This window comes from Copadichromis virginalis, linkage group LG9 (genome assembly GCF_057382275.1).
Source record: "Copadichromis virginalis isolate Kocher_CV1m ecotype Utaka linkage group LG9, C_Virginalis_male_GT1.1, whole genome shotgun sequence".
NCBI classification, from domain to species: Eukaryota; Metazoa; Chordata; class Actinopteri; order Cichliformes; family Cichlidae; genus Copadichromis; species Copadichromis virginalis.
The window spans coordinates 24,323,689-24,445,584 of record NC_140626.1 but is presented as its reverse complement, the minus strand read 5'-3'; the positions used below and the strand labels follow the sequence as shown (position 1 = coordinate 24,445,584).

The 121,896-nt window shown below is 41.8% G+C and overlaps 5 protein-coding genes across 15 annotated transcripts in view; 4 read left to right on the top strand and 1 right to left on the bottom strand.

Annotated features, from left to right (window-relative positions):
* The first annotated feature begins 961 nt into the window (after nt 1-961).
* Nucleotides 962-37,740, top strand: ctdspla (CTD (carboxy-terminal domain, RNA polymerase II, polypeptide A) small phosphatase-like a). Of its 2 annotated transcripts, XM_085468326.1 has the most exons (8): nt 962-1,642; nt 23,061-23,227; nt 24,452-24,484; nt 28,510-28,611; nt 33,298-33,354; nt 34,078-34,170; nt 34,259-34,444; nt 36,561-37,740. In XM_085468326.1, the coding sequence occupies exons 1-8, from the start codon at nt 1,567-1,569 to the stop codon at nt 36,684-36,686; spliced, it is 840 nt and encodes a 279-aa protein (XP_085324452.1). In that variant the 5' UTR covers nt 962-1,566; the 3' UTR covers nt 36,687-37,740. The 2 variants fall into 2 exon arrangements, with proteins under 2 accessions (XP_085324452.1, XP_085324453.1); XM_085468327.1 differs by lacking the exon at nt 24,452-24,484 and having other exon boundaries at nt 963-1,642.
* Nucleotides 37,741-39,049: 1,309 nt separating this feature from the next.
* On the top strand, nt 39,050-51,273 carry vill (villin-like). Of its 4 annotated transcripts, none has more exons than XM_085468320.1 (20): nt 39,050-39,199; nt 43,438-43,518; nt 43,652-43,726; nt 43,824-44,023; nt 44,440-44,548; nt 44,845-44,955; nt 45,911-46,116; nt 46,220-46,298; nt 46,397-46,495; nt 46,729-46,882; nt 47,029-47,129; nt 47,233-47,370; nt 47,476-47,634; nt 47,886-48,065; nt 48,175-48,320; nt 48,683-48,827; nt 49,166-49,354; nt 49,592-49,660; nt 49,826-50,113; nt 50,790-51,273. In XM_085468320.1, exons 1-20 carry the CDS (start codon nt 39,161-39,163, stop codon nt 50,901-50,903), a joined length of 2,682 nt encoding a protein of 893 aa, XP_085324446.1. In that variant the 5' UTR covers nt 39,050-39,160; the 3' UTR covers nt 50,904-51,273. The 4 variants fall into 4 exon arrangements, with proteins under 4 accessions (XP_085324446.1, XP_085324449.1, XP_085324448.1 ...); XM_085468322.1 differs by lacking the exon at nt 39,050-39,199 and adding an exon at nt 40,296-40,384; XM_085468321.1 differs by lacking the exon at nt 39,050-39,199 and adding an exon at nt 42,083-42,207.
* Nucleotides 51,265-68,411, bottom strand: plcd1a (phospholipase C, delta 1a). Of its 2 annotated transcripts, none has more exons than XM_085468325.1 (15): nt 68,229-68,411; nt 64,771-64,929; nt 57,571-57,799; nt 57,357-57,486; nt 57,024-57,252; nt 56,703-56,904; nt 56,215-56,359; nt 55,916-56,068; nt 54,075-54,224; nt 53,827-53,983; nt 53,627-53,743; nt 53,356-53,534; nt 52,662-52,797; nt 52,418-52,567; nt 51,265-52,007 (listed from the first exon to the last, which is right to left on the bottom strand). In XM_085468325.1, the coding sequence occupies exons 1-15, from the start codon at nt 68,257-68,259 to the stop codon at nt 51,916-51,918; spliced, it is 2,259 nt and encodes a 752-aa protein (XP_085324451.1). In that variant the 5' UTR covers nt 68,260-68,411; the 3' UTR covers nt 51,265-51,915. The 2 variants fall into 2 exon arrangements, with proteins under 2 accessions (XP_085324451.1, XP_085324450.1); XM_085468324.1 differs by lacking the exon at nt 68,229-68,411 and adding an exon at nt 66,839-67,049.
* A 4,223-nt stretch (nt 68,412-72,634) lies between these two features.
* On the top strand, nt 72,635-83,773 carry dlec1 (DLEC1 cilia and flagella associated protein). Of its 2 annotated transcripts, XM_085468318.1 has the most exons (38): nt 72,635-72,880; nt 72,978-73,118; nt 73,216-73,372; nt 74,059-74,172; nt 74,253-74,437; nt 74,659-74,876; nt 75,408-75,492; nt 75,594-75,681; nt 75,971-76,144; nt 76,246-76,382; nt 76,486-76,578; nt 76,731-76,821; nt 76,904-77,066; nt 77,333-77,525; nt 77,637-77,713; nt 77,841-78,003; nt 78,097-78,193; nt 78,301-78,431; nt 78,514-78,657; nt 78,750-78,880; nt 79,010-79,160; nt 79,314-79,430; nt 79,507-79,625; nt 79,720-79,899; nt 79,979-80,046; nt 80,122-80,273; nt 80,617-80,732; nt 80,835-80,905; nt 81,296-81,513; nt 81,641-81,802; nt 81,884-82,006; nt 82,107-82,201; nt 82,362-82,449; nt 82,562-82,759; nt 82,848-83,009; nt 83,094-83,244; nt 83,360-83,477; nt 83,587-83,773. In XM_085468318.1, the coding sequence occupies exons 1-38, from the start codon at nt 72,776-72,778 to the stop codon at nt 83,699-83,701; spliced, it is 5,091 nt and encodes a 1,696-aa protein (XP_085324444.1). In that variant the 5' UTR covers nt 72,635-72,775; the 3' UTR covers nt 83,702-83,773. The 2 variants fall into 2 exon arrangements, with proteins under 2 accessions (XP_085324444.1, XP_085324445.1); XM_085468319.1 differs by lacking the exons at nt 72,635-72,880; nt 72,978-73,118; nt 73,216-73,372 and adding an exon at nt 73,511-73,888.
* A 3,302-nt stretch (nt 83,774-87,075) lies between these two features.
* Nucleotides 87,076-121,896, top strand: part of map3k22 (mitogen-activated protein kinase kinase kinase 22) — a 41,216-nt gene continuing 6,395 nt past the window's right edge. Inside the window, exons 1-13 of one of the 5 annotated variants that reach the window (XM_085468317.1) lie at nt 87,076-87,509; nt 99,513-99,596; nt 101,574-101,618; nt 107,187-107,296; nt 110,752-110,789; nt 114,632-114,731; nt 115,010-115,126; nt 115,337-115,451; nt 116,890-117,008; nt 117,564-117,637; nt 119,195-119,256; nt 120,670-120,741; nt 121,268-121,420. In XM_085468317.1, the coding sequence (XP_085324443.1) occupies nt 99,578-99,596; nt 101,574-101,618; nt 107,187-107,296; nt 110,752-110,789; nt 114,632-114,731; nt 115,010-115,126; nt 115,337-115,451; nt 116,890-117,008; nt 117,564-117,637; nt 119,195-119,256; nt 120,670-120,741; nt 121,268-121,420 (1,024 nt within the window). In that variant the 5' untranslated portion in view covers nt 87,076-87,509; nt 99,513-99,577. Of the gene's footprint in view, nt 87,510-94,419; nt 95,104-97,763; nt 98,089-98,136; nt 98,507-99,512; nt 99,597-101,573; nt 101,619-107,186; nt 107,297-110,751; nt 110,790-114,631; nt 114,732-115,009; nt 115,127-115,336; nt 115,452-116,874; nt 117,009-117,563; nt 117,638-119,194; nt 119,257-120,669; nt 120,742-121,267; nt 121,421-121,896 lie in introns of those variants that run through there. The other 4 variants (XM_085468312.1, XM_085468315.1, XM_085468313.1 and 1 more) reach the window with 4 other exon arrangements.

The following is a 121,896-nucleotide window of genomic DNA, read 5'->3' as shown; positions in this document are numbered from 1 at the left end:
AACAAATACATTTAAGGGACAGGGCATGTCAGAGTCAAGCTATTATGGGATACTTGGAGTTTAACCCCATTTAGGGACAAACTATGGCGATATCTCAGCGTTTGCTCTACTCTGTGTTATATGCAATGGTTTTTTGAAAAGGCTTGAACATAAAAAGTGGAAAGTGAATGTTTTTGAAGTATATATGAGTTAATTTTTTAAACTATCTTTCAGGAAGGTTGTTTCAAACATACAGCAGTACTTGACATATTTCTTCTGTGGATTTAAGCTGTCTGGGTTTCTTTTGTCTTTTCATGTAATCCCAGACTGACTGCATGATGTGGAGATCATGGCTCTGCAGGGGCCACACCATCTGTTGCAGGATTCCAGATGACCTCGGGTGTAGGTTTGGGATCATCATACTGCGATCTGAACATATCTAATGCTGTAGCTCAAGATTGTAGCACTTCGCAAAAGGCGATTTTTGTGTAAAAGGTTTATTTGTAATGAGAAATTGTTTTAAAAAAAACAAACGGGCTAATATTTATCTTTTTTTAGGCAGGCTTTGAGTTGCCAAAGCTATAAAAAAAAGAGAGCTTTTTTCCCCCTTTTTTTCTGGAAATGTTTACAGCCATATCATCACCCCGCCCCTCCTTTCTTTAAATTTCGGGGATTAATGCGTTTTTTTGTTGTTGTTAATTTTTCTTAAACAACTTAAGGTAAATTATACACAGTCACATTTTTACAGTGTGAGATTTTAAGTTTTACTTAATTAGTATGGGCTATTTAGTATTACTCCACTTAAATTAATTTCCTTGAACTGTGAGATGATTTATTTAAATTAGTGTAAAGGGTATATATATATATATATATATATATATATATATATATATATATATATATATATATATATATATATATAGCAAACGTAATGAAACATAAATAAGATAAAAAATTACAAAGCAGGTCGTAAAACGTGTCCCGAGTCTGCATGCAGTCTGAAGTTTTTCTTTCCCCTCCCTGAGCTGCAGGGATATGACAAGATAGCAACAATCGGTGGGTGGTGGACGGACTGAGAGGGTTTTTCAGCATGGACTGACGAGGATAATAGAAATGTTGCAGGCGTGTTGCTGTTGTAGTCAGCCTGCAGGGCCGGTAGGACGACGGTCGCCATCTCTGGGTAAACACTGTAACCGTATCACGCAGTTGATATTGTAGTGTGTGGATAGAAGCTGGAGCGTACAGTAGCGGCAGCAGAAGGCGGGGGCTATGCTGCCTGCAACAGCCACATCGGACACGAACGGCTTCGATGCGGGACTGACGCTTTGTTTGTCTCCTGCACATCGGACTGTCACCTCACATTTTGGACCAGCCGTCGTGACCGTTTCTTCCTGTTTCTTCTTCTTCTCGCTGATATTTTGTCTCGCTCGTAAGCACCGGGGTATGGGAAGTGCAAAAATGGGATTTTAACGTTGCAAACAGCGGACGCTCCAAAGCCTGCGCACAGCCAGGGGGACTGTAGTGCGCCTGGTAATGTTTGCCAAGGAATAAAACGGTGTAGCCGAAGGTGCGTAACATCTCGTTTCCATGGACAACACGTCCATAATAACACAGGTTGCAAATCCGAAAGAGGAGGAGAGCATTTCTTCAAGTCAAGATAAAGGTAAGGCGCACAGAAATGTCACACATGACTCTCTTTTTTCACACAAAAATAATAATTTTTAAAAAAGCGTGAATTTTCGGTTTCCATGTATTCCGGAGAGCCCGCTGCTTGTTTAGATTGACTCAGTGCCCATCTGCCAGATCTGCAGCCCTCGGTGCAGAGAGGATACTGAGCTCCGGAGTGCAACAGCAAGACAAGAGTATCGACGGAAAACCTCCATTGTTCAGCTTGAAGCAGGGAAACATTAAGAGCCAGAGCCCCCAGCTCAGCCTGCAAATATACAGTCTGATGCTGGGAGTCCGCTCTAACTTTATGTCACTCATAGCTTTATTTATTTTAGCCAGAAATATCCCACCAGCATTTTATTACTTAACACATGTGCCATTTCTTTAGGTCTGAGTGAGCAGGGTTTACTACTGGGGGCGGGTACTCTACTACTTCTCCCCCCCTCTGCACTCTCAACATCCCTGTATCTGCCACAGACACTGTAAAATGCATTGAAAACAGCACACCACCAATAACAAGTGATCAGATGAGGTTGTGGTATTTGCAAACTGCATGCACATGAATTTAAACATGTGATTGTCTGTGCAAGGTCAGAAGACGGTGTCTTTATGCGCCTATCAACATCAAAGTCACTAGTGATAGGTTTGCACACATTTATCCATCTGAGCAATAAAATAGCACTGAAGCAACAACAACAAACAGAAGTTTGCATTATTATCTCTCTTCTGTACATCCTCCATAAAACAAGTATCCTCATGTAACTGAAAGTGTCTTGGCTATTCACGCTGCTGGGAAATGTCCCCTTGCTGCTGAGTTAAAAAACAAAAAGTGGCTGAAAACAACAGCTCAACAGCTGCTCTGCAGATTATGCAGGCTGTGCGAAAACACATTTTCTTTTTTGTTGTTGTTGTTTTTTTTTTACGAAAGACTGCGCTTCACCATGTGGCGACGACATGACTGTCAAATCCCCCTCATCAGTCAGGAGTTTTCATTAACTTTGAAAGAGGTTTTTGCCAGTCTCTTTAAACTGATGCATATTTCCATTTTCATTTGAGCTGACATCTTGTTGTGTAACGAGACTCTGTGTGGAATCTGTGTGCACACACTGGGGAGGTACACGAGCGTCCGCAGAGCTCAGGGCTCTGACATTTCCCCCGCCAGCCACCAGCACCCATCCAAGTGAGCCGCAGGGTGCCTGGAGGCCAGAGGGACCACAGCTTCCTGCTACACCCAGTGCTCTGTTGGAGAAAAGGTCACCTTCCCGCATCACCTACCACTGAGCAACACTGACATACACGAGCCACTCTGAGTCACTGCTTTCCCAGCCTGCACTGTTAAAATGGGCTTTGCTTTAATGTGAAATTGACTCCATCAATTGTGATTTATTTCCCAATGTTTACCCCCCTCCCCAGCAGCTTACTGTAGCTTCATAATTAAAACCCACCAAAAACAAATCCATCAAAACTACCACTAAACGTACACATTCATCACCCAGTGAGAAGGAGTAAGATCATCCAGGAAATTAGTTGGGAAAAAAAATTAAAATATTGCTTCTTTCCTTCAGAGCGCTTTTTTGCACTTGTTTCCCACACTTTCCTGCCCTGCTCTTCTTGAACAGTAAAACCCAGATGACATGTGGAATCTGACAGTTAATCTGGCAGGATAAAATCCAGGGTCAGTCACTGACCAAAGAAGGCCTAACACACACCCACACACACTTACACACACAAACGTGCACTGTGGCTCCTCAAATGGCTGCTGTCGTACATAAAAAAGTATCAGCAGGGAGCTTCTTGAACAGTGCCCCCGGCCCTTCACTTCAGTCCCTGTCAAAGCAGACAGCAAACAGCACTTGTTGTCCAGGAAAGTTACTCTGCGGCTTGCTTGGGCTCCACTGAAGCCACAAATCATTACACTCACACACGCACGCACACACACTGAATATTTCAGAGCACAGGCAGGCTATTTTCAGAGTCCTATCGGTTTCATTCCAAGTAAAGACGTAGTAACTCATTAGCGCCATTTTTTAAAAACATTTGGTCAGGTGCTGATTAGAGCTCTATGCATAATGGAGGATGTTGAATGAGATGAAGGATTTAATCATAATGGGGATGGTGGATGAAGTCATGCATATCATACATTTGGAAAATAAACATTGCTTGGAGCACGTTCGGGCTGTTTTGCATCACGTTTTTCTTTTTTCTAATCTGATAAAGAAGCAAAATGTTCTGATTCAAGTCTAGATGTTTCGAAGCAACCAGAGTCATCTTTCCAAACTCAAATTACACTTTTCATTTGGCAGCCATTATCATTTTTATTTATTTATTTTTCTGATGCAATGAAATGCAATGGCTGGACTTGCAGCCGAGGAGGGGAGCCACAAGGCCTGCCAGGCTCAGTCTCGCTAAGCAAAATCACTCAGGCTTTGCTCCGATAACTTCACAGCGAGGTAGGTATCAGTGGACGAGCCGTTTACCTTAATCAGATTAGGTCACATCTGAGTTTAGCTCTGCACTCCCGCAGAGTGAGTGATGACAGATACTTCAGGGAAATTACAATCTTGCGCTCGCATTAATGGCAAAGCAAGAGTCTGTTTTGCTTGAAAATCTTACCGAATTGGCTTTAAATTGTGTCTTACTGACTGTCACTATGAAGCTGCTTCTTTTACACACTGATGAATGCATTTGTTGAATTCAGCCTGGAGTCACTGGAACAACTCTAACTAAGAAAACCTTCTTGGAAAACCAACAAATACAAATAACGTTTTTATCCCTTTCTGAGGGCGAGCTATTTGCATTCTCCTGAACAGACGTAATGTCATTCTGCCCATTCTCTGGTCCAGCAGCAAGATTAGAGCCTGGACAATACTTCAGGCCAATGCCAGCTGTGATTTAGTCAGGAGAACAAAAAATCTTAGAGTTAATGAAAATACTTTTATCATTTTCAAAGACTGGGGTATTTGCGATAACTTCCCGGCAATTTTTTTATTTAATATTTACACATTAATCAGCAATTTAACTAATCAGACAGGTCCTGAGAGTATTGCAAACAATGATATCAAAAGAGCTCTCCTGGACAAAGAACTGTTCACCATTTCCACCCTATCATCGTTATTTAACCATTATGTTCGTTTTTATATCCAAGTACTGCAGGAAGCATAGCCCAGCAAACCCTGACATCATTGCCTTGGTCAAAACTGGTCGCAGTAGGACACCAAAACCTGAACTTTAGCTGGACAGACGTTACGTTGTTTCCACATAGAATAGTGCTTAGTTCTTACAAAAGTGAAAAATACAAATATAATTTCTAAGATGGAATATAATGTGTTTGTCTTTTTGAACAGCTAACAAGTTTAGTACACAGTTGCATACGTCCACCTAACATCTTCCCAGCGTACACAGACCAGTATTACCAGAGTCTATTTATGGTTTTCTGCACCTAAATTCAATTTCATTTGTTGTATAGTGAACTCTACATGTCAGACTCTTATAATCATCCCCTTTCTGTCCAACATACCAGCCTCATAAACTCAGGAATGCTAACATTCACATATGAAACCAGTTAGCTCAGTAGCATAAGTAATGAACTCAAAAGCTTTAGATGAAGCTGAGTTGAAGCCACCCTTAAACTTTTTTTGTATGATTGTTCATTTTATTCTAATCAATAAAGACAACAAGGATTTCTAGGTGACGTAACATTGAAGACGTGACTCGATCTGACATTGTAATAACGTCTACGGCTTTAGTTCATCTTTCGTTTTGGAACTACTTTTTCATCCTGACGTTATGTGGAGAAAAGAAATGCTTGCTGGGATTATAGGATGATATTAACATATCTCGCGATAGGCAAATAATAGGGAATAGTATTGGCCAACCTGTCACACTTACGCCATCCTAGATGCTAGACTGTCCTTCACAGACTCCATTAACCTTCGATAATTAAAAAATAAACTCAGTCATTAAAGTACTCAGTCTGTTTACATGCAAGTGGAGATGTATAATGTGAGAAGATGCATAGAGACGAAGAGCGGTCACTGGGATTTCTGCAAACCGATGGCATCTCCAAGTATGATTTCCTCCGAGTCTTCTTGGTCAGAGATTATTTTCGTTGCCAGAGAAAAAGGACAAAAAATACTGAAGCTGCAATTATGTATGAATCTGGAGAAACGCCCGTGGTTTCATCCACTCTTGGTTTTTGAGGTTATTCCTGGAACACGCTGCTGTACATTAATAAAGTGTTTATGATGTGTGGACCACACCTGCAGGGTGTGTGCAGCATTCGGCTAGCGAGAGGAGCTACTGTGAGTTCTGGCTGGCTCAGAGTCCCTCGCACAACCTGCCACTCTGCTGTTTACAGCAATTTTCTATCCAGACCGGGCTCAAGTGTTCGACAGACAATCTTTTACCAGAGCATAGCCTTCCACCTCTCTTGAGAATCACATTGGACTTCTGTGTGCGTACAGCGAAGTCGATATTCAGAGCGGCATTTTGATGGAGAGGAAGATAGAGAGAAGAGCTGGAGTCAGAGCTGTAAAGTGCAGGTCCTTATTACAGATTTATGAATCTATTTCAGCCAGTGCTGCTCAGAAAAGCTGATTATCTGCACCTCCAGGGAAGTGTTGGAGTGTTAGATGTTTCCCAACACATCTTCATTAATACCAATAGCATACTGGACAGCTCATTGGGAAGAATTGAATGTTTTAGCCTAGCCATAAGCTCCTTGTCTGAAAAGCTTATTAACTGTTTGTGTGGGATCAGCCCATGTCTCTGTGTTAAAATGAGCATGCCCAAAGCGGAAGTGGGGCGGGTGGAGGGGGACTGTAATAATTTATATCATTTTAGTCCTGCTACAGCAAGTGGTGGAGCATGTTTTTAAAGTTGTAAGCAGCAAATTAATTGTCGTGTGGCCTTTCTGTGTAATGTAGAGTTTAGAGTTAAGAAGATGTGAAGCAGCTCACAACCTTATATTATAACTGTTCTGTATATATGAAACCACAACCAGCAGCTGGTTATACTGTTCAGATTAATTCATTTCTTTTTAAATAGCACCAAATCACAACTACCATCACTTCAAGGCTCTTCATATTATAGGATGAAGACCTACAATATAAAGAGAAAACAATCTGAAATCTACAATCAGACCACCGCGTTGAGCCAGTTCTTGGCAAAAGTGGGAAGGAAGAACTCCCTTTTAACAGGAAGAAACCTCTGACACAACCAGGCTCAGGGAGGGGCAGGAATGTGCTGTGAGCCAAACCAAACCAAGCTTGATTTATCCAATTTTTTAGATGTGAACAAACAGATCTACCCAATCAGATTGCTGCATTGTGCACTGTAGCTCAATAATCCCATTTTACCTCACACACATAGCTAGACGCCGCTTCGAGTCACTCAGCTCTCTGAAATTATTATTCTGCCTCCTCAGATGTGGTCATCTGACAGCCCAAACTGCCTCACTGACATCCTGAAATATGTACTAAAGTGGCCGTGATACAGCTGCAACTCCTGGATTAAGCCATGAAATTCTCCCTGCTGCCTTCTTTTGAATTGGATGAATCCAGAATCTCCGTTTCTTCCTTTTTCTTGTTTAGAAACATCAGCACCGGCTCCTCATTACTTCGTAGTGACTTCATTTCGATTTAGTTTCAAAATTCAAAATTAGTTTTTTTAGGATGAATTTTACCCAAAAAATGCAACTCTTGAGTATATGTGTTGAGTAGTGGTGTTTATTAGCCTTAATAATCAGAAGGAAAAAATTGTGCAGCGCTAATTCACTTGCTGTGCAGGCAGTCCCATCCCTCGGTTTATGATGCTACCACATTAAAATTCACTCCAATATAGTTTTCATTAAGGGAAAAATTCACCGTAGCATGATTTGGATGAAGTTTTAATCACATTTTTTCCTTTTGGAGTCATTTTGGCAGGCGGCCTCTAGTGACCATTTACAGAACTGCAGTGTTTTTCACTTCCATGCTTACTTGATTTTCATCTTGACAAATTCCACTCAAATGCCAGAAACTGTGCTCCTCCTTAAAAATATACAACTTTCTATACCAAGGTGCTCAAATCAATTGACATTTTATTATGGCAAGTGTATCTTTAATATTACACAAATAGCGTCTTCAAAATGACTACTTGCACTTGTTCCATAGTTTAATGGTTTACACATTCACCTGACTTCTCCGATTTGATTCCCTGAGGGGCGGCACACATGCTTTTGTGGTTGTGTCAGCAAAGACAAGCTTGCAAAATCAATTACGGTGCCCTTGTGTATAAAGGAACACCTTCAGATTTTTCAGAATCACTACTTGCATATGCTAAAGCAAACTGGGAAGGAACCCAAATAATATTTTCACTACATTTCCTCAGTTGGTAGACTTTGATCCTGACAGCATATTATAAAGTAGCCAATATTCATAAAAAAGTGCTATAATGGCTGGGAGAGTTTTACCAGCACCAATTAGGCTTATCTCGTATGACACAGAATGCATTAGAAAGATTTATGTTGGATTTTCTTCTGCTTGCAATAAAGATTTGAGTGAGAAATCAGCAAAGTGGCCCTTAATGATTAGGTAGCCAGTAGATCTATGGATTAGGAGACACAACGAAAGATGCAATAGCACTGCAATCCATCCTCAGAGAGGCCACAGGGGAAAATAGTGTGGGTGGACTCCTCACTCCCACCCTGGATGACTGTGATGACTTAAACTTTCACTCTGAAGCAGCTGTAACAGAACATATTCCTGCTCTGAAGTCCCCGACTAGCGTCTAGTTTAAAATAGTTTTAGGATATTTCTTGTTTAAACTGATATACGGTATGCCACTAAAACCCTACAGGATCCATAGAAACTTTCTCACAGACCTGACCTGAGGAGAGAGAGATCAAAGAGACAATTTTGCTTAAACCTAAGGTCAGTTATCACTGTTCTCTCGATATTGCAAGTAGAAGGGAATTACTGTTCTCTAAAATCTATTAAAGACAGAGAAATAAGCAGCATGCTTCCTAAAACCCTCTGCTGCTATAAATGCTTGCTAGCATCAAATGTGTCCCAAGCTGTTCTACATTTTTCTATCATGTTTTAATTTTGACCAATTACATTTTGTACTTGTAACTATTTTTGATTCATTCTGAATAAATTGAAGTGTAAAGCTAAAGTTTAAAATGGTAAAGTGAAGTACTTAAAAAGACACCATTTGTGTCCAGGAATAGGGGAAATGCATGCACCACCACTGTTCTATTTAAGTACATTTTTGCGGCATGTTTCGTATCATGTTCTTGCTTAATCAAGTACTAGAAGACCTGAAAGACATGAGTTTATGTTCCTGTTTCTCTTTACCAAGAGTTTCATTCCTGTGTTTCGAGTATGATGGTCGGCCGGTGGATTTGAATTAGACTGACAGTCATGTAAGTGCAGTAATTATTTCACTTTAAAAGTTGCCTGTGGTGAGTGAGCATGCATTTTTTTTTAAAGTTTACTCCTTTTGGAAAAAGCACTCTGGGATGTTCTACAAGCAGCAAAGACTGTTTGAATTTAAGCATATATCAAAATTATTCATGTTTTCTCTCGGCTGGCCTCGAGGAACGCGTGTCAGAACGTGTACATGAAAAACTAGACGTGCAGTTTGTTGTCCCGTTTGTTGGTTCTTCAGCACAAACCAGCTTTGGGTTTTTCTGGGCCTCTTTTTATGTCTGTGTGCTTTGGACTGCGTGTTTGACAGCACTGTGGGGAAGTTTTATGTTCGAATGTGGCCTCAAGTGCAGCTCGTATGCTGTGGTTGCTTGTTTTGGAGCAAATGCTGTTTCAAAATGTCCGGCATGGCCTTTAAAACCACTGTTACAGTAGGATTTCAGTGAAATTCGCTATAAAACAATACACTAACCAGCAGACGTCCATCTTGATCTGGGTTATATTGATTTTCATGAGAAAGCATGCGCTGCAGTTCAAGAAAAACATCGAGCATACCAAACTTCAGCGGATAACAGCATAGTGTTGGGTCTGTTTTCAACTATTGATTTAATTGACTGCAGCTGTCAGGGACATTCGACCCGTCAAACTTCAGACTGAAACTCCTTCTAATTAACTACAGAAGATAAATGACTGACACTCTGGTTCTTCTGGTACGTGCCTGCCATACTTTGGTTTGAATGCAAAGTATTGTTGTGGGGTTACATCACCAGCCTTTCCTGTATATCTTGACACATAAGGCATGCAGTGACTGTGAAGAGCAATTCAATGCTCCAAAAGCCACAGTCCCTTTGGAGCAAAAGGACCGTTTGCCGTGCGGCCACAGCAGCCTGCACGCTTTCTGCTCTCAGGGACGCTCCTAAAACGATGGAACCGTTGAGTTCTGGAGTCGGACGTGCAACAAGCTAACGTTTAATTGAGCATCCATCCATCCAAACGGACGCTGTCGAAAAAGATCAATACACTCAGAGAAAGTTCGGGGTCAAGAAAGACCAAGAAAGCGAGAGAGCTAGAGGTGTTTGTGTCAAGGAGGGAGAGAGCAGGAGAAAGCATCTGGGTTGCAGGCCGGCCCTTGACAAGGGGACGGCCTCTATGCATATTTTGCCCTCTTCTCGCTGGCATTTATCATCAGTAATTGGCTATCTGAGCAGCAGATCATGTTTTGTCCACAATGATTTTCTGTCGCCCTCCCTGAATTATGCTGCGCCCCAGTTTGTGAGATATTTGACAGAAGAGCATAAAAGGTTCATACATTTTTAAACAGATGATCCGATAATAAGCAAACGCACATGCCCGCGGGAGATACAGAGAGGCAATTCCCCCCATCCCCACCCCCGTCATCCTCCAGAGGTAAAAGGTGAATACTGTTTAACTGTAAGTCTCCGGGGACTCTAAGTAGGACATTCTCTGTGTGGAAATGTGGAGATGAATGCCCCTCAGAGAGCAGACGCACGAGAAAGTGTAACAGCGAAACACAACCAGGTCTACTACATGCTCACACCAACACATGCACACAAGTATATGACCTACTTGTTTCCCATTCATTCATAACAAGCAGTATTTTAATGAGCAATACTTAAAAAAATCTCTTTTTTTCAGTGCCTACTTGTTTCATCGATGACTTTGTACTTGAGAATAACACTGAATACTGAAAAACTTCATTACTCATCACAGGAAGCACTGTCGTATAATGTCTTTGTTATCTCCGCGGGGCCCTTTAAAGTCTGATATCAGAGATGTCTTTAGGAGGATGTGGAGTTTGAAAGACACGGTTATTTACCATGCTAAAAGGGGCTGTTGATTGCATTCTGGGAGATCAAGTGTGATGGAGTTTGACTCATATTAGAGACTTAATAGTCAGCTTTGATTTTAACCAGTTTTTAATTTCTTTCATTTAAGAGCCCTAATTCTCTAAAAGATCCTCCTACTCTTGGGTCACTGAATAGTTAAGCCTGTCTGTATTAAAGTGGAGCCTAAAGACGTCCCTAATTACATCTCACATTAATTTCTTTACTGTCGTAAAGAAGTAGATGGGCAAGGAGGAGTTCCCATCAGTCACTGAGCCTCTGGCTTTCAGCGCACAGTAGTAGATGAGAATGTACAAGGATATATTAATAATGAACTACCGCAGCAGCCCCAAACAACGTGGGCTGTGTTGCTGTCGGTTGCGTAACTCCACCAGAATAGTCAGATCTCTCTCATTATTCCTTCCTGGGCCCTCAGTGGGCTAATTCCCCCGCTCTTGTCATCTCCTTCATTTCACTGAGCGCTCAAAAAGCGGCATCAGCCCTCATCCCTGAGGGGCTGTAAGCGGGCTGGCACCGCCACCACAGCGCCTATGCCGCTGTGCAACTAAGAGAGGAAAGCAGGGGCCGACCCACCCACGGCTGTGTGTCAGAGTTCACACAGCAGCGGCGGGGATTCGTACCTTGCATGCAGTGTGTGCCAACCAAATGACTTATGCGATTAGGTCCCTGCAAACCACATCTTGGCTCAATCAAATAACTGAGTTACTGAGTAATTTTAGTTATATAAGATTATGTAGGATGTACATGTACATGTAAATCCTCTCTATAAGTAGGCGAAATAAAGCCAGAAGGGCAGCTGAGGGTCAGTGAGAGTGACTAAAGGCATCTGCTGGAACTGAATGTACCTCCACAGCCTGTAATTTTCACCTCAGCCTCAGCTGTCTATGTGGGGAAGTAAGGAGGCTTAATGGGAGTTTATTTTATCATACTGTGCTATTATTGCCCCGATGGCCTAACACATAACCCACCCAGGACCTCGGCACAGTGAACGCACACAGACTGACAGACACAACTGTCAGTCTCAGTTCATCCAGTGCTATCTAACGCCACTCAGCTGTTTGGATCAGCTGAGTGTGTTCGATTCTGCGCGCAGGCATGTAACCAAACACATGTTCGAGTGCAAGCAGATGCTCTTTGGTGTTAATATTGTTATGGAAGCCAATCTGTTGTAATTGTCTCCTTTCTCAGTGGGATTTTTCTCCTGTGTCTGTTTTTAATGAGCAGCAGCGGAGGTTGTTTATAATTCTGTGTTTTCCAGGTTGTTTTTTTTTAGCATCCTTTAACTAGTTTTTGCTCATTGATTTGGATGCTTTAGTCCATGTGTGTTAGCATCCACGACACTAATAGCTGAACTGACTCTTGGTGTATAACATAGTAGTTTTAAAAAGTGTCTTTGAATACAATTATCTGCAGAATACTGAATTGATTTGCTAAAAAAAAAAAGAAGAAGAAAAATCTAGTTATAGCTTCTCGTGAGGGAGCATTTGGTGCTGCTAGTCTCTGTTTTAATAAATCTTGAGGTTACACTGTAAATGTCCAGGAATAGGGGAAATGCTTGCACCACCACTGGTGTCTGTTAATTGTCCTGTTAATTTTCTGCCAGTATTTAATGGATTTTTATTGAAGTGTATGGGCATTTCTATCATTGGTAAACAGTAAAATTACATGCATAGTTGAAAGGGAAAAAAAGGAAATAATCCATCCATCCAGCCATCTTCTTCTGCTTATCCGGGGCCGGGTCGCAGGGGCAGCAGCCTAAGCAGAGAAGCCCAGACCTCCCTTTCCTCGGCCACCTCCTCCAGCTTGTCCGGGGGAACACCAAGGTGTTCCCAGGCCAGCCGAGAGATATAATCTCTCCAGCGTGTCCTGGATCTGCTCCGGGCCTCCTCCTGGTGGGACATGTCCCGAGCACCTCACCCAGGAGGCATCCTTGTCAGATGCCCGAACCACCTCAGCTGGCTCCTTTCGATGTGGAGGGAAAAAATCCTTTGTTTTTAAAAGGGTTCATTAAACTGTATTCTTACAGAATTTTTTTGTTGCTTTCTTCAGTGTATAAAATTATTCACTCCTCTTCCAACTGTTTAATGTTTCATTTCAGTCTTTGCTACCAGTGGCTGAGATCAGATCAGATAAGCGTCACTCAGGTTATTTCACCTGTCATCGCTACGAGTTGCTGAATTTTATTGGTGTCCCATGGTCACCACATTGCTGCTGTCTTCCTTCTTGCGTGTGTCCTTTCAGAGTGTGATAGATATCATTTTCAACAAGTGGTTTGAAACTAGAAGACAAAGTTTTATTTACATTCCGTTGCAGATATGGACATAGACAGCTGGAGATCCGACAGCTGAGTAGTCATTTCTGTTTTACATATTTGAAGTCCACCACCTGGGATGCATCCATAGTTTGATTTCCGCATGGACCCTCACGCTTAATATCCGATGCTGAAATTTGTTACTCAGACTCCAACTCTGAGGGGACCAAAGCAGTTTTGCGGATACAAAAAAATCAAGGCTTAAGGCTGTTTTCACATGGTTTGTAGTCATACAATGCACATTCAGTCCAATTATTGGTCTGATGTGTCTGAAGTGGGAACAACATATAGAAATAAGAAGGTGCTGTCTTCTGGACTTGTAGATAAAGGATCTGTCCAACTGAGGTCTTGATTCATTCTATGTCTCGTTGCTACGGTTTGTAAACCCAGCCACATCCAAGAATGAGAAGCATGTCCCGCTACAGGAAGACTTTTAGCTCAAACTTGAAGTGTACACCTGGTAGTTGGGTCAGATTGAGATTGGATCACGCCATGGAGTCTGTTTGGAACTGGACCAAAACCACATCCCTCTTGGTGCATTTATTTTGGGCTGCATCTGAGTGTGATTACAGTATTCACATCTGCACCAACGAACCGCACCAAGGGTGAAAATGAACAGAGTTCCCTTTAAAGAACTAACTAGTGTAGCACAGATTTAAAACCCACTTGAGCAGCTATGATATCCTGGCATCTGGCGTAAAACTAACACAACATTTCATAAAAAGATCATCAAACATGGTGGTGGTAGTGTGATGATCTGGGGCTGTTATGCTGCTTTGGGACCTGGATGACTTGTTGTAAATGAACATGTCCTGATCCTCAAGTGCACTTTCGCTACGCAGCAGGACGATGATTAGAAACACATCAGCAAGTCCACCTCAGAATGTCTCAAAAAACAGAAAAATGCTAGAAAACCCTCCAATGTGGCTGAATTAAAACAATTATGCAAAGAAAGGTGGTTCAAAATTCCTCCATAGCGATGCGAACCACTCGTTACCAATCATGGCAAATTCTTGATTGCAGTTCTTGCTGCCAAGAATGGCATGAAAAATTAGGTATAGGGGGCAATAAATTTTTCAAACAGGGCCATGTAGGTTTGAATAACTTTTTCTAAAAAAAAAAAAAAATTCATTTAAAAACTGCTTTTTAATTTGACTCGGGTTATCTTTGGCTAATATTAATATTGTGGACAGATTTGCCCAAACTGACAACAGTAGTAGTTTTATGTTAACATTAATTTTAATATCTTTGGGTTTTGTCACACATAGCACGATAGCTTGTGATTTCGGAAATTGTAAGTATTTCCCTCCTTCGTTCATATCCTAGTTGTAGATATAGCACATTGCTGCAGGGATTCCTTCCACACTTACTGTGCGCAACAAGGAATCCCCCCTTTCTGTTCTGGTAGTGGTAGCATGGGACAGAAACAGCTTCTTCACATGATTCTGAAAGCTGTTTGCTGAAGCAATTAGATCCCAAGCTGCAGTGGATTACCTATTGGTGTACGTGTTTGTGTGAGAGCCCCGTTCTTCAGTCTGGCTGCAGGTGAATAAGGATTTTATCTGAGCTTTAAACAGCTTCTAATGAAAACACCCCACTCTCAAAAATCTCAGTGAGGGGTGGCAGCAGATAATCTGTGAAATTACGCCCTGTTTCCTGAAGGAATAGCAGGATTTTAGCATGTGATATTTGTTGTCGACTTGTGTCACATTTCACCATCTGAAAGCTTTTGTTCAGTTATACAGAACAGAAGACACGTTGAAGTCTTCCTATTTGTTGATTGTCTGTGAACTAGCTGAGTGTACTATTTAAATCCGACCTCTTTTCCATCTAAATTATTAAAGCACCACATTCACATGCACTGTTCTCACGTTTACCATCATACCCCCAGGTACTGTACACTTTACCCGCCTGGCTGCTTAGCTAAGTGTTACTGGAGTGCCGTCAAAGCATGTCGCAAAGGCACTACTAATATCACTATAATGGTATGTAATCCTTCTCACTAATAAAAGTGCTCTTTTGATTGGCCGAAGGTTGTCCTGCACTCAAGTTGTCTAAGTTACATAATTTGTTTTGTTAGCAGCCAGTAGTTTGCCTAAATTTGGATGGTAAGCCTTCAGCTGCAGATAGGACTTGGATTTAAGGGCTAGAATGCTCCATTTACTCAGTCAAACAGGATAACCGAAGGACCTGAGAGTGTGGAGGCTTTTAAACTGTTTGGGAAAAACGGACAATAAAATTCAAATAGCGAGTAATATAAAAACTCTAAACTGCTTTGCTGCTAAATATAAATACTTATGTTTCTATAAGTGTTTATTATACATAAAATGAAAATGATCAACTAACTAGCAAAGCTTTGTCTTAGGGCTCAGCTTCCAATCCAAAACTGCTGTTCAGTGTAGCTGTTTTTGATGGCTTGCAGCTGATCTTGTGATCCTTTCTCCCCATTTTTCCTTCACCTGAGGTATATGCTTTGCCTTTACTTGGAATGCCATCCTTTTCCATGGCAAAACCGTGGATTTAAGACTTAAAAGTGCTGATCCACAAGCCAATTAAGCATTCATACTTAATTGCACATTGTTCCTTTATATGCTGGTGAGAAAAGAACATCGTCTGCAAAAGGAAGCACGATTGAACGTAATGGCGTGACATCATCAGGGTGAGAGGTTTAATTCCACAATGAAAAGAACTTGGCTCTTTGGCAATGAGAAGAGGCAGTTTAAGTGGCTCCTGTTAAAGATGTCCTTGGGGCAGCGCCAGCTGGAGGTTTACCTGGCATGATGAACTGAGACAAAATCTTGAGGTTGACTCATGACCCACTGGAATGATCATACATACCTGCTGGCTTGGGTTTGATCGCCAAAGATGAGCTGAGAGCTGCGAGGATCTATCACAAATGGGCTTCTCTGTCACCTTTTAAAAAGTACTATGAGAAGAGGAAGATACTAAAAAGACAACAAAAACTACATTGTTGTAGCAGTGCTCCCTTGTTATAACAATTAACACTGTGAGTAAATTGTTAACTAATAAAAATAATGGCCAAAAGCATGTATCATAAACAAAAATAAACCTTGAATTGTCTGCCTCTCTGGGCAGTTTCACCCAGAGGGAGATGGATCAAGAGTGATGGACATCCTAATATAATACTATAAGACCTTATGTGGCATTTTTTGTGCCTTTAAAGGAACAGCAAAAGAGGCCAACTCAAAAGTCTCAAGGTAAGGCAGAGATCACAATCCCTCTTGGAGCCTGGAATTATTCCACACTGTGGGTCACAGGGTGATTATCTCTTCCTGTCAAGAATGCTGAGAATTTCCTGCATCCCCCTCACCACCTCCTCTTCCGGCCGTGTTAGTGGTTGTGCCTGAACATGTGGCAGAGAGCTCGGGCCTGGCCGTCTCTGTTTGAGTAGCGTGCTTTCTGCTACTGTTACCTAACGTTCAGCTGGAGCTTTAACATAAGCACTGAATTGAAGAGCCGTTTACGCAGTTCTCAGATCAAGCAGGGATGCTGAATCGGTTGAAGCGTATTCAGCAGGGCAAATAATGTGCACCTGCACACATTATTATAAGAGGCTACAGACATGGCCTGATATTGCTCTCTGTTCTTTGAGCTTTGTGTTGGAAAAGGACACTTTCATGCATCACCTTTTACCCTAGATTATGTATCTGTTGCTAACTAAGCCACATACTGCTGAAGTGCTAACTAATTATTATACAGTGGGGCAAAAAAGTATTTAGTCAGCCACCGATTGTGCAAGTTCCCCCACTTAAAATGATGACAGAGGTCAGTAATTTGCACCAGAGGTACACTTCAACTGTGAGAGACAGAATGTGAAAAAAAAATCCATGAATTCACATGGTAGGATTTGTAAAGAATTTATTCGTAAATTAGGGTGGAAAATAAGTATTTGGTCACCTCAAACAAGGAAAACCTCTGGCTCTCACAGACCTGTAACGTCTTCTGTAAGAAGCTTTTCTGTCCCCCACTCGTTACCTGTATGAATGGCACCTGTTTGAACTCATCATCTGTATAAAAGACACCTGTCCACAGCCTCAAACAGTCAGACTCCAAACTCCGCCATGGCCAAGACCAAAGAGCTTTCGAAGGACACCAGGAAAAGTATTGTAGACCTGCACCAGACTGGGAAGAGTGAATCTACAATAGGCAAGCAGCTTGGTGTGAAAAAATCAACTGTGTGAGCAATCATCAGAAAATGGAAGACATACAAGACCACTGATAATCTCCCACGATCTGGGGCTCCACGCAAGATCTCATCCCGTGGGGTCAAAATGATCATGAGAACGGTGAGCAAAGATCCCAGAACCACACGGGGGGACCTGGTGAATGACCTGCAGAGAGCTGGGACCAAAGTAACAAAGGTCACCATCAGTAACACACTACAACGGCAGGGAATCAAATCCCGCAGTGCCAGACGTGTTCCGCTGCTGAAGCCAGTGCATGTCCAGGCCCGTCTGAAGTTTGCCAGAGAGCACATGGATGATACAGCAGAGGATTGGGAGAATGTCATGTGGTCAGGTGAAACCAAAGTAGAACTTTTTGGTATAAACTCAACTCGTCGTGTTTGGAGGAAGAAGAATACTGAGTTGCATCCCAAGAACACCATACCTACTGTGAAGCATGGGGGTGGAAACATCATGCTATGGGGCTGTTTTTCTGCCAAGGGGACAGGACAACTGATCCGTGTTAAGGACAGAATGAATGGGGCCATGTATCGTGAGATTTTGAGCCAAAACCTCCTTCCATCAGTGAGAACTTTGAAGATGAAACGAGGCTGGGTCTTCCAACATGACAATGATCCAAAACACACCACCTGGGCAACAAAGGAGTGGCTCCGTAAGAAGCATTTGAAAGTCCTGGAGTGGCCTAGCCAGTCTCCAGACCTCAACCCCATAGAAAATCTGTGGCGGGAGTTGAAAGTCTGTGTTGCTCGGCGACAGCCCCAAAACATCACTGCTCTCGAGAAGATCTGCATGGAGGAATGGGCCAAAATACCAGCTACTGTGTGTGCAAACCTGGTAAAGACCTATAGTAAACGTTTGACCGCTGTTATTGCCAAGAAAGGTTATGTTACAAAGTATTGAGTTGTATTTTTGTTATTGACCAAATACTTATTTTCCACCCTGATTTACGAATAAATTCTTTACAAATCCTACCATGTGGATTCATGGATTTTTTTTTCACATTCTGTCTCTCACAGTTGAAGTGTACCTCTGGTGCAAATTACTGACCTCTGTCATCATTTTAGGTGGGGGAACTTGCACAATCGGTGGCTGACTAAATACTTTTTTGCCCCACTGTAAATCTAGAGCCTTCGTTCAAGTCTATCCGCCTCTGTTTTTAATGGCAAGTGCTGCCCTTTAACCTTTCTCTGTTATTCCCAGAGCTGACGAAAGTTGCATTACTATGCAAGGCGGGCTGACTCCACATTCCTCAGCAAGGACACTGATAGAAACGTTTCTGTGTGCCTCAGTGTGTGAAGTATGCTATTTGTTGATCACTGTGTACTTGGCTCTCTGCCTAAACATGTGAACATATGCTACATGCATGCACGAATGTGTGTGTACAGTATGTGTGTTTGCTCAGGCTCCAGCAGCAGTCAACTCTCAGCTATGTTGTTTGTGTCCAAGGCAGAAAGGAAAGCTCTGTTTGTGTAGGGTGGTGGTGCAGGAGGAGGTGGAGTAAGAATCAGACCCAAGTATAGGCTGTTTCACCACAGTAACTCTCTCTCCACCCATTCTACGCCCTTCTCTCCCTCTGCGTTCTCTCCCTCGTGCACTCCCACCTGCTTTTTCAGGAGGCCGACTGGGGCACCAGAACGGGGCGGGAAAATGTAGACGGCCTCAAAATGGAGGAGCGGAGAATTACACGAAGGCGTTTGGGGCCAACTTAATAAAGAGGGGAGGTGATTGAATGTCTCAAATGGGACATATCAAAAGATATGATCACAGAGTTGACGTTTTTATGTTTTTAATACGGTTTTCTGCAACCGCCATAGGTTTGTTCAATTTTAAAACATATCTGTCCTGGAGATTTCTCCCTATGTCACAAAATAACGAAAGCAAATGGAATTTATATTGTGGTGCGTGAAGAATGACATTTTCCAGAAACGCTAACCTTGTTACTTCATGCATTACTTTGTCTGTGAATTATCCAGAGTGACACGGTTTAGGAACAAGATGCTGCTGTCATTTTTCACCTGAGTCATTGATAAAGTCATTAACAAAGTAAAGGCTAACAAGCGTTTCGCTTTCTGATTAAGTAATTATAGGTGTTATAGTGTTTCTGCACTAGAAGTTCAAGTCAAAAAGTCAATCTGGCCAAGTGATTTCCCCCGTGTGATGAAACTCTCCGCAAATGAATCTGTGGATGGCAAAAGCCTGCTAAGCCCCAAAAGGGGGATTTAGCTGTTTTTAGCTTGCAAGTTTAGCACATCCAGCATTGCTTGGATGCATTCAGGAACCAATTTGCAACTCTTCACAGCAATAGATAAATTGAAGTAAAGACAAACAAATACTGTCAGTCAGCATGGAGAGGAATGCTAGAATATGTGTTTGCTAAATCAATAGCACAGCATCAACAAACAGTTTGGTGGCTCTTGGGACACCAGTGTTCCTCCTTGGGATTATGGCTCACAAGGACACAGTTAGCATTTAGTTTCTTATGGAGCTTATACTATGGAGCTTATACTATGGAGCTTATACTATGCGTTTAATTCCACCAAGCTACGTATATGACTTTATGTGGACTGTTTGTGTATGCATATGTGATTGGTGACCTTTATCTACTGAGGTTAATGCTTTCAGCGAGTGCAGTGGGTCTTTCCTATAATCAAATGAATTCCCATTGTGCTTCAAACAGTAATGCGCTGTCTCTGTACCAGAGTGTATTTACTTTTATATCCGCAAAGAGAAATATAGAATGTCAGCCGACAGACTTTAAACTGTGGATCATGTCTGCATGGGCAAAACATCTCCTTCAGTATCCACGCGGGTTTTAGTAACACAGCAGGTCGCCTTTCTTTTCCAACCATATAGTTGTGTTTGTTTACTGAAGTGCTGCTTCTCTGGAACATCTATCAGAATAGAGGAAGAGCCACACCGAGCTTTGGACTACAAAGATGACGAAAACAAAGAAGACGAACTGCCCACAGCCTGTCAGATCCAGTCTGAGCAACCCGAGGATAGTTCCAGGCGTCTGTCTGAAGGCTCTCAGAACAGGAGCAAGCTGCAAACAGCCCAAGCATGCATGGCTAACTGTGCTGCCTGTGTCACACGGCTGTATGAACACGTTAACAAAACAGTAGCAAACAGGGACACTGTTGGATGCCTTGAAAACAGTGATTTCAGCTAAAGCCAGCCTGTGGACGCTTTGAAGACTTGAACAGATTTGGGATTTCCAAGTCCGAGAAATCACCTTTAAAGCAATTAAGCTGGCAGAACGTCTGCTTCGGGAACACCTTGTGATAATTGCACTGTCAGAATTTAGCCATTGTAGTACCGCTGCTCAGATTTCTATTTTTATGCTCTAATCCTCACTAGCAGAAAATGTAAAAAAAGAACATTAATAGAGGCCTTAAAGACTATTCAAGACTGCTTGTTTCTGTTCTGTCGGTGTGAAAGTAGGCCATGGGCTTCAGAGACTGAAGGAGAAATGATGTAACTAGGGACATACATGTGTATGTTGTTTTCTCCCAGGAGCCTCTGATCAACCCTTCTTGGCAAACACATAAATTTTACTTAATTCTTGTCAAATAACAGAAATTATCTAAGATCTATCTTTCTAGACAGTACACTTTAATCTATGTCTTGACCTCTCTTCTTCTCCTGATGTTAATTAACTGGACTACCTTCCCCAGAGGGCTCTCTCAGACGGGCTATTTTTATCCCAGTGCTCTAGTGATGGGATTTCCGGCTCTTTTTAGAGATCCGGCTCTTTCGGTTCGGCTCACTAAAAAGAGCCGGCTCTTTCGGCTCCGAACCGGCTCTTCAGGTTGTTTTGTTGCTTTAATTAATTTATTATTAACAATAATATAAAATTATGCACAAAAGGAATTACTAACGTAAAAACAAGTGGTTTTATTTATATATGTTTATATATAAATATATGCGGTGGCCCCTAGAGACAAAACACGTACAAACTCCAAAACACATTTCTAGCATTAACTGAACTTCCAAAGCAGAGCTACTAGATCACTTAAATTACACAATTGAAAGCATGTGTGTATTGTTTGTGTATTTATACACAGGCACTCATATATATATTCAAATAATTTAAAAAAAAGTTAATTTACCTGTTATTACCACACACCAAATCCGGTCGTTGGTACTTGCTGGCTTGTGTAGCCACAAGATAACAAAGGCTCAACACTGCGCCCAGCATCCTGGAGCACTTCTGTTGTCTTTTGTACGTGTTTTGAGTTTTTATGTGCTTCTGAGTTTTTATATGCTTCTGAGTTTTTACGTGCTTCGGAGTTTGTACGTGTTTTTACGTGTTTTGGAGTTTTTACGTGTTTTGGAGTTTGTACGTGTTTTTACGTGTTTTGGAGTTTGTACATGCTTCAGAGTTCGTACGTGATTTGAAGTTTGTATGTGCTTTGTCTCTAGGGGCCACCGTAAATATACTTTTATTTATTCACTCCACATAAAATGTAATAAATAAATCATATAATACAAAAATCAACTATTCACATTTCAACTTTTAACTATTTAAATTTTCAGCTTTTTCCTTTCACAAATTTAAAGTGAAAAGAACACAAAACACTGCAAACCACAACACAATTAAATATAAATTATAATATGAAAACTAAAAGAACATGCATATTCTCTGTCATATGGACCTGCATGAATAGTTGTGGATGATTACTATACCTTTCTAATGTTGTTGTCCCTGCCTCTCTTTCTCTCTCTCTGGCTCTGTTCCTGTGCTACTGAGTGTAACTACCGCCCCTCCCCCCTCTGCCCAGCGTAAAGCACAAGGCTCGCGTGCAGAGTGAAACGGAAAAAAAGTGCGAGAGAGAGGCTGAGAGAAAGAAAAAAAAAAAAACCCACGTGACGGCTCGCGATAAGGAGCCGGCTCGCGTCGTTCACGTCAAAGAGCTGGCTCTAAGAGCCATTTCGTTCGCGAACGACCCATCACTACAGTGCTCTGTATTGCATGAACTGATGCCTCACTATGTGGTACATCTCAGCTCCTTTTGTCACCATAATGCAGTTATGCACGTGAAACACAGTCCAGCCCCAACGCAGAGGATCGCTCTGTTGTTTCTACTTCAGACATTCGAACAGCAGCATTTGATACACTGAGAGGAGGAAATGTTGAAAAGTCTAAAAGCTGTAGGTGTTTTCTCATGTTTGTATTTTGATGTTGACACCGTTTTTGAAAATGGTAAACCAAGTTCTATCGCTCATTTGGTCAGAGGCACGGCTCACTCAGGTTGTTTAGTATAATAGGGATAGATGGTGGGCAGTGTGTCACACTTCTTTACAATGAGCCACTTTAGCTGTTTCCCACTAATTTCAATCAACGCTAAGCAAACCGTCTGCGAGCTATAACTTCCTACTCTCTGCTTTCCAAAGTCAAACGCCATCCATTTATCTCTCCATATCCTTAACTGCTTAAGTATATGAGTTGCAAGTAGGCTTGGAGTCTATCTTGCATGATGATGAGCAAGAGATAAGGTGCACCGGGGATTGGTCGCCAGTCTCCAAAGTCATATTAGTAGCGATTTCAGTGCAGGTCTTTAAGGTAAAAGAATATCATGTAACCGCTCTCCTCTCTTACCCCTTTGGCTTTTATTTCTTTCAGTCTCCCAGTCCAACAGCAGCCTAAAGAAGCATCGGAGCCGGAGCATTTTCAGCCCCTTCTTCTGCTGCTTCCGCAACTACAATGACTACCACGTGGAGCCACCACCTGCCAACAACAAGACACTTTCTCTGCCCCCGCCCCCAGAGGAGAATGGCAGTCCTCCCAAGGTAAAGCTCATTTATCTCTCCTGTCAGAGTTGGCCGCAATCCAGATTCCATACCACTTACATCTTACGTGTCCAAACACAAGAATTAGTTCATATTTTATGACTGAAGTGCTAGTTCGACTGGAGTTCCAGTAACAAGTAACATTTGTTTGGTTTTGTTACAGAGACCTTGTTAGGGTTTGCCTTTTCCTGCAGAGGGCTGAGGCGCACTCAGCCTCGCTGAGCTCCCTCAAATTTTTCCAGCTGCTTCAAACCCATTGAACCCAGAGGTTGTTTACCATCCACTGCTTGAAAAATACGGGCTCACTTCCCATCTTGCATTCTTCGATATCTGCCTACGCACACAACTGCACACAAAATAACACACTGAGCACGTCGAGAAGCTCCAAAAAAAGACGCGCACTGGCTCTTTCTCGCGCACGAACCCACTACAACGCATGTACGGACACACACAAACACACATATGCACTCGAAAAACCCTCCTGCTTCTCTAATCCCCATAAAGTGGGCCTTGTGTGTTGGGGGGTGATGGATTGCTTGGCACCCACGCCTCCCCCTCTCCTCACTACACTCTGACCAGTGTAGTGAGGATGTGTGAAGAGAACGTTCTGGCTGTGGAAAAGACGCCAAACCCTGAAGCTCCTCTACAAACACAGTGTTCTGCTGCCAAGGCAGGTACACGGGGCTAAAAATGGAGCAGACGTATCACATTTCCACTCCTGTTTACCTGTAAATGTCTCTCATTCAGGGGAGGAATGTGTGGCCCTTTACAGGCACTATACATGTGGTCAGTAATGACCCGCTCTGGACCTCCTCTTAACAAATGAGTTTCCGTTAATTTAGAGTGAACCGAGCGAACCTCGCCATAAAAAGCCTTGTTATAGTACGCGGCTGATTTTTGAGCTGGGTCCGTGCCCACAGTCCCTCCCAACAGTGTACTGTTGCTGGATTTCTGGCCAGCCGTATTTGTTACTATGGCAGCTGTGTTTGTTTTTGACTGAGTTGTTCTCACTTTCCTCTCACCATGTGTACTATACATCCCTTCCCTCTGTCTCTCAGGCTTGCTTTCTCCCCGTCCCATTTGCTGATTGGAATATTGACGTTGTCGATTTCTTTTTCACGGTTTTTCTTTCGCTTCCCTCTTTCTCCCCCTCCCCCCTTGTTTTTCCACCCTGTCTCCCTTAATCTCTTTCTCTTTTTCTCTCTCTTTGCTTGTTTTCTCCAGTGTGACCAGGTCCAGGTCATCCCCATACCCAGTGTATGTATTATTATCTTTTGTTTTTCATCATCTTGCTCCAGCTCGCTAACCTCCTCCCTCTGCTTGCTGTGCCTCATCATTCTTGCTGCATGCAGCTGTTGACACGGAGGTGATTTTTCTTTGCTGTCAGATGAAATTTTGCACTGTCCCCTCTCGCATGATCATGTGGCTTTCAAGGCTTTCCTTTGTGCTGCTTTGTCTCCACTCACAGGACTGATAGAAAGAAACAATTCAGTTCCATCTGCTGTCACATGATTTATGTGTGGCTTTGTTGTCTTTTCCATCTCTACCCTGCGTCTCCAACTATTGAAAGAGAAGAACATGAGAGCGATTTTTCTCCGTAGATCAGATCGCAGCTCCAGTTTTGGGTAAATAAGTGGACAGACCTGATTGAATTAGGCGTTCGTCTTCATAAAAAAAACTGTTTTATTGGGATTATGCAATCAATGTTAGTCCATTGAAGGGGGGCTTGGTTTCAGCGACTTGTGCTTCATCTGTTCACCAGAAAAGGGGAATCATCTGATCCCTGCTTTGTTTGTGCTGAAACGGCAATTCATTTAGCTATTTTGGAATCTATGCGGTGCCTGTGGTTCACTGTAATTTAGGATATTCACACTCACAGCATCCCATATCGCAGCCAAGCTTTAAACTACACCACCCAGCAGACACCTCCCTGCAATAACAGGAAATGCATGCGGCGGTGAGGTCTGCTCTTTGTCTTGACGGGTAGGTCCAAACAGACGGCTTTAAGATCTGCGTCTGAACTGGACGGGTCACAGCTGCGTCGATTGTTGTTGTAATACAGTGTTAAAAGAAGAGACAAAATATTAAAACACGGCAAATATCACAGTAGCAAGCAGAGTCCCAATAACACATTTAAAATGAAGAATTTTTAAATTCTAGCTCCAAAAGCTCATCAGAAATACAGAAAGATGTCAAAAATAACAAACTTTAATTTCAGGTTAATCTTCCCTGATCAGAAAACATCCAATTTAGACTAACTTGAAATGTTTATAACAATATAAACAAAGTATGGAGACATTTCTTATTAAATCTTTTTACCTCAAGATTCTAATAATTTATTTTAGAGCTTTATAAATAAATAATTAAAAAATAAAACATCTAAAACAATAAGACACGTATCACTTGCAGTACTTTGCAAAAGTCTTGCGTCACCTCTCATTTCTTTATAATTTGCTTTTAAGGAGACCGGCTCTTTGTTAAAGTGATCTTGAGCAATAGTTCACAGCTTTTTCACTCACTTTTTACTCCGGTCCTCGTGTCTCACTATTTCAGAGGAATATCTTTTTCTTAATCCACTTAACACTAATCATTCAAGCATAAAAAAACACACCTAACTCAAAGGACGCGTCGGTGTTGTTTCTACACATAACAGACAACTTAGCAACGAGTCGATTTTAAATTGGACCTTTAGGCAACTTCTTATTAGCATCCTGTTGCAAAAGCACAATTTATTTCCATTTCTTTAGCTGAGCCCAAGAAAAATCCCAAAGATAACACAGTCTGCCAGGCATAAAAAAGAGCTATTAGCTAAAAACTTGGCATAATCGGTATGATGTGCAGCCTGTCCTTGATAAAAATTTAAGGAAACTGGCCAAGTGGAGGACAAAAAAAGAAGTGACAGGACTAAGAAAAAAAAACTATCTACAGCAGGTGAATCTGAAAGTCATGTTCTTAAAAAGCAGGAAAAAACTGAGCAAAGACAGGACTTGATAGAGTCGATTCATCTACTGTTCACGGTGGAGGCTCTGTCATAGTTTGGGGCTGCATTTCAGCCTGTGGTGTTTGGGATCTTGTCAAAGTTGATGAAATCAGAAAAGCACCATTAGATTTTAATCCATCATGGCTTAATTTATGAGCATGATGATGATCCCAAACATACTGCCAACGTGGTAAAAGCATACCTGGACAGAAAAACACAGACTGACATCAGTCATGGACGGGCCTCCCCAGACCTCAACATTATTGAAGCAGTGTCAGATCATTTTGACAGAGAACTCAACGAAAGCCGGCCAACATCCAAAGAAGAGCTTTGAATGTCCTTCAAGAAGCCCAGAGAACTAATCCTGAAGCTTGTGGCTCAAGACTTTTGTGTGTAGCACAAATGCAAATGTTTTGGTTACTTGGCCAATTCTTGTTATTATCTCAAGTGTTGTTCTCTTACATTTATTCAGTCAGCCCGTTCTCACTCTGACCCATAATGTACTGATGATTTGTCACGTCCCGAGGCGCTCCATGGGAACACGAAAGGTGATCTTCCGCATTCCTATGCTACGCGCCGGATTGTGGATGAAATCGAATAGAATGACGTTCACGCGGTAACACGCGTTCCAGTATTCCAGCCCTAACCTTATCCCTAATGTTAACCACCACCTTAATCATGTTAGATAGTGTTTTCCAAAGCGGTTTAAGTAAAATAAACATACGTGTGTAGATTCATTCCAAACGGTTCTCATGTTTTCTAATGTTTCCGAACTCGTAATATTGAGACGTGTTGGGTGGCCGAAAGCATAATATACCGACGATTTGTCACCTAGCGTAAAATGTTACGCTTTGGGAGCGAGAACGTGTTGATTCAGTAGCAGTAGTATAGACATTTGCTTCTCCTCTCTATATGCTCTAATAATAAAGTAGAATTTCTGTTGCAAGGGATTGCATGTACATGTTCTGTGGGTTCCTTGAAGACAAACTAGGACATGTTGGAATTTTCATTTCCTCATAAATCCAAAGAGGATAAATTTGTTTATTTGATCTGTTGCTTCCAGCTGATCAACTATTTTCAATCAGTTAGCACATTTAACAAGTCTGTGAGAGCGCTCCCCGTCTGTGCCTTTGGGAGCACGGTTATTTTAACTGCTGGTGAGAATGTCAAGGTCCCAGTAAGCCTTTCTTTCTTTGTTCAACTTGCATGTGTAAATCACATTCATCACGCCCTGACAGGATGCCATTCAGTGCCCTTGCTCAAAAAGAATGCTTCCTGTGATACATCAGCATGCAGTCCTGCCATTAGGCACTATAATTCAGTCATGGTGGACCAAAAAACACACACAGAAGTACACATACATGCATATGTATTTAAGGCTGGCAGAGTCGTTGATCCCAGCCTCTATGTGTGTGGATGAACGTGTAAATGCTGGTGCACGATCTGTATGTGTGTGTGTGTGGTTTGAGTGTGTGCCCCCCCATGGCCGGACCATCTGCCCCGTGCCTGCCTGTAACCTCAGGCTCACCTCGTAGAGGACAATAGTGTCCCACCCGATCATAAAGACAGCACAGTCACCAGAACTCTGTCATCATGAGGTAACACAGAAAATATCAGCGCCGAGGAGAGTCCAGCAAGAAAAGCAGGCATGTCACTTTGAATATTATCATCTGAAGAAATAGCTCCTAAATTCACATACGATGGCATTTAATTGGACATCAAGTATAATGTCAGGAAAAAACTGCTCCCTGTTGATGCTCTTAACACATTCTGGGGATAGTCTGGAAATAAGCACTGGTGATGTAGAAATCAGGGTCGAGCAGAGATAATTGGAGCTCTTTTTTCCTTATGTAGGATAGTCAGATGAGCTCATATAATTTGGCCAAATCATACAGCTTGTGGCTACACACTAAATCCCTTTTCCTCTCTGTGCATCGACGATTTTCTAAGCAGTTTCAAGACTTCTTGTTAAAAAACTTTAAGTGAAATCTATATGACTTTGTGATTTTCGCATACTTTTAATAATGTAACATCTGCAATCAGAGAAGAAGCATTCCATGTTATCAAAGTGCTGATATATCTCTGAGCAGAAGCTTAGGGACACCCGCCTGCAGGTCATTAATCCTGAGAAGTGTTTCTTGAGTGTCACCCAAAACACCCGAAGTGATCTTATCCAACACTCTGACTGAGCCACCAACACACCGTCAGTGTGTGTGTGTGTGCGTGTGTGGCCGCCTGTTCCCGATAATGCACTTCTCTATATGCTTACCATTAAGTATGCATGTGTGTGTTTTCTCTGCAGCCTCCAGCCAAGTTCCTCCTGCCAGAGGTCAGCATAGCAGACTATGGCAAGAACTGCGTAGTGATCGATTTGGACGAAACCCTTGTACACAGCTCCTTCAAGGTACGGCACCTCCCTACATGACCTCAAACACACTGCACTTTGAAATACGTCGACGCTGCGTTTTGTTTTTCCTCATGCTGTTGCTGTGCAGCCACAGTTGGATTAAACAGAAATAGGTCCTGAAAAATGACTCTACTGAATACGGTCTGAGGACAAATAGCATGAGCCCTGTTAGCATCACTGAGCTACACATAATCGCATGAATCTATGTCCTTCAGAGTATAAAGGGTTCTTAATACCCGTTCGAACAGGTGAGAACGAGAAAGAGCAAGAACAGCTATCTGACTGAGAAGACCTGGAAGACTGATTTTCTCATCAAGTTTCTATCCATGCATCCATTGCAAACTGGGTTTCAAGGCAGGTGAAGCATCAAGCGATCCATAAGAGAAAACAGCACAGCACAGCACACCATTGATGCACAGCATCCACATCAGTGGCCAGTTTATGCTTCTCAATTAATGTAACGTGTCTTTAGTCAGTTGGAGGAAATTCACATGGCAAACAGGAAAAACCAACGAGTTCAAACACAGAATCTTCTTTGTGGTGCTTAATATTAATTAATTAATGAATCATCAAATATCGGTATCGGTCTTCAAAATATATATCAGCCTACCGCTGCACCGCTGGGTTGCCCAACAGTTACACATGATCATACCACATCCACGTCTAATGGTTTTTTGTCATCTAATTTCATTATGATAATTAAAATAATTTGATCTCTCAAACCATAAATAATTCAAGCCAAGTTTCAAACTTAAAATTCATGACATTTGGATATTTGTGGTTTTCATTAGACTGCAATTTGTATGTAGCTTAATTGGTGCCAGCCCTGCTTTTGTTTTCAGTAGTGAGCAGTACTACTTAGAGGCTGAAAATATGCTTAAAATGCTCCATCTGTATATGTAATGGCACATATGTACAGCTATTTTTCACTCACAAACATGTTATAGTGCCTTTTTCAGCCTGCTGCAGGCACTTAAAGGGAAAGCCCAGTATAGTAGGCACTAGTACACTATCCTTGTAAATGGCTCTTGTCTCTCACCATCAAAAGCTCCCTCTACTGACACACCTGGCACACCTAGTGACCCATTTGAGCACAGCTCTGCCCCGGCTTCAACTGATCTCGTTATGCCTGTGAGTACTACCTGCGCTTGAGTGCTTTTGCGGTCAGTGTCGGCGAGCTACGCAACAAAATAGCTCAAAGTAAAGTTGAAGTAGAAGTTTTATGTTCCACTTAAGTGGAACTCCTTTTAATTAAAATGATTGTAGAGAAGAAAAAAAACTTTGAGTACATTGACTCGATTGCTTTGGACTGTAAAAGGACGAAAGGCACACAAACATTGAAGCGGACACACCCATCAGAATCACATGCCAGCAGGTCAGGGCCACACACTCACACACTCACACACAATCATACAGGCTCACCCACACACTAGGGTGTGTCCAATGCAGTGTACTCTTTATTTGAATGGCTGTGGAATGGACTGTGCAGAAATCCTGGATCTAATACACTGCAGGCCAAAACGAGCCCAAAATTATTCTTTTTTTCCTTTTGATGAAACTCACACACCAGATACCCAGTCCATCAAAATTCATTTAGTTCACAGATCAGTGTGCGGTATGAAATGGATTCACAATGCATTAAATGGAAATACGTTGAGAGAGGAAGAGAGGGAGACAGAAAGTGGCACAACGCAGCATTTTCAGTTCCTTTCAGAAGCATAGCAGGATTTCCTGTAGCTTTCCCGTTTCAAGGTGATTTTGATGTCAAATATTAAGCATTTTCTTTCCAAAGTAAATACATGCTTCCACTGGAAATTACACAATTATAGCAGAATAACAACAACTGACAAGGGATAGAGACGCTGCACAGATGGACGTAGACTAAAAAAGAAACGTTACATAACACATCACATCACTCTTGCTTTTATCCTGCATATTATGGATGGGGAGATAAATCCTGAGCCCTCTCTGAGATTAGCTGCTGTGTGTGTGTTAGATGTGCACAAGTAGCTGAAATGAATGAAGACTGATCGGCATGCTGTACACTGTAGTAATTTGAACAGCGTGCATTTGCAAAGCACTTGTCAAAAGATGTCTTGCTCAACATCTGAGCATTAAAATTCCACAACAGCCTTTTCCTCTCTTGGGATCGATTTCCCTGATATTTTTGGGACCTGGCTGCAGGGATGCAGTCCCGTCCAGCTACAATGGTATTAGTGAGATCAACACCCGCACTTGGTGTCGCAGTCCATCTTAAAGATGTTGGATGGGGTTTAAGTCAGCACTCTGTGCAGGACATTGCAGTTCATCTGATTTATGCACTGAGAACTGGCATTGTCCGGTTAAACTGGGTCTCATCCCTGAAGCAGAAGGGTGAAAAAGTGCCAAAAACATGGTCAAGTTAAGAACTTTGGCCATGCAACATGCAAAATAATCATAAGTTGCTTCCCTAACAGTCTTTTAATACAACCTTTCTTCTTACCTTACCCAGGGACATCGAACTTCTTTTACTGTACACATATGAATATAACAGGCCAGCTAAAGTTTGAATTAATTGGAATGCTAGCCAATGAGAAAAGGTGTATTTTAAGTAATTTGTGATGTTAGGGTATGCTGTAGAATTACATGGAGATGTTTTTAATTGCACTAATTCTCATGAAGTAAAGGTGCGTAAACTTATGTAGAGCCCTGATTCTGAGCCAGAGTGTGGTCAGCAGGTGAAGCAACCCACGGTTCGGCAGAAATCCATAATTACACAACTGCCCGCATAACGTTTACCTTGGTGGCCCCCCCACATATGTAATCCTGCTGCATTTCCGCATCTCTTGCCGACTCTGATCCGAGTCTGTTACAGAGCAGGGCAATTAGCAGCTGTTGTGTGTTCAGTCTTCAGATGATGGAGTGATTCAGCAGAAGAGCAGTAGGCACAGGAGCAGAGCGAAGTCTGTTTCTGCATCTCTGGCTCCGTCTGTATCGCACTCATCTCTTCCCATTCTCTTTGTGACAGTATGCTGGCATCCTTGTCCTCTTTCCAGCTTGTCACAGTTTTTATTTTTATTTTTTTAGACAGTTTTAGAAGAGCTTCAGTCATTTTTGCCCTCTGGTGTAAACATTAACCAAAGCTAAATATCATAATGCAAAACCGAGGCGTAGAATAAACACTGTTTATCTAGGGAGGCTTTTACTGTTAATTGACTCACTCTGGTGTCAGATAAAGGAAGAAGAAAGCACCTCTGGTTGTCACACTGATCCTATTAGACTCACGTATGGACATTTGGAAGGTCAAAGTGCTGCACTTTGTATTCCTATAGCAAACACCCCCTCTGCTGGATGGTACTGAACTGTATTTTCTAACTGGAGTTTAATGCCAGAATAATCGTAGTAACAACACACATGCATAACAGGAAATTTTACAGGCTTTTTAAAATGTGCATTAGTTGCGAGTACTATACATACAAGTTTTAAATAATTGCTCTGTATCTCACTATATTGTAATTAATTTAAACAAAGAAAATGCAATTAAACGTTTGGGCTTAAATACGGGAATCTTTTGATATGGTTTAACATGGTAGCATTAGCATGTTATATTAGCATGTCTATAAAGCTAAATAGCAAAAAAAAAATCACGATAACTAGACTAGCTGGTTAAGAATAGATGCTCTCTCATTTTGTCTTATCCTATATGCTAGATTTGGGGAAATAGCTTCTCATGCTCCGGTGCAGTGGCTGAGTTTAATACGTCATTAAAGCTGTAGGTAAACGTAGTTCAATTAAAAGCTAATCTGAGGAAAAAGCAACAACAAATAAACAAGTTGGCTAATTAGCCTAGCTTCGACACTCTTTAGTCTTCAAACAGTGAGGGCAGGATCTGATTATATCTGCCAAATGTTTTTTTTTTTGCGGGGAAGGAAGGAGCTAATTAACATTTTGATTAAAATAGCTTTTGAACTTCAAACGCTTGTTTGTGTAGCCACTGGTATTTGACTCTGTAATGCAGAATTAAGCAATAAATTCGGAAGCAAAGTTGTCGTTCCCAGACATTATCAAAGACCAAGCTTTGGAGATTTCTTTAAAATTGAGCAGTGGAATTTAAATTAAGTGATATGTCTAAATAATCTTCAGTTAGTTTTCTTTCTATACAGCAAACTATAAGCTCCTACATAAAATTGTGTGTCTCTGAAAACAAGCAGATTTTCCCTGTCACCTGTTTTTCTTCCTTTCCCTCTCTGAAATGACACCGTCGTGCCTCCTACCTAATCCTTTCATCCTCCGTCTTTACACCCTCTGCTCGTCTTCCACCCACATCCCCTCTGGCATCTATCTTCCTCTTGCCTCCTGCTCCTCTCCTCTCCCCTTTTCTTGCGTTAGGAGAAAAAAAAATGACACAAGTCATGCAGAGTAAAAAGGCAGCACTCCTCCTGTCCTCGTTCAAGTCTGTCATCTTGTTCGGCTCTCAGGTTTCTCCCCAGAGTCTCACGCCTGGTTGTTATTTAACACTGAGATACGGAGCACTGGAGCAGAGGGAACCACATTATGCTGAAAGCCTTCATCATTTGCCTGGGGCACCTTACAGGAGTTTTTAACCTGTCTCTCTTTTTAAACCGCATGCAAGCTTGTGGCTGGGCTGTTTACCTGTCAGAGTGAAGTTTTTGAATCTTTTCCTTGTTTCTTGTCATCCTGCAGCCCATTAGCAATGCGGACTTCATTGTTCCGGTGGAGATTGATGGCACCGTTCATCAGGTAATACTGCACCGATATGGAGGGCTTCCAGAAAGGGGCTTGAATAAAACAATATGTGTGAATTTATAAGGGTGGAGACCTTGGTTTCACTTTACTTTCCTCTGTATTTATTATTCCCTTTTATCTCACAGCGATTTAAGCTCAAACTGTTTAGTTGTCTTTGATTTACTCTTTGAATCCTTGCTGCAGTAAAGATAACTGGACAGTGACGCGAGTGTTTCGGCGCACAATGTTGAAGCTGCTGTTGAGTTTGTAGCAGAAGAGATTGTGCACTGAGTAGAAATGTGCATAAAGGGCGGCGTCCTTTTGAAGGTTTAATTGTCTGTGTCCGGTTTGAAGCAAAGGAAGTGATATTGTAGCTGTAACCTGGTTCAAGTAATCCAGGATAGGCTTTCTGCATCTGCTTTGGCCTATGCTTGATTACTTGCACTTGGAGGCAGCAACTAACCTGCAGAGATCTACTAAGAAGGACGAAGATGACAAGCAATGAAAAATAAGACCTCAAAGCATCCAAGTATTGCTCAAATGTTTTAAGTTTCATTTTTGTATCCCAATTTTACTTAAACACAAATCTGCAAGTGGGTAAAATTGAACTGAATAGTTATAGAGCAGCTAAAGAAGATTTCAAGAAGAAGATTTCTTGTTTGGGTTTTTGCTCCAAAAAATGTATTTTGAAAATAAAAGACATAACGAAGACGTGTTCGTTACGTGTCTCGGTTTCAGGTGTACGTGCTGAAGAGGCCTCATGTGGACGAGTTCCTCCAGAAAATGGGGGAGATGTTTGAATGTGTCCTCTTCACAGCAAGCTTAGCCAAGGTTGGTTCCCAGCTGCTTTGACAGTTACAGTAATACTTCTGTTCATTTGCTGTGTGCTGCTCAACCTGATGCGCTTTGGCCTGTTTAGTATGCTGACCCTGTGGCGGACCTGCTGGACCAATGGGGGGTGTTTCGCGCCCGTCTCTTCAGGGAATCCTGTGTTTTCCACAGAGGAAACTACGTCAAAGACCTCAGCCGACTGGGCCGAGAGCTCAGCAAAGTCATCATCATAGACAACTCACCTGCCTCTTACATCTTCCACCCTGAGAATGCAGTAAGTTATTTTTTAAAGAGATTTTTGATCTAAAACATACAGATTCAAAGTCATTCAGTCTTGGTAGCAGGAAGTAGAACACTGTGGAAAAGTCTTGAACCACGCCTCGTTTGTGCATATTCTGCTTCCAAGGAACCGGATTTTCTTGGAATTTTTTAAAGTGGTCTTGAGCAATAGTTCTTCAGGCTTTCAAGGTCTTTCCTTTGGACATTTGCTGTTTTATCAACAGTCCAGTCATTGTGTCTGACCATTTTGTTCTTTCTTCAGAAGTAGGCGCCAGATTTTTATCCACACATAACAGATAACTTAGCAAAAAACTCTTGTTCACATTTGTTCACATTTCTTTAATTAAATGTATGAAAAATGTCAAAGACAACACAGTTTCACAGACACAAATGAGTATTTTGGCATCGTCTACTAGCTAAAAACTTGGCATATCTCAGCAGTGTGTCATTAAAGAATTTGAGGAAACTGGACAAGAGAAGGATAAAAGAAGAAGAGGCATCTGGCCCTTCAGTTGATGCATCTACTGTTCACTGAAGCGGCTTCAGAAATGGTCTCAGTGGAAAAGTGGCTGTCAAGAAACCATTCATAAACGAGAAAACAGGAATAAAAGACAAATTATGCAAGAACTGGACTGAAAATCTGTCAAGGCCGAAAGGCCGGTAGGTGGGAGTGGACCCAAAAGCAGACTCAATGGACACACGAAAAATGATTTTTAACAAACTTTGAATGCAAGGGAAAGGAAGCGTGGGAACGTAGTATGAGTCCCCGGTGGTCGATATCCAGAGCTTGGGTGCAATGGCCAAAGGTAAGAATGAGGTAAGGGGTCAGGCTTATAGGGATGAAAGGTGGGGAGAGTAGCCGAGTGAGTGTCTGGAAGGGTGTGTGAAAGGGTGAGGTTCCAACCTTATGCTTCCAGTGATCCAGAGATGATGGCAGGCAGGTGTGAGCGGTGAGTCCAAGGAGTAAAGTTGCAGGCTGGATCGGTGAGTTGTGACTGAAGCAACTAGCGTCCAAGTGAATACGCAGCAGGTGGGTTAACTTGGAGTCTTCACAAGCAGACTGAGGACACATTGAGATAGGGGTTAGTACCAGGGAATAACATGATGAGAGACAAGGAGGCCTAGTTACCACAGCGAGGTAGCTAACGAACTGGCGAAGACTGGAGAACTAGGCTAGTCTTAAATACTGCTTTGCTGATTGCCGTCGATGGGATGCAGGTGGGAAGAACAGGTGAGGAACCCGAGTGCAGTAAAAGCATAACTGGATCCAAAAACGCACAGTGGAACACTTTGGGTCATGGATTGGCCTCCGCAGAGCCTGGACCTCAGCATTATTGAAGCACTGTGGGATCATCTTGACAGAGAACAGAACAAAAAAAAGGCAGCCAAGATCCAAAGAAGGGCTTTGTATGTCCTTCAAGAAGAAGGAAGCTTGCCTAAAAGATGACAGACTATGTTGAAGAACAAAGGCGGTCAAACAAATATTAACTTTCAAGCTTGTTAGAATTGCATATATTCATTTATAGTGTATTTCCAGGTATGTTTGCACGCTTCATTTAATCACTGCACCTATTTTCCGGGCAAAATATAAAGAAATTAGAGGTGGCGCAAGACTTCTGCACAGCACAACTCCTTTTCACATGATCCCAAAACATGTGACATCTTAAGAAGTTTTAAGGTTAAGCTAAATGGCGGCTACAATTGCACTTGTTGCCTAATCAAGAACGGGGTCAAAATACACTGATGTGATGGAAATAAGTTACTTATGAAGTGATTATTGATGTCGATGATTGTATCTGTAAGACACTGTCAGGGTTTTTAATAATAATAATAATAATAATAATAATTTAATAATAATCACCATTGTTCTCGTGCCAGAGGCAGTGTTCCCAATTTTATGAGAGTTCTCAGCTCTGTGGAGAAGTTTCTGCTGCTGCCACTCTTTGATTTATTTCCCTCATTAATTATTTACACAAAACACCCCGACTGTAATGCAACATTTAAGCGTCTATGGTATCTATTGTCAGCCACTTCTTCCTTCTTTAAATAAGATCGGTCTTTCTTTTTCTTTCTGATTCTAATGTAAATGTGGGTGTGTTTTTCTGCCACAGGTCCCAGTGCAGTCTTGGTTTGATGATATGACAGACACGGAGCTTCTGGACCTCATTCCCTTGTTTGAGGGTCTCAGTAAAGAGGAGGATGTTTACAGTCTATTACAGAGCCTAAGGAACAGGTAGCAGACAGCCACTCCAGCTGATCCCTCCTGCCTAAGCCCTGCTGAACAGAAGCCTCCCCTCTCTGCCACGGCCCCGTAGCCCGGCTCCAGTCCTTCGAAGAGCTCTGGGAAGCTTCCCCAGTTGGAGGATTTCAGGCAAATGATCTACTCTTGATCAAAATAAAACAACAGTATGGATTCTCTGGGTTCTTGGACTCTTTGTACAGGACTCTAGCTGAAAAAAGATTCTATTACTGTATGTACATATTAAATGTTTCTAAGCGCAAGACAAGCATAAAGTAATTTTTCTATCAGAGAGAGGAGGTTTTACTATTCCAAGTATTTTAGTTACCGAAAAACGATCAAATACACAAATTTTTCGATTTTTGTTTCGTTTGTTTCTGAGAATCGATGACCTGTTGGGTTTTTGTGTTGAGCAGTGCTATGCAGGCCGTCGTTCCTCGTTTGATTTTTTTTCGTTCTAACCAACTGTGATTTAACTTCTCTTTACAGAATGAAGTGCCTTCATTACTGTGCTGATTTTCTTGTGTCGGGTTATGGGGTGAGCATTTTTATGCTGCATATTTAGTCAATTCTCCAAAAGCGTATTCACTGAATCTTTAAATTGAAGTTGAAAATGAGTCTTTGATAACGTCATTTAATCCAAAAGAAGTGAAATGAACACTTCCTGGATTAGAGGGGGAAGAAAAGTAGCTTGTTAGTCCTGGAAGACTTTTGATTTTCAGTTATGTAGCATTGAATTGTTAAATTTACCAAAGGTTTTTACAATTCAATGTGATTTGTGACTAAACAACATCATTTTATCCTCGGCAGTGACTGTAAATTGATGATTCTTGAGGACATTGAAACGCCGTTTAGGTAACTGAAGAAAAAAATAATAATATCTGTGATGACATCATTGTCCACCAATAAATGTTTGAGGAAAAAAAATGGAAAGATTAGCTTAGATATATAAAATTATATTTATTCGGGGAAAGGGTCCTGGGTGCATTGTAAAGAATGCTGTTGAAATCGTACTGTACAACGTTATTAAAGTTGCAAGTTTGCACACTGTCTGTGTCTGTCGTGGAGTAATGATTCTCACAAAACTCACTTAATGGCAATAACTGTGATAATCATTTTACAATGAACTAAAGGACCAGTGCATAGCATTTAGCGATGCCTGAATTCAACTAATGCGTGGGCTGCACACACCAGCTTTCACAAACCTCTGTAACAACCCATGTCCTTAACACAGAAAAAAAACATTAATAAGCCATATGAACAAAGCCCAAAACACAGCAATGTGACAGCTACAGTAAAAAAATGAAAACACAAAATATATGAACTTAAAAACATGCAGAAACATATGAACACTTCATTGATTACAATGTTTACCTGCTCATTAATGCAAATATCTAATCAGCCAATTACATGGCAGCAAGTCAGTGGATATAGGTATGTAGACATGGTCAAGGTAGCCGCTGAAGTCCAAACTGAGCACCAGAATGAAGAAGAAAACTGATTTAAATGACTGGATGTGGCATGGTTGTTGGTGCTGTGTTGATGCCTCAGGAGAGTAGATTGATGGACTTCTCTGAGCAGACAGGAAGGCAACAGTAAGTTACAACCACTTGTAATAACAAAGGTTTGCAGAAGAGCATTTCTGAATCTAGAAGCACATGGGCCACAGCAGCAGACGAGCACACCAGGTAAGAACGGGAAGCCCACAGTTCACGGAGGCTCACTGAAAGCGTACACTGGAGGCCAACTGACTCTTCCCATTGGCCAGAAAACATGACTCTAAATGAATGATAATGTGCAGATAATGATGAAAGTCTAAATATAGCATAGTTTATCAGTGCTGTATTTAACGTTAGCAGAGGTGACAAGGATTTCTAATGTTTTAGGAGAAATTTTGAAGCAACTGAAGGAAGAGTTTGCCTTAAACATTTTTTCATTTGAGTTGAAAATCATACCAGAAGAATCAGTGCTGGAGCTCTGTGCACTGTAGTTTGTGACATTTTAACATGGATGAAAAAGCTCTTAATGATGCTAACTGAAGGAATTGCCAAAACATTCAGTGTTTTCATTTGCAATCAGGTCTTTGGCTCTCACACAGTTTTCTTATTTACAATTTTATTCAAAAGGAGCTGATGTTATTGTGTTTTAATCAAAACTGTAAACCCAAGGAAATCCCAAGAAGTTCACACTTGAGCTCCGCTGTTCTCTGCTGTGGCTGCTGGGTTAAGTACATGAATTTATGAGCACGAGCATTTATGAGCTGGTTAATGTGCAACCAAAGGAGAGCTTAGCTTCATGTGATATCTTGATGTGAACTTTTAGCTTCCGCTGGCGTATCAGCCACTTTTACTGCAGCAGTGGATTAGGTATTACCGAGCCCTTTGTACAAGCTTGGAGAGCGCTTGTTTCTTTTCTCCTCAGATATGCAGGGACTGAAGTTCAGTGCAGTGTCTAAGTCATCTTCTGGTCATAATGGAAGCCAAGAGTGAACGAAGAAGTGAGAGGTCAAAGGTAAGAAAAGCTTTAGCTTTCAATTTGTGATCTAAGATGGTTATATAACACTGTAGTGTTCAGACTCGCAGGCAGGGATTGTGTGAGTTATATGACACAAAGACAAGCATAAGCGACGTAACGCTGAACATAAAACAGCAAGATAGTCTGATCTGTGATTTAAGCACCGACTGCAATGCACATTAAGGGGACTTAAAAGATTGCTCACTTACTTTGTAAATGTGTGGGGTACCAGCAGATGCAGGGCTTGGTGGTCTTGGTTGGGAAAGAAAAGAGCTTTGATTCTGAAGTGTTTAACAGCAGTCAGCATTCACAGGCTCTTTTCAATTCTGATCTATAAGATCTGGAAGATTCTTGCACTCTTTATTCTCAAGGGTGTTCTTAACTTTCTAAGGAACCAACCCATGATTGTTTCATTACATTAACTTCAATGTACGGCTTAGGAATAATGTTTCCCCCCCTTCTATTACTGTGGAAATGACTTTGGGTGAAACTTTTAATATCTCTGCACATTTTGCAAATAAATGTAAGCACAATCTGCCAACACCTTCTCCACTGGAAGCTTGAACGCCCGGTGCTGTAAACCTTCGATAATGTCAAGCGTTCTTCAAGTGTCGGTGTGAGTACGCGCAGAACGAGAGATTTAGCCACAGAAAAGCGTCTGACTCCTTTCCAAAAGCACTCGGAGCTCCCTCAGTCCAATTCCCCCATCTGCTAGTTGTAACGGTTGTAAAATGAATAATTGGTGTCAAGTGGTCCCTGTAATGCCCACTGTGCTGCTGAGGACTCAGACATAAACACAACTGTGATTGGCTTCTATAAATCACAATCAGGACACCGAGTGAAGCTGGGGTCTGTCTCAGTGGCTTTTTTTGACTCTGTGGTGTATTGTGCAACACACACACACACCTCCCTTTCCACCTGCATCAAGTGTGACAGCTGGGAAGAAATGAGAGGGGGCGTATCTAACACCGTGGCACTGTAAATACCGAGATAGAAGATGGCAGGTGTGTTCATACCTGGGTGTGGTAACAAATACATCCAGCCCTCTATGCCTCGCACTGCAGCTTGCGCATAAGAGGAAAAGGCAGCGGTATCTTATAAATACAGACCTTTTACATAAATCACTATCTCCACAACTTGTAGGAACCAGCCAGGACTTCACCACGGCAGTCACAGGACAACGTAAGACCCATCCTACTACTATTTCTTTGAGAATAGCTACCTTGTATAGAGGTGAACACACCTCTATTTATTTTCACTGACTCAGTGAAATCTGGAAAGAATAACATCTTTATTATCACATTTAAGGATTTTATAAACACAGGTTTGGGGGGGGGGGGGTTAACCAACGTGATTTTACACGAGTTGAAGAAATACGTACGGTGCAGCATTAACAAAAGTGATTGTGTATGCTCCACCAAAGGACAATGCAGGTTAATTGATAGGGAACCAGTCTTTCCTGTCTGAGTAATAGAAGCAATGCCGCTCGCAGGTTTATCTTTCCTGTGTTATTTGCTCAAGTTTTCAGTAATTGTTTTAAGCAGGGATCAGATTGCACAGTTTATTTATTTTTTATAACAGGGATTTGCAACCACAGCTGAAGCCACTGATAACTGGCAACCAGGCGTGATCGTAGTTGAGGTGATTACTTTCAATTAATCAAATATCACAGTGGCGTCACTTCTTCATCTAGATGTTTGTTTTTTATCCGTATGTTATAAGGAATAATCTCTGTGTACATACACTTTACAGCTGAATGTGTGCTCTGTTTGAAATGGAACTATGGCATTCCTGTCAAACTCTAATGGGTAATGGACAAACGTGCAGGGCAGGGTGTACCTTGTTTTTAAGAAAAGGGAAATAAAATTTGGGGACTACGTTTTAACAATAAAATAATAAAATAAATAAAAAGAATGACATTTAAATATGTATCATGTTTATTTCTCAAGCTGTTAACAGACGCCCTCCAGTCTCATGGCTGATAGTAAGGTCACAGGGCACGACCAAAGTTTAGCACAAGTTTACAGACACTTTGAGATTGCATTACTTTTTAATTTAGACAAAGTTGAGTTGAAAAGCAATAAAACACACCCTGTTTTTGTTCACTGGACTTGGGTCATTATGTTTGATAGAGCCCTCCCTGTTTTGACCTTTATCTAGATAAATTTTTGCTGTGTAGCTGATATTTCAATCGACTCATTACGATTAGATATTTTAAGTCTTTATATTTTTGTCAATATTACACCTGTACTTCACATGTACATTTGGCAACATACACTTTTGGCACCTAGCTCTACTGGATGCCTAAACTTGGATAATCTCTTTTCAAAGCTGCTCATACGCAACCTGATTAATTGCTTTATAAGCTAACATAAGACGTTAGCTTAAAATTAGCTATTTAAGCTCAAGTGCTGTCTCTTCATTTTCAAATCTCACCTGCTTCTTTTGTTTGTCGAGTGTGTGTCACCGCTTTATCAGAAGACATACATACCAGAGCCTGTTAATAATACTATAAAGGGTGTGGTTAACTAAGTGTTCATCTCACACCACCAATCACTGCTCGGGTAGATATTTTATTACTAGACCCGGAACAAAGATTAGAGCTAGTACATGTAATAGTGCTTTATATTACTTATCCCAAGAATAAGTTCACACATAACAACCACATCTACTCCAGCTGTTTCACAATGTCATATTATGGCATCAGTGTTGCAAGTGCATTCATAATATGTTCTTGTTTCCATACAGCCTAACGTTGGCTCAGCTGGTGATACTGTTTGCTTATCAGTGCTGTTGTTTCTGATATCCCAGTCAAGAGGCTGTTAAAGCACCGCTGATTGCAGGGCTTGTATTTTCCTACAGCACCAAGCTGATACTCATTAGCAGGATTAGAGGTGCTTTGCTGTCAGAGAGTCAGTCCTTTGAAAGCATTCACTTGTCATTTTGGAGACATCTGTTTCCAGTGAAAAGACAGCGATGCCAGGATGAGGAAGAGTGAGGAAGAGGTCTCTAAAGTGAAATATTTTTTCTGTTCAAGTACTGTTTAAGGAGTCAGGAGTGAACATGTATTTTTCAGTGTGCTAGTTAATCTTCTAAGTATTTATCTCTTCAGAGTTTGTGCTAATTTTATATCATTTAGCTGTTTTATTTTACGTTACTTTTTTCGTCTTCTTTTTGCAAAAAACAGTTAAAAACAAACAAACAACAAGCTTTAATTAATTCTTATAGTTTTTACTCTTTTTCCACAGCTAGCTAGCTATTACCTTTTGCTGAAAAGCTAAAACAAGCTAGTGGTGGTGTCAGTGGACAACATGAATAAAAAGGAGATCATTATGTAACAGGGATAGCTTATTTTAATCACATGGCAAAACACAGTGAAAGGTCCATAGACTGTAGCCACCATAATGTCATCTCTTAAGTTCTGCTTTTTTACCCTCTTTTTTTTTTTAAAGGCCTTGACCATACTTCTTGTTGTAGTTAATCAGTTTATGCTAACGCTATCAACCTGGTTTGATTAATAAGGTGTATGCATTAATGACTGTGTATTAAGAGGGTTGCTAGCCTTGGCTAACAAAAATACAAGCTTAAAAGCAAGTGCAGAAAACCTGTTATTTTTAAGATTTTTTTTTCTTTTTTACTACAGTCAAACAGTGAACGTCCTCTTTCATTTTAAATATTGTCATAATTTACTAAATGAATATTGCCCTGGGTTGTGCTTAAACTAACAAGATCATAAACTCATTAGAAGAGTGTTTACTACAGTAGTAAAACCATGTCAGAGGTTTCTTGTGGACATTACAACTTCTTTTCGCATTATGAAAAGCTGCCCCCTTCTGGCCATTAAAGCTAGTGTAGGTTAAAGGCACTTACATGTACAGTGACATCATTTTGTAGAACTAGAAGTTATGTCCGTCTTATATCTTATAAACATATCTTATAAACAGATACCTGGTTATAACCGTGGTATAACAAAAAAACTTTTCGCTAAGCGTCTTAACAGCTTGCTGTCACATTGTGGCATAAAGATGTGTTTTTTGGGGCATTAACAAATGTGATGACACAGTATGTAAACCCTAGCAAACCTACATTCAAATTTAACAGTGAGAATATTTTGAGTTTAATCTATAACAATTAAGACATTAGACGCTCATCAATAGTTTTCATGCAAATATGTAAACTGTTTGTGACAATAACGATAAGTACACATGTTTTTTTTTTTGTTTTTATGTTTACAGTTCAGCAGAATGATGAATGAAAACAATAATGCATTTAAAAATGTCCGCCGAAAGCCAGGCCTTCAGATATGGACCGTCAATGTGAGTCTAAAACGCATTACACGCACCCTATGTTGTTGACATTGTTGTCCACACTGCTGAGCTTTATGTAGAGCTGCGGCATGTTGAAATCTCATATTTGTTTGAGGTCTAAATGGTTGTTTTCTTTACTCAGAAAATGCAAATGGATCCCGTTCCACCTCAGGCCTTTGGCAATTTCTTTGAGGGAGACTGTTACATAGTTCTATATGTGAGTAAAAAACTGGGTGATTTCATGAGATATATAAATATATATACATATATCTCATATATGTGTCACCTCTCATGCTTTTCATTATTATCATCAGATAAGTGAGAATAAAGGCTCCCGCCAGTCTGCTGATATCCACTACTGGGTTGGAAGAACCTCCTCTCAGGATGAACAAGGTGCTGCTGCCATCTACGTCACCCAGCTGGACGAGTACCTGGGTGGGAGTCCGGTCCAGTACAGGGAGGTGCAGGGCTACGAGTCACCGCGGTTCAGGAGTTACTTCAAAAATGGCCTGATGTGAGTTCCCGATGAAGGCAGCTGGTGTTTGAACGAAAGGGGGATGGTGATATACTCAAGGGAATGAGTCTCTCCTATACACACACAAAAACACACACACTTATGTTGTAATCTTTCTGAGTCATGGCTTACAACACTAATCCGCCTCTATGAAATGATTATGACACAAAACACACTTGTTTTCTGAGGCCTAGCATTAAAAAACACCAATTTCTCTTGCCCAATTTATTAACCTTTAACCTTTAGTTGCATGTTTGCTTTATGGTTATACAACCTTAAGGAAAAAAATCATACTGATAAGAAAAAAAATGTTCCTTTAATTTTTTATTTTTTTAAATGTCCATTCAGTTTCAAGTCACTGGGTTTATATTTTTATTGCACTTGAACTTTGGTAAAGTAAACTTCTCTCTCCACAGCTACAAGAAGGGTGGAGTGGCCTCAGGTTTCAACCACGTTGAAACAAACGCCTACAACGTCCTGCGACTGCTGCATGTCAAAGGGAGGAAGGATGTCACAGCAACAGAGGTATTCAGAAAACAAATTAAAGGGATATGAAAGGCTTTACGAGAGTCTTACTCCCTGCCTCCCTCTGCTGCTATCAGTGGCTTCACACAGTCACGCTACAGAGAGGTGTTGGCACCCCTCCTTAAACAGATTATGTCTTGTTGTCATAGCTGTCTGTGTAGGTGTTAATTGCCCGAAGGGTGGTATGAGAGTGTGATTAATTAATACGCTGTATTGTTTCAGACGGAGTGTACTGTCCATTTGAATGTTGTTCAACTCTCCACTGTGTTTGCGTTTGTGTGTGTTTTTCCATGCAGGTGGAGGTGTCATGGAGCAGCTTTAACAAAGGAGATATATTTCTTCTGGATATCGGGAAAGCTATAGTGCAGTGGAACGGTCCCCAGAGCAACAGAAGAGAGAAGCTCAAGGTAATCCTCTGCACTGATTGGTTACAATAAGCAGCGGCACGAGAAGTAGTCAGATCTCGTGAAAAATACACACCGTGGAAGCAAAGTGGGAAAGAGGAAAGAAATTTAACATTTTACGAACAAAAAGGTGATAAAATATGTCTGCACTAAGGCTGTTTCTGACAAAGGGAGAATGACTAGATTGACTAATGACTAATTTAATTTATTCTTGTGTGTCAAGTGAATTTTATGAACTCAGGGCCTCGGTTGCATTATTGCATCATTGCACTGAAGCACCGCAGCAATTTCCTAATGTTGTAAACCTGCTCAACATTTGGCAATAAACCCCATTCTGATTCTGATTCTGATTCTGATTCTGATTCTGATTAGGAAGGACATAGAAGGTGTGCCAAATCAAACGTGCATCCATCCACTGTGGCAAACCCTTGGAAAATTAAGGAGCACTGAAAGTGTCTGTAAAGTGATTTTTTTTTTTAATTCTTGAAACCTGTCGGCTGTGGATCTTCAATAATGTACACCACTGCCTTTAGCAGTAAGCTTTCAGTTGTCTGTGAAATTGGAAACATGCATGCAAGAAGAGTTAGGAAGGAATGGTAACAACAGAAAAGGAAAAACCAACAGCTTTTATTTATTTATTTTGAAAAGCGCTATATAAGAATCAGTCCATTTACCTTTTAGCTCATCAGGTAAAACAGGTGGTTTGATCTCCGCCTGCTCCCGTCTGCATGCAAAAGTTTCCTTGGGCAAAATACTGAACCCTGAGTATTAATGTTAGATAAACATTAGGCACAGAAAAAGTGCATGTGTTTGAATGAGATATGTGTACTATATAACAACCAGTTCTTTTACAGTGATAGTGTAGATTTTTGTGTAACACGTGAACCTTTTAGTCGCTGTTGTCACTGAGCGAACAGTTTTCACTTTTGTGTCTTTGTTTCTCCCTCCGTCTTTCCAGGCGGTCTTGTTGGCTCAGGACATCCGGGACAGGGAACGCGGAGGTCGCGCTCAGATCGGTGTTGTGGAAGGAGGAGATGAGCGGAGCTCGCCCGAGCTCATGAAATTCCTGACGACTGTGCTCGGACCAAAACCGGCACAGCTGAAGGAGGCCACTTCCGATGATGTGCCTGATAGTGCGCAGAAAAACAGTGTCCGACTCTACCAGTAAGTACATTATGCTTCCACTGCATTGATCACACAAAACTGTAGAAATTGATTTCAACTATTTACCAATATCACACCCATTTTTTCTGATTTTCTTCCTCAGCGTTTATGACAATAGTGGGAATCTAGTGATTCAAGAAGTGGCCAAACAACCTCTGACACAAGATCTTCTGAAATCCTCGGTAATTAGTGTTCACTCTTTGAGAATGTTCCCTAGATGCTAGTATTAAAAAAGAAAAGTGGTTCAGTTTCAATGTTTTTTTTTCTTTTGGGGTTTCAGGACTGTTTCATTCTGGACAACAAAGGGTCTAGTGTGATGGTCTGGAAAGGAAAGAAGGCCTCCAAAGAAGAGCGACAAGGAGCTATGAATCGGGCACTGGTGAGTATACAGAATGACGACACCAAGGATCTCTTAGTGCCTCCTGTTCTGTCTTATAAATTAATTGTGTAAATTTTAATCCTCTTTCTCCTTAAATGATTTTGGATAAATATAAATTCATCGTTTTATTCTTTTCCAAGGATCGCATGGCTTGAGGGGATTATCTCAGTTTTTATGTGCTTTTTTGGAGATGTTTTTCACTACAAGTTTTGTCCATCAATCTTTTCCTACAGAGCTACATTAAAGCAAAAAAGTACCCAGCCAGCACCACTGTGGAGGTGATGGCTGAGGGAGCAGAGTCAGCAATCTTTAAGCACCTGTTCAAATCCTGGACAGACAGAGACCAAACTCAGGGCCTGGGTACCACACACAACGTTGGAAAGATAGGTAGCCTCTTCAAATCTACTGCTCAATCCACTTCTTCAAAATAAATTCCAGCACAGTTAACATATTATCTCTTGATATGCTATTTAATCTTATTTGCTGATATTATGCTGTTCATCATTAACTCTGAACATTTTGTGTCCGCACAGCTAAGGTCGACGACGGAAAGTTTGACGTGATGGAGCTACACGCGCGCCCTGAACTGGCAGCACAGTACCGCATGGTGGACGATGCATCAGGAGACGTTAAGGTGGGAAAACATATGCAGGAATACAGACAAACACAGTGCAGATACTTTTCAGACTTCAGTTGCATTGTTGCGTGTTGTTTGAGCTGTTGTTTGCCTGTGTCAGGTGTGGTGCATTGAGAATTTGGAACTGGCTGAAATAGACCCAAAAACCTACGGGCAGTTTTATGGAGGAGACTGCTACTTGGTGCTGTATTCATATAAAAGAGCAGGCCAGCAGCAGTACATACTCTACATGTGGCAGGTCAGTGTCAAACCAATCTATGCTTCCTTGTTCTCCATTTCCTCCTGCTTCTGGAAAACTGACAAGCACCTTCAATGTGTAAACGTCTTTTCTTTGTTACTTCAGGGACGCCATGCCACAAGCGATGAGATTGCAGCAAGTGCCTTCCAGGCTGTCAATATTGATAACAAGTACAATGGAGCCCCAGTTCAGGTCAGAGTGGTCATGGGAAAGGAGCCCCGCCACTTCCTGGCTATTTTCAAAGGCAAACTTATCATTTTTGAGGTATGATTTTATGATTTTCACACTGAAAAGGATTCTTAACTGGATTAGAAATTCTCACCAATGACTAAAAGTAAAATATCTGTATGGTTTGTGTGTGAAATTATGACACATGGAAGTAATCCAGCAAAATCTAAATTAAAAATGAGATTTACATGGATACAATAAAAGTATCCATGATGCAAAAATAGATCGATCAAAGCTTTAAATAAAAGTTGAAAGAAACTGGAAACTCAATGTGTGTGTGTCTAAAGGGAGGAACAGGTCGACCTGGTGTGGTTAACCCTGCCAAAGATGCCAGGCTCTTCCAGGTGAGAGGGACTAATGAGCTGAATACTAAAGCCACAGAGGTGGTGGCCAGGGCCGCTTCTCTAAGCTCCAATGACGTCTTCCTGCTGAAAACTGACAATATCTCCTACCTGTGGTATGGAAAGGTATCTATCATGGGGCTGTGTAGCAGGCTTTGAAATAACATAAATATTAGTTTAGTTTGTATTTGACACATTAAAACCATTTCCCCCCTGATTTCTGCTTCTATCCCAGGGCTGTAATGGGGATGAGAGAGAGATGGGGAAAGCGATGTCTGATGTGCTGTCCAGGCATGAGAAGCGGGTGGTGATGGAGGGCCAGGAACCTGCTGAATTCTGGATAGCTTTGGGTGGAAAGGGCTCCTATGCCAGTGACAGGAGGTAAAATATTTTAATGGCAGCATTGCTTTTGCATATTGTGACAAAAATAGGATATTTTTGGCTTTTCGCTTAACAACACACTCCAGCAGTCAAGTATTTACAATGAAGGGCGCTCAATCTGGGTCCAGAAAGTAAAAATATAGCCAGTAATAACAAATTAGCAAGGACTTCAGGATTCATCCAAAAAGGCCCTTTAATCATATTTTGAACCATTTCCAAGCTTACATTAAATCTGTCTGGATTATTTTTATACCGAGGTCAGTGGAATATGCCCAATGTCATCATACACAGAGAGAGAGAGAGAGAGAGAGAGAGAGGGAACATTATCTGCTGTTACGACAGGACGGCCTGTGTCATTTCAGATTTGAGAGGGAGGAGCCGCTTCACAGTCCCCGGCTGTTCGAATGCTCCAATCAGACGGGGCGCTTTAAGATTACTGAGGTGGATGATTTCGCCCAGTGTGACCTAGATGAAGATGACGTCATGTTGCTGGACACCTGGGAAGAGGTAAGCAATCAAAGGAGCTGAAATCAGTCAGACCCTGCCGTTGATTTGGGGCCTGCTTCCTGTTTATGAGCATCTCATCAGGAAGATTGTGAAACTCACTGCACATTAACTGATAGATATGAAACAAACACTATACTGTATTACACAAGCTTATTGTTTCCTCCTGCTATGGTTTCTAATTAATCTATACTGGTGGTAGTGACTCAGCTCAAGGTTATTTATGTAATACTTCACACGGAAAGACAGAATCAGGCCTAAAGCTCAGTTTTTGGCAACTTACGCAGCAGACTCTTTGAGTAATTTGTCTCTTTTTCTTGTTTTCTGTCTCTGAATCTCAGCTTTTCTTGTGGATCGGTAACTCCTCCTATGAGTATGAGACCAAAGAGGCGTTGAACAGCGCGCGGGATTACCTGAGAACTCACCCGGCTGGACGTGACCCTGACACGCCCATCATCTTTGTCAAACAGGGATACGAGCCGCCCACCTTCACCGGATGGTTCAACGCGTGGGATCCCCACAAGTGGAGCGTGAGTTTATAACAGTTTCCCCTTTCATCTTTCTGGGATCCCATAGAAAGCATGATCAAGGCATTACAAATTCCCATTACAATAACATGCAATCAATTGATTTAATCATCTCAGAAGCTAGGAACAACTTACAAACACAAGTGGATGATTCAATGGATTAATTGAAGATGAAAAAGTCACTGCACGAATACTAACCTTTACTGTGACGAATCTTGGTTCCGTTGATCTTCTGAACAGGGAGGCAACTCCTATGAGGAGATGAAAAACAAGCTGAGTGATTCAACATCTATCTCACAGATCACTCTAGTAAGTGACTCACACTGATGTGCTAATATCACAGCTGTAATACCTACTAACATCTTTAATGTCATATATAGTAGTGTTGCTAACCTGTGAATGTCTACATCTCGGAGGTTTACCTTTGTTTTTTTGTGAAACTGCTTCTGTAAAACTTCTCTTTCGTGGCTGCAGGACCTGAAGAACACTAAGCTGAACAAGACTCCCGCTGGGGGAGGTGGGGGTGGTTACAGAGCACCTGGGGGCCCTCTAACTTCTCCGCCACCCAACAAGGCCTACTTCCAAGATGAAACAGATTTTTTCCCCAGACCCTCTAGTCCTACAAGACCCCAGTCTGGGATGTCCCCCTCCTCTGCTAGTTCCTTGTCCTCTTCTGGAGCTGGAAAGTTTTTTGACCCTGAGCTCCTCGTCAACAAGACTCCAGACGAGCTACCAGAAGGAGTGGATCCCACCCAGAAAGAGGTGTGTGTGCAGATCAATTATAAATGGTAAAAATCAGCATTTGATTATTGTTTAACGTCCTTCTCAGGGCATTAATTAACACCTTTAAAAGTGACGTCTAATCATGACAATTACAATTTAGAAGTTATTGTTTTGGGGGTTTTTTTTTAGTAAAATTAATCACGTCACCATAAAAAATACTTCAATATGATTCGACACCTATTTAGTATGTTTACCTGCAGCAAAGCAGATTTTTGTGACTGTACTGCCATTTCAAGTCAAAACTCCACAGCCACCAATCGTGTGATATGTTGTCTAGCATACACAAAAACATAATATGCACTTGTTAGCAAGTTAAAAGTATTATTTCCATCAGATGGGATTCTTTCATTTCTCTGAATTTGGATTAACATGTAGTAATATAAATGAAGCTATTTTAATCATCAACTGAAAAGGTCACTAAACAGCTGCAAATGGATGAAAAGTGACTACGAAGAGATTAAAAGTGACTGCAGAGCCACATAAAATGCTTCTAGCGAGTCATGAACAACCACAAAAAGACACAAAGACACTACAAAGAGACAATATGGGGCTTTCCAAGAAAGGGTGGGAGGCCTTGCCATTGTCTGTGCCTAGAGCTCTGTGTACAGCAGAGGTCAGTCTAACCGTTTCCCATCCTCTGTGCTCCGATTGGCAGGATTATCTATCTGACCTGGACTTTGAGAACCTGCTCAGTACTACTCGCGCAGACTTCCAGCGCTTGCCAAAGTGGCGCCAGAATGATTTAAAGAAGAAAGCAGGAATTTTCTGAGAAGGAATCACACATCTCCAGCCTGTCTGCTGAGAAATCCGCTTGTAAACCAAACTATACGGCAGCATTTTAGCTTCTGACCTTCATCTCAATATTTTGTTTTGCTGTCAGAGGGGTAAAAAAAAAAATCGACCAACATCCCAAGTTGTTTAGATTTAACAAATGGTATTTATGATTATGACCATGAATGTAACTTGTAATAATTTAAAGGACGTGACTGACATTTCTAAGATTATTTTTTTAATTATTCTGCTTTATATTTATCTGTATATTTTTTTTTCATTTCATGTAGATCATACTGAGATGATGTTTTGCTAGCATTTTATCTGAATCACAAATGCAGTGAATAAACAGAAAACCATTGACCGGGGATTCGGGGAGTGGTTTAATTCAAGAGCTAGTACAAAAATGTGTGAACTGTAAAAATGCTGTAGAGCAATGGAATACACAAATAAACCATGACACAAAATATTAGAACTTGTTTCAGGCACCATCTTGAAAATCTTCTATATACAATGCTGGGAGCATTTATAATGCATTCATAATGAAAGGACAGAAGCACACAGACACACTATGTCACTTGCTATCAACATTGTCATTATCACTCTTATGGCATCAAGATGGACAAAGTTTAAATCAAGTCTCATAAGACTATCCCGTAAAGCTGCTGAGAATCTAGTATATTTCAGGTGGGATTCACACAAAACTCACATAATAATGCACATTAATTAAACTTCTCCAGAGAATGGTGAATATAGTTGGCTACTTTTCCTCTCATTCACTTCATTCTTTCTTTGTCACTTTAAAGGCTCTCCACCAAACCGGCTTTTAAAAAGCTAAAATTATACAATGACCTAAAAGTGTCAGACACTTGTGAGTCAGCAGCTGTGGTATGTAAAAAAACAAAACGAAAACTAGAGTCAAGTTATTTAGCTTTAAAATCTGGGTTTTAAATTCCATTAGAATTTACAAAAGACGTGAAGTTGGTTTGGTTTTCTTTTTGCAAACAGGCCTACGGGGCATCCAGGAGCATGAGGTGCACAAACAGACTGGCAGAAGAAATGTTGTCCCCTCTCTTGTTGAGCACCGGGACATGGCGATATCCTGGAAAACAGGAAGCGAGCGTGAGCTTTGTCAGCAAAATGAGAAGCTGGTTCATAAAGCGTAGCACAAAAAAAAGATGCAAAACAATCACTTGAGCTATGATTTACATGAATTTGTATCTGTTTAATTTCTGTTTTGTTGCGGTCCACACAGAAGAATTAAATAAGGGAGAAAAAGTATGTTTAAAGTGGAACTAAAGAAGATAATAATGTGATAATAGTGCACAAAGAAAGTCAAAGCTGTGAGCGAGCACTGAAAAGAGAGGATACTGTCTTAACACTTCCATATTTTAATTACCGCACAGACCATTTCAGTCATCGGCCTCTTCGAAAATTAGATTGTTGCTAACTCTGAGTTGGTGTCGCGTTGCTTTATCGTGTTAGCTTCATCAAATCTGTGAGCTTTCTTACCGTTCTGTACGCTGGTGAGTGGCAGACAGTACTGCCCGATAAAATCGTTCTGCGATGCTGTGTCGTGGTCCTCCAACAGAAATCGCACCAAGGCCAGCTCTGGCACACTGATGTCAAACTGGAATTTCTTATTCCACATAGGGTTGAATCCTGCAAGGACGAATATCTGTGTTTTTCTAAATTCTTTGAAAAAGTGTTTGACAAGTAAGTGCACTTATGCTATACTTGCACATATAACGCTCACCATTATTTTCAATGTGATGTGTTTCCTTGCTGGCATTGTCTGCCTGGACACCATGGATCTCCACCTTCACCAGAGGGTCTACAATGGATTTTTGCTTTTCCTTGTTGATTTTAGGCAACTGCTGAGCTGAGATCACCTGTTGAATTGTGAGACAAAAATGCACAGACGCGATCACGTGACAGTCCAACTACAGTCTACGTTCAGATTTGATTAGATATCTACAGCATGATGTCCAGCTTCCACAGCACGCTTCGATGCTTTCACCACCAGCATGATGATTAATCTGTTTATCAAGTGGTGGCATAATCAGTTGTTAAAAAAGGCTAAAAATCCACTTTCTTTATTTTAAGTGCTACTAGCTACTGTGCAGATCATAACTAATAATACAAAATGTAATAAAAGGACTTGAGGATTAAAAAACATTAAAAGTAGCTCCTCTTTTCAAGATAGGCTATGTCAGTAACTATTCAGCCAATGATTGTGTTAAAATTCCTTTAAATAGCTGCAAGCTGGCAAACAAAGATAAAAGGATTCAAACTTCTAGGCCAGAGCTAGGGGAAATGATTAAAGCTCATTAGCAAGTTGACACTACACATACTGTAAACTTTGTGAACTTTGTTTTCTTTTAAAAGGAAATTCCACAGGACATTGTTAACCTCTAATATAGGCTTATCTTTCTTGAAAAAACTCCCACCATGACATGAAAGATCTTCTTCTTCAGCCACGACCCTTCGGTAAGTGCGTTGGGGTTAAACTGAGAGGACAGGTTTCTCTGAAATTCAGGTTTCAGGATGTAGCCGCAGAAGCCGTTCATCAGAAACCGTCCCTGGTTTAAGTGCATCTCCTTGGAGTTAGTCTGGAAGTTCAACGCCACTAAAAACCAAATCAAAGAGGAAAAAGCGTCAAACTGTTTCATTAGTTTTAATTGGTTTACGTTAGTTTGCTTGCTGCGTATTGGAGCACACCTATCTGGCAGCCAACGTTCCACATGGGCACCGGATTATAGTTGGAGGAGTCGGTTCTGGAGCCAGCAGGGTAGATCCTGCTGAGTTTGTCCATGTTGTGGTGCATGAAGGCAGTAGCTACAACAAGTTAAAGCAGATGTTTTTTTTAAACTGTGAGTTCTAGCATGGCACTAAAGACAGTTAATGCAGCGTGCGTTTACCTGAGGTCTCAGCCAGGTTGAATGCTTTACTCTCCTTGAAGGACGACATTTCATAGAAGGCCTGGTTTTCTCTGGCGTGTTCAAAGCTGTTAAAGTGCACGCTCTTACAGTAGATGACGATGTCTGAGAGCTCTTTGTCGAGTTTGATATTTGATTTCTGAAACAAGAACAGAGAGACAAACGTGAAATCTGAAACTGAAAATTGTTATTTCAATTTCTTGCAAATGAGTAAAGAGCCTTTGGCACACCTTTGGTTTTTCTTTCTGGCTATTCTCCTTACACTCTGCAGCTTCGTCCTCCTCAGACACGGTGCCATCCTCTATCACGTTGTTATTGGTGAAGATCGAATCCAGTTTGTTCAGTCGTTTTCCCTTGATGAGGAACTTTCCCTTAAGTGCCTACAAAGAGACACAAAATGTGTTTTGTTGTGTCATTTCTAACACTTAAGGTACACACGGTGCTGTGCTTTGGAAATTAAAGTTGCTTTGCTTAATATAGACAGGCACACATTTAACTGTGACAACAGAGACTGCGTTCCTGATAGTCACCCTCCAAACAGCCAACAGACTAAAGCATAACTTAAATTTGTGTTGAGGCTGAAAATGCCACAGGCATCCACTTCATGGGAGCTGAATTTAAAAAAAAAAAAATTTCCTCTCTCTCTCTCTATTTCTTGTCTTTTTCAGTTGTCAAGGTCTTCCAATCATTTTGCAGCAAATTCCCAAAGTAACACATAAAAGTGGGGGAAATAATGATTTGAGACCCCTGCCGAATTTGTAAGTTTGCGTACTTACAAGGAAATGAACAATCTGTAATCTTTATGCTAGTTTCCTTTTAATGGAAAGGGACAGACTGTTATTTAAAAAATCCAGAAAAAGTACAATAAGCAGAAGTTAGAAACTGATTCAGCCGTCATTGAGGGATGTTTTTAATCCCTTTTTATCCTCAACCAAAACATGACTTAGTACTTAGGTTCTTGTAGTTGGTCACCAGGTTTGCACATATCTCAGCAGGGGTTTTGGCATTCATCTTTACAAACACGCTCTAAATCTTTTAGCTTTCTTCCCCAAAAGTTTATTTTGGTTATCTGGATTTTCTTGTCTCCCACTCCCAATGAGTGACAAAACGTTTCTCGCACTGAAAACCCTACGCCCACTTTTGGGGATTTTCTTACCTGAAATTTTAGCTTTTTGGCAACTCAAACTTTCAGCTCCCTCTCCAGCTTTTCTGAAGGACTGAGGTCTGGAGACTGGGTAGGCCTCTCCGTGAGCTAATGTGCTTATTCTTTAGCCACTTATTTGTTGCCTTGACATAATGGTTTTGGTCACTGATTTGAATGCTGGGTCATGCCGGAAGACCCATCCTTATATATATTTTTTAATAAATATTCAGGGAAGGAGGTTGTCATCCAAGATTTAATGATATATGGCTCTGTCCATTGGCCCCTCAGTGAAGTGAAGTCATTCTGTACCCTTAGCAGAAAAACAGCCCCAAGCATAAAGCTTCCACCTCCGTGCTTGACTGTGGGGATGGTGTTCTCTAGATCATATTCACCATTTCTCCTGTGGAGAGGTTGGAATGGAAAAAAATTGTTTCTGTGGACAGATGAGCTCTATACACATAAGAACCCAGTCAGTGGGAATCAGCATTGTGGCTGGGTTGTAGGTGATCAACACTTATTTCATGTATGACATGTAAATCTGTTTCTAGCATTTATTATTGTATTGTATTGTATTGTATTTGGAGACTAAATTCTGTTCACTAGAAGTCTCTGTTATCAAACAAGGTGTTGTCTCAAACACACTCACTCAGCTGTTACAGCAAATCATTAGCTACTCAGTAGGCGCAAAGTGAGACAAGCTTTATCTGAGGCTATAGATCGATGATGTCTTGTATCACATTAGCTTTGTTTCCTAAACAAAACTTGGGTCACGTTAAGGAAAACAGCAAAGTGAGAAATCTGGCACAGTAGCGTGTTAGGAATGAAAATGTTAAGGTGTGATCTTCCTTTGGTGATTTTTTTTTATTAGGGTAAGAATCCCAAGATGATATATCGTATGTCAGTGAATACAGATAATGGGTTCCACACCTCAGGTGATGGGAAGTTAGTTGGCATGGTGTCACCCAGAGGCTTTTTGACCAGAGCGTCACCCAGGAAGAAGACCAAATGACGGGCCATAAGCTTCTGTTGCTCAACTGTACAATGGTTCTCCAGAGACAGAATCACTGGGTACTGGGAAGTCTGGAAAACAAAGGGAACAATGTGAAGGTGAACTTCAGACCTTTTCCAGTTTCTAATGTGTTAAGGCGAGGAAAGGGCTGGGAATTCAATGCGGTCTCCAACATAGGCAGAGTAAAACATCCAAAGTCAGTGAATATCTCACGTACTTTGAAGGCGTAGTCTTTGATGGCTTTGATAACATCTTTGAAGAGCACTTTGGATGTGAGCGTATGGCCATGGTAAATAACAGGTTCTCCATTAGCCCCGTCCCAACAGTCCAGCTCCACGCATCGGCAACTCTTCATCAGCGCTCTGCAAGCAAAGAAAACATTCATGACCAATTAGTGATTTTACATCCCTGAAACTCATGAACTTTGCCTGTGAAAATAGAGAGATTCCTGCGCTGTGACTTCTGTTCCACCAAAAACTCCTGGATCCCAAAACAGTATTTTATAAAGGCCTAAGAACTACTAGGGTGGTCTAAAACAGGCATGGCAGAACTTCAGTTCAGTCTACCTGGAGGCTGATGCATATTTTTAAAAGATAAGCCATTAATATGATAAAAAACATCTATCCAAAGTAGCACATTTATTCCATGCTTCTATTTCACCTTTGTTTAATGCTGTCAGTATAAAAGTAATTCTGCAAAATTTACTTTATGTAGGCTTCTGTGCTGCTTGGCCCTTTGAGTTGGTCTGCCATCAGGTATGTGTTGTGTGAGGAGGAGATGTAGTAATGGTTGAGGGGCTGGTTCATGTCCTGATACACAGATCTGTGGGCTGGGTTCAAAATACAGCCGTCGTCCTGCTGCAGGTACATCAGGAAGCCATCTTTGGTCATGCAATTGTTCTGCTTTGCTGTGACACAAATGGATGAAAGTGTTGAGTGGAAAATTGTGTATAACACAGTTGAGTTAAAGCTTTAATAATATGGTTACTATAATTTTATCATTCCCTGGTGTCCAGAGTAAGTCTACCTGTTTTATCCACTTCATATTTCTCAATCAGCCTGTGGGCGTCCTCTGCAGTCGCCTGCTCCCGCTGCTCGTTCAGCAGAAAGTTCAGCAGGTCTCTGTCGCTCATCTGACCCTCTGTTTGAGCATATTTCCCATAAATGACATCAATCTCCTCACGGCGTGTCAGCATCTCGTAGAATTGCTTGATCTCTTCGCCTTCCAGGGTGTCTGAATTGGATGTGTCACATTTCTGTGCAACACAATCAGTGAATTATTTAACCAGATCTAACATTTTATGAAAGATTAACAGTGAATTTCAAAGATATATTTTGTAATTTTTTGACAAGGTCTCACCTTAAAAAGGTCCGCTGCGTAAGAATCATCAACCTCAACATTGATCTGCCTCAAGAAGTGTTTCACCTCCTTTAGTGTCATCATGTTGTCGCCATTCTTGTCAGCCTTACGTATGCAGCTGAATATCCAGCTGGCATTCAGATGTAAGGATTTGATGTATTACGCACAAAAACATGCAAACACATTTCTCTATTTAGGAGTTTGCTAAGGATACTGTTCGCTCTTCTTCTGGTTACTGAGGTTGTGCATGTTGTTGATGATCTTCTCCAGGCTGCTGACCCACTTATTTACATCTTCCGGAGATTCTGCCATCAGGTCGAGATTCTTCTTGCGCCCCTTGAAGATGATGGAGAAGCAGAGGTCTTCAACGCTGGCATCGGTGTATTTTTTAAGGCCCTCAGAGTGGCGGCCCTTTCGAACCGATTCAATGTCATCAATGGAGACTGTTTGGAGAGCGAAGGGGTGTTTGTTAGAAAGTGTGGCCCTGAGAAATCACTGAAGGTTAGTGTTTTAATAGCCTCAAAGTCAATATTTGGTAAGCCCATCTGTATTCTTCAATACAGCCTCTATCAAGACGATCCCACACTGCTTCAGTAATGTTGAGGAGAATGTTGCTCTGGAGAGACCAATCCATGACTGTTAGTGTTCCAGTTTGTTATTTTCTATCCAGGTATGCTTTAATAGATTGGCAAAGTGTTTGGGATCACTGCCATGATAAAAACAAATGAAGCCATTGCCATTCAGATGCTTTGCAGATCAAAATCTGACATGACCACTGGCTGAAATGCAGCTCCAAACAAAATTTTTTCCTCTTTCTTAATAACATGCTTTTTGGACACTTTTCATCTGCAGTAGATAGTTTTTTAGGTATTGCACGGTGGGTTAAAATCTCACTGTACTTTTCTCCATGCATAATTAATTTTAACAAGATCCTCAAAGTCACTGCTCGAACTGCTCCAATTCCTCAAATTTTTTAAGGACACACTGCACACCATGCCAGGTTTTTAGCTAGTAGCTTGTTGGGAAAAGTTATTTGAAAACAATCATCGTGTACAAGGAGTGAACTGAGGAAAAGTGAAAAAGCAAAATATTTTTAAAAATTCAGGTATGACACCTCTAATCTATATCATAAAAAGCAAATTGTGATTATTTTAATATATTCATTATTAACTGCTATGTTGTCTAAAATGTAACGTCTTTTATTTCTGGCATTAACAACAGCTATCGGGATGGTAGCATTCAGCCATTATTATCCCTTGACACACAGTCTTTCCTAAGATAAGTCCATATCTTGTGGCGGCCGACTTTTTTGTCCCAGTGGTTACAACTGAAACTGTTTTTCTATCTTATCTACAGGAAGGCTTTTGTCTCAGCACGCCACATCTGTTGCCTTCACTCACAAATCTGCAGCACAAAACTTACGTCTTCCAGGCAACTTTCTGCATGCACTGGTGGGACCCCGACAACATTTATGAATCAAAGGCTGACTTTTTGATAATTTATGTGTGTAAAAAATGCATAATGTGGTACCAAGAAAGAGCTACCGTTGCTTTTTTAGCAAGCATTGTCTATTTACAGGACATCAAAATTAGCATAACATTTTTGTTATATTTTAGATCACTATAAAGCCTTAGCCAATGGCCTTCACAAACTCTTGACAGCAGCTAAATGCTGCACCATGTTCACGAGCTAGTCACTATCTTTTTTTGGTACTAGACAGTGTGTAAACAGTTGGCTTATCAGAGCTTTTCAGTGGAAACAGACGAATCCTGCTGAAAACAGAGCTCTTGACTCTTGCCTTTATTGTGATCTCGGGTGACTTCAACCATGTATCACTGGACAATACACTACCAACATTCAAACAATATGTGGACTGTCCCACCAGGGGAGAGAAAACTTTAGACTTACTGTATGCTAACGTCAAGGATGCATACAGCTCCTCCTCCCTCCCCCCACTTGGTAGGTCAGATCATAACCTGATTCACCTCACCCCCCGCTATGTGCCAATTGTGAGGAGGGAACCTGTGACCACCAGGACTGTCAGGAGGTGGTCAGAGGAGGCCTTAGCAGAACTACAGGGCTGTTTCGAGGTGACCGACTGGGAAACACTCTGTGAGCCTCACGCCGAGGACATCAATGGGCTTACTGAGTGTATCACAGACTACATAACTTTCTGCACCGACTCCATTGTTCCAGCTCAGACTGTTCATTGTTACCCAAATAACAAGCCGTGGGTGACTAAGGACATCAAAGCCCTCCTCAACAACAAGAAGAGGGCTTTCAGAGGGGGCAACAAAGAGGAGGTGAGGAAGATCCAGGTGTTACTAAAGGACAAGATCAGAGAGGCTAAGGACAATTACAGGAGGAAGCTGGAGTGGAAACTCCAGCAGAACAGCATGAGAGAGGTGTGGAGGGGCATGAAGACCATCACTGGATTCAGGCCAACCAACAGCAGGGGAACTGAGGGAGGTGAGAATAGAGCCAATGAGTTGAATCTGTTTTTCAATAGATTCGACACCACAGTGTCTGCTCCCACCCCCACAACCTCACCTGCAGTCAGCCTGGAATCCAGAGCCACACCACTGTGCCAGCCTCTCTCTTCACATGGCGCTGTTGCCTCCTGTGAGATTCCTGACACCCCTCCCCCACCCATCACCTTCACTCAATACCAGGTTGAGATGCAAATGAGGAGACTTCACTCAGGCAAGTCTGCTGGACCAGACGGAGTGAATCCCCTTGTCCTCAAGACCTGTGCCCCCCAGCTGTGTGGAGTCTTTCATAAACTGTTTATGCTGAGTCTGAGTCTGCAGAGGGTCCCGGTGATGTGGAAGACATCATGCCTCGTCCCTGTACCAAAGACGCCACGTCCCAGTGGCCCCCAGGATTACAGGCCTGTGGCACTGACCTCCCACATCATGAAGACCCTGGAAAGGCTCATCCTGGACCAGCTGCGACCCATAGTAAGACCACACCTGGATCCCCTTCAGTTTGCTTATCAGCCTCGTCTCAGAACTGAGGACGCCATCATCTACCTGCTCAATCGTGTCTACACCCATCTGGACCAGCCGGCGAGCACTGTGAGGGTCATGTTTTTTGACTTTTCCAGTGCTTTCAACACCATCAGGCCGACCCTCCTGGGTGATAAGTTAGCAGCGATGCAGGTGGATGCTTCTCTGGTGTCCTGGATTGTTGATTACCTGACAGGAAGACCACAATATGTACGTCTCCCACAGTGTGTGTCTGACAAGGTGATCAGCAACACAGGGGCACCACAGGGGACTGTCCTCTCCCCCTTCCTCTTCACCCTCTACACCACAGACTTCAGCCACTGCACAGAGACCTGCCATCTTCAGAAGTTTTCTGATGACTCTGCGGTGGTTGGATGCATCAGCAGGGATGATGAGACAGAGTACCGGGCTGTGGTCGACTCCTTTGTCACGTGGTGTGAGCAGAATCATCTGCAGCTCAACGTGGCAAAGACCAAGGAACTGATCGTGGACTTCAGGAAGACCAGGAAACACTTGACCCCTGTTTCAATCCAGGGGGTCAGTGTTGACATTGTGGAGGACTATAAATACCTTGGAGTACACATTGACAATAAACTGGACTGGGCTAAAAACACCACAGCACTTTACAGGAAGGGCCAGAGTCGTCTCTATTTTTTGAGGCGACTGAGGTCCTTCAACATCTGCCAGAAAATGCTGAGGATTTTCTATGAGTCTGTGGTGGCCAGTGCGATCCTCTATGCTGTTGCATGCTGGGGGAGCAGGCTGAGGGTCGCAGATGCCAACAGACTTAATAAACTGATCCGTAAGGCCAGCAATGTTGTGGGGATGGAGCTGGACTCCCTCAAGGTGGTGTCGGAGAGGCGGATGCTGTCCAAGATAAAGACAATGTTGGATAACACCTCCCACCCACTCCATGACATGCTGGTCAGTCACAGGAGCTCGTTCAGTGAGAGACTGAGATTACCGAAAAGCACCACTGAACGACACAGGAAATCATTCCTGCCTGTGGCCATCTCCCTGTACAACGCATCCACTTAACACACTGTTTGCTGCTACAACTACACATGTTTCTTTTCCAAATATTTATTTATAAGTGACTTATGTATGTATGTATGTATATATATGTATATATTGTACTATTCTTAGTTAGCGTATTGTCTGTCTTGTCTTAATGTTGGTTTAAAATGGAGCACTGTAACAAAAAATAATTTCCCCCAGGGATCAATAAAGTATTCTGATTCTGATTCTGATTCTGACAATAAACTGGACTGGGCTAAAAACACCACAGCACTTTACAGGAAGGGCCAGAGTCGTCTCTATTTTTTGAGGCGACTGAGGTCCTTCAACATCTGCCAGAAAATGCTGAGGATTTTCTATGAGTCTGTGGTGGCCAGTGCGATCCTCTATGCTGTTGCATGCTGGGGGAGCAGGCTGAGGGTCGCAGATGCCAACAGACTTAATAAACTAATCCGTAAGGCCAGCAATGTTGTGGGGATGGAGCTGGACTCCCTCAAGGTGGTGTCGGAGAGGCGGATGCTGTCCAAGATAAAGACAATGTTGGATAACACCTCCCACCCACTCCATGACATGCTGGTCAGTCACAGGAGCACGTTCAGTGAGAGACTGAGATTACCGAAAAGCACCACTGAACGACACAGGAAATCATTCCTGCCTGTGGCCATCTCCCTGTACAACACATCCACTTAACACACTGTTTGCTGCTACAGCTACACATGTTTCTTTTCCAACTATTTATTTATGAGTGACTTATGTATGTATGTATGTATATATATGTATATATTGTACTATTCTTAGTTAGTGTATTGTCTGTCTTGTCTTAATGTTGGTTTAAAATGGAGCACTGTAACAAAAAATAATTTCCCCCAGGGATCAATAAAGTATTCTGATTCTGATTCTGATTGAGGCCATAAAAGCAAAAAATTAGGTAAAAGATGCTAAAATGGTCAACCAAGTTGAGTTGGGCAATAATTTCATTACAGATAATCCTTTAAATACTTGCTAGGATGAAAAAAATTGATGTATGCAGATTAATCTGTAATAGACTATTTACAACATTGCAACAGCAAGTCTTCATGAATGTCCTGCTGTCAAACGTACTACTAAATCATGTTTGTAATAAACCAGATTGAGCCATTTTACCCAAACAGTCTTAATGTTTAAGAGTCGTTTTTAGACCTAACAGATGGGTTCTCCAACATTTTGTTGTTATCTCCTGTAAACCTGAGTTCTTTTGCAACACAAACCCATTCCAGATTTGATTTTGACTTTACTGCACTTTAAAACATTTTTACACAATCTGACCTCTCCTGAACCTCTTTTCAAACACATGCACCCATACAATCAAAGTGTCTCGGACTAAAATGTTTATCTATATCACCCATACAAAGACAACATACATACACAAAAGGTCACTGCACACTGATGCAGCCAATGCATCGGAGGCCAGCTCTATTGTTGTGCAATAGAGCTGGCCTTAATGTACGGAAGAGCATGCACTGCCGCGTGTGATGTCATTGCACTACACAGCAGCACAGGCCCTTGTAACAAAACAGCAAAAGACTCCAGGCTTAGCCATGAGGCCATATATTATGGCTGGGCCACAATCACTCCACATCTACTCCCTGCATCCCAAAGTTAGAGATTTAGATTCCTTCATTCTACTTTAAAGGAATCTAAAGTTCAAAATAGGTCAAAACAAAAACAACACATTGAGGGGGCAGTGGAGTGAAACACACCCATGTTTTCCAAGCCCTGCCTCAGCTGATTGCTGGATGACTAAAATACCTTAAAAGCACTCAGCAGAAAAGGGAGTGTTTGGTTGATCTGTGCATGCACATTATCTCCAACAAAACAGAGGTTGTGAATTTGGACCAATTTCAGGGAATCCCATCTGGAGAGACTTGCCACAATGTCCAAGTCGTGTTATCCGTGTCACGCAGACATTGTTCGAATACCACATGAAATGTTTACACAAAGAGAGTTTTGTGATGGCCTGACGAAAGTTCACTCTGTTGTTTCTAACAGTCTTTTCCTCAAAGGGAAAATTTGAGTTAAGGGTTAGATAGCCATGCCAGTGAGCGAACAAACAAAACAAAAAGAACAACTTTGAATGACAGTCACTCTATGTTCCAGTGCTCACCTGTAATTATTAGAAAAAGGTCATAATACAATGAGTGTCCTTCTTAGGGTGGCTGGAATCCACATTAGAAAGAGTAAGGACCTTGAACATCCAGAGGGAGCTTTGAGTACAGCTGTTAAATACCAGTTTGGGCATCTAATTAGGATGTCTCATGGGCAGTTTGCTTTGGAGGTTTTCCAGGCTTTCCCAACTGGAAGGAAAACCCAGGGTGGAACCCAGAATCCACTAGAGCGATTATATATCTCATCTGGCCTGGGAAAGCTCCCCTAGGAGGAAGGATACGCACAAAATAATCGATTGATAGATTAATGGATCAGTTATTGAGTGGATCAGTGGATGGATTAAAACCTCGTTAAATTGCCCAAACTAAGCTATGCTGTCAGTGACATAAGTAGGCTAAGCCAGCTTTTCAAGCTGACAAATTTGACTTGAGTAAAGCACAGCAGCAGATGCTCTCATGAAAAATATGGTAAAAAAAACTAAACAATACATGCTGTCCTCCCACAATCTCCTCTATTTTAATCAAAGCGCTTTAGAGCTGACTGGTAAATGCAGCTGGAGCCCACAGGAAAGCAATAAAATAGCAGCTTATTTCCGTAAACAAAGAAATTCCTGTGTAGGCCCATCTGTAAGAAAGCTCGGTAACGCTAGAAAACATCGTGTTTGTAAAGAGAATATTAGAGTCATTATTCTCAGTGTTTGTTCAAGGCTCAAGTGCAGGGCAGAGGTGAGCTTGGAAACCTGAGCTACCTGAGTCCCAGTGGATGCACACATGCTGTACATTCACAGCCAGACAGTGGCTCACTGAACCGAAAACCTAAGGAAAATAGTCTCTCTAACACACACAGACAAACATACAGCTGGGAGTCACACTAGTATTTCCCAGTCCAGCTTTCGCCACACCACAGTACCTATCAGCATGGAGCTGTTTTCACACATATTCACTACTATTGTCATATGAGGGTGTGCTTGTGTGTGTGTGTGCTGTAAGAGAATACGCTTTTGTTAAGATCTGAAAGGAGAGCTCTTAGCAGACAGAATAATAGAAGAGCGGTCTGCGGGTCAAAAAGGTAGATGTTCTCATCAGACTAAAATAATTTAAATGGAACACAGAACTTGTACATGGACCTGCAACAGACTGGAGGCCTGTCCGGGATATGTGGAAGACAATGGCTGGCTGGATGGAACGCTGGGCATGTAAATATACAAACATATATAATAAAGTAGGCACAGAGGTTACACTCACAGGTGTGGTTTTGCTTGAATGCTTTTTTCGACTCATGCGAAAAGGTCTGGCAGTCTTCCTCCAGTTTGAAGTAGCGGCCATGCTTCCAGGATTTTGAGCGAACCTTGACCAGTTTTCCTCCCAACAACAAGAACTGGAGATCTGAATCTCCCTCCAAACCTGCGGGTGTGAGGACAAAAGGAGCAGTCACGCAAGTTTCTGCCTTCTGTATTTTAAAATATACATGAAGTTCCAGGAAACACTTGGTTAGATATTGCAATAAACTGAGCATTAATAGGAGAAGTAAATAAATGTTCTAAATAAAACTGATCAATATCCTATCAATACTTGCAATTTTAGCCATGTTTAATATGAGGATGCACCAGTTTAACAGTATATGTGACAGAAAATGAAGATAAGCATTATTAGTTACACCTTAAATTAATTTATAGGTCCCGTATGGCTGTCATACACGAGAACCAACAAAGAATTTTGGAACCATCTATATCTAGAATAAAATCTAAGCTATGTGCAGTCCTGTGTCTTTTTTATCCCCAGCACACCTGTCGTACTGTAGTACAGTGCAGTGTATCACAACATTTCAGACAAGTAGAGACAATAGCCTATCATTCAGGTGCAGCAATTTTCTGAGTGTTGCATTCTGGGAAGGGTGTGTGCTATCATCCGAATGAATGACTCAAAGCATATTTGTTAATCAGTGCTGGCGTTTATCAGTGTAAAAGTGTTTGTTTCACACAGCTTTATGAATTATAAAATTCTCTCTAACTGAGACTGAGAATATGCAACACTTTCTAAGTAAACAAAGGGCATTTGAGGATAACACGTTAAATACGACTCAGAAGGGAGTGTTTTTATGGCTGTGGGCAGGATCGCAGCATAACAGACATTTCTTTTTCGCCCAGATCACACCACAAGCCCACAGAGGCTGTTTATGAGTCTCTGGCCTCTCTGCAGCCAAGGAGGAGGACTGGCCAGCGCTGCACCACCCCTGCCCAGTCAGGCTTTCTGTTGGAGGCTTTGCTCTGAGCACCTTCTACGTGTTTGTCAAGCCTCTTTTCTTGTGATCTACTTCACTGTGAAGAAGAGCAGCCTGCTTTCAGTCATCCAACAGCTTCATGTTACGAAAGCAGGCGCTGACATGTTCCTTACGCATCAAACTTCTCTGTTTGCATTTTTTTTAAGCGAACTAATCAGTTTCAGATGGGAAGAGCTCTTTACTGTGTGCACCCAATTACACAAGCTAGCACAAGAAAATTCCAAGAACTGTGAAGTGAGAGGGAGGCGTGATGGCACAAGTTCACGTCATATGTTTGGATGCCAAACAACCCCCGTGCCATAAATAAAAAGACTAGTTTGACGATCAAAAAGTGAGTCTTTGTCACATTGGAAAACCATTCCCACACAGTACAATGTCATGTGACCTGAGTAGGGAATGTGACTATTTCAAACAATTATATTTTCCTACAAAAACACGTGTAGGACATGGTTTTTAATTGCTTAACAGGAATGCAGTGTTATTACGACTGTGTTATAAATGACACAATAAAATGGAAAGAAATTTAGATATAAATACTGTGCTGCCCTCCTCTGTGCAGATGACTAATACCCAGGAAACTATGCTGTCTAGAAGGGGAAACAATAAGAGACAGAAACCCGAGAATCGAACACCGCAGAGGTTTTCCCCTCAGCTCATGAAGTCTTATTGAAGTTTAGCACATCCTGTGTCTGTAGTCTCATTTGTCACCTCGTTTTCAGCTCCATCACACAGACCCTTACGCTGCAACTTCCCTAACGTCAAAGAATTTACCGCTCCAGGCAACGAGGAAGCTACCATAAAGCGTTAGAGTGCACGGATCAAAACACAAACCTTATGTTTATTCTCAACGTCACGACAGAAACATTTATCGTCCAAGGCTGCACGTGATTGGTGATATATTTTTTTTCTCTTGTTTGAAGATATAAAGTTTCGCAAAATCCATGTTATCCAAACATTACGCGCACGCGCCTGCCAATGTTGGCAAAACAGTCGAAGGCGTCTCAAGCGCGTTTGCACCTTTGGAGGACTCACCCAGGCGTTTTCCGTTCTCCTTCGCAACTTTTTTCAGGTGTTCCAGAAATGCTTGTTCCTCGGATTTTGTCCTTTTTGGCCGTTTATGAAAACAAGACATCTCGGATAAACTTTCTTGTTTATCCCGGTGGGATAAAGAGACTGGCCGGTCGGGTCGATGCTCGGCGTTAAAGAGAAGCAACACGTAGATCTCCCCTCATGGGGCGGGTCCCAAAAATAATCTGTTTCTGTGTTAGAGCTGCAGTAACTTTGCTTACCTGTCCTTGTTTGCACACTCTGAAGGAACCGTTCAGCGCTATGAGGGTGTGAGTCTGCTCTCATCTAACCTGTAATCTTAGTGATAAACTTTTTAAAAACTTCTAATGGTCGGAAACACATCTGACTGGCTTAAGTGGGCCATCACTCTCACAGAGTGAGGTTTGTCTGCAATAATAAAAGGTCTTGTGCGCTTAAAGAAGAATTTTGCGGTTGCTTATACAGAGGTAAAAGGTTACAATATGCCTTTAAATAAATTTCTATGTAAAAAAAAAAAGCAGTACGCGTTTTACACATCACTATTTTCATGTCTTGACGGGCTGCTGTAGCTGCTTCCAAACACAAATAAAAGAATTGTTATATATCTATACGTTTATGAATATTTACGTAATAACCATTTTAGTAATGAGATGTGAAACAGCGCCATCGTAAGGGAAAAGCGGATTGGCCTGTAGTTTAAAAAATTGCAAATTTAAATAGGATATTTAAAGAGCGAGGGATGTTTTAATATCCACAAGGATGTGTAAGAACTGCAGCTCATCGATAAAAACCTGTGCTACCTGATCAACGATCTCTGGGTGTGGTTAGAAAGCAAAGTGGAAAATTAGATGAAACGTAACACCTGCAATACCTTCAATATTATTCGTTCAGCTCGATGAAACGTGTCATTGTCGTGGTAACAGAAACATGTCACGATGCCAAAACCAGGAGCCCACCTCACTGTTTTGGATGGCAAATGTGCGTTGAAAGAAAACCAACAGAAAGCAACCAAGGAACGTGAGAAATTGTGAAGCATTTCTCTAACCAGGAAACCACAATGTTTTTTTTGTTTAGAAGCACTGGCTCCTTTTTTTATTTTATGATATATATGTATAAGTATTAAAAGCTCCTGTTGATTAATATTTGTTATTTTTGTCTCAATTTTAGACATTAGACAGGAGACGTTGTTATTTATTGAGGAGAGAAAAAGAAAACAGACCCAACTTTCGTTCAAACATCAAAAACAAACATGGGTTTGGTGAAGCTTGCTTAATAGTGCTCCAACTGGCACAAAATCGATAAATCAAACACTTGCTTTTTAGTGCAAGTAGACTAAATCAGTGCGCTCACATGCACAGATTTTTGAGCAACTCACCAAGTTTGCTGGATGTGCCATTGAGGTCCATTTTTATATCAGCTAGTAGAAATCACCATGTGCAGTGCAGCAGTTCCCGGGCTGAATAACAGGAGCTATCCTGGACATAAAACGTGTCTTTTTGCCCTGTGGAGGAATAAATCCTGTCCGCGGTGCCCTCCACACAGTGTGCAGTGAATGCCAACCCACTTGGGACGCTCTTGCGTGCTTTCGATTCCACACCCACTGCAACACCGGTCGGACAAGTAAAGCACTGTGAATATTCTTATGTCTTCTTACAATGAAAATTACACATGTGGAAAGAAATACTAATTTTGCTTTCATAAAGTCAAACTTAAACCTCCAGATAGTTTTATAATGTAGCAGCATCGACCTGATTGCCATTGTGCGTTATTTGTGCCATTCTGGCACCCAAAGTGTGATGTGATTTATTCAGGGTTTTGCCCCATTCTGGTACAGAACTGCCATTTAAAGCCCTCGTGCTTTAGCCTATCCCTCTTTGCACTGTGCAGGGTTAGTGTTGTCATTACTCCACAGCATACCACCTCCATGTCATCGTCACTTCGGTTTTCTTTTTAAAAACACATCTGATCTCGAAATCTCACTCTAAAGCCTTCTGACCTCAACACACAATGAGAACTGCTCTAAAGAAACAGGTTGAGCAGTGGAAAAAGAAAAACAAGCAGGACCAGATTTTCATTCTCACAGAGTCAATCTCTTGTGCACGCAAGAATGCTCCTGATCAATTGTGTGTGGGGGTTTGGGTGTGTGTGTCACTTAATGTGGATGCTTTGCTTTGAAACATAGGTAAATAGTGTTTGCTTGTTGCACAGACTCCTTTTAGTTGTTGACAGATCTCTCTTTGTGCCGCTTTATTATGAGAGTCTCCCTGTTTTCTCTGGCCTGTGAGCCCTTGTGTTCGAGCATGTCTTGTGGGCAAAAAAAAAAAATGCCTGACAAACCACAAGGAGGTACAAAGCCAGCCTCACAATTGGCCCTTTGACAATCCCACTTGAGCACCATATGAGCTGATCGACACAGTGAAAGATTTTGTTCTGGAATCGTTGGCCTCTTCAACACAAACGACTTTCAAATGTGTTTAAATAACACTGCTTGGTGCAGCAGCTATTTCGAGTGACACAGACGCATGCCCACACTTTAATGCTTTGAAATGCAGCTTGCATTACACAAACAGCTAAAACCTGTTTGTTTTTTATCTTCCCACGTTGTACAATGACAGACAGCTTTTTTTTCCTGCGAAGTTTCTTGGAAAACTAATTGCATGTGTACAGAAGAGACAATATGATAGTGTGGTATGTGCTTGTTGTGTTTTGGGTATATCTGGTTTCATCGGGTGGTTTATTGTCTCAGACTGTTCACTGTATCAGAGCCAACTGAAAATAAGAGGGATTTTATCAAATTCATTCAACTTTATCAAACGCTGAAAGAGTCCTGTCATCTGGAAACTACTGCTTAGACTCTTTGAGTTTAAAAATGATGAGCTTCACACTTTAAGTTGCTTCGGTCAGCCATCCAAAGCAACTGACATTGCTCAAGAGAGGTGGAGAAGAAAATGTAGCCAGGGTGGAGTGAGTGATTGTCAGGGGTGATTTGAAACAGAAGTGAAAGGGCAGGTTTACAAGATGGATGTAGTGAAGACACCTGACACCTGACGCAGGTTCAGGTGTCACAGAGGAAGATGCTAAGGATAGGGCGAGATGGAGGCAGATAATATGCTCTGGCATCCCCTAAAGGGACTGTGGTCAAGTGAGCCTTCATATGCAAAGTCACCGTCAAGCTAGCCGCACCCCCAGCCACAAACACAATGTTGTTGCACTTTTCTTACGCATGTTACGGTACGGGTGCCGACTCCTGCCATTTTCACTATTTTACCTCTCAATCCAACTTCAAGTTTTGAAGTATTAGCAGTTGATATATATAATTATAAATTAATTTCTAATTCCTGCACTATGCATTGAAAATAAAAATAAAAAACACGTTTATATATCCTGTAAGAGTTGATAATATATTTCCAAAGCAATATCTTCTCACTATACTGTACATTCCTGTTCACCCTGACCTGATCCCCAACTAAGTAAAATTGCTGCACTGTATTTTTGATTATGTGTGGGGTTTTTGTTTGTTTGTTTGTTTTTTTTATTACAGGAAAACTGTTAAAGGTGACGCAAATATTTCACTGGATTCTTACTCTGGATCACCCTCACTCTTCCTCCTCTGGCTCACAGCCCAAAGAACTGTATGATTTCTGAGAAAATTACAGTACTGTGCTTTGAATATTCTCAACTTTGAACTGATAATAATAATAATGAAGTATATTTTATTGATCCCTGTGGGGAAATTACTCTCTCTGCATTTAATCCATTCACTCAGTGAAGCGGTGGGCAGCCACTAACCAGGCGTCCGGGGAGCAGTGTGTAGGGATGGTACCTTCCTCGGGGGTACCTCAGCGTAGCTGTTCAGTGGAACCGAATCCCCGTCCTTCAGATCGTGGGGCGACCATGCTATCTACTGAGCAATCCCGGTCCCGGCTTTAAACTAAAACTGCAAAGGGTGGCACAAATATTTCACTGGATTCTTACTGTAGTTTACCCTCACTCTTACCCTTCCAGCTCACAGCCCAATGAATTGGATGCTTTCAGAGAAATTTAATAGTAAACTCTATCCCAATTACATTGGACAGAGTTTACTATCCTGAAGTGTTGTTCGTGGCTGAAAGGGTGAATCAGTTAGAGGCAGAAGGAGCTCTGCTGCTTTACAAGTGTGGAATGAAGCAACTGTGATGAGTTGTCACCTTTTGTGGCATGCTCCACTCCCACTGGTAAGCAAACTGAAGAGGATCAACACTGATGCAGGGACGGATCTAGAGAGGTGGCATGGGGTGGCATGTGCTGCCCTAAAATGATCTCTTAATACTCCTAATGCCACTTTAGCTTTGCATATGACAGTGTTCTTTATTAAAATAAGATAACATTAACACTTTGAGCCCAGCAACAATTACAGCTGAATATACATTCTAAAATTGAATATATTGCATAATTGTACCCCCCTTCCACCATTAACAAATGGTGTTATGAGTGTTGTGAGTGAGTGTTATTAACCCTCTGTGTGCTGCAACTCCAAATCACATGACCGACATGTGAAGCTGACATAGCAACAAGCTGCAGCCACCCTGAGTCTCTATTTTATCTCATGTTGAAAGTTCTTACTTCAAAGTACATCAGTTTTAAAATTTTAATGACAAGCCACTAAATCCAGAGCAATGATTAATTTTTTTTTTATAAGCGGTTAAAAAAAAGTAAAGAAAGAAAAAAAGCCACCTCTTTCCTATTGGTGGAAAAATGTACCATGTCGACCTGTTAAAAAAATGGCAACATGCGGGATTTGGTTGTTGAGGAAGAGGGGAAAGTTTGGGGAGTTTGGGCAACAAGAGCTAACGAGTGAGAGAGTTTTGAAATGATAGATAGCTGTGGAGTTGTGTTGGGAGTGTGTAGTTAGTACATTGTGTTGTCGTATGTAGTCAGTGTGTAGTCTAAGGAGCTTCTTTAAGTTGCTTGAAGACTGGATGACTGAGAACCTTCACAGACATAGTCAGTGTGTAATGTATTTGCTGTTTTGTTGTGTGCCAGTGAGGTTATTAATGAAATAAGACAATTTGCAGGTGCAAAAGACCTCAGCCCAGCAAATGATGAAAAACATTTGTTCATGACAGTGCAGATTTCTGACATTTTGTGTAAATGTAAGCAACAATTTGAATTTTTCTAACAGAAAACAGTGTGAAACCCAAGTTAGACTTGTGTTTGTAAATGAATCGCCCCATGTTGTGTAGCTTTCTGGATTTTATACTTATTGGGATACATATTTATTTATTATTTTTTGTAACTGAGATGTTTAATTATGTGGGATACAGAAAATAATTAAGTTATAGATTACATTATGTGCTTAAAAAACGCTTTGATTTTTCCACCTCATTTGATTTCCATGGCACCACAAGAAAATTTCTCTAGATCCGCCCCTGCACTGACGACACTGCATTGGTTGGGCGTATTGCAAATATTTCAAAACTGGAAGTGGATCGAGTAGCAAAATAGTGATAAATGGCAGGATACAGAAGACTCAGGTGTTTTTAAGCCAGTCAGCACCCATACCGTAATACGCGTAAGAGGTACGGCTGGCTTGACCGTTACTTCACATGTCAGTGCTGCTCACTTGACCGCAGTCTAAAGGGAGCAGAGAAGAAGAAGATACTTAGAAGTGATTTGAACCGATTTCAATAAAACTAAACTAAACTGTCGTCCTAATATTAACACGAATTAGTACTACTACTACCAATAATATATAATTTAAATTTACATATAAAAATTCTAAAACGTAATTTCCTGTCTAGAAGGAAGTTTGGTTGTTGCTATAGCAACCCCATGTAAGAAAACATGGCTGACAAATTATGAAGTCGTCGCACCAGTTTATAAATTACTTAATCTAAGCTACGAATATATCTCTTTCTTACTAACACCTCTGTAACATTTGGCATGATCCATTTAGTGTCAGCTATGGAAGAGGAGCCGGAGACCAGAGGAAAGCTGCGGGCTGACCCTTCTGTGAACACTCACAGACCCGCGTGTGGAAAATCCCAGGTAAGATCCACCTGACACCTTTAAATGTCTAGGGAACATCAAAACTAATGATAATAATACTAATGAAAAAGCTAACTTCTCTTTCGTTGTATCCCAGAATATTTCTCATGTACTAGCAAGCATCTTTAAGCATCTTTACACAAACGACATAATTAGAAAAGACACTGTGTCCAACCTAGTTCAAACAAAACGTGTACGAGGCAGCTATCATGACAGATACGTTGAAGAACTCCAACAGGTAATCATATACACTCATCTACAACTTGTAAAAAAAATCACTGTCAAAAGTCAGCTGAAGAATAATACAGTGTTATTTTTCCCCTATTGCCACACAGGTTCATTCGGAGTATGAACAGCGTATTAAGCAGGTTGACATGCTGGACAATCACATGATTCAGGCCAGTGCATGTGCTGCAGCCAAAGAAAACCAGGCCTATGAGAGAATGAAGGCGACAGCAGGAGATGTCTGTGATCATCAGGAACTGCTTACAGGTGAGATACTTTTAAAAACTTTAAAAACTTTTAAAAATATAACTGTGTTATATTGCTGTAATATACTAGTGTTTCTGTCCCTAAATGTATGGCTCAAAGGAACCTAACATATAAGATGTCATGACGCTGGTGGCATTCAACAAGATTTCAATCATGAAATTACAAACAAGAGGTGGGAGCTCCGGCTAAAACAAAAGAAGAAGAAGTCTGTGAACCAACCACACAGCGGGCTATTGGATTCAGGCTTCTCTCCTAGTAGTTTTTGTAAACTAGAGTAATAGAAACGCAACAGAAAACAGGTCTGCTGGTAACTCCAAACTCAACTATACTTAGTAAACAAAGCTGATAACAGAAAGATAACGTCAGTGCTCATGGAGTTGAGGGATGAGGAATGAGGGACCAAGACACTAGTTGCTGACCACCACTGCGTTGTCTAGGTTTATATGTGTGTGGTGAGCCTTCTGCAACCAATCGGCACTAAGAATAAATCAGAGAAGTGAGAGAGTAGTAATGAAGGTGAGAATAAGAACACAAAAAGATGATGAGGGTACTGATGCACTGAGATTGTATGTATCTCTGCACTCATGTACCAAAGAGCTCATCATGCTTGCTTAATCCCACCATCTACATGTGTTTATTTGTTTTCAGAATGCCTCATTTGATTCGATTTTTATACCTATTTTCAGTCAAATCAGCCTTTTCCTGGTGTGTGGATGAAGATCTTCTTGAAATGAATAATCTGATTTCCCCAAAGGATTACTTGGCTACACAAAAACCACATGTACGAGCACCAGCAGCAGGTATCTGACCCTCTTTAACATTTATCTTAAATTTATTAGTTGCCAGTGATTCGGTGCTACAAACTTTCTTTTCTTGTCAGAAAAGTGGAATCCTGCCAAACCGACCATTGCCTTCACCATGCATGTGTCCCGAAAGCCTCAGGATGATGGTTACACAGTCATTCGCCGCCCAGAAAAAACGGGCTTTGTAGACATCCAGTTAGACCACAGTGTGACCTTTGAGTCCTGCTCAGACACCCCAAGGAGGAAGGAAACTCAAAGGGAGGTGAGGAAATTGATAAGATCTTTATATATCGCTGCTGATCCCTTTTTCCTGGGCAAAGGTCGAGTAGGTATTTTAATTCAATTTTTGTGTTTCTTCTCCAAATACAATCAAAAATAATAATGATTGGATAAAAAGGTTGTTAAACAATAGCAAAAAAAGACAACCTGGGAACAACGTGCATTCAAATTCAAAATGTAATTCCATCAAAATCATCTTCCAAGCCAAACCAGACCAAGCCTAAGCCAAAATGGAAGGGTGAGCCAAGTGTGAAGGATCGAGCGGATGGCTGGGAGAAACTTCTGAAGCTGAAAGATCGACAGAGCTTCCTTCGCAATCCGCGCTTCCTTCCCCTAAATTCACAGCAGGGCGGCACGTCCCTCATCAGGCCCAGAACCAAAGGGAAGGCAGAGCCTGAGAGCAAAGGCGCTAAAAAGAAAAGGTAATTAAAGAGAATAAAAGGCTTTTTAATAATTTCAAGGAACATCCTTATCATTTTGTGATAAGGAAGCATGTACAGTTAAGGCACATTGCTGATAGGACATTTTTGCATGGGAAATGCAGGAAGCTCAGGCAAGACAATCCCCTTCAATATCCACAGCAAACACGAGTATCATTTACCTCAGTGGAAAACAGCTGTACCCCCTTTGTGCCATAGCAGAGATGTGTAAGTTGATACTCTGAACATGATGTAGTCTCACATAATGCAGTCAGGTTGTTTACATCAAATGCACGTCCCCACACTCTACTAGACACACACAGAATCAATATGTACTGTACATAGATAAACTCTGCTGGTACAGCCAAGCGTCTCTAAAAAAAAGACAAGCTGACTATTATGTGTGTTGTGTATTGTAGTGTGACTGAAAGCCACAACTGATTGTTTCCTATCTTTCACTTCCCGTGAGCCTGTCTTTATTGTGAATACACACAATGCTCAGGTGCGGTTGTGTTTGTACTCTTACTTTGAAAGCCCCGCCGAGGAGCCGATTCCAGTCTTCCTAGCAAAACCTTCAGTGGTGGTTTTCACCGACTATAGTGTGGGAAACATCTATGAGGTGTGTTTCAGAGCTTTTATAACCAGACAAAAACGGAATCCTCCTTTTTCTGTGAATTGGTGCACTGTAACAAGCCCTTGCCCTGCCCTTTCCTGTCTCAGACTACACTGGAGCTTAAAAACGTGACTTCTTCAAGCCGCCACATCCGAGTGATCCCTCCTACCACTCCTTACTTCTCTATTGGCTTGGGTGAGCTCCTTTTGGTTCTGATTGGATGGTGCATATTTTCTTGTTGTTGATGTGGTGAGGAAATAAGCAAGTGTGTCAAAGTGTAAGTGACTGCATTAAACAGGAATGCCACAGAGCTTTAACCACAAAAAAAGTTTTCATTTTGGACTACAGTTTTAGCATTCCTGTGGAGACAGCAGCTCCTCTGTATGCCAATATTAACCTCACGTTTTAACTTACACTAAGCTATCTGAAGATAAGCAGTACCACACAAAATTCAGATTGTTGTCATTGTGATACGTTTTGGCAGGGAGATTCCCAGGTGAAGGGGGCGTTGTTGCCCCGGGGATGAGCTGTAAGTACACGCTGCGTTTTGCTCCAGACTCCTTGGGAGACTACAAGGACTTTATAGTGGTGGAGACCCAGGCGGAGGGCCCATTTGTGGTACCGATTGAGGCATGGAGACCTCCTCCTATTCTCACCTGTATGTTTTCACTGCAATCTGCCCCACCAATTTTGTTGTTATTCACATTAGTTACTTCATTTGCCGATGTACTGCTGATATGCTTCCCTCTTATTCTTCAGTACCAAGAGTCCTGGACTGTGGTTACTGTCTCATTGGAGGAGTCAAGTTTGTTGAGTTTCTGTGCCAAAATGTGGGCCTCAGCACTGGGACCTTTTGCATTATTCCCAAGGACGAGTGGCCAGCTTCAAATTTTAGGGTAAAAAAACTGACACATATAAATATATCAATGTTTTAATTCAGTTTTTCTGCAACCAAACAGCTCAGTCTCATTCTCATTAGCTCCAATTTTCTTTATATAGTCTTTGGCCAGAACATACTTTTCTGAGCAGCCACCCTTTGCTGTCAGTCCCTCCCTTTTTGTACTGGAGCCAGGAGAGGCCACTGTTGTTGAGGTGAGTCTGGATTTAAAATCAGGTAGAGTAATATGTTAATTCAATTCTTCTTTGTTTTTTCCTTTCAGTTCCCCCACCTCTGACTTCTAATCAGCTGACTGTATCTATGGAAACTGAGCATGTAAAAAAAAAGTGTTAATGTGGATTTACAGGTGGTTTTCTTTCCAACCACCGCTGAGAAGAGCTGCCAGGTTTTCACTGTTGTGTGTGACAACTGCCAGGTGAAAGACATTTCCATTGAAGGTAAATCCCAACAAGAGGCATTGCTAAGAGCTATGCTCCGCAATAAATTATGCATTGTGTGTAATGTGCGTTTGCTTCTCAGGTGAGGGCCAACTGATCGCACTGGAGCTGGTGTCTGTGTCTGGGGGGGAGGAGCCTCCTGTGGTTGGAGAGGTGCATGACCTTACTGCAGAGCACTTTATCCGTTTCAGCCCATGCAACCCTCACTCTGTGCAACAGAAGAAGCTTGTCATCAGAAACAATGTGTAAGAGTCGCACGTCTCATGTGTTTTATAAGCAAATCTCTTCCTTTTCAAATTTTTGGCCACAGGGTAACATAAGATAGGGTTCAAGCACCCGTACTAGCTGTATTAACATTGCTGAAGTTTCCCGGATGGAATAATGAAATGCTAATAAACTCTGTTTCTGACTCTGTGTTGTTGTTTTTTGCAACAGCAAAATTCCTTTCAGAGATCAGTAAATAACACATTTTATGTCTGTTTCTTTCTCCTTTCTTCATCTCGGAATAAAGCCACTTGGAGCTTCCTTTTCACTGGCAGATCATGAAGCCCAACTTGCATCCTCTGCTTCCACGGGAAAGCCCTGATGCCTCACATATCCAGTTCCACTTGGCCACAGACGAGGTTTTCCATGTCAGCCCCTCAACAGGCATCCTGGCTCCCTGCCAGGACCAAGAGTATCTGCTCATCTTTTGTCCTAAAGAGGTAAAGAGGACTCGGGATAAATAGCTGAAAAAAATAAATAAATCCAGCAATCATTGTATCATTGTGGTAAACAATGTTGCATTTCTTGAATGAAGAATGTGTTTTCTCAAGTTAAAGGATTATCACAGTGTCTGCCACTTAGTCCTGAGAGACATCCCCCAGCTGCCACCAGAGCCTTCCGACACCAGGTTGATAAATGTTAATATAACAAAATAAAATCACAAGCTCTCACACATGATGCTTACTAAACAATGCCTGCCTTGTTCATTTTTTATTTTTTGTATCTAACAAATTGTATAATTTGGGGAGATATAGCGTCCTTCAGCCCGTGCAGCCTGGCTCCAAGGTAACAAGCGTCATCATCATGGAGATAGAGGTCAAGGGGTCAACGGAGCCTTATCAGATCTTGCTGGAGCCTTACGCCATTGTGATCCCCGGAGAGATTTTTATTTGCACACCCACTTCAAGGCAGTTCAAGGTTAGTTTCTAATAGTGGAGTTAAATCACTTCATTCTGCTCCCACATCGCTATTATTAATGAATTTATTGTTTCTGTGTTGTACGTGCACCAGATGTGGAACCACAGCAAAACCTTCATCTGTTTTCAATGGGAGAGAATTAACAGCAGCTGTCATGTAATAGAAGTGGAGCCATCGTCTGGCAGAATAGGTGCATTACAGAGTTGATCTGCTTAATGGTGCAAAAAAGTATAATTTTTAAATGTTTATATCTTTTTTGTTTTTTGGCTTGACAATTCTTTACTGGGCCGTATCCAGAGGAGAATGAATGTTTTGACTTCAGTCTTACTGTGACGGGAGGGAAAGCAGAGAATATTGTGACTAGTTTGGTTTGCCACATACAGCACCACCATGAGCCGGTCACTCTGGCTGTAGAAGTCTCCTTCAAAGTAAGATTGAACCACACAGCATAAATGCATTACTGTAGCGTCTATTTTTGTGACATTACTATCATTTGGTGGTGTTAAACAGGGCCCCACAGTGACTCTCAATGTGCCCAGCATTGACTTTGGACCCATAAGACCCAGAGAACAGACTCAGACTACCCTGCTCCTTACCAATACCACCCAGCTGGAAGCCTCTTGGATCCTGGAGAGAAAGCATCAAGACTCACAGGTACATAGGAAACACGATAAAATGAAAGCTAGGCTGACTGTTCATTCTGTTCATGAAGTGACTCCATATAAACAATCTGTGTTGCTGCTTAGATCTCAGTTGAACCCAGCAGGGGTCTCTTGCCTCCCTTGGCCTCTTGCAATGTGGACGTGCTCTTTAAGCCACATTCCTGCCAGCTGTTTGAAACTGAGCTGGAACTGACTGTGGAAAATGGGACAGGATGGTAAGGAAGCACAGTCACATAAAACAATGTGATTCCTCCTTTTAGTCTAGAATACAATCCACAAAAACCATATTAACCATATTAATAAGATGTGAGTAAGTAACAGCACTACCTGTGTGTTCCCTACAGTCACCTGTCAGTGCGAGCAGACGTGCAGTCGTCCCACGTCTGTCTTCTGAACTGCACGCTGTCCTTCCCTGAACTTTATGTTGGAGCTTCTGCCACAGGCACCGTAACTCTTTTCAATCAGACCCTGCTGCCATCACAGTTCAGTTGGCTGGTATGCAACACAACATTCACTGTATTAAGTTGCACTAGCGTATGCAGGAAAAGGTTGTTTCAGTACATATTATTAATGGGAAATAGATCTTTCTCCATGGACATGTGGGCTATATCAAGCTTGTCTTTTAATAGTTATTGTTGCTTTGAACAGGCCGAGCTGCAGGGCAAACAAGCTTCACTGTGTTCAGCCACCTTTGACCCCTCCTCTGGTACTCTGGGACCTAAAGTCAGCATGGAGATCACAGTGACTTTTACTGCTCACACAGACGTAAGTGCTAGTTTGCAGCATTTTTTTGAACACACCTAAAGTTTGAAAGAAAAAAGTCTCACCTTTTTTCTTCTAGCTCGAGCTGACCGAGGTTGCTGCTGTCTGTGAAGTCCAGGGAATGAACTCCCCTCTTGTTGTTGGAATTGTGGCCAAACCCAAGAAACTCAGTGTGTCTTACAGTGTGCCCGGTGTCTGGTAGTGAACTTGCCTTAAAGTCTTGCATCTAAAAATCCACTGCATCAAATAACTCCGTTTCAGATACTGAAAAAACTGTTTTTTCTCGTTCTAGTCCAAATGGTCAGAGTCCTTCAACACCAGTACTTGAGTTTGGAGATGGTGTCATTTTGAAGAGTGCTGTTAGCAAGCAGTTACTGATAACCAATCAAACTGCTATCCCGGCTCCTTTTACCGTAGAGGCAGAATATTTCACCTGCCATGCCTTGAAGCCAAATAAGCAGCCAGAGAAAAGGTGAAGGGAGCTGAATTATTGATCAAAGTATAACTCTGCTTTGACAGAAAATCTGACACTGGCTGCATCTTAATCGCAGATTTGCATACGTCACGAATCCGCTCCACTCTCTTCAAGCTAAGAAAGCAGAGGAAAAAGCACACGAGGGTATGCATCATCTTCAGATTGTGCTTTTGATATAAAGAAACAAGGAACTGACTCTGTTTGTTTGCTCGTTGCCAGAGTTTGTGAGTAGCCTGCTGGCTCATGGAAAAGGCGCCGCTTTTTTTGTCACGCCACACACGGGGACACTCGGAGCGTTTGAGAGTCGGGCTGTGGACGTGACTGCCTACACTGACATGTGGGGGGAGTACACAGACCACCTCATATGCAAAGTATGTTGCCACAGTTTAAGCTAATAAATGTGATGTAACTGATGTAATAAACTGGATATAAAACATGGATGTAGCTACTAAGTCTTAAAAGGTAAAGCCATTGTAGAACTACCTTAAATCTGCATTTCTTTTAATGGCCAGCAGGTGGCGACACCTGTTTTCTGCTCTACGATCTCAGAAAACATGTTCCTGATGAGTTTATGGTGTCATTTAGTACACACTGATGTTCATTTTGTAAACTGTGGATAAAGCAGGGAGTGATTGTGCAGTGTGTCTTGAGTTCTATGGTGAATCTAAATGGCCTCTTTCTTTATTTTAATTCAGTACTTTATTTTTGATCCAGGTGGGGGATCTCAAGCCTGTGCTTATTCCCATCCATATGACAGTGAAAGGCTGCCCCCTCTACTTCCAGATGACGGGCCCACGAGCACAGGATCAGAACCAGGGACCAATCATACAGTCTGTTCCACAGTCCTTTTCCCCAGCTATTTATACCTATATTTGTGTATTTTTAATGAGCGGCTATCTCATTTAATGAGAAATACCTCTCCTCATCATTAGGTTTGGCACTCATGTATCGGGTGGTGACACCGTTTCTCGTTCTCTTCGCATCAACAATCCCACCATGTTTGGTAAGTGTTCTCAGTAAACACTGTGTGCTGGAAAAGGACTTAATGACCCTGTCGTTTCCTGTCTGAGGGACTAACTGCATTCCAGCTTATTACTGGAATAAAAAATATCAAATGGGATTTATAATAGAGCTTAATAGATCAATATATATATATAATATATGTATATAAACAGAGCTTCGGCTTTACTGGTAGCTGCTGTTTTGGCGCTTTTAGGTGTTTTCGAGTGGCTTTCGGTGCTTTTGAGAGTGCTGTCCTTGCCATTGTGAAATCCTATTATCTGCTCATCAGTCAACTGGAAAGCACTTTGAATTGCACTTGCCCGTAGGACATAAATACAGCTTGAAGAAATAAGTTCTAAATGATATAATGTAAATGTCGGCTCGGTGACAGATATTCGTTTGGACTGGGAGACTTACAACGTAGATCAGAACGACGGTAAACTGCTGGACTTTGTGGTGGTGTTTGGAGACGCTTTCCCCCTTAAAGATGCTGATGGCAACGAGGTGCTGAGCAGCGCGCTGAGGCTTTCTAGCTTCAATGAAACAGCATGGGAAAAAACACGCACCACAGTTTCTGAGGAAACAAGTGCTTCTCTCCAAAGCTTGACTGTGAGTATATATTGAACACCATGATGCAGATGCTTAAAGATTTTACCACACATCCTGTGGGAAAACCTCATAAACGCACATTTTCTTCTTTGAATGGCTCGACCTAGCTTTCCTGTATTGATTTCAGGATGTGGAAGAGGAAGAATATATGTCTGAAGATGAGCGTGGGGAAGAAGAGGAGACTTGTCTTTATCCCTCTCTTGGAAAGAAAAAACTCATATCTGTCCACATCAGGCCTCACATGGGCAACCTCTCAGATTACCCCTTCTGCATCACACCGCAACAAATAGTACGGTCGGAGGATTTTAGCCACGTGCTTGTTGTCTGTTATTTCATCTGAGTAATGATGCTTTTCTTTGTAAATCTCAAGGTGATTCCAGCAAAGAGCAGCAGAGCCATCCATGTGTCTTTTACTCCTTTGACCCTTTCTGGGGCTGCTCGTAAGTCCAGATGTGTCGGCTTGGCTCTGGGTTTTATGAACCTAGACTCCGAGGTAAGCTGTTGTGATTCGATGTTAAATCCTGGGAAATGCAAACAGTAGATAACTGTGATCCAGCCTAAATCCTTATACTTTATTGTTGTGTGTAATTCAGCTGGCTGCTTGTGTTCCCGGTAAAGTTGGGAGGGCTCAGGGTTTGGATTTAGAGCCCGTCAGAGTGGATCTACTAGCAGCCGTTCAGACTGCAGCGTAAGCAATTATATTCCTGCTATTTATCCCCACCCGGACACCTAATGCATCCTGCTCGATTTATGTTTCTTAAATTAAAATAAGCTGAGGTTAGGTAAAAGCAGCTCAGAGGTGGTCTGATTAAGTTGCATATCTTCCTCTTGACTTCCTGTCGCTGCAGGCTTTTAGTGCAGGCGGAGGAGGACGATGGGGTGCTGGAGTTTTGTGCTTCGGCCGGTGATTTACTGATGGCAAACTCAAACAACGAGGTAGGTCTGAGAAGTGTACAACACTAATCAACAGTGCTCTGACATGCAAGTGCACACATGAGATGTTGATCCCAAGTTAATTTTGAACAGTTTCTTTTTCTTTTTTTTGCAGATAGTAGTGCGTGAATTTGACATCACACAAAGCTTCCAGCTGAAAAACACTTCAGAGATGCCCCTGCACTTCAGCCTGGGGACTCAGCCTCCATTTTCAGTGGTCAAACCAAAACCCAGAGGCCCGACCAGCACCTCCAGGAATCCTCCGTCTGGGGACAATCAGTCTTTAGTGCTTAAGCCACAACACAGCATGCGGGTGAGATGAGTCATGGATGCAGCAGCATCATTAGAATTTGATTTACACAATTATTTGTAAGTGTTGCCCTCTTTTGTTTAAATACTAGGTGAAAGTGGCCTTCCACTGTTCCCTGCCTCTTCTGGACCATGTGGAACAGACAGATGAGGAAATCCCTCCTGGGGTGAAGCTGATCCACGGTGCAAACGGGCAGATGAAGCTGAGGTTCGAGCAGAATCTCCTGATTCACTACAGCAACAACACCCTGCAGGTTAGGGACATCTGTTCAATGCGTGTATAACAGCTCGGTTGGGAGCTGCTATATGACCTCACATAGTCTATTTGCTCTGTGCAGACGGTGCCACTCTGCGCTCATCTGGATCTTCCAACACTGCGTTTATCTGCTGTCAGCATCGACTTTGGGCTCTGCTATGTGGGCCAGACGCAAACCAGAGAAGTAAATCTGTACAGCTGTGGAGCCCACATGTTCTGGAAATCTATTACAAGTAATCACAAATCAATCAGTGACCTCTATGTTGCCTAGAAATCTATCTTTCTATGTGAAGCCCAAATTGCTTTGCATAGCATGTCAGCCTTACTCGTGTCATTCACCCTGTGCAGAGTCAGTTGAAGGGGACTCCCATGTGTTCGGAGTAACACCTGACTTTGGACTGCTCGGGTCCAAGGAGCACCGCGTCACCAGCAGCAGCCAGTGTCTTCAGATCAGCTTCACTCCCGGGTAATGCAGCAAACCATTGAAAGAATTTTTACTATTGAAATCGTAAACAGTAAAAAATACCCAGCTAGCTTTATGTAACGCGTTCAAAGTGTGGTTATGTGTGTTTCAGTGACGACAGAGAGTTCAGCACTCTCCTGGTTATCCGGTCTCCTCTCATAAAGACGTCTGTCACGCTGCAGCTCCGGGGAACAGGATCCTTTGATGAAATGTCCAGGTCGAGCTAAATAAGCTAAAGGTGTTGAATCTCTTTATTTATAGTTGATCTGTAAGAATATAAATAAATATAAAAGGTCATTTCTGCTCTTCTTTTATTCTTTATGTACAGCGGCATTAAAGTGCTTGCAGCGAACACTAAGTCATGACTGTTTTCATAAAGACATTTAATTACGAAAAGATACAGACAGAAAGATGCAGCATGTTAAGACTCGCAGTAGCAAACTCCAACTTCCTGTGTTTAAATATTAATTAGTGATTTATCCAGTAAAACAGCAATGTGGCTTCTGTTGGCACATAGCCTTGAGGCCACTTCATTGTGAAATAGCTATATAATAGCTACATTCACATGTATCATACAACTCCAATTTTAAAAAAAGTTAGTAAACTTCAAAATCTAAATAAAAGGAGAATTCAGTAGTTTGCAAATGTTCGAACCCATATTTTAATCACAACAGATCATAGAACAGTTATGAAATGTTTAAAACTGCAGCAATCCACAATTTTAAGAAAAATATTGGCTCATTTTGAATCTGATGTTAGCGACACACCTCCAAAAAGCTTGGACAGTGCCGACAAAAGGCTGAAGAATTAAGTGATTCTAAAAAGAAACAGCTGGAGAAACATTTTACAGTTAATTCGGTTCATTTACAGCAGGTCAGTATCGTGACTGGGTATAAAAAGAACATTTCCCAAAAGCCTTTCAAGAAAAACCACTAAACAAATTGCATCTACAAATTCTGAACACATTTCAGAATAATGTTGCTCAACTTAAAATTGTGAAAATTTTGAAAATCTCATCATCTACAGTAACATAATATCATCAAAAGATTAAGAGAATCTGAAGAAATCTCTTCTGTGTTTTTTTTAGATGTCTTATGCAGTCTGGAAAATTTGAGGCAGCAGCTAACCCTCCATTTTAGTCCCAGTGGACCTAAAAACCATGCAAAATGCCCAAGAGACAGTAGCCAGAGCAGAAAACTGCCAAAGACACTAGAAAAGCTTTGAACATTGCTTTAAAAAAAGACTTTCCCAGTATTTTAAGGGTTCCCTGAGGTGCTCCTCTTACTGACAGAGAGGCCTCATTGATTCCCAACAAATCGATATCAGCCACAGTTTGCATGTGCATTTTTTCCATTTTTCTAGGAGACCACTTAGCAAAATGTAAAAGCTAGAAGGATAAGCGCCAGTATGTAAACATGTTCATTAAACATATACTCTATTCTAACTGGTTTTCCCAGCACTCGTAAAGGCAAAGGTTCAATACTCAGCAATCAGTTTAAAATTCATTCTGCATGGTTTTTTACACATGAGACACATGAATATTAGTATGATTTTAATATTTCTGCAGATGGCCAATAGACAAAGGTTATGTTATATACTATGACCTATATGTAAGCGTATATGACTCAAGTATATAATGGTATAGTATGTGGTTTGTCTCTGGGGAACCCTCCTGATCTCCAAAATTCTCTCAGGTGATGCTAGAAAAACCCCCAAAACAAATAAAAACCATGTGAACTCCCCCACACTCACAGGCTGTGAGTGTTCATAACAGCTGCATGCCGTGTTCATCTGCAGCACAGTTTAGCATCTACAAGCACTCAAATCCATAGAGAGATGCAAATGTCCAATTGATATTCATTGCACTGAAGCAGTCTTACAGAGAGCAAGGGCATGTCTGATCACAATAAAACACTGCTGTTTGGAACTAATCTGATGCTGGGCCCAAGGTCAGTTAAGCATTCGTCATTCTGATTGTCTCCCTCCGGGTTTTGTTTTTATGCCCATTGTAAATAATTTTTGGTACACAGGTAGCCTTTTTCCCCCCAAGATACAAATGAAATGCACAATGCAAATGCTCAGCAATCAAATGAGAGGCAAACATAGTCAGTGATGTGTGGTTAAGTAGAGCATTTGATCATTTAGTGAGGTGTAATACTTATAATACAGTTAGCAATGTGCTGCCATGTGTGTGTGCTCCTATTAGCTGACATGCAGGGAAAAGATACAGATTATTATTCATGCTAATGGTAAAATAGTATCACAGTGTTTGCAGATGCAAGTGTTCGTGCTCTTTATCTGACAATTTAAAATGCTCAAATGGAGCTATGATGACAGTCAACAGGCACTGTCAACCCACTGAGATCAAGTGAGGGGAGTTAGAAACACTTCAGCTGCACTGATGAAGCAGGCATGTGTGGAGAACTGATCACTGCCCCACCACCACCAAAAAAACAAAAAAAAAACAAAACCAAACCTTTGCCAGATTGATCTTGAAAATGAGCGTTTTATTCTCAGTGGGATTTTTTACCTGGATATGAAATAGTTCATATCATCCCAAATATCAGTGTTTTCCAAGTCTGGATGGATAGAAAAAAAGACTTCTAACAGCTTAGTATGGATACAATGAGACAAACACTGCTGGCCTGTCTGCACACCAGATGTGGAGTCCTGACAGAGCAGCATGATATGAAAATTTGACATATATCTAATGCTCATCTTGCATAACCTTTAAAGTGGCAATCCTCAACCCATCAACAGCTGTGTCACGATTTTTGTCCTTTCTACCGCATGCTATGTATCGACATACGGATACAATTAAAATCACACACTGTAGTTAATTAAAGGAAACAAACAGGAGGGAAAAAGCATAAATACTTCCCCCAAAAAACAATGACATTTGGATTTTAGCTCGTCTTCCTTTGGTTGGGATGGTTGAAGTTTGTCCAATCTGATTATGCCTAATGCCAACTTCATAACCTGCTATGTCCACCATATTGCTCACTACATGTATGAATCAATACCAAGGCTGGTATTGGTATCTGACTCAGTAGGATTGATACTTTGTTTCTATCGTCTAAGTTCAGCATGTAGCTTTAATTATGTCACAGTTATAGCGCAACAACACACAGCAACAGAAGAGGACCCACAGTGCTTTAGAGACAGGCAAAATTTAAAAACTATGTAAAATTCAGTGTTTTAGTGGTAATTAAAAATGTCTCAATTTGCAAATCGATGATGATTAATCTCACGAGTCATAAACACTGCCCTCCCCTACACAAGCTGCTTTTATACGTTAGGTTGGTATCAGATCAATACCAAAAACTTGCAGTATCTCCCAGCATTAATGTAAGGTCAGCTGCCTTTATAAGTTAAAAGTATTGAGATTGCTATCATCACTGTAAATGTGTTTACTTGGCATTGGATCGATAGTAGTATTTGCAGTATAGCACAGCACCTCCGTCCACCTGAACTTTGCGACACAGAGCGTAGGAGCACAGGAAAATACGTATTTGCCCCTGATGTCCACGGTGTGGCGGTACTCTCTGAGGTTTGAAGCCGCTGCCGTGGAAACGCACCACCGGACAGCGTCACCACTTCCTGGAGCTCACGTTGTTGCTGACATCAGAGGCGCAGCTCCGGGGTGAAACTCGGCTCTCTCGCTCCTCTCCGTAGTGTGTGTTGAGACAAGCAAAGCGCAGGGCGAAGAAGAAGAAGAAAAAAAACTTTACTCTGAAACACATCGGCCACTGCAGGTTATTCCCCTCTGTCCACTCCACTCTGGATTTATGCACCTCTGAAAGAAGAAGAATATCTTTGCGCCTGAGTGCAGCTTGTTCTTGTTGTTATTTCTGCGCTTAGTCCAGAGCGCAGTTTCCGGATATCAGCTCACTGTTTTTGGAAGATTTTCTCCGCATCTGTTAGGATTTTTCCGCTCTTCCTGTCGCGTGTCTGTGATAACTTACAGCCCACAATCAGTTCATTTTCAAAAATCCTGCAGCCGCAACTGGATCATGGACACACACAGATAACAAGGTAAGAACCACTGTGGGGTTTTCCCCCTTATTTGGGAGCACCGCTTGTTACTATTATTTCTCATTTATAGGAAATAAAACTCCACGACAGTACAGTAAACTTGCAGATATTAATTATGTTATTATGGGTTCTTTTTAAGTGAGTGCTCGTAACACAAATCACGTGCAGTGCATTTACAGGTAGGCCTTCCTGCAAGTGGAAAGTGTTAGTTGGAGAGCTTTCAGGTGATTTCAGTGCGGCTGTTATGATGCTGAATTTGGATTTGGACAAGGAAAGAGACACGATAAAGTTTTAAAGACACAACAAACTGTTTCTGTTGCAACAAAAAGAAAATAGTGGGGAGGGGGGAAGTTTGCTTTTTGCTAAGTGGTCGTTTCCAGTGCACAGCACAGAATCTAAAGACATCTAAATTGCATGTCTTTAGATGTGACTGATTGCTGGAAAGTCAGTGCCATCATATGTGATTGTAGAGTCATTCATAGCCCGTGTCCTTCCCCTCTCTCTGCTGTCAGTTTTCCAGTCCTCTGTGATTCACTGTGGTTACTTTAGCTGGTGTTTTTCTTGAAAAGAGGAAACCTCAGTGTTCTTGTCCTGAAAAGTCCTTCGTGTGTTACTTTTTTTTGTTTCCTGTCCTTTTGTTTTCGGTTTCGAAGAGATTTTTCTGCCTTCCTGAGGCGGTGAGAAAGCGACGAGGATGCAGGTGAGCTTCATCCAGAGATGGCAGAGCTCTGAGATGATGCGCTAAATTAGATCTAATGAGGCCACCGTCTTCATCAAATCAAATCAATTGGAAGTGCACTCACGAGAAGGAGCCTGAGCGGCACCCTGATGGATGAGTTCATCATCGCTGTGGCGTGCCCTGGAGCTCAGGAATAGCCTTAAACTGAGAGTCAAACTGTCAAGTGGAAACCACCCACAGATATGGCTGGCGTGCCTCTAGCAAAACAAACCACTGTGCTGATAAGAGGACAGAATCCCACAGTGAATGGTGCCAGACACAAACGTGCTGGGTTATTAATTGCATTTTGATGGGACTAATGAGGACAAAGGTCAGGGAGGAGGAAAAAAACAGGTAGAAAGTCTGTTAAGCAGAGTTTCACAGCGTCCCATTTAATCTGAAAAACCTTTGAGAACTGCATGGGAGTATGTCATGTGCAACAGAGTTTGCTCATGCAGATTGTATTATTATTAATATTAAGACCCCCCCTGCAGTTTACTTATGAGAAAGTTATGTTCACTCCTTTTAACATCATGGTGTCACCTCTTAGTGTCACACGGGAGGCTTTGCCGGTCATTAGTTCAGCATCACGGCCTCCTTTACCCCACGCTGTCCGCTCCACGATGACCATAAACCCGTGCTATCATATGCTAAATTCACGGGAGCTTCACTGCTTTCCAGATGCCCACTGAGGAAAAGCTGGCCTTTCAAAGATTACTGTGAGAGAGATGACAGAGTACAGAGAGATGGGAGGATTGGTTTCTCTTGAATCCTTGTTTTTTTTAATATATTTTTTAATATTGCTTGATTACCAGCTGTGATAATATGGCTGCTGTTGTTTTCACCGAGTGTTCATGCATGTGCTATCGAGAGCAAAATGGCCTGTCAGGGATTTATTGGTATTTTCTTAGGTGTTTCTAACAAGACAACTTTTCCCTTTGCAGACCATAATGCAGAAACTGATGCTTGTCGTGACAATCACATAGTTTATCCAGCAGAGCTGCTCAGAATCCTGTGTCAGTAATACTCTACAGTAGGGCTGTTCGATATAACGATACATATCGGATCAGTTTACGCTATCGTTTGTTTCGTTGTGTCGCAAAATAAACTGTTTACAGCAACATTTTTTCATCGTTTTGATGGTCACTGTAGTGGCTATATTCATTTCTTAAAGTTATCTCTTTCTCTTATATTTAATATAACCACACTAAGGACGGACAAGCGCCTGTTTTTATGCGTAGCAACAACGACGGTAAAACCATCACGTGTCCGCTTGTTTATTTTCCACATAAACCTTTCACAATAAAGCTCAAGATCCTGTTGAGACTTTTCAAAATAAACTGAATCACGTGAAAGAGTATGTAGATTATTTATGGATGAAAAGCAAAAAAGAGCCGTCAGGTGCTAAAAAATAAACCTTAGACTCAAACGTTAGAACAGGCTTTTCCCCGCAGCACGCCTTGTAATAAATACTCACAAAGAAACGGCGGCCGTTACAACTTATGTCTAAAATGTATCGTTTCATGCATCGGTTAAAACACTTGACTCCAGGTACACGACGCCCAGCTGGAAACACTTCACACAAGTCGAGCTGCCAGAGGTTCACAGAATTTACAGAAAATGTTAAATTTTTGTGATTTATATCGTTATCGGGACAGTAGATGTCTTCTATCGGGATATGATATTTTGGTCATATCGCACAGCCCTACTCTGCAGTGAGTCCTGCAGCACATGTTGCAGAGTAGCGTCACAGCTGAGCAGACAGTGCAAAGTCAAACTGTCTTCATAGTGAATCGCAATCTATTTTGTGAAGTGCAGTGCTGCAAAGTTAATAGACAATAACTCCATTATTTGTTCCTATTTCTATACAACTCTTTTATACTGTATGTACAGTACTGTGCAAAAATCTTGAGCTACCCCTAATTTCTTGATATTTTGCAATGAAAGTGCGGCGGGGCAGCAATCTATTAAAATGCGCAAACATGCAAAAAAGTACTGTAAATAGTCACTGTTGTACCTGTGTCCTGGCCCCCTCTCTACATATTGACAGTTTGAACCAGAGCTTTCAAATTTGGATTCATCACTCCATCAGACCTGTTGCCACTGATTTTTCAGTCCATTTCTTGTGTAACATAGCCTCTCCTCTCCGTTTACCTTCCTTAAGAATGGTTTCTTAACAGCCAGTCTTCCACTGAGGCCATTTCTGATGAGGCTTCAGCAAACCGTAGATGGATCTGCTCAAGGTCCAGATGCATCTCTGAGGTCACGCGTCAGGTTCTTTGATGGATTTGTTAAAGACGTGACTTCCCGGTCATGTTCATCTGCTGTAGATTGTTTTTACTTCTGCCGCTTCTTGTTTTGTCCTCTTGTTGTCCAGTTTTGTCAAAAATGTTTAAGAACAAACTGCGCAACATCCTGAATTATGCCAAGTTTTCAGCAAATGACTCATTTGGAATCATTTTCTTGGTGCCAAAATACTATTTTACGCCTGTCACACTGTGTTATCTTTGGCATTTTATTGTGAATTCAGCTAAAGAAAGGGGAACAAATTATGTTTTTCCAGTGTGCTGGTAGTAACAAAGTAACAGAAGATACCATTTTAAAATGTTTTTCAGTTATCTGTTATACTGCATGTATACAGAGTGATTCATAGGTCAGCGTTAAGTGATGTAACAAACAAACAAAAATCTTCAAGTACAAGGACTGGACTGAAAATCTGTGAAAAAGCACCAATGTCGAAAGAAAAACTTTAAAAAGGCCTCCAGAAAGCCTGGAGAACTGTTGCTCAAGACCACTTAAAAATTACAAGAAAGCCTTCAAAGCAAAATATAAAGAAATAAGGGGTATTTTGTGCAGCACTGTTTAAATCTATAAACACCAGATGTAAACAGATCAGTTTCAGATGTGTTTCTCAAAAATCTGGTTTGACTACAAAAACCAACCTTTGGTTTGGCAGCTTTTATAATATACATTTAAACTTTGAATGTATGAAGTCAGAGTTTGACGAAGGTTGTAGTCTAAGACATGGATACTGTGTGAAGACTGATGGACCAAAAGAGAAGACAAAGAAAACCTTTTTCAGTTCAGTTAATGGAAAGGTGCAGTTTAAAAATGTGGAATTGAGCTTCGGCTATAGTTTTGTCCTTTTGATTTCCATCACTCTTTAATAGACTCCCCATAAAATCTGAGCTGAGTCCATGTCTGTCAGATTCACTTGAAAGCCAAAATCCTGGCTTTGATGCGCAGAGCAGAGAGAAAGTTTTCAGGAGCACTGCAGTTTTTATTTAAGGCTCATAATAAAAATGTTTAAATACCAACACTGTGACTCTTTCTAAAGAAGTTTAAGTGAACTTGTTGGTCATGTTGGTGCTGTGAAGTGCAAGTCACCATGCTCTGCCAGGTCTTTCTAGTAGATTGGTGAAAGACATCATTCAAAAGTAAAAGACTCATAAAAGCGTTTCAGGCTTTGATGAATCAGTCTGAGGTTGAATGAAACAAAGACTGTGTCGTCTGGTGTGACTAAAAAAGGGCATTGGCCTGATTTCTATGTACTGTATTTGCAAAGTGAAATAAAAGCCACATGGATTTCGCCAACTCTACGGCAAAGCCTGATAGTGGCAGTAACATATTTCCACAGCAGGAACTCGGAAGCAGATCCAAACCAAAGCAGCATATATTCAAATATACAAAGAGATCATGCTTAAGGAAAAATATACAGCCTCAGTGGAAAGATTGACTAAAAATGCTTTAGTGGTTTTGAGACTATTTTCTGTCTTTACCCAGCCAAACCCAGACATCCATGAAAAATCTGTAAATCGACTTCAAGATAACAGTTGTTGCACAGCTCGTGTTAACACGTCATGTTTAAAGAACACAGATTGACGCTGGACAAATACGGGTGTGTAGTGCTTCCTTTGCCACACATTGCTAAGAGTAGCATTACCATTACGTGCTGCTAGTTTGCATAGATAAATTTAAGCCTCTTTTCATTCATCTCGGACACAGTTGCAACATGTTAGGACATGTTCTGTCACGATGTAGTTGCGCGGGGGGGCAAAAATACGACTCTGATCGAATGTAAAGTGAGCCTACGACAAGCAGATATATGGACAAAGTGGAAGGACTTAGTCTGGGTCAGCTTACTTTATCTGTGAAAGTGCAGTAAGGTCCGGCCCCCGCTGCTCCAGAAACCAAGAGGAAGTTGTCCTGATTGAGCTTTGTCTGCACGGCTTTTTTGACCGTAAGGACGATGCCGTCAGCAGCAGCAGAGCCCGAAGCTGCAAGGACAGGCGGCCAGAGAGCAGAAAGTCTACATACTAAGTCATACATGTTGAGGCTTGTGTGTACACAGTTATATAAAATGCTACACAAGGCAGGTGTCATTCTTTTCCATGTGTAATGGTTTATCCCTATAAACAGAAGTGAGGCCAGTTTGCAGTTTGTTGCAGAGACTTTAAATAAAAATGACTCGGGAGACTCTTGGAACTTAATTATCACTTTGCTTTTGGATTCTTCACTGTCGCACTTATTTAGCCTCTGTGAGCATCAAATGCCCAGAACCGAGACGCTCTTCATGGATAAACAGCTTGCTGGCAAAGCCGAAACGCTTCCTTTAGTCTTCCTGAACCACAGCTGTTTGACATTCTGTCTCGTGAAATGGGTTTAAGTCCACGAGCTGTCTCTGCATGACTGCCTGTGGGTGGAGAAACACAATGAATCAATGTGCTTGTAACAGCATGCCACCTCGTAACGGAAAATACAGCTTACTTTACAGATCGTACAGATTTCTCTCGGGTGGTGAGTAGGGGTCTGGTGATCCAGGGAGTGGATGCATTGTGGATGGCAGGAGAAACCACTCTTTCTTTTGGCTATTTTTAGCCACTGCTGTGCGGTTGATGATAATGGAGGGCAGATCTACTTATCTCCTAGCTAACAGAGCCATCACTATCAATGAGGAAGATCATCTTACGCTGGAATCTGATTGGTAGCACTGGACTGAGTGAAGATAAAACACTGAGCTCCAGTTCATACACCTCTTTAGGTTCTGGTTACACGCCTTTCTCCCAACATTTGTACCGTCTTCTCAGATTGCCGCAAACAGAAGTGATGAAATGAAAGTTTAAACTTTCAAGCCAGCGTTCGACCCGGCAAACATGCTAAACCTTGATTGGTTCCAGATTTATAAAGCCTGACATTTGCTGGTAATGTCTCTTTTATACCATTGGAAACTGACAGTGTTAAGAAATTTGACTTCAGGAAATTGATATAATGTTGACCTTGCATGCTGAAAATGGTATGCTAGCTTTCGGTGGTTAACCGATCATTTTAACCATGCACATCATCTGTTACCTGTTGCGTTACATCAGTTTTCCCCAAGTTGAATGTTCCAAGATGGTGTGATAAAGGGCTGCATGACTTTAGAACAGTGATATTCATTCATACAATGAAAATCTATTGGTTCTTCTGGAACAAAGTGAGCCATTGCATAACTGAAGTAGAATAAACAAAGATGACGATATCAACGTTGGCTGTTGGCCAGATTTCTATTTTTAAGCTTCGGTGTTTGCCTAGAATTTCGCAATCAGTGCATTCCTATGTAGGATGAAGGGAAAGCTGTTGGGTTTTGCAGCTTAAATGAAACTTTTAAATGGTTGTGCTGCATAAAATCTGCTTGCTTTGGACGTCCTTTTTTATAGTGTCGATGTAAACGTTTCAGTCTCCATCTTAGTTGCTTAAAATCGTGTGCAATATGAAGCAGTGGGTCTGAATGTGAGACTACAAGCTCCTTGGCTAAGCACTTAAGTTAGGCTTAAGTTAGCCACCGATCATTTGGTTTCACACCATAATAATCCTTCGTTTTATAGTCATATGGTATGACCAAGATTTATTAAAAAAAACAACTTTTTGACCCAAAATGAGCAACTGGTAAGGTTCATACTTGGTGATTTCCCCCTACATTTTCCCTCTTAATAAACCTTCTATCGCACTCATTTGTGCAAAGAGATAAGTTTAGTCATTGACCTTCTAGTGCAGCGTCTCTAACTGAACATGCATTTGACGTAGAGCTGGGCGATATGAGATTTTTTCATATCACGATATGTTTTTTTTCATTTCAGGCGATAACTAGATCTATCACGATATAAGCCAAATAACTATATTTGTAAGATTTAAATGTGCCGTTGCTCACAAGTAAAATGTGAAATAATCAGCAGCTTGTTTTTATTTAAATATTTATTTCCCATAATAAGTTCAACAGGGTAGATGTACTTAAGGAACATGAGACTTTTTCAGATAAATAAAGGCAAATATTGCAAACTACACAAAAGGCAGCCGCTAAAGCGTTTAAGTTTCAAAATAGAACAAACGAAACAGACTAAATTGTCAATTCCACTTAGAAACAAAATATTAATTCTAAAAATAAATCTTAGTTTGTTTTACAGAAGAACAGACAAAACTGACTAACTTTTGTCAATATCAAATAAACTGAGAACTAAAAGGAAATTCTCAATCTCTCCTTGTTGTATAGCTTAGCTTTTCAAACAGTTTTAACAGTTACTTTAGTCTGACAAAAGCCGAATGACGAATTAGCGCTTCCAGTCAGAGACTGAGGCTACGTCCACACGTACACGGGTATTTTTGAAAACGGAGATTTTCCGTTTCCGTTTTAAAAAATAATCCCGTCCACACATAAAGGCAGAAATGAAGGAAAACGCTGCTATGAACATGCCAAAGCAGCAGGTGGCGCTAGATTCCTAACCGTGCAGAAATGTTGGCCAATCAGAAGTCTAGAAGCCTCGGTGGGAAAAAGTAAACAAAGCTGGGGCATAGAAGCAGAACCGAGTCGTATGTGTGGACGGACAGTAACTGTGTGTATATGTAAGCATTTAAACACTGCAGAGAGTAGAATTAACAGTATTGTAGAAATTCATTTCACCGAAACAATAACGTGGCGCACAGTGTGACGCATGCACCAGTTTATTGTATTTCCAGACTTGCTTTCGGCACAATTTGCAGTGCACGCTACTCTGTTTTTTGTCAGACTTGAAATAGCCGAAATACCGTCACACTACGGAACTTCTATGGCTCTTCCGTTCGACAATCTCTCCGGCATTGGAACCATCATCTGTTTTCTCTTCGGTCACGCTCGGTTGATTTTTCTAGTCGGCACACTCATTTCCTCCATTACGCGCTGGCTCCATTACCCGCTGGCTGCTTCCCAAACAAACACACGTGCGGCTTGGCACTTGTGCTATACGTAACAAGTCACGCGACGTGACGCTGCGGCTGTGATTGGTTCGGCTCTGCGCTACTTAATTTGGATTGGCTGACCTTTTTTTTTAAATTTTTTTTTTAAAGAGGACAAGAGCGGCGAGGTCTATCGCGATAGAGAAATTAAGCTATCGAGTAAAAGTTATATCGCGATACTTATCGTTCTATCGCCCAGCTCTAATTTGACGTATAAATAATGGCTTCACATCCAACGGGAAATTTCCTTTATTTGAAATACACCGTAGATTTAGTGCTGGAGGACAGGAAAAACCCTCTTCATGTGCTGTAGGACACAATCATTAAGCCTGTTGTTCCACTAAAGGGCTTAGATCTCTTCTCAGCAATAACTCTCCTGAGACAAAGAAAGGGGAACCAAGGTTATGATAAAGCGCTTAGGCCCCACACAGAATGACATTCTCCCACCCACACGTGTCTTCCACCACCCAGAGGTCCTCAACTGTGTCCCTGCATAGAAATCCCTCAGTGGGCTTATTGAGCAATAGGACATAAGGTATTGTCTTACTTCCCAGAATCAGCAAGCATAACCCTCTGACTCATGCGGGGTGGCCACAACACAATCTTGGCAAGCGTTTAGCAGACAGGACACCCCTGCTGCTGACCTTTTTTAAAAAGCGTAAGTCACCTAAATAGCCACGTCTCGCTTAATCACCCTGCACTTCCTGCGGGAGTTGCAATTCAGACAGTCCACCGGGTATTATGATGTCAGGCTTGCGATGCATTGTGCGGTTTCATTAACAGTAAAAGATGTTTGTTTTAACCTTATTTTGGATACAGCGACCTCCATTACGACCTTTGCTTTTGTTATAACAGGTAGTACTGTTGCTACACTGTAACAGGACCTTGGATGTATTTTGTCCACTGTTGCAGATCTGTTGGCTTCCAATAACTCCCACATGATTTGGAAATCATTTAGCAGACTCCTGAAACTTGAATGTGTAATTCATCACTGCCTGTAACATCTTGCCTGGATTAGCTGGTGTCACTTTGATTACTTGCACAACATAGGCAGTTTCACGTGTTTCATATCAAGCGTTGTTGGAACTGAAGGAAAAAAAACGGAAACTGTGGAGGTATTTGGGTTTAACGGTGTGTGTTATCGTTGGATGTCTCTTTCTCCCTGTTTCCATTCTTCAATCTGAACTGAGATGACCGTATGATGAGAAATATTACAGGAAGAATAAAAGGGACCAGAATAGCCTGGTGCTTTGCATATCTTCCACAGGTATACTGCCACAACATTCCTTTATCTCATCACTGATCACTTCCTCTTCTGATGTCTGTGGATCAATTTCTTGTTCTGTGATTGTTGGAGAGGGGAAACCCAGCACCCAACCCTGTCAAATAAGAAAAAAAAATATCTAGAGGTTGACCTCTGAAATGGTGATTTCTCTGGGACTCCATGTCAAGAGTGATGTCACATATGAGATCATGCTGCTTTGGCTATCAGGCAGCTGGAGGACAGACCTCCCACTTTCTCTAGTCTAAATTAGGAGGGTGTTTCCCTCAGAGATGTGGCCCACTTAGTTACTTAGTTGGAGAGTGATGTATAGACCTGTAGAAGGTTAGTGTACAGGCGTGCGGTTGAAGAGTTTAGCTCTCCTTTGTTATTTCTCTATAAAGCGCCGTTCTCTTATGTAGTGACAAAGGAGAGGTATCTAACAGTGAAACATTAGCCTGCCTGACTGCTGACTTTTCCCTCCATATCTTGACGGTGGAGTGCGTCACGGTGTTTCAGACACTTCTGGAGCATTTGCAGGCTCAATGCATGCTTTTCCTCATAGACCATCTAGCGCACAGACTTGACAGTCCCCTCTCGTAAGACACGTGGCTGCTGAGCAACAAGAGCGAGCGGCGATTAGCATTTGATCTTCAACAAGCGGGGCTGTCACATTACCCGCCTGCCAAGAAGTGTGTGGAGAACTGGGCTTGCGATCAGTGGGTACCACTAGCCTGGCATCATGCTGGGCAGAGGAGGGAAGCAGATGGCCCATCTGGTGACTTGCTGGCATAAAACAGAGGCTGTTCTGTTCCTGTGTGCGTGCGTGCATTTGTGTGTGGCATCAACAGACTGGGCGACGTGGTGTTAGGAGACCACCTGTCTCGTGGCTCATCGTCTCTTTCATGTGTGGTCAACGGAACCGTACAGGCGGAGCTTTGCTCGTATTCCCTTTCCTAATAACGTCCTGGTCTTTACACCAGATGTACCGAACACACTGACTGAATATATTAGTTCTTTGCAATCGTATTATCCGGTGAATTCAGCCAAATTTAACGCTGGTATCACGACACATTTAGAGCACCCTTGCTCTTCCACATTTCCTTTAAGTTTCAGCTTTCCAGCTTTTTAGCTCGTGTGATGCCAGTGCACTGACAGCAGTACCCTGTCTGTTCCCTTGTTCAAACTCTGTTGGCACTCTGTGACTCTACCCCTCAGGCTGTAAATTGCTCCAGTGGCCGCTTTTTATTGCTTTTATGAAAAGTTTTCTGGCTGACACAAAGAGAAAGTGTTTGTGTCTCTGCAGGCACGCCGGAGCATTTATCTGGGCTCAGTGGGGTAACACAGACTTTGGCGTAGGTGAAAACACACAAACTGGATTTCTTTTGTGTTTTAATTTCCTTTTGTGGCTTGCGTTTGCTATTTTGTTTTCTGTATTAGCTCTTCTCTTCACTGTGGTGTTCTGACTTTGAGCTGGACCGTCCAGTTAACCATGCGATTGCGGAGTTTACGGCAAGGAATTAGAGCAGCATTACTCAGGGATTTTAGCCAAAACTGACATCAAGTGTGTCACCGGTGACTCTGCTAGTGTCAGACTGTAGCCACTGACAACAGTAGCTGTGATTTTTGTGTTGTCTGTGTGTAGCAACGAGCAGCCATTAGCAGCTAGGCCTCTGATTGCTCAGCCAAAAGAACCTTTTAACCCTCTACTGCAAGAAGAACTTGTGTAACTAAAATGTAGTTTTGCTTCATCTAAATACCCAGAGCTGCTAGGTAATATGTGGCTAACATTAGCAATCTGAGCTTCAATTAAGATTGAATTTCCCATGTAGCTAGCAATCACTCATAGCTAGAAGTGTATTTTAGCATTTACTAAAAATAATATCGCGTTACGTTTGAGCTCAATTGCTTTTCTTCAAGCTGCTTCAAGCTGTCTTTAAATGGATGTAAACATAGGTTTAAAAAGGTCTTGACCTTTTTTGGATTTCTGAAGTGTGCACAATACCTTCTATGGCTCTGTGATTGATGCTGTAATGGGGAACACACTGAAGTCCCAACCACTGCAAATATTCAAATACCACAACACCGTTTGGAGCAGCTGAGGCACTAGTTCTTGTTCCTCTTTTTTTTTTGTTGTTGTTGCATAGACTGCATTCAAAGAACAAACAAATGCTTCCTGCAGTCTTTGCGTGAGAAATATGTGCACGTTGGCCTGTTTAAGGGGAACGCTTCAGTGGCCGTAAGCATGAAGTGGTGATGCACGAATACTGTGAGATGGATGTATTTGGCTTGAGATCTACCATAAGCATGCATTTTCACTCACTGTGCTGACTGCAACACAAAATACGGATGCGAGTACAGATTCTCCGCTACTTTGTTTTGGAAATTCTCATGGTCTTTACTTGCGGCAGGTGTTCGGGCAAACCCCCACGCCCGCCTTCACTGATGCCGTCTTGCGGTTTTTGTGGTGGCAGTAAACACACACCGGGGGCATTCACGGGACTATGACTAATGGCTTTCATGCTATTTTTCAGAGTAGAGGATATGTCAATCTCAGGAGACTAGTTTAAATAAAAAAAAAATTAAAAAAAAGAACAAATAAAAAACACAAGCAGTCACACCGTTGTGGAAAAATAACGCGCTGTGTTGATACTACCACCTGCGTCCTGTTTTGTCTTTGTTTTTGTGCACTCTCAGAAATAATGCTCGCCTCGCTGAAAGAAAATGGCACAGTTCTTGGATGTTGAAACCTTGTTGTTTTTTTTTGCCTCACTCTCAGGGTGAAGTCTTCAGCAGCAGAGAGAAGTTGAGCTCCGTGCTCTAGTTCAACAGGGCCACTTCCTGATGATGACAGTAAACATGGGTGAGTAGCGTTTGAAAGCGAGTTGCTTTAGGCTGCACTGTGTACGTACAGAAACATGCTTGCTTACTGGGAATATACACACCTCTCGCTCTTCCTCTGGCAGGAACAGTGCAGAGAAAAACAACACATGTAAAAGCACAGTGTTAAAAAAAAAAATAAAAAAAAAGAGGGAAAGAAAAGACAGTTATTTTCAGATTTTGCATTGTTTTTTTTTTTTCTGTTGTTCCTCATTTTTAAACCTTTCCTCAGACATGAAGTCTTGATTTTGGCAACTTGAAGGTTGTAGAAGAGAAAAATAACGCCTTAAAACCTTTAACAACAGTGTGCATGTTTCTAGTGTACTGTGTTTATTTATCTCCTGCAAAATAAACTGTATAAGAATGTCTCTGAATGCACTCATGCATGCCTAAATTATGCAAAAAAAAAAATTGCTAGCTGTGGACGCAGTGCTGTAAAAAAGTATCCGCACCCTTCCTGATTTTTTTTAGTTATTTTGCATATTTGTCACAATCGCATGTTTCAGACAAAGTAAATTTCATGTAAATAATATTAGACATGAATAAATACAACATGCAGTTAATGAAGAAATGAAATGACCATTTTATTTACTAAGGGAAATAAGTCATCCAAACCTATCTGACCCTGTGTGGAAAAAGTAATTGTCCCCACAACCTGAGGAGTGTTTGTGCCACCCTTGGCAGCAAGAACTGCAATCAAGTGTTTGCGATAACTGGAATGAAGTGTTTTACATCATAGAGGAGGAACTTTGGCCCACTATTCTTGGGTTCCTGCTTCCAGAACAAAATGCTTGGATGTGCATTAGAAGTTAGTGAGGGTGATCTCTGCCTATGCAGCTTACTAGGGCTACCCTTGGAAAAAAACCCTGATCTGGTGGTTGTCACACCACATCCTTTTTGACACACATTGAGGTCTCAAAACACATTACAGGAGGTTTTCAAATGCTATCATTATGGGGGAGAAATTAAGGTTCAGCAAAAGCATTGCAATCAAATTTGAGTCTGGACTTTGACTAGGCCACTCCAAAACCTTTATGCTGGTTTTTTATTGTTTTTTTTTTTATTGTTTTTTTTTGCGTCATTCAGAGGTGGACTTGCTGGTGTTTTTTGGATCATTGTCCTTCTGCATAACCCAACTTGAGCTTTAGAACACAAACTGATCGCCCGACAGTCTCGTTCAGGATTTTCTGGTAGAGAGACGAATTCATGGTTCCATCAATTACGACAAGTCGTCCAGGTCCTGACGCAGCAAAGCAGCCACAGACCATCGCACTACCATCATTATGTTTGACTGTTGGCTTGATGTTCTTTGGTCAGCAGTGTTTTTTTCCTTTGAACTCTCCCATGGAGGCCATTTTTGCCCATTGTCTTTCTTGTTGTTGAATCCTGAACTTTGACCTTAACTGATGCGAGGCTTTCAGTTCCTTAGATGTTGTTCTGAATTGTTTTATGACAACCTGGATGAGTCATTGATCTGCTCTGGGGAGTAATTTGGTAGGTTGGCCACTCACCACTGTGCCAAGTTTTCTTCATTTGTGGATAATGGCTCTCACCGTGGTTCACTGGAATCCCAAAGCCTTAGAAATGGCTTTGTAACACTTAACAGACTGACAGATGTCCATGACGTTGTTACTCAGCTGGTTCTTTAGCTCAAGATCTTTTAGCTTACTTCACTTTTGTCACACGGGTTCTTTTGGGGTTATAGGGTTTTTTTCCCCCAAAAAATGAAATCATCATTTAAAAATTTATTTTTTTTTAATTTGCATTTACACATAAGTGTGACAAATATGCAAAAAATGTGGATGGGGATGAATGCTTTTCACAGCACTGCATGTTGTTGTTTCTCAACAGTAGATTCTCTGAACTCAAAGTATCAGCAGCCAGCATATGCTGTCAATTGTTTTATTTTGGACCTGCTTTCACTGTGATCCAAAATGATGATGTTTTTTTTTTCCCACAGATGACGGTCTCCAAAATGGATCTGGACAGCACAGAAACTCACAAGGTAAACACCCAGCCTTGATGGAGCTACAGGAATTGTATGACATACTAGGCCTGTTCTGTAAATGTATGTAATGCTTTCTGGACAAAAGAAGAAATCAGCCCCACAGTCACGTCAGTGTGTTACGTAAGGTTTTCCACCTGACATAAATGTTGCTGCATGTGGTTGTTCTTGGCATTGGGCTTGGCGTGTCCATGCATCAGTGCAACAACGCGAATGGCTGGAAGCGTTTCCTGATCCAGGTGTTATAAAGATGATTTAAGTTTTGGAAACGGGAGCAGGAATTGTGCGATGCAACCTCTACCCTCTGGCGTTATGGAATTCTCCTGTAGATTTTTTCCTGCTCTTTTAGACGGTGTGCGTCTCTTATTTTAGCGTGGCTTCGTATGAAGTCTTTCAGCTCTGTCGAGAGTTCAGTAAATAGAGCTGCAGCAAATTTCCTAGCTGATTGTGAGCTTTGAAAAAAAAGAACTCTGAAATTCTGAATTTTGCAAAATGTACATAATGCTAAAAACTACTCCCCATATTCAACACACATTAGACTGCTATTAATAGCTCTCCTCAAATAATTGCTTAACAGATCTTTCCAGATCTGTAACAGTAGTGGTGACACGGCTAAGCCAAGCTGACGCAGGCTGAGAGAGGAATGCCACGGCCTGCAGATACTGAATGGGCATATTTGCAAACATTGTCCAGTGAAAAGCCTTTAGCACAGACCTTGTACAAACATTAATTGCACAACCACTGTTGCACACCCACCTACATTACATCAGGGTCATTATTCTTGGTGAAAGATTAACTTCTGAGGTTTAAACATTACATCCATTAGGTGTCCAATTATATCTGCCACGGTTTCGATAAACAGCGAGGTGAGAGCTGGGAAGCCCGCCTTGCTTGTTATGGCTGACTTGTGTGTGTGTGCATGTGCTTGTGTGCTTGTTGTGCGTCAGAGTGAGGACACGTTTGGCTCCAGCCGCTAATCCTGCCGGACGCCTTTGGCATGATGCGTCTCTCGGCACCAGGAAATCCCCTCAATGTCTTCATTCAGGCAGCCTGCATCTCTCACTCTCACACACACGCACACAGACGCTCTGCCTCGCTGGTCCTTAAATACTTTTGGCTTGCAGAAGTCGTATCCTCTCGTAGCTTGTTCTATTTTGTAAGCAACTTTAGGGTTTGGGGGAGTTGTCTCGCTCTACCTTCATCTCCCAGCTTCTGCTCTGCTTTCATAAAACACTCAGCTCGAGCAGCAGTTACGAGAAGACGTCTCCTTTTTATTGTCACCCATCCTGAAGCAAAGTTCTTGCTTTATTTCGTCCACTGCCACTTTCGCAGTTCCCAGAGTTAGCCCGTGACGAGACGAAAGATGCTGGGCGATGATGCAATGGGCAGCAACCGGTCGACATTGTGTAATGTTGCTCACTCTGCCCGGCTTCCTGGAATTCCCCCTTTTTCTTATGCGTGTCACATTTTGCGCAACACACAATGAGAGCAGATGGGGGGGAGCTGAAGGTAGCCCAATTTATCAACCCTCCCCTCCTCTTCTCAAAACATTTGCAACTATTCTGGGTCACACGTTGCCATGGGGTTCCTGAAGCAGTCACTGAGGCTACTTCTGGCGGTGATGTGTGTTTGGTGTATGTGGCAGTTGCTTTCCACTGTGCTGGTGGTTAGCCTTGGCTGGCCTCAGCCTGGCAGTGGCCGTGGATCAGTTGGGAGTGATGTAATAACTTCACTTATAGGCAGCCATCAGAGCCAGCTCTGTGCACCACCACACATTTCTCACATGCTCTCACTGCCCCCACCCCTGTTCCAATGAACCCTCTCACACTCGTTTCTCCGCTATTATCCATAGGCTACAGAGAGCACAAACACACACACATATGCGCACACACACACACACACATACACATACACATGCTGGCCTCTGTTTGTTTTGTATCCTTGACTGCAAGTGCACAGGGTAGTCTGGAGCTGTAAGCCTGTAGAGGCTGGACTCAAACAGCAGATTTCACAAGAGAGAAGCAGTGCAAATGAGAAACAATGACAGAGGTAATATTTGCAAGAGTTAGATTGTGAGATTAGTATTTGGATATTTAACAGTTTACATATTTATTTATGTATTGTGACTCATTTTCTCTATTTTAACAGAATATTGTTGGATTTGAGGGATTTTGTGCAAAAATTAGCTTATTCAGCAAATTAATTGATAATGGAAAACATTATCACGAGCTGCAGCCTTGCTCTCATGTAAAATCCTGTCACTACAGAAGGAAAAATAAATATTTTTGCATGCTTAATTTATTTTTTTGTCATATTCAGAGTTTTTTCCCTTGTGAGTCAGTCAAAAAATACATGAATATCCTGATGTGGAACAACATGGTTAGCACAGCTCCGCGTTCAGAACTTAAGACAGTGATTCAGTTCCTTCCTGTTCCGAGAGGACATGCCTGGTCGAACGGTTAGTCAGCCACCGCTGCTGACAGCATACGTCATAAGTACCCGGGTCTCCTATCGTCTTCTCAGGGCAGTTTACAGCACTTTGCGTGCGTTTGTGTGATGGTGGCAGGACACATTGTGTTGTTTTACAAGGTTATTTACATAAATAGGTGTTATTTCATCTGTCTTATCTCTAGAATCTCCTTAAGGGAGAAAACTACCAGAAATGACTCAGCTGCCTCATAGTTACTGTCCTTTTCTCAAAAAATAAATAAATAAATAAATTCACCCACACAGGTATTCATAAAGTTGTTAGAACATAAAGGAATATATATTTTTGCCTGATTTCCTGTTGGATATACTGACTTTGCAGTCATTTTAGTGCTTTCAGACACTACGCGATCCAATGTGCAGTCTGGACCATGCAAGAGTACTTCTTATACTGTTGTTGTTGTTTGCTCTGTGGGCGCAGTTTTTTTTGTAGGTGGAATTTTTCTTATCAGTTGACATTATTTAGTTTCTTTTTAAGTGGAGGGACTGGACCACACAGCAAAGAAGAGAAACATGTCATTCACACTTCGCTCATATAGCTAATTTGGAAGTGTCCGCTGAAACTTAATGCAACTAAGTGGCAGATGATGGACTAGGGGTAAACATAAGTGGATAATGAGAGAGCTGCTGGAGCAAATGAGCTCTGGTTGAAATGAAGAATACTTTAAATTCAGGTCAGTTTTGTTTACATAGCGCCTAATCACAACAACAGCTGTCTTAAGGCGCTTTAGATTATAAGGTAAAGACCCTTGACGTCCTGTGAGCAAGCAACAGTGGGAATAAAAAAAACCCTCTCTTTTAGCGGGAAGAAACCTCTAGCAGAACCAGGCTCCGGGAGCGGCAGCCATCTTTTCAGACCAGCTAGGGCAGGGGTGTCAAACTCAAATACACAGTGGGCCAAAATTCAAAACTGGAACAAATTCGTGGACTAACTTTAATATTTATTGAAATATATTTATTCCTCCAGATATAAGAATGAATCTTTTCTTATGGACTCAAACACATTTTGCTAAAAAACTGAATATGGAACAAGCAAAGCTTAATACTAAACAATATATATATTAGCTGTATAATACCAGTAGGCCAGCTCTGATAGTAATTTGGTATGGTATGGCCCGCGGGCCAAATTTGGCCCGCAGCCTAATTACATTTGGCCCGCGGGCCAGAGTTTGACACCTATGAGCTAGGGTAAAGAGATGGAAGAAAATAGTCAAGTTGAGAGAAAATAAAAAAAAAAAAAGAGATAAAACACACTTTTAATACATTCTTAACTCTGATATTTGGTTGATACAGACTGTGTCATCTGTTTTCACCATTAGCTTTTCCTGGCTAACATTAGCTAAAATTAGCTAGCTGCGTGTTTAGCGTCAATGAGCCCAGTTTGAATATCTTGTCTACTTGGTTTGCATTTTAATAATATCCCACTACTGTTACCTTGTTTCATTTTAAAGGGCTGGTTGGTCGATACATCTTCCCTGTTCTCTCCCACTTGTCCAGGAGTCAGTAGGCGAGCTTCGTGCCATTGGGGTTTGTGTAGGTTTTATTGGTTAGTCTCTGTGAGCAACTACCTATGCAAATAGATACAACTGCAGCACCACAAAACCAGCATTAGTCAGTAGAGTTGGTCTGTCACGCTTCATAACTGACACTACAAGCCATAGGAGAAATAAATAGGCCCGTATATGTTGGGAAAGATAGCATGTCATTAAAGGTGCCATTAGTATTAATGGCTGTTGCTTTGTACTCATGTAATATGAACCATGAGAAAATTTACCGTACAGTAAGGTATACCAATTTGAATAAGAGTTACAGAGCGCTCGGTATGAGAGGAAAAACGAAAGGTAGTCTGACAGTGACGTGTAAACTGATGTTTATGCATGAGTGCATCCTGACCTCTGAGTGAACCTGGTGTACTGGCCTACTGTCTGAGAACAGCTGGCCACAAGAGCCGTACAGTAGGAGCAAGATCAAATGCCATCCCAGACCCCATCTGCTCCGTGTGTTACTATGACTCTAGCTTTCATTCCCTGTGGTCTTTTACACACACATATAGACATCTATTCTATTAAAGAATGCGGTTTTTCCTGCAGGTGCTGTTTGTATTGCACTGCACACACCCAGCACAGGTGTGTGTGTGTGCCTGCGTGTGCATTTTTTAAAAATTATTATCATGACTAGACCTTGGATATATCTGAGAGACAGGAAGAAGCTGAGGTCAGCGACCTCTTTCTTATACTGTAATCACCCAACTCGGATTCCATTAAAGGCTTTTAATGGTAAAAGATGACCGGATGCCCTTTTTTGTGAGCACATCAAAAAAGGTGAAGTGAGGAGTAGAAAACTGAGAATTGTTGGCTTTAATACCTTAAAGGTTATTTTAATGACACAAACGGATGTGGCACTTTAGTCCCAAAATATTTCATATTGAAACGTTTTCGACTTTCTCTTTTACCGCGCAGTCGCTTTTTTATAACATTTGTAACTGAAGAAAGGCAGCCTTTATCTGAATTATGCTCCTGAAATATCTCCACTGATATATATGTATTAGACTGCTTAATAAACAAGCTGCAGGTGACCACGTCGCCCTTTTTGACAGGCGTGCATGAAGCCCATACACGTGTTCCATTATTAAAACAACTTTATCTTTTGTGGCTTTTCTATGCTTAAGTATAGCATTAAAGAATGGCCTGCATTGTTATGTTTACCCATATCATCAAAGCGAAAGACTTGAGTCACACATATCTCAGAGAAATATTAGTCAATATTTTTGTTTGTTTGTTTGTTTTATAGAGAGATAATTCTACCCTTATTAGGTATGTACCGAACATAAACTAGATTCTTCTCCATTAATGGAAACTCACACATGAAAACAGGAAGAGGCATGCCAGATGTTGCCTCACTGGCTCTTCTGAGCCGGTACAAACTAAAAACTAAGGTCATGCTAAATGTCAAAGAGCACTCGTGTGTGGCCAGTAAAGTCACCAATAAAGTGAGGTCATTTGAAACAGATAAGGTATTTCTGCTGTACTTCCTACATTTAAGCGCAGAGTGTAGCTGACACATTTCTTCTTTCTTCCTTAGACGACGAGGAGGCACTTAACTCCATCATGAAGGACTTAGCAGCCTTGGGCCGTTGTTACACCCAGCACAACAGCCACAAGCCCAAGAACCGAACCTTACTCTACAAACAGGTACTCGTCGCATCCACATGTGCTGTTTCTCCTTTTATACATTCAAAATTGTTGAAGTGCTGATTTGAATCTATAAGAACTTTTAAAATTGGCTGTAAAATGTGTCTAAATATCAATTTTTTTGTTTTTATTTTGATTGCTCTGTTGCCTGTGTAGTATGGGAATCAGTTTGCTTAGCCATATTTTAGTTAAAGAGCTGAGAGGATGTATAATGCTGCAGTATTTCTTTGGTTTAAAGCTGCCACACATCCTGCTTAGTTACACTACTTTAACCTTATCTGTCACTCTGTTTTTACTCAATACCTCAGCCCTGCTTCCTTTTTTTATTTTATTCACTGGAGTTTGAAGGTTGTGATCTAGTTTTGGAGATGATGAAACAAAAAAGCAGCATATTCACCGCCACAGCATGGTGCAAAAGTCTCGAGCCACTCCTCATTTCTTCATATTTTGCTTCCAAGGAGCCAGTCTTTGGATATCAGCTGCTTATTAAAAAAAAACCAAAAAAAAACCACAACTCCTTTTCAGTCCAGTGCATGACACTTTTCAGAGATTTGTTGTTTGTTTGTTCAGATATTAAACGCTGACCTATGAGTCATTCAAGCATAAAAAAAACGATGCCTAAGTCGAGGGATGACATCTTAGCGAAGGACTAATTTTAAATTGTGTCTTTAAGCGCTTTGTTATTTAAAGCCTGCCACACAAACACATTATTTGTTCACATTTCTTTAGTTGAATCTATGAAAAATGTCAAAGATGATGCAGTTTGGCAGACATAAAAAAATGATATTTTTGCAGAAACAACATGATCTCTGCATGGTGTGCAGCCTGTCCTTATAATAAATAGTCTTCTCAGAACTGATGGAACATATGAAGGCAGAAGAGTAATGTCAGATCCCTTTGCAGTTGCATCAGAAAGGGCATCAAGCATAAAAACTGTCAAATCAAACATGCAAAGCTGCCTGCTGTGGTGAACCCCTGTGAATAAGTGAGCAGCTAAAAGTAGCTTCTAGATTTTGATACTCTGTGCAGTGTTATCTGGAAAGCATCTGATTCTCAACAGCCAGGGAAGTGCCTAGAGGGGGACCCGGGGAGGCCTGAGCACTGCTAATCTTACAATACCCAACACTGTTGGGTTAGAGCATGGCCAGGATCACTAGTAATGTAGTTGAGTATATTTACATGTTAGTACATGTTTAATATACGTGCACTTAATTGAAATATTTCTATTTCATGTCACTTTCTGTTTTTACTCTTTAATTCCATTAACCCTTTACAGCTGATCGGAGCGGGCACGCTCTGCTTTGTGTAACTATTTTTAAATCCTGGTAGCACTGCAACCAAGTAAGCTAGCGCAAAAATTTTTTTTGCATATGAAACCGGAGGAGTTGTACTTACATCTTATGCCATCAGCTTGTCCTAGGTCACGGTTTCCTTCCACATAAAGCTTTGCAAAAACTGCATAAAAAGCGCTTGCAGGAACAAAAACATAATATTCCAGAAACACGCTGTGCCGGTCCGATCAGCTGTTCATAACACTTCCTACGTTGGAATAGACGTCAGCGCGAACTTTTGCATTTCCGCCATTACCTGCCCGAAACCGGAAGTGACGTCATTTTCCCGGAAATGTAGTCTTTTTTACTATCAGGCCCTCAGAGCCTATACTCGTCTTTTTAAAAGTTATCTTTGACTTTATGACTTTCTGTGTCGTTTTTGGGATGCTTAGGACTCATATTGCACTGCTGGAAATAGTTTATTTTGATGCATATGCTGTTATTTTGCAAATTTGCAGTATAATATTTATTTTCGTTTTTCCTGCAGTGTATAAAAATTGGTGTATTTCAAAAATAAAACTATGAAGACACTCAAAATAAATTTCCTGTGGTGGGAAACTATTTTGTGCAACTTTTTTGTATTTACAGTTTTGAGGGATAAGCCTCTTAAATTTCTCTAACTAGAAATATATGTTAAAAAAGCAAAAACGATTTTCAATTTTTTTTGTAGTTTATTGCACTTTTTTGCAATTTATGTAATTACTATGCACTTAATGAATACATATTATTAAAATCTGGGCTATAATGGTTGTATTGATGTATAGCAACTTGAAATGCTCCCAAAAATGGCTCCACAGCAGGTAAAAATATAATATAAGCTCTGGCGGACTTGGTTCTATGGTAGGTCTTAAAGGGTTAATTTCACTGTTAATTTTTCACAGTTTTTATTATTTTTCTAGTCTGATTTCTTCTGGCCCCTCCCTTCTTTGTTCTTAGTTAAAAGCATACCTGGATAGAAAAAACACACAACAAATAAGAGTCATGGATTGGCCTCCCCAGAGCCTATACGTCAACATTATTGAAGCACTGTGGGATGATATTGAGAGAGGCAGCAAACATCCAAACAAGAGCTTTAAATGTCCTTCAAGAAGCCTGGAGAACTATTCCTGAAAACTACTTCAAGAAATTATATCAAAACTTGACTAAGAGAGTTCAGGCTGTGTTGAAGAATAAATGAGGTCGTACCAAATATTGATTTTTAAGCCCATTAGAAATGTATAAACTCTTATTTTTGCCTCATATAATATATTTCCATATATGCTGACATGTGAATAATGAAATTGCTGGACTAATCACGTTTTCCTAGCAGAACAAAAAGAAAGGAGGTTTGGCTCAAGACTTGTGCACAGCATTGTCTTTCAAGCGTCTTACAGACACCGTCCGTCAGATTGACAAAATCCTTTCTTGATGCTTGGTGGGCTTTTTATATATCTATCTATCTCTCTATCTATATATATCTATATAGAGATAGTATTCCGTATTGGAGTATTCCATTCCAATAGTTTCCGGTATTATGTACATTTATGGCAGTTTAGAAACTAAACCAACACATTTTGGACAGCTTATCGTTCCCTTCAGTCACCTTGTGCCTCTCTGAAGTCGTTTCCTCGTGTATCTTTGCGTGTCTGTGGAATGATAATTGGCGAATCCTCTTAAAGCAGCAATGTTTATGATGAGACATAAACAAACAGCGAGGAGCAGAGAGGGTTTCCGGCCGTCACGGTGCTGCTTTCCTCTGCGAGTTGTTGGGGTAAACCCTTACGTTTTTTCTTCCGCACCGATGTGATGACAGCGTTAGTGTAACACCGTTACCTCATGCAGACATGCAGGCTCCTCCAGATTCCTGCTCCCATTGGCAATGACTACGAATAGAAAACAAAGATTTGTCGGGCCATCGTCAGTGTTGAAGGATAATGTTGTCTTTGTGCTGTAGAACAAAATCCGCAGCAAATCCAGCAACGTGGATATAAAACATGTATCATCATAATGCTTTTTGTCACCTCAATTCCTGGTCCAGCTTATCGTTTTCATTTATTAGGCAGGCCAAATCCCACAGACAACTATGAATCATTTTAACTTTCCACTTCCATAACTCCCCTCTGTTGTTATTTTTCCTCTCAACAGGATTTAAGAGTCAAGCTGGAGCATGAGAGAGAAAAACGGTATGTTTGAACCTCTGTATTGTTTTTTCTGCTCTTCTGTCCAAGCCTTTACTCTGTGCTTCGGATCTTTTTTGTGTGTTATGCTTTGCCATGCCTGGGACTTTGTGTCTAGAGGAAATCACAGTTACATGCCAGAGGAGCATAAAGAGAGGGAAAATTTCTACTTTGACATTTAGCCGAGGCCTTATGTTTCAGGCTCGGATGGGCTGTTTAAGAGGGAGGAGAGGGGGGAAAAAAGAGAAGAGGGTCAGAGAGAGAGGGAGATCAAAAAGATGCAGCGAGAGCCAAACGTTTGAGTACAATGCGCAGACTTCCAGGCACACCCCAAATTAATGCTTCATCTTGCGCGTTTTCTCCTGCTTTCCCTCCACATTTTTCAGTCACGAGACATTTGTACTCGCTCACACGGCCAGCTTTTCACTTACTCAAGAGGCAGAGCTGGTTACTCAAACTGTTTGGAGACAGTCTAGCAAGCAGTTTTTTGTTTTTTTTGCCTCATAGTTTGTTTACCCAATGGGATGTTTAAAAAAGAGAGAGAGAGAATTTCTGACACTTAACTTGGTGTTGGTCTTCATTTTGTCCGCACTGGGATCCCAGCTCTGTCATGCCACGCACGGATGCTAAGTTGGGTCTCGCAGCTCTGGAGGAGGTCCACTGGTTCCACTGGCAGACTCTGACACTCTAAAACAGGGGTCCCCAATCCCAGTCCACGAGGGCTGGTGTCCCTGCAGGTTTTAGATGTGTTCTTGATCCATCACAGCTGATTTAAATGGATAAATTACCGTCTCAACTGTCTTGAAGTTCTCCAGAAGCCTGGTAATGAACTAATCATGTGATTCAGGTGTGTTGACATCTAAAACCTGCAGGGACACCGGCCCTCGTGGACTGGGATTCTGGACCCCTGGTCTAAAACTTTACTCAGGAGCCCGCAGAGACTGAACTGAAGTGACAAACACGATATGTTCTGTTAACACTGGAGGGAAACTGACCAGAACCTACTGCAATAATTGCCTCGATTCATCAGAATATAGACGAGGGGAACGGGCATCGGTTCAGCGATACTGTGATAAGAAAGCCACAGGCTCAGAGGAGTGGGAAAGAGAAGGAAAGCGGCGTGCTCGGCCAGCAGAGCACTGCTTCACACTGGGCCTTTTCACTTTTTCACAGCCCTAATTGGCTACTGCTGAGGAAGAGACGAGTTTTTCATGTTCCTGTCTCTGTGTTTCTGCGTCTCGCAGTCTTCCCTTTCTCACGAGCTCCCTTCACTCCACACTGCTCTCTCAGAAAAGACAGCCAACAGCTCACTTTAGAAGATGCCATTCATAGACTTGAAAGGAAAATCTCTTTTTTATTTAATGATTTTTTTCTTTCATCCGCTTTGTCGATTCACACCCTCGTCGACCTCTTTCCAGAACAGAAAAGGATCGAAATCACATTAAAACCTGTGTAACTTAAATATTTATTTAACGCAGCTTTAATCAATATTTCTGTATATTAACAGGGGATCGGGTAACTCGAGGTATGCGACAGTGAAAAGGGTCACTCGGAGAGACAAACCCTCTGAGAATTATTAACAGGCTACAGACAACACCAGCTCTGCAGAGCGTTGCAGGATCTTTCAGCTCACTGTTTTGGTTTTCCACATCAGGTGGTCTTAAAAGCATGACTCGATGAAAGCTAATGTTGCGTTTATGACTAATAGCTGTGGGTTTTTTATTTAAATAAAATAAAAAAGCAGTTTTGCGATTGTGAACTGATTATTTAAAGTAGGGATGTCAAAGTCATTTTACATTGTAATTCATGTACATCCTACTTTGATTTTAAGAGGGCGGGATCAATGAAACAAAGTGATAAATGTGTGATAAAACTGTCTCTGGAGTCACTGTAGAAAAAAAAAAATATAAAAGCTGTAAATATTTTTTTTTCATTTAATTGCTACTTAATTATTGTGGTGTAATATGAATTGCAGTAGGAGATTTGTATTATAAGAGTAGGTGTAAAACTGTTAAAAGTTCTTATATTCCAGAAGGACGGATTGAAGTCTCTTTTTGGAACGATTGTGGCCCTCGGGCCTCATGTTGAATACCCCTGGTTTAGAGTTAGCAAAACCTTTTTTTCCTTAGTTTAAGCCTCTAAACGGGGCTTAAACTGCAAATACTCTCAGCTAAGTAAGAAAGCAAAGCCTAAAAAAAAATATAACCCTCATAAAAAATTCAGTGAATGGAAACTGAACTGCATTTCTTCGATCTCGATCTAAAATCTCTTTCAGCACAGACCCTACGAGCCGGCTTATTAGATTAGAAGAAGAAAGAAAATAATCTGAACTTCCTTTCATACTCGAGCAGCTACTATCAAGACGATCTGACTGCACAGATCTAATCCCAGGCTGTGCGGTGAATAGCATTATATTTGAGGGTCCTCTACCTAACTCGAGGTATCAGGAGTCCCTGAGTCAGGATGATCGTGTTGTCCGTCCACAGTGGAATCGGATCCGATGGTCTCTCTCTCTCTTTTCATTGGCAAGCACTGAAGGTTTGGGGCAGGAAATAAGAGCTGTAGAGCGACTCGCTCTCCCCCCTACCTCAAGGTCTACAGCCAGAGAGAGAGAGCGGGAACAGAGCCAAACCTTTTTTTTTCTCTTAGTGTTTATATTATTGTGATTTTTTTTTTTTTTTTTTTTTTTTTTTTCTCCACGAGACAAAAGGGAAAGAGAGTGCGCTGGGACGTGTGAAAGCATTCTTCCAACTCTGCAAACCTCTGCGACTGAGTGTGTCCGCATGCAGAGGAAGAAAAGCCATATCTTTTGGAGCCGCATCCTTGTACAAGCCCCCCAAACCCCCGTCCCCACATCCCTCCAGCTCTTTATCGCACACATCATCACCAAATCTAAACAGAGACGAGGAGTGTTTAGCTGTGCCGCCGCTTGCCTCTGATCTGCAGCCTCCCCCCTTTTCCCAGAATTTATCCAAATGAGGGAACCAATGAGCGGTCATTAAGATAGGCAAAGCTTTGGCCTCTGATGAGGAAGTGATGGGATAAAAACGACTCCCTTTTATCAGGATACTATAAAGAGATAGTAGCGCTGCAGATTCTTCAGAAGCAGAGAGTGAGGTGGGGGTAGATGGTGGTGTTGGGGGGAGGACAGGACAGGAGTCTCTCTGCTTCTCTCTCTGCTTTATTTTCTCAGGCTGCCTCCCCCTTTATTTTCTCTCACAGACGTCTGTAAATATCTCCATGTCTCTATATCTTTCACTCTGTCACTCTTTAAAAGACGAGGGAAAGACACACATCCTGCTGCTTTTGCTGCCGCTCCAGATTTTTCCCCCCCTTTCCTCTCAGGAAGTTTCCCATCTGCCTTTGTGCTGGCTTAGCGGAGAGGCCCAATGGTGTTGAAACAGTGGCCGATGCACACACTGATTGGGAAGCACACTCATGCATGTAAAGTTTTACAAACACACATGCGTCTCATATACACACTCACAACAAGACTTTTGCTGATAAGGTCGGTCTCGGACGGGAATACACGTAAGCATACAGTAGATAAGCACAGACATGCAAGTGGAGAGTATGTCTGCACTTTCTGTTTTCACTGCACTGATTAATGCCCTCTTAGCATCTCGGTGGCTCGGCTCACTCCTCTCCTCGACCCTGCTGACCCCCCGTCCGTTTATCTTCTGTTTCCCGCTGCTGTAAAGTAAATGAAAACGGGTTCTTAGAGATTTATCAGGTGCAAGCTAATGCTACAAACCAGTAGCCAGCAGGCTGTCAGCTCAGCTGCAGCCAGACACAACATGACCGTCTTTCTCCCACCTCTGACCCGGCTGGCCTTCTCCTTTTTCCAGAATCATCCTGTTTCAGAGGCCGCTGAAGATCAAAGAGCTGCTGCAGAAAGTGACCGAGGCCTTTGGCCAGCAGATGGACATGTTCTTCATGGAGAAAGAGGTAAGAGAATGACTCGTGTAGCTGGCGTGTTACAGTTTTATCTGTTGTTTTTCGTGACAATCCTCCAGTATGCACTGCAGTACGCGTGTCCTCGAAGTGGCGTTACGTTTGTTTTCTCAAGCTGTCAAGATCCAAGAAAAGCTTTGTTTATTTACATGTTTTTTGTTTTTTATTGTGAAACCCTTGATGTCATACATGTGCTGCTGCATTCACGTGCTCTTGTTGCTGAACAATAGAGAATTGAAGCTCATGTGCTGTGTGCTTTCTTGTCCTATCAGCTGCTGCTGCCCCTGAAGACGCAGGAGGACCTGGATCAGGCGGTGCTGACGCTGGGCTGCAGTTCGGGGACCAATGGGCTGCTCAGGATACTGCTAAAGACTCCTAAAAACAACCATGTGAGTTTTTAAGATGCTCACTTTTGTGCAGTTAGTGGGAACAAAGGTGAATGAAGTCATCCTTTTTAGTTTTTTGTTTTTTTTGCAAAATGAGGAAACAAATTGCTTCCACACACGGTGATGTAACTGAACAATGAGGTAATGCTGTCCTCCCTTCCTCTGCTGAGCCGATTCCCTTTTTTCACTCTCTCCTACTTCCTGTGTTTCCAGTACCTACAGGTGAACAGCAGGGACAAACAGAGCGAGATGAAGTCATCGAGGTCACTGGGAGATTTGAAGGGCTCCTTGCTAAAGGGCTCAGAGAGGGTGCGCAAACACTCAACAGGTGAGCTTCCATGTTTTAAAAAAAGTGTTTTTATGCTGTTTTTATTAGTTGTTAAATGTGAGAGGAGGCAGAAAAGCACTCTGCTGATGCAAAGGTTTCTCAGTCATGTGCTAAAGCCTCAAGGATGACGTATCAGTGTCACCTGACGATGCAGACGGCCGTCAAAGTCGCAGGAATGTTAATGGAAAAGATGGGGCGCATGCTTTATCGGAGTAGAAAATGCAAACCGGAGGTGAAAGCAGCCAAGGACTTGTCATGTCAAAGCAAGGACAAACTCCTGCACTCATGCTAAGCAACTGTCTGGCCGCTGTCTTTGGCCTGTTAGCTTTTTGTCATGTTAACTGTGACCATACTTGGATGTAATATGTATAAATATATAGTAGCTTTAGTATTCAAAGCACATGCATGAGAGCAGTTTCTGTCTTCTCATCTAAAACTGTGCACAAAAAAAAAACCTTTTCTTGTCACGTCACACTTTGTAGTCCCCCCCCTCCTCGTCCCCAGGCATGTTTGGTTTATTTTAATATCAGCTCTGTCCAGAAAGGTCAGCGTCTCGGTCGTATCTCGGCCTCAGACACGCTCAGAATCAAACCGGTGCTCGCTCCTGCCATCACGTTTGCATCTTTGCATAGCAGCTGTGATCGCTCTTGCGAGCCTATCTTCGTCATGTGGCCGCAAGCGCATAAATCGTCCAGAATTATCGGCCCTCCATCAGTTTTTCTCCCTGCCAGCGAGGCACGAGTGCGAGACGAGGCGAGCGGGCCGAGATAGGAGCGCGGGGAGTAGCGGCAGATGAGAGGTGACGGGAGAACGGTCACGGTGTACGGCTGAGTGAAGACGAGATGTGAACCCGGGTACCTCGATGACGTATGGGAGCAGACTGTGGCGTCAGGGGGAAAGAGGCAGAAAAGCTGAACAGTCGAGACAAAGCGGTTGTAATTTGCAGCCTTCAGTCAAACAACAAGACTTTGATCGTATTTCCAACGCTTCTATTCGTCTTAGTGCCTTTTAGCCTCTCTGCGCTGTTTCAGTATTCCTGTCAGCCCAGTCTGCGATAGTTTCAGTAGATCTTTTTACCGTGACAAGGACGAGCGCTCAGTCTCCGCCGCAGCTCAGCCAGGAGAGCATTCGTCACAGTAATTGAGGTTAGAGGTGGCGGCAGTGTAGTTTAGTAAATCATTTCTCGCAGTCCTGGCACTGCTGAACTCGTACCCATGAATAACACTGTGACGCCGTTTTCTCCCCTCTGTCCCTCGTTCCCATCTCTTCATCTTCCCGCACTCCCTCCACTTCTCAATTTCTCCTCTCGCTCTCATTTACCTCCCCCCTTCCACCTTTTGCATTACTCATCCACTCAACTTTAATTGTTTCATTCCCCTCTCTTTTATTGGCCGCCCCTGGTGCTTCTTTTCGTCACTTTCAGGTTCCCTCCACACAGGTCGGACGTCCCCGCCGCCAGGCAGCGTCCCTGAGGAGCAGCAGCAGATCGCCCGCCAGGGCTCCTACACCAGCATCCACAGTGAAGGGGAGTTCATCCCAGAAAACCCAGACCAAAGTGTAAGAGTCCATCAGCCGAATAAATGCTTTATGCATTGTTGCTTCTTGAAAAAGTTTGAATAGACTTCAGAAAAAAGATCTTTTTGATGTCTTTGGCAGGTTGACATTTATTCAACCAAATGTAGTTAATTTATTGTAGTTAATGCACTGAAATGGCCAATATTGGCTGTTTTCATAGATTCTTTTCCCATATAATATTTTGAGTTCTTGACTGGAAGGCTGAACTCTTGGGCAGAACTGTGTTTTTGTCGAGATTTAATCGTCTGAACAGTCTTCGGTGATTCATTGTTTACTCTGCTCGTATACTGGATTGCCCTGTATTGTTAGCAGCAGCAGAAGTACTAGCACTAATTTGATTTTACAAGGCTATATAGCCACATATAACATTTCTGTGCAGTATTTAAAGAGGATGTCAGACATTATTCAAACCCCTTCAAATTCTTAAGACGTGAGACAGTAACAAGCACAACTCCACCCGCACTGCTTGGTATGCTCTCTCCTGTATGATTGCATGCTCCGTGACCCTCGGTCTCCTTGTGTTATTGTATCTGTCAGATGTTGGATCCCTTTGGGAGTGCAGACAACTCGCTGTCGAGCAGCTGTCAGTCAATAGATCAAGCACTGGACAGGTGAGTCATCATGGAGCGGGTGATTTATAGCCCTCGTCGTTGTGGATTTATACAGTGGCTACTCAAGAACGTGCACTGTTTTCAGCCGATATAGCTGATAGCAGGCTTGAATTCTTTCTTCTTCTTTAATTTTTTTTGTTTGTTTTAAACCAGTGTGCTCAAAGTTTACTGCAGCTTTTTTTTTTCTCATGTGGTTTGTCATCCATGTGCATTACTAGAGTCACACATTTAAGAAAATGCATGACTAGTCATGCACATTGGGGAGTGTGTGTGATAAAGGTTATTTTCTGTAGCAGCACTAAACATATTGTTACGATAAACACCTCATTTGTGGGTTATGTGTTGATGTCAGAGGCTTAAAAGTGTTCCCCAGATGTCTGCAGAAAGTCGGTAGATTCTTTAAGTTCCTGCTGTTCCCTAAACGTCTTAAGTTCAGGCTATCAGTAGGAGCTGCAATTTATTGATGTGTGATCAGCTGTTAAGTAGATGGGACGAGGTTGTCAGCCACACATAAACTGACAGATACGGATTCCTTCATTAATCTGTAATATATATATATATGTGTACACGTCCTTGTGAGACATGGTTTGTATCACAGAGTGCTTGTGTACACACTTGGATGTGAGCGCCTGTGTTGCAACAGCCAGAGGCTTTTAGCAAAGTTTGTAAATGTGCTAAAGACCAGCGTAGCTTCCCTGCGACCCTTCCTCCGCTTGTCTGTGTGGAAAAGGAATCGGGTCACTTTGCTGTTGCCATAGCGACAGAACTCTTATCTGGACGCCTGGATTCCTCCGTTATCACGAGAGAGAGTGCGTGAGAGACAGACAGAAACAGAGACTGAGTGGGAGATGTGAGAGAGTGAGCAAGCAACATGCTGGAAAAACTGAGCCAGAAAATGAAAAGTGGCGAAAGAGTGAGAGTAGAGTGGGAAAGGCTGAGGAGAGAAAAGAGTGAATTTGAATCAAAGGGAGAATAAAAGCGAGCAAGCGTGGAGCTGACAGAGAGAGAGCAGGACGGAAACAGTTCTACCTGCACGAGGCTTATCAGGGCTCCAGGCTGCAGAACAATGGCAGGAAACGAGTGCATGGAACTTTTCCCTGCGAACGGGCATGCGTGCCCCTTATCCAGGGGTCTCGTGGCCCCGCGCCGCCCTGCGGTCAACAGAGACGTCACTCTCTGTCGGTTCGTCGGGACGGGGCTTGTTGGAAATGTCCAGGGAGGGAGAGAGGTTGGATGCACATACAGACATTTAGTGACATATGTTATATTGCTGCTAGTTCAGTGGCGAGCAGTTTGACTTTGTGAGTCCACAAATCTTCCTAGAGCTCAACTTTTCAAATTTTGCCACTTTGTTGTTTTACATCAGCTGTGAGTGACAGGAAGATAGTTTGAATACTAAAGCCATTCCCTGCGTTTTGTGCCGCTTTGCAGTCGAGCCCCATTCTGATGTATCAGGCCAGCAGCTGTAGCCAGACTTTGTTTGAAGATAAGGGGAAATTAGCAACTAAAAGAGCAAAAAAATTTTCAACTTTCCCTTCATGCTTTCTGTCATTTCAGCCCTCCTTACTCACAGAACACCCGTGACAATAATTACCTGAACCTTAACTTCGAATACAAAGGTAAGAGGGGACAAATCTTGCAGCAGTTTCTCTCCAATTCTAAAAATGTCTTTTTCTCAGCCCCCAGCTGCCAAACAAAGAGAGGTATAAAAAGCGTGTTCGTTATTTGGAGGCTTTGTCTGTTCTTACTTTTTGCTGTGGTTCTTATAGCTCCACATTCAGTTTTACAGGAGAGGCTCTTGCTTATCTAGAGTGTTTCCCCTTGAAGAGAATGCTAATGAAAGCGGAGATTATATTATTTTAGGGCTGTATCTGTAAAATGAACAATGGGTTGTGGTGAATCTCGGCTGTGTTTCTTAAGTTTGATGAGGCGGTGAAGTAAGATAGTACTGCGTCTCTTCCTTTGCTATCTTCCATACACTCCCCGTGTACAGACCCCTTTATTCACTGCCTTTTTCTGTTTTACCTCATCCCATCTTAATAGATGTTGCTGCCCTGCCGCAGCATGATCACTTCCCCTCTCTTCTCAATGGCCCCCTGCTCATCTCGTCTCTGTCCCTGGGGTCCCGGTCTGTCCTCTTTTCCTTCAGAAGGCAGATCAAATGAAGCAGGATGAGAGATAAAGCCAAACTAGCCTCCGTGAACAGAGAAGCTGCATTGGCTCTCTCAATCTGGCCATTTCTCTTTCCCCTTTCAGCTCCCCCCATGCTGTAAATGAAAAAAAGAGAGTTCTGCACATTGTCTGTGCCGATGAGGGAACGTCATACTGTAGCTGCAGCAGAACTTGAAGACCCACTTGGGTACACAAGCACGTGCTTGCACACACACGCACCACCCTCCCAGATGTAAAGCTGTGTGGCCCTTCTGCTGAGGGCTACAGTATTTGTTTACCATTCCCTGTGAGTAGATTTTTCCTCTCCATCCCACTCTGCCAAACACAAAAAATAACTCCGGTATCCATGGGATACAGCCACAAAAACAGCATGAGGGGAGGCAGTCATCTGACAGAACAGCTGCTTTCAATTCCAAGTGGCTCCGCTCCTCTCCGTTTATTGTGTGTTTGCTGTGTGAGGGGGGAGAGTGTCAGTGCTCTCATGCGTCAGCCCCCCCACACCCCACCTTTAGTTACTGCTCCACTGTTCAGAGCTAATGCTAAGCTAGCGCACGCAAGCTGCTTTCAGTTTCCGCATTGGCTGCAGGGAGGCGGCCCCGTTCAGCGTGCAAAGAGCCGCGTTCCATTCTGCTGCTTCACAGCTGGATTTGACACATCAGGGATGAGCAAAAATGGGAATGCAGTGTCTTGAGTGCCCGTCCAAGCATTTAAACCGCCATTATTAGACTTAAAAAGTGGATAAACGCATAACTGTGAATCCAGAAGCATTGTTTCTGTCATTTGGGTGCAATGCGAGACTAATTGTTGAGGCTTTATTTTACTTGCTGACACCTCTCTCTGCCTCAATCCTCTCTTTTCAGGTCGTCATGGAAAAGGAGGGACTTTCCCACGCCAGTTCCAATTGCCAAATCGCAGCAAGGATTACGGAGATAGTAAGAAACCAGCTTTGCTTAAACAATTACAACAGCGCTGTTACACAGAAATAACAACAGAACATGTCTATAGAACAACACGGACACAGACCACTCTTTGTCCTGCAGTGTGGTCACAGTCTTCTAACTTCAGATGCATATTTCTTACTTTCAAACAAGATATTTTGAAATATTATCCTCTTTTAGAGAGTTTCTTTGCACCTCGTGGAGATTTATTACACTGCTGGCTCGCTGTTTCAGGCAGCTGCTAGTAATTGCTTACTCAGAGGCTAACCTTGGCTAGCAGTGATTTACGTTTCCCTGCGGTGAACCCAAGCTTGTATAAAAACACAGCGCCCTGCTTCCTGTCTGAAGGGAAGTGGGATGGAGTGGCGAAAGGCAGTCTGCTCTGGCTGGCCTCACGTTTCGGCCAAGAGCAGACTTTATGCACTGCACCTGTGAAGTTAACTGTGTGAAAACAGATTCACAATGCAATCAAGAGTAAAGTGTATGACAAGTCTGATTATGTTCGTTTATGTGTTTTCAGGACGTAGGACACTTCCGCGGAGCTTCATGCCGCAGGAGAATCTTTTTCAGCTGGTTCCCTCCAGCCGCACTCGAAGCTATAATGGAGACAGCACGCTGCAGTACAGCGATCTGCGCTCACTGGGCAAAAGCTCCCAGCGAGGTACAGCCAAGTGTAAGTGATTCACTTGAAATCTTTTGAAACAGGGGGAACGTGTGCTCGACACTGTAAAATAATCTGTAATAGTTGTGTGTTTGGCTCATGTGACCAATTGCTATCGATGACCTCAATATAAATACAAAAAATGGACACGGGCAATCCAACTGTTAGTGGACATGTGCTGATCATTCGCTTGATTAAATATTAGGCATTTAATCTTTGAAAACTAAGCAGCTACTTAAAAAAAAAAATACTGTACTTGCATTCTCGATCGCATAAAACAGAGAAAAGCAGAAACTCCTCACAGCAGAGAGGCTGAAACTGGAGTATTTTAGTGTGAAAGTGACTGAAAAATGTGAGAAAAATAGCTTCCACATAATTATGTGTTGACTAAACTGTTGATTTGCGGTGTTGTTCACTTCCACTTTGATCAGATGGTTCCTAATTTAAACAGAGGAATGACTGATTTCAATGATTCAAGATAAAACTTT

Excerpts from the sequence above, each read along its gene's own strand:
- vill (XM_085468320.1), top strand. The coding sequence starts at position 39,161 with ATGGAAGCCAAGAGTGAACGAAGAAGTGAGAGGTCAAAG. Across the intron at positions 47,635-47,885 it reads GCAAACTTATCATTTTTGAG|GGAGGAACAGGTCGACCTGG; the intron begins GTATGATTTTAT and ends GTGTGTCTAAAG. Across the intron at positions 48,828-49,165 it reads TGCTGGACACCTGGGAAGAG|CTTTTCTTGTGGATCGGTAA; the intron begins GTAAGCAATCAA and ends TCTGAATCTCAG.
- ctdspla (XM_085468326.1), top strand. The coding sequence starts at position 1,567 with ATGGACAACACGTCCATAATAACACAGGTTGCAAATCCGAAAGAGGAG. Across the intron at positions 28,612-33,297 it reads TTGTACACAGCTCCTTCAAG|CCCATTAGCAATGCGGACTT; the intron begins GTACGGCACCTC and ends GTCATCCTGCAG. Across the intron at positions 33,355-34,077 it reads TTGATGGCACCGTTCATCAG|GTGTACGTGCTGAAGAGGCC; the intron begins GTAATACTGCAC and ends TCTCGGTTTCAG.
- dlec1 (XM_085468318.1), top strand. The coding sequence starts at position 72,776 with ATGATCCATTTAGTGTCAGCTATGGAAGAGGAGCCGGAGACCAGAGGA. Across the intron at positions 74,173-74,252 it reads TGTACGAGCACCAGCAGCAG|AAAAGTGGAATCCTGCCAAA; the intron begins GTATCTGACCCT and ends TTTTCTTGTCAG. Across the intron at positions 78,658-78,749 it reads GAAAGCATCAAGACTCACAG|ATCTCAGTTGAACCCAGCAG; the intron begins GTACATAGGAAA and ends GTTGCTGCTTAG.
- plcd1a (XM_085468324.1), bottom strand. The coding sequence starts at position 66,938 with ATGTCTTGTTTTCATAAACGGCCAAAAAGGACAAAATCCGAGGAACAA. Across the intron at positions 64,930-66,838 it reads GGAGAACGGAAAACGCCTGG|GTTTGGAGGGAGATTCAGAT; the intron begins GTGAGTCCTCCA and ends TCACACCCGCAG. Across the intron at positions 52,798-53,355 it reads AGAAGATCTTTCATGTCATG|GTGATCTCAGCTCAGCAGTT; the intron begins GTGGGAGTTTTT and ends ACAATTCAACAG.